Here is a 144,179-nt window from a genome sequence, read left to right as displayed (position 1 = left end):
CAGCACAGCTTAAACCATGATAATTATAATAATAATAAAAAAATATTAGCAATTGGCTACAAAACACTTCTGAAAGTATTTTACAATGTTAGACTGAACAGAAGTTTTGCATTTTCTCCTCATACTAAACTAAGCATCTCAAACTAAAGCTCAGCCAGGAAGAAATTTAAGGGTCAGAAAGCTACAAACAGGGAAGATTTTACCCAGCTACCCCTGTAGCTGGGCTGGAAACTTTTATTTTGAGTCATTTCAGAGAGAGACATACAGTTTAGCCATGAATTGTTAAGGCAAAAGGACACACATCACATCTCTCAGTGAGCTGTTTCAACAGCTAATTCTCTCATTGTTAAAATTTGCCCTTTGTTTCGTATCCTTCAGCTTTCAGCCTTCAAATCTCATTGCACCCTTGTGGGCTCAGCTGAAGAGCACTTTAGCTAAAGAAAACATGGCTACACTGTCTTTGATCAAATCACTTTTCAGTTTGCTCTTTGTCAAGCTGAACAGGCAGAGCTTCTGGGCAGCTCCCACATCTTTCATTTGGAAAATGCGAGACATTATTCCAAGAGCAGCTTCACAGGGCTCAGTATAAACCTTATCCTCTTGCCCCTACCTCTTTGAAAAGACCATCATATTTACACAGTGCTATCTTTTCAGGACAAATAGTTCCACTAAAAGCAAGAAATTAGATGTTCCCCCAGATTGGCACAAGATGCCATCTATTCTCTAGCTATGCATCTTGCATCCTGCAAATTCAAACACACAAGAATAACTCCACTCACTTTAAAGCACTGTTTCATTAATGACTGCTGGCTTTTTTCCCTTAATCTTAACCTACTAAGTCAGTATTTTGCTTCAACTATAACTGAAGTGTTCCCTCCTGGCTGTGGGTATGAAGGGAGGCACAGACAGGAACTGTTTGATGTCCATTTAACTGCAATAAGCGAGCAAAAATGCAGACAAAAGTAAATGATGCCTAATTATTGTCACCACTAACACCACCTGTCATCACCCATGTCTGATGGTGGTTATATTATTTATCATTTGTAATATATATATATGTATAGATACACATATAGACAAACCTGGATATAACCACCCACAGAAAACAGATTCTTCAGGACAGAGCATCTCTGTTCTGCAAACTGCAGCACCACCGTCCCAACCCAATAGGAGCTGATTGCTGCTCTTGTAATGTACCTGTACCCACCAGCACTCAGGGGAGACAACAGATACAAAGCAACCTGCAGCTCCCAGACCTTCTGGTCATCTAGGGGGGCAGAAGGACTCTATAAAATGACATCAGGCCCAGAGGCTTCTCTTTATAGAATCATAGAATCGTTAGGGTTGGAAAGGACCTTAAGATCATCTAGTTCCAACCTCCCTGCCATGGGCAGGGACACCTTACACTAAATCATATCACCCAAGGCCTCGTCCAACCTGGTCTTGAACACTGCCAGGGATGGAGTATTCACAACCTCCCTGGGCAACCCATTCCAATGCCTCACCACCCTAACAGGAAAGAATTTCCTTCTTATATCCAACCTAAACTTCCCCTGTTTAAGTTTTAACCCGTTACCCCTTGTCCTATCACTACAGTCCCTAGTGAAGAGTCCCTCCCCAGCATCCCTATAGGCCCCTTTCAGATACTGGAAGGCTGCTATGAGGTCTCCACGCAGCCTTCTCTTCTCCAGGCTGAACAGCCCCAAGGGCATGAGTAATGGTTTATACATATGATATCCAACTCCTCCAGGGAAAGGCCTCCTGTTTTATTTTACTCCCACAATGTCCCACAGCTGTGCCTTTGAACTAGACCTTTTTTCCATTGTTAAAGAGTTGTGCCATTTTCTTTATTTAGCACTTGAGGTTTTGTTTAAAAATACAAACCACCAAACTGTAAATCTTAAGCAGGAACAAGAATCATCTGTACATGCTTATAAAGTAGTCTGGCTGGAGATACGTTGATGATGGAATATGGCACAAATGCAAATTCCTGCTTAGGATATTTTTTTTTAATACTTTTTTTTTCTACAGAGGAGGCAAATGATTAATTTCTTCTGTTGTTTAGGTGGTTCAAGTGGAAAACAGGCACTTCTGCTGTTCCGCCTCCATTCCTAGGTGTAAGCCCACACATGTGCAATAAAGAGAAAGCAAACCACAAACAGTCAAGACCTTGGCACAAAATGCCTCCCTGCTCCTTTGCCCCCAGGCTAGATAATGTCTGGACTAATTGCTGCCTGCACGTGTATGTCAAACTGTCCCAGATGTTTTATGATTTACTGTTGTAAAATGAAAATCAATTTAAAAGCATGAGAATGAATCCAAGGTTAATCACACTTCTGCTACTGACTCCAACTTCCACACCACACACCTTCAAAAACAGGGGTTCTTCCCATGTTTTAACCTCATTCAAAACCAAACTTAGCTGGCTAAAGAGTTACCTAGTTGGAATTTAAGCCACCAAAGTCTAACCAGGATACCAAAAAAAAAAACCATCATGCAGCTGTTTCCTACACATAGTTCACCAAAATTCACCAGGCACCATGATAGATTGCCAGAAAGTTTCCAGGTTCTCCAGTCCTGCTCTGCATGCTGGAAAAATGTAGGCCAAGCCACTGGGTTTCTGGTCACATGCAATCCTAATAACAACCCCAAAACAAGGGGTGCCTCATCCATTTACCTTGGGCTTGTTTGGAGGCTCTCCTTCTGAGATTTCACACCAAACACAGTGGGAACTGTTGCTCAGAGGGCGAGATGTGGTTATAGTCCTTGTCCTGCTGCAGTGGATCTGGACTCCTTCACTGTGGGATTCCAAGCCAGGGAAGAGCGTTGCTGACCCTCCTTCCAAACAATATAACTGTGCTGGAAGAAATTACTTTGGCCAGGTAAGGTAACCGGAAAGATCTTGTGTTGCTCCTTCTATTCCATAAATAAGCATATGCATTGCAATATAATGCATGGTTGGACTGACCCTTTCCAGCTCACTGACTGCAGAGAAGTATTTTGAAAATTACTCTAATGCATATTTACCCAATGGACCAGAATAATTCACTTTGACACATGAATATGCCTTATTAAAAGCTGCTTACACACAGGTTACTCAACCCAATCCTCGTTTTCATCTGTCTGAGGCATGTATGAAATACTGTGTTTATTACATGTAAGTCAGGGGGACCTAGTTTATTTCTCCTATCTCCTGCTAGAGAAAAGAGGGTGCCTTAAAAGGAGTACAATAAAAATGGTTACAATTAGTGTTTCAGGTGCTATAAACTGGGTGAAAGAAGTCTGTCTGTAACTGAAGCCAAGGGAGGAGTCAGCCTGGCATCACAAGCCTTTAGTAGAGCCTGTTGCGATAGGACAAGGGTTAATAGCTTTAAACTAAAAAGGGGAGACTGAGACTAGATAGAAGGAAGAAATTTTTTACAATGAGGGTGATACAGCACTGGCACAGGCTGCCCAGAGTGGTGGTAGATGCACCATCCCTGGAAACATTCAAGGTCAGGCTGTACAGAGCTCTGGGCAACCTGGTCGAGTTGATGTTCCTGCTTATTGCAGGCAGGGTGGACCAAGTGATCTTTAAAGGTCCCTTCCAACCCAAACCATGCTATGATTTTATGAATCTTCACACCCTCTGTATAATGCTTCCCACAGAAGGTGCAGCCAGAGACCCTTTTGCAACATGTTCTGAAAAGGCTGTTTTTTTAGTGAGATAAGAAATCCTTTCCATTACCCTCATCCTCTGTGACAGATCAGCCCACTCGCTACATGAGCCTGCTTTGCTTTATGTACTGGGGCCAAGTAGCACCCGAGCAGCCCTGGGGAAAAGTGCCTTAATTGCCAGTAATACAATAGCTCCACTTAGCACCCGCAAAGCAATTCAAAAATGGAATCAAACATTTTCTGGCTACACATTTAGGGAGCAGCCGGGTGTGTTGGCATGTTACTCCATTACTTAACCACTGGGTCATATATCTGTGACTACAGATGGCTTTTACATCCGCACCTCTTAAGCAGCATCTGATACCATCACCAAACCCTGGCCCAAGGGAAGTGATGCATCCGTTCTGACCAGAAAAACTGTTCCCTTTAAATTAAACACCAGCTCAGCAAAGGTTTTTCTGTGGCCCCATGGAAACAGCCTTTCTCATCTTCAGCATGAGAAGGACTACTTGGCTACAATTCAGCTGCAGCTCTGCCTTGCAAAACACAAGAAGTGGCAAAGAAAATGCCTTTTCCCTGTTGATCTCTCACCCACACTGCTTCCCAAAACTTCTAGCCATGTTTTTTTAACAACACTTTTTCTCCAACTCTGCTTCATCTGGGTCTTTTCTTCCAGGCATCTTCAAGGTATCCTCAACCTCCAGGGATGGCTGCAAAAATATAACCGTGCAAGTATTTGCACTGTAAATCTGCTGGGCTTAACGCTAATATGGATATAAAAGCTTAGCTGGTGGCTGCATAGGGAAGGTAGTGCAGAAGATCAGCAAAAAGTGCTTTGGGCTGCCTGAGCCAATATACCAGCAATGTCATGGATAGTTCAAACTATAAAAGCAGAATGGTCTTACAATCAGATCCACAGGGCATCAGCTTATCAAGTATCAATATGAAAGTATTCCCACTGTGGATCCTGCTGTAGGCCAGGTACTGTGTGGCAAAGAAGAACTGGTACAGACCACAAACTCATGCACCTTGGCCTACTGTACTTAAGTAGGCTTTGCCAAAAGCTTCAGTGGATACTTGTGGTCTCTCATCCCTATCCTCAACCAGAGGCTAAACATTCAAATGTCTCATCTTTTCTTAAATATTCTGATGTCTATGGTTATATAGTGAAAGATTGTTTTGCTCAAGGAAAACAATGAAGGAAAATCATATAAAGCTCCTCAGGACATATTTCCTTATTTGATGCTTCCATTCAAGGCAAACCACTTCTGACCGCAAACCACGGTACTATTGCTTGCTGAGATTTTGCAAAAATATTGATGTGACATAGTGTCCCAAACCTGGAAAAGAATACCAGTGTAGAGAAATCTCCAGAGTCAGCTCTAGTTTGGGATATTTCACAGGTTCACAGAATGGTTGAGGTTGGAAGGGACCACCAAAAGTCATTCAGTCCATCCTCCATGTTCAAGCAGAGTCACCTGGAGCACAATGCTCAGGATTGAATATCTCCAGGGAAGGAGACTCCACAACCTCTCTGGACAACCTATTCCAATGCTCAGTCCCCCTCACAGTAAAAAACTTCTTCTTCATGTTCAGGTGGAACTTCCTGTGGTTTAGTTTATACCCGCTGCCTCTAATCCTGTCACTTGTCACCGCCTCAGCCTTTCTTCATATGAGAGATACTCCAGACCCTTAATCATTCTAAAAGCCCTTTACTGGACTTGCTTCAGGAGCTCCATGTCTCTGTGGAGCCAGAAATGGATACATACTGGACATATTTGTACCAAAAGAAGCTATTTTGGCTCAGCACTGCATGATCATCCTTCCCCATGATCAGTTACAGCGACAACACGCCAGTTGAAGATGGTCATAGGTGATGTGCTTTCAGAGTGAATTCAGGGGCTCAGAGGGGCACAATTGGATGGACATAGCTCCAGACTGCTGCTGTAAACAGGAATTCACTTCTCAATGCATCTACTTTAATCCTTGAGCAGGCCTTACTTGGAAAACACTGGTGTTTTGATCCAAAGCATCAACTTTTTCAACTCACAACCTTGTAGCTCTTAAGCGTAGCACTTGGTGTGTTTCTTTGGTTCTTAAATGTAGCAAAGTTCATCATAATCTGCAAGAATCGTAGAGAAAAGTTAGGGAACCACTGAGGAGTATGGTTGAGATTCTTTGGCTCAAAATAACACATCTCTCAGCACATGCTGTGTGTGGGTAGTAAGAGCTAAAAAAAAAAAAACAAAAAAAAAAAAACAGCTAAAAAAACAAAATCTAAAAGAAAATCCTTATGTGATAAGATTAAAAATTAGGTAAGAAAGCAATGTACTGGGGACTACCTTACAGGCTTTGGAAGGAGGGCTCAATCTTAGGTGATACATGCGGCCCTGCCTGAAGAGATGGTGCTGGAGGACTTATCTGAGGCTCATACAAAAGCCCTCTGTCACCAGTATCCTCAGTGCCAGAAAGCGAGGGTTGGAGCCATGCTTTAATCAAGAGCTTAGATAAAGAGCATGTTTCTCCACTGGGGAATCTGGGTGGTATAAATCTGTACTCTTAACAGGTTTGAGTCTTGGGGGCAGGCATGCTCCAGTTGTGAGCGCTTTTCCTAAGGGTAGATAAAAGGCTCACATAAATAAAGCTTTGAAATCTTCCAGGAGAGGTTAGCAATACAAATATGGGCACATGAAGCTCTGCGTAAGCAATAATTCCACAGATTTTTATTAGAAAGCAGATATATGGGAGCAGCAATGCATGATAAATCAACTTATCTGCCTCCTTACTGGCTTTTATGATAGGCATTAGCAGTAGCGACTGTCACAGAGATCATAACTGCTTTATTTCAACTGTCTCTGTAAGGCATATTCAAATGCAAGCAGTTGTTATTCTTTTTTAAGTATAAACTCTTTTTCCCCTCATTGAATTGATGACAAAAGCATTCCTGGTAAACATCAAATTTGGGGGAAGAAGAAAGGAAGGAAACGGTGCTCTCATTTGTTTGTTTTGGTAAGGTTCTCTTGGAGCCTTGGAGTCAGCTGACATCCATTGCTCTGGACATGGCTAAAGCAGTGTCTATGTGCTGACAGGGTGGCTTGGGGCTGCTGGGGGGAGCCCAAGGACCCACTGACTTCTCCTTCAGGGCTCTGGAGTGAGTTTTACTCTTGCAAAACTGATGCCAGCAGCAAAACACAGATTTTAATCTTAGCTGTCTCCTTGAATAAATCAGGTTATATGTAATCTGATTATGCATATAATATAGATGTATAAATTAAGTAGATAATTAGTAAACAATGGCCTTGCCAACAAAAATATTTTAATACAGGGTTAGAGAGGCTGTTCTGTCTTCAGTTATGTTTCTCTCTTTCTAGGGCAGTATTTCAAAGACAATTAACAAAGTTTTGCACCTAAATCTAGACACGTAAAGATTCATAACTTCTATTGACTTAAATACATGTGGGAAACCAGGCACTCTGCTCTGACTGGGAAATTGCTGGAGCTTAGCTTTGGGAAGAGGAGGCTGTTATGTTGGTATCAAAGTAATGTGTCCTTTCACCTTTCTCAACTGCTCACTCAACACATACCATGCAGCACACAACTTGGTGAGCTAAATCATAGAATCAGAGAACAGTTTGGGTTGGAAGGGACCTTAAAGATCACCTAGTTCCAACCCCCCTGACATGGGCAGGGACACCTTCCACCAAACCAGGTTCAACTGCTCAGCCTGGCTTTGAACACTGCCAGGGATGGGGCAGCCAAAATTTCTCAGGAGCAACCTGTTCCAGTGTATCACCAGTGTACCACAGAAATCATAACTGCACAAAGTAAAGAATTTGTTCCTAGTGTCTAATCTAAACCTAACCTCTATCAGCTTAAAGCCATTCCCCCTTATCCTGTCACTACATGTCCTTACAAAAAGTCCCTCTCCAGATTTTCTGTAGTGTCCTCTTAGGTCCTGGAAGGCTGCTATAAGGTTTTCTAGGAGCCTTCTCTTCTCCAGGCTGAACAAGTCCAACTCTCTCAGTCTGTTTTCATAGGAGAGGTGCTCCAGGCCTCTGATCACCTTTATGGCCTCCTCTGGACTTGCTCCAACAGGTCTGCATCCCTCTGAACACAATACTGAAGGTGGGGTGTCACAAGTGCAGACTAGAGGGGCAGGATCACCTCCCTCATCCTGGTGTTCGTGCTCCTTTTGATGCAGCCCAGGATATGGTTGGCTTTCTGGGCTACAAACACACGCTGCCAGCTTATGTTGAGCTTCTCATCATCCAACACTCCCATGTCCTTCTCCTCAGGGCTGCTCTCAATACAGTTTCTGCCCAGCCTACTTGATATTTTACTTGGAACTGCCTTTTTTCGATTCACTTTGTAGGCAAGACTGGATGCAGTGTCACATAAGATGGTATCAGTACAGAAGATGAAAGGTAGTTTTATCCACTGTTTCATCTTCTGCTGATTATCCTCCTCTTGCCACATCTGTGGCAATTCCACCCCTTTCAGTATCTCCTGCCTTCCATTATACAACCCTGGAGAATAATCAGACATATAAATGCAATTTTCTTCCTCTGTGGTTAGTCCTGAAAAATATTGCTTGGTCCATATGTTGCTGCTGACACTATAGAAATGATGCTATGGATTAATTACAGCTGGGGACACTAGGAGGAGGGAGCTTTGTGCGTATTGCTCTCCCATGAGGTGCACAGTTGCGAAGCAACCTGACACATCTGCCAGGGCTGTCTAAGAAACTATTAGCCAGTTGCTACCTCCTGTGCTCGAGAGCTGCAGGCAATTTCACAGTAATAGTTTCTCAGTTTCTTTCACGCAGGCAACCATGGTGCTGAGATACTGACTTAAATATGTATCACGGAATGGCATCCTTAATAGAGGTTTTACAGGAACAAAATGTATATGGGTAATCCACAAAGGCTGGTTTCCACTGACAGCTTCATTATTGCTCTGAAGATGCATGGCAGGCACCACAGGCTGGGAGCAGCCACAGGAATGGACAGCTTTGATTCAGGCCATGAGAAAGATTCCCCAGCCCACCTGCATCGGCTCAGGGATAAAATCAGAAGCAATAGCACAGGGAGTCCCAAAAAGTACAATCTTATTGCATGTATTGCATTTGCATAGCAAGGCTTTGGTATTAGGGGAGCAACAGGGGTGGCTTCTGTGAGAAGTGCTGGAAGCTTCCCTTGTGTTTGATAGAGCCAATGTCAGCTGGCTCCAAGATGGACTCACCACTGTCCCAGGCAAAGCCCATCAGTGATGGTGTTGGTGCCTCTGGGATAACATAGTTAAGAAGGGGGGAAAAGCCGTGCACAGCTGCAGCCAGAGAGAGGAGTGAGAACATGTGGGAGAAGCAGCTCTGCAGACACCAAGATCAGTGAGGAAGGAGGGCAGGAGGTGATCAAGGCACCGGAGCAGAGATTCCTCTGCAGCCCATGGTGCAGCCCATGGTGATGCACTGTCCCCCTGCAGCACATGGAGGTCCATGGTAGAGCAGGTACCCACCTGCAGCCCGTGGAAGATCCCACACAGGAGCAGGGGGATGCTCAAAGGAGGCTGTGACCCTGTGGGAAGGCCCTGGTGGAGCAGGCTCCTGGCAGGACCTGTGGCCCTGTGGAGAGAGGAGCCCATGCTGGGACAGGGGAAGAGTCTGAGGAGTCCTCCCCTGAGGAGGAGGAAGTGGCAGAGACAACATGTGATGGAGTGACCATCAACCTCCATTCTCCATCCCCCTGTGCCACTGCAGGGAAAGGAGGTAGAGAATGGGGGAATAAAGTTAAGCCTAGGAAGAAGGGAGGGGCTGGGGGAAAGGAGTTTTAAGATGTGGGCTTTTCTCTCATTATTCTACTCTGGTTTGATTGGTAATAAATTAAATTAATTTCCCCAAGTCCAGTCTGTTTTGCCCATGACAGTAATTGTTGAGTGATCTCCCTCTGTCCTTACCTTGGCCCACAAGCCTTTTGTTGTATTTTCTCACCCCTGTCCAGTTGAGGAAGAGAGTGACAGAGCAGCTTTGGTGGGTCCTGGCATCCAGCTATAGAGAAGCAGAGGTGAGTTACTGGGAGGCTGGAGCACTCTGGCTTGCAGAAAGGACCACAGACTGGTTTCCTCTGTAAACACAAAAAGAAAGAAGACTTCTTTGCAGCAAAGCTGGGCCAAGTATGGAAGTTGCCTGATGTGGTCTAGCATCAGAATGAATTTACCTTTTTGTTTTTTTTAGTAAGAGGGAAGCTGAACTTGAAAGCAAAGGCAGTTTGAGTATGTACATTTGCAGAAGTAAGTTTAAGGCTCATTGCAGGCCAATGAGGTAGGAGATCATCTTGGAGACTTGATTTAAAGCATCTGGAAGTCTAAATGACTTTTAGTGCCTTCAAAAAACTACCTGAATCCCCAGAGCAAGGGCAAGCTCTAAATTTTGACAGCACTGTCAAGATGTGTACCCAGTGCCCGGGGTACACATCTCCTGCTGCTGCACCTCTTGCCCTTAGCAGTTCCCTGCCCAAATGGAGAGATGGGAAAAAAATTCCACTAAAGGACCTGGCCCTGGAGGGATGCATTAGCTGGCATTATTTTCTCAGTTGTCAAGTTCCAGTGATTCAGAACAAGCAGGGATGCCTCTGTATGGCTATAATGACGTTCGCTGTCAGATACATGAGCCATAGGAAAGGACAGGGCTGTAACTTTATTTTAAGCTGGATAGGCTGTAGCTAAATCTCCTGAATCCCCTTCAGCTTCGGAAATAGCTTTCCCCTATCTCTGTTTTCTACCTGGCATCTTCACATTGTTTGTGCTAAAAAGAGGAATGATACTTTTAATCTTGAAAATGCCTTTAGAGCTTTGGAGTGGATCATTTTAAAGTCAACAGTGTTTAAAGCACATTAATGTGGGTATTCACCATAAAACACTTTTATTTCTGTGCGTAACTGATAAACGTGTGAAAAAACATAAGGGGAAAGAGGTGGGAAAACAGTCTTGCTTGAAAAAGCAAACTGTGGATCCACAGTGAAAGGAGCATCATACAGCACTGATGGCAGTTGTGAATTTTCCAGTGAAACACCTTTTCCTATTTTATATTTTTTTTCCCTTGGGAGAATTCTCATTTGTCCCAACCAGAAAAAAATATCCTCAGAGGTTTTAATGGCATTTTGCTGGGAAACAGGCAAGCTTTTTGCCAGAGCACCCACCTGTACCATGAGCAATCCTCCAGGGCTGAGGGCTGGATGGCAGCACCGTCCTCTCCCTGGGGTGCTGGCTGCCCCCATTTCTTTGCTATCCCCAGTTTCCCATTTCTAGGCAGTGCCAGATGAGGAGATGAACAGAGAGAAGTTTGTAATAAAAAGGGACTAGGTGGTTTTTTCTAAGCATACTTAAACAAATTTAATTAAATGGGAAAACCAAATATTTCTCTGAAGTTTTATGGTGACAATTTTGTGGTATATGGTTTTTTTACAACTGTATTTTCCTGCCTAACAATTCTGGGTGTCAGTTCATGGCCCAACACTTTTCCTAGCATTTGGAAAATGATGATTAGTCAGACTACACTGGGAGAATAGCTTATTGGATAAGCTATTTAAATCTTTTATTATTTTTATTATAATCTTTTAAAACAAAGACGGTAGCTGATGCTTATTATCCTGGCATTATTCCTGTGCAGACACAGGGTAATAGAAAATGGGGAAGGGCAGAAGCAAACAGTACTGTGCTATTCTAGCAGGAAAGAAAAATAGAGAGAAAAACCCAATTTGAAGTAATTTAAAAATTAAGAAAGAACCAGGTCATGTGGATTCTCAGGCATCGTGCCCTTTTGCATTGACATTTGCCTCTATCAGCGTAGAAGACCTGAAAGCCCAAATGTAAATTGCATATCTGTTAATGGCAATAAATAAGTGCTATCACTGTTTGCTAAAATGAACTGGAGGGGGGTGGGGAATGAGGCCAATCATTTAAAACAGGCACTTGTACAGCTCTTAAAGATGTGCAATATGATTATAAAACAAATCAATAAGCTTTCAGACTTTCTGAATGTCATCGGAAATGATTAGGTTACGTGGATGGGTCTGAGCTCACCCCTCTCTGGCTCCAGGGAAATCCAAAGTGCCATATTTGAACCAAAAGGGGTGCACTTGGCTCAGAAATGTGAATTTTTGTCATTTCTGTCCCCCAAAGGATGCTTATTAAGAGAAAAAGTGGCTGGAGCTGTAGCACAGTATGCTACTATTGCGATACTCTTCTTTCAACATGGGTAGAAATCTGCTTCTAAGAGCCCATAGGACACACGTGAAAATGCATCAGCTCTAGTGGATATTCCTGTGAATTTGGGTCTTATGTAGATGACATAACAATAACAAGAGCACCATAAAAGGGAGCCATGCTCACCCTTGAAGCTGACATTTTGGACGTGCCTGTCGTCCTTACATAGCTACTTAAGCCTTAAAGCTGGTGTAGAGAAACTCATCATGAGCAGCAGAAACTGATGAAAGTTGATGTCTTCTTGCAGATCCGGCCTTATTCATCTGAGTCTTCACCACCTCTATCCCTCGTAGCTATTCAGGCCTCTGTAAAGCCAAACTGGAGAGGCTTTAGGGAGCAGAAATCCCACTCCCCTCTGTCATGGTAGCTGCTTCACTGCCAAGAAGCAGAGATCACTCTTAGTTGGGGATGAAGCACAACTCTGACCAAAAAGTAATTTGCATTGACTAATTAATCAGACAACCTGCATGTGTGGATTTTCTAAACCACAGGCAAGGAGAACTCTCAGGAAAGTAAAGTGCAGTATGCACATATTGCTTCCCAAAGCGGGAAAGACACTGAGGCAGCCCATTTCAGTCTGACTTAGGATAGTATCAGTGTTGTAAACAACCTCCCTATAGGAGTTTCCTGAATTATATAGGGAAAATCAGTCCCACTTAAAGAGAAAGCAACAGAAATATTTGCATGTGCTCAGAATCAGGGCCAGAAAACTATTATTTCTTGCATCTTCCACTTATTCCTTCATGAAAAATGTTCCCAGTAAATGTTCCCAGTAAACTTTCCTACATTACATTTTTCTCTGAAATCACACAAACACAATATTGGACTATAGAGGACTTAAGGCTTCAAAAATTTATTTTGGCCCTTTTCTCTGTCAGCAATAACAAGGGCCATGGGAAGTGACCAACGGATCTCACTACGGATCTTCACGGCTCTTCGGCCCAGCATAATGTTTTGATGAGAAAGCACAAAGCGGTGAACTGGGTGAAGATGCCCGTTTTGGCTCTTCATACGGAAAAGACAGAACTTACAATCAATCACACACAAAAAAAAAAATGTACACCAAATAAACCTTGAGGGTATCAGCGATGAGATGTACTTACTCGGTAACCCCATTAACTTGATGTCCTGGCTTCACTGAACTCAACTCAACTTTTGCTATTTTCAGTGAGATCCTGAGCTTTCTCATTATCATTTTAACCACACTTTGCTGGGGCTGGGTTTGAAGAATCACTAAAAGATTACACTTAGGTGAAGAGTGAATTCTCATCTGTCTCCCCTGCAAATAAATAAATAAATAAATAAATAAGGAAAGGTGTTTAAAAAAGAACTATTCCACTTCAGCTCTCCAAACCAAAATGAAAAGCAGTTTAAATTCAGGAGGTTTTGTGTATTTGCCAAAAAACACTTTATATGGGGAAAACAGAACAAACAAAACCCACAAACAGAAAGAATCACCAGCAGTTTCTCCCAGACAAATTTTCATTTTGACTAAATCTATTTCTGATGTGCCCGAGGATGAAGCATATCAATCCAGGAAATAAGTGCGTGAGCAACTTCCAAGAATAATCAGGATTTACAATGACCTTTTATTCTAGGCAAGCAAAGGCAAGCAGTATGATGAATACAGGAAATAATTACTGAGAAACAAGGAAATTTGCATCCAGCACCAACAGCAGTGAAAGGGGCACTGAAATGTGCTCACTTTACACAGAGGGTTACAGTGCCATGTTATTGCAGACAAATGAAGGGCTTGTATTAAAAATGCATAATTTAATCAAGGGAAAAACTACTAAGCAGATTGAAATATGCAGACATGATATTGGTTTTTTAATATTAGTGTTATTAAATTCTTACAGAATCACCCCAAAGTAAATTAATACAAGGAGAAACAGTTAACAAAATTACAGGACCAGATCAAACATTCCTGCTTGTTCACAAGCGTCCCGCTGACTTGCGATATTAGGGATGGCATGAAAGGCTTAGTATAAAATACTTCATGTGCTGATCTAATAGTATTTTTCCCCATCAGAGCAGCTTGAAATGAGCCCCGATGCGTTGACGGCACTAGGCAATCAGGAGCCAAGGATTAGTATCAGTGTCTCTGCCTTGACCCAAAACAAAGCTGCCACCTCCTTGTGCCATAACCTGAGCATGGCCAGAGGGCTGCCAGCTCCACCCGAAATCGGCCCGTGCTACAAAGACCAGGAACTTATTCCCTGGACATAATCAGCCTCCAGAATTAATATGTGTCCTGAGAAAACATTTATCTAATTTAACATATTAAAAAACATTAAAAACATCCTCCATTTGTGCATGCACAAGTGATGCACTGCCTCTGCTCAGCATCTCTTGGGCTTGAAGCGCCTGCCTCTACTCAGTGCTCTTTCACTGATGGTGCTAAAGTGCAGGCTTCCAACTTGCCCATTTTACATGAAGGCAAAACAGCTGGGCAGAAAGGGACTGTCAACTGCCAAGTGAAATAGCAACTTGGGGTTAAAGCTAGCAAAAGACCCCAAGTCCCTTTTCTCATTTGAGCATTTCTTATGTGCCAGCCCTCAGCAGAGAGAGATGTCCTTGCCTTGAAACTCCATCAAGGAACTTGGGGCTCACACTTGAGACTATGTGCCTGTTTTGCTCTGAGTTACAGCAAGAAAGTCGCTCCGTAACACTATTCTCTCAGAAAATGAGGAATTATTAATGTTGAATTTGTTTACAAGAGTGCCTAGAGGCTCCAGCCCCACTGCTTCAAGCAGCATAGATACACCAGAAAAATTACACTTTTTCTGCCCTTGTCAATTAGAACATAAACACTGTAGAGCAGAGATTCTTTTTCTTCATTTGCACAGCACCTTGAACCGCTAAAGTCCTGATCTTTCAGGCATATCTGAATGCACACAAAGTGGCTCACCAAGTTACTTTCAATCATTTATCAGCAAGTCATGGCTAACCAGAGGTCCCAGTTGACTGGAAGTTAGCAAATGTGACACCCATCTACAAGAAGGGCCAGAGTGAGGAGCTACAGGCTCTTCAGCCTGACCTTGGTGGATGAGAGAACGGCTGTAGATGTTGTCTACCTAGACTTTAGTAAAGTCTTTGATACTGTTTCCCACAGCATTCTCCTGGAGGAAGTGCCTGCCCATGGCTTGAATGGGTGTACTCTGCTGAGTAAAAATCTGGCTGGATGGTTGGGCCCAGAAAGTGGTGGTGAACAGAATTAAATCTAGTTGGCAGCTGGTCACAGGTGGTGCTCTCCAGAGCTCAGTAAAATGGGGCCAGTTCTGTTTAATCTCTTTATCAATGATCTGGACAAGGGTGAGTGCACCCCCAGTAAGGTTGCAGATGACACCAAGTGGGACAGTTGGAGTGCTGATCTCCTTGAGAGTAGAAAGGTTGTCCAGAGGAATCTGGGCAGGCTGGATTGATGTGTCAAGGCTTACAGGAGGCTGAAGGGAGACCTTATCACTCTCTACAACTAACTGAAAGGAGGTTGTAGTAAGGTGGGGTTGGTCTCTTCTTCCAAGTAACAAGTGATAGGACAAGAGGAAACAGCTTTAAGCTGTGCTGGGGGAGGTTTAGACTGGATATTAGGAAAAATATCTTCACCAAAAGGGTTGTCAAGCATTGGAATGGGCTGTCCAGGGAAGTGGTGGAATCACTGTTTATGGAGCTATTTAAAAGGCATGTATATGTGGCACTTAGGGACATGGTTTAGTGGTGGACTTGGCAGTCCTGAGTTAGCAGTCAGACTAGATGATCTTAAAGGTCTTTTCCAGCCTAAATGATTTTATAATCCTATTCTAAAACAGGTACCAATCATTGAATGTTAATACTGATTTTCACCCACACTGTATCTCTACACATGAGAAAAAGAAAAGATGCACAGCACAAAAGCAAGGGAAAGTAAATAGCAGGTGTGGCCAGAAACACACAGAATTGCTCTTTTTGCAAAAATAGCTGTAGACTCTTTTAGACCAGAAGCTGATGTATCAGTGTCACTTCCTACTTCTTTTTCATTATCTACCATGTGAGCGTTTGTGACACTATGTGCAGCAGGGGATGAAGCTAAGCCAGATTCCCTCTGCTTCCTTTCTCCCTGATTTTACCACCTGCCCTCATCGTAGGTCCTGCATGAGCACAGCACCATAGCACTGCACACACACGGCCACCAGCAGCAATACATAATGGCCAGGAAGCTGCTGCTGCTGCTCTCGATTCCCTGCTATGTTACACCAGTGTTAATGAGGAGTAAATAATAGTAACGAATAAGCTTTCTTCCGCTGACAGTAAGGTGTTCAATATTCCTGAAGCCACTGGCAACTCAGGGCCAGTTTCCAGAAGCTTCTGCCTAGCAAATATCGCAATACTGCAAACACCATAAATTCTGGAAGAGCAACTCTATGGTATAAACTTCAGCACTTCCCATCCTGCCAGGAGAGGAAATCCTTTGCAGATGCATGAAGTTGGAGGGGACACTCACCCTTGTGGGTTACAGCCTGCCTTGTGCAGCATGTGGCTCTGGCAACCCTCTGAGCTGCAATCCCACCTCTGTTTTGCTTCATACCATAGCAGCATATCCTCCAAAAAGAGAAGCCCAGCTCCCACTAAAGTCAAGTTCCCCACAGGAATCTCACAGATTTAGAAGCAGCAGACAAAACAGTGCTATAACCAGGCCCAGCAGCACGGCAACAGGATGAGCTTACACATGGGCTGCTCACAAGACCCCTACTAGGCAGTTACAAAGTCCAAAGCACCCTTCCAAGCTAATGCACCAAGCAGCACTTTCTTCTTGCTGTAAACATTTCTGGCTTTAAACAAAGTGCTAGGCAGAGTTAGTCCTCTCTGATTTGTGTTATGGGATAATTCCCAGGCCAACAATTGTTGTCCCAGTTGGCTTCACCTGTCTGTGACACAGAGCTGGCACCACCATCCTTATATCTGTGGACTTTTGATGTTCCCAGAACTGAGATATGACCTGAGGATCCAGAAGGCAGTGGCACTTGGGCAGACAGATGACAGAACATGGACACGACCCTGCCCCTCAGCTGGAATTGGATGTCATTGGCTTGATCACTGGTAAGCACAAAATTTAGGAAGATCCCCAGTAAAATGTAATAGCTACAGGCATACCATTTCCTGAAACTCTTAAGACCAAAGCACTGGTATTACCCACTCTTTTTCTGTCACCTTTTTGAGGTCTCCTTTATTCCGTGAAGGCTGATACAGAGTCAACAGCTAAGAATTGAAAACGTGGAAGGAATATGTATAAGGAAATCAAGTGGGCAATCCTTTAACTTCTTGAAGGTTTCAGGAACAAAACACTGGAAGAAAAACCTAGCAATTGAGTTCCACTTCATTAGAGAGGGATCCATCTCCAAAAGAAGAAATAATCATCAGATGGAAATACAACAGTTAAGCAACAGGTCTGGAAGGGAAAAAAAGATGGGTCTGCTGAAAGCCTTACAGCTGCCTTGTCCTACACTTTATTGGCCTCTAGTGGAAAACAGAAGCTATGTCTTGCAATCACAAAACTACAGTTACAGAGCACAGGGGAAAATATACTACTCCCCATACAGAGTTTGAATACTACCTGACAAAGGAATGCAAGGCATGTGACTAAAAAGGAGGACTATTCTGCATTAGCTACATACACAGTCTTGGTCCTGCTACCATTCAACGAAGACATTGAGTTAAATACTTGTTCTTTTCTACACACATTCCCATTCAGGTGCATTTCTTAACTGTCTGCCATAAGAGAAATAAAATTTCACCTGCAGAGGCACTAATTTTGTTGACATTTGGACTAGCAGTTCTAAACCGTTGTATGCACTCTGCTGAATGCTAACCCTTGTAGCGCTCAGATTGCATTGGTTTGGCTGTAAAGTAGGCTGAAATAAGGATTTCAGTTGCTGTATTCTGTAAACACAGGCTCTCAAAATTAAAACAAGCTTGTAGGGAGCAGACAGCGATTGTGGTAGCAGTTCTGCCTAGGTATATATTCAGTGATTCAAAACCCAGGGCTCCAGTTTCCATCGATATAAACAAGACAGCTCTCCTCAATAAATTAAAAATAGAAACCATAATCAAAAAAAAACACTAAGTAAGATTCACAGGAACAAACCTCTGGAAAGGTAAGTCAATGGAGGGCAGTAGGCTCAATGTAGAGAGATTGGGTAACATAAAAGACCAAGTCAGTCACTGGATGGAGCAGACCTCTCAGAACCAGAACCAGCTAAAAAGCAAACCCAGGCCTCAGTGGAACTGTGCACACCAACAAATAACAGCTACCTCCTAAGCAGAGGAGGAATAGCAATTGCTGGCCAATGCTGGTCTCCTTCAGCTGAATATAAATCTGTGTATCCCTCCAACAGCTCTGGCAGATTGGCTTGGTTTCCTCCCTCCTCCACTGCCTGCCTTCTGGAGCTCAGGGTGGCACAGTAGGGTTTGCTCCTGGGAAACCCTAGGGAGCCTGGAGATAGTGGAAGGCAGATGGCAGCATCACAGTCGGCACCCCATGGGCAGCGTGGTTGGTGTTCAGCAGAGGCACGTCCCTGCATCCAGCTCCAAGGATGTACCTTGAATCCTCTGCAGAGGCTGGGCACTCGGGAACCTCAGCACACAGGAAAAGAGCACAGGCACTCTCAAACCTAGGATAAAACTGATTCAGAGCAGGTTTTCAGCATATTTTGACTGGGTTTTGTGCCCATTTGCTCCTGCATTCATTTTACCAGCCTCTATGCTAGCCTAGGGTACAGGGGCATGCCATTAGAAGCTCTTTGGAGGCTGAACTGCCAAAAATAGTGCAAACAAACAATCAAATTAAAAAAAAAACATGGCAAAACATAACAGCATGCATGCATTCATTCATTCATTCAGAGCTGATGCAAAAGCTACTTAGCAAATCTCGGAAAAAAAACATTTTTGAAAGCCAAGTGCAGTCTCCTGACTTGCTTGTTCTGGCCAAATTGCTTGCATTCCCTGTTTATCTCTGAGCAGAGAAGGGAAAAGACACCAACAGCAAAGCCACCATGTTCAGCTTTTTTGACAATTCAGAAGTGTTCACACCACCCACACTGTGTGTGTGTGAGTGTAAGAGAGCAATGTAAACAGCAACAGGGAAACTGCAAGCAGTAAACACCAAGTTACCTCTTGCTCGAGTCCCCTTGGCTCAGTGCTGACCCAAGTGCCTTTTTTTCTGCAACACTTAGCAGAATAACCTAAAGCAGCCTGATTCTTATGCCACAAATGTAAAAATAATGAAGCACAGGACTTCAAGTTCAAAGAAGCGATAAATGCTCCATCCCTGGCAGTGTTCAAGGTCAGGTTGAACAGAGCCTTGGGTGACATGGTCGAGTGTGAGGTGTCCCTGCTTATGGCAGGGGTTTGGAACTAGATGATCTTAAGGTCCTTTCCAACCATAAATATTCTGTGATGCTGTGATTCCATAAATGCTCAGGGCTGGCTGAACTCCCACCTGTAAATGCTACAGATTAGTTATATTTATTTCCTTCATGAGGAAAGAAAAAAAAAATTAAATACAATCCATCTGAGCTGGAAATAGGCTTCCGTTCACCTCTTGTACAGGCTGGGATCTTGGAAAGAGCAGCTGAAAGTAGATACAGCATGTACGGTAGAGCTGCACCAGGCTGGGGCAGCACCAGAAGCAAAGCAAGGTTATTGTGGCACAGGAAAGCCTTCTCCAGTGTCAAGAGAGGCAGCCAGGAAAGCTTCCCAAACCTCATCCACTTTACAGTCTTAATTCCTTAGGCTGCAAAACGTTTGGTGCTGGTTTGATATATATTCTTTCAGTTCAACATGTGTACGGATAATGTGCAATTCAAAACAGAAAAGGGAAAAACAAAAATCACATGATCCTTAATAGACAAATTAAACCTGCATATCTGCAGACGACTGAGAGTCTTATTTTAGTAACAGCTGAATCACATAAGAAAACAGTCACAGTTATGCACCGGCAGACCACATACCTAGTTGCTTCCCAGAAGCAAGGAGGATCCTTTTAACTCGAAATACTGAGAATACGCAAGAGACTCACATGGTAAAACCTAAACCTGAGCTGCTAAAGATGTGCAATAAATGTGACTTTTCATGATCTCTTCTACCACCAGTGGACAACCTGGGGCTTCTGAGGCTGTTCTCAAGTCCCAGGCACAAGAATCTGCCTTTACGCCCACCACATTTCAAGGCTCAGAACTGGCTTGGTAATCCCCAGGCAGCGACTCCATGGCTCTCAGCACACATGGAGCAAGTAACTCATAACACTGATTGGGATAACTTTTAAGTCTGGTACTTTTTACCTATGACAATAAAGAAAATTAAGTTGAATTATTTTACAGAAAATATAAATTCAGCCTCAGCTTCTGCTGTGCCCCTTACGAATTGCATGCCTTACCTGTGTGTTCATCACTTCTTACAGCTCCTGAAACTTTTTAGACCGTCCAGTGACATGACAAACTTGAAAAAGTACATCTGTTATTGCTGGAGGAACTGAACAAACACCATCACACCACCCCACCCCCCTCAATAAAAGAGCCAATACAAAGATACGAGACAAAGAAGCTCCTTGCTTCCTAAAAGTGAATACTGGGTCACTGTACAGGTTTTACTGAAACTGCCCTCCTTCTGTGAAGTTATGTCTGAGTCCAATTAGCACAGGAAGGGCACATGTTCTGAGTCTTCCAGGTTAAGGCAGGTAAAAGAGAAAGTCACATTAACAATCTTCCTGATCATCAGAACACAGTACCTGGTATACGCGGTTATCGCTCTGTTTCTGTCCAATGCATTGATTTGATCCAATTAACAAGAAACTGCTATGGACTGTTCCGGATAAAAGCACTGCCAAAACACTCAGTGAAAAGCTGTAATGATTCCTCACGTCAGACAGCAAGCACGAGAGCATAACCCTGTCTGAACAGTCTGGAAGAGCAAAGAGAGCCCCCAGATCCATGTCCTGCCTGAGGGATCCTGCACAGCAACCTACACAGCAGCTCACCAGACCAGAGCAGAGCTCAAGTCAAGTCAGTGCTGGGTCCTCTGCAAGCAGGCCTAACCATTGTATGATTCTATGACCTGCCCCTTCCCATTTCCCACAGCCCAGGGACACAAGCATTGCACACACTTGCCCACATAGCAGACAGCAGAGCAGCAGAGACACATTCTCTGTGGCTCTAGTTAATGGTGAATACTTACTGGAATTGAGAACTGCTGGTCAAAAGCCTGCACTTTAGCCAGGCTCTTACCAGCAAAACAATGACGCGCTGCTTGGGAAAGGTTGATGAGAGTGGATGTTGTAAATGAAGCTTACAGAAAAAGAGTAGAAAACTCCTCTTGCTCCCTTCTCTGCAACATTTTAAGTTCGCACATTGTCATTCGTAACACATTACACTCTTGTTCAGAAGATTTTTTTTTCCTTACCCTTTCACCTCCAAAAATTGTTTTGGTTCCAGAACTGTTTTAATATTGACCCAGACTCCAGTGCTTAAATGCTGGACAACTCCACAACACTTTGCTTGCAATCAAAACAGTGGGTTCAGATGAGGCAAAGAGACTTTAAACCAAACAAAACCAACCGTCCACCACTATGCAGCATGATGTGTAGTATGCTTGTAGTCCAGTTAGGATTTTAAATCATTCCTAGGGAGACCTATTTTTACTACCCCAGTACAGGTTTTGAGCAAATGAGCTTGTTGCTGTGGAATTAATAGACTTATGCAGACTGATATTCCCAGGAGACAAAGTAAAAGGGAAAAATATTAAAACTGATGCTCCTGGCAAATGAAAAACTAATGGAGCATATTTTCCCGAAGGGATGGGAGGTGCTTTCATTTTATTTCATTCTGATGACTATGCAAGACCTGCCGTAATAGGTAACTCTCAGGGAGTACCATCTCCAGCTAAATGGAAACACCTTGAAAATTTCACAGAGAACACAGAGGACAGCATAAGTCACCACAAACCGAATCTGAAGAGCACTGGATGATCGCAACACTGCATCAGAATGTAGCTCTGTCTACAATTAACCTAAAAACCAAGTAAGTCTGCAACATTTCAACCCAGAGTTTCTCTATAGCTATGGCAGGAGCAGCAACGATTTGAACTGGTATCAAAGCAACTGTCAACGAGGGACACAAGGTTTTTAAAGCTAATATATATAACAACATGGCTCAGTGCAAGGTCCGCACTTGGGTCACAACAGCCCCAGGCAATGCTACAGGCTTGGGGAAGGATGGCTGGAAAGCTGCTATTTGGAAAAGGACCTGGGGGTGCCAACTGACAGAGCTGAACATGGGCCAGCTTGTGCTCAGGCACACAAGACCAACAGCATCCTGGCCTGTATGACCAATAGTGTGGCCAGCAGGGCCAGGGCAGTGATCATTCCCCTTTACTTGACAGGGGTGAGGCCACACCTGGAACACTGGGTTCAGTTCTGGGCCCCTCATTACAAGAGAAACACTGAGGTGCTGGAGCGGGTCCAGAAAAGGGCACAAAGCTGGTGAAGGGTCTGGAGTACAAGAGTGATGAGGAATGGCTGAGGGACCTAGGATTGTTTAGTCTGGAGAAGAGAAGGCTCAGGAGGACCGTATTGCTCTCTACAACTACCTGAAAGGAGGTAGTAGTGAGGTAGCGGTTGGTCTCTTCTCCCAAGTAACAAATGAAAAGAGGAAATGGTCTCAAGCTGCACCAGGGGAGGTTCAGACTGGGTTTTAGAAAATAATTCTTCACTGAAAGAGTTGTCAAGGACTGGAATAGGCTGCCTAGGGAAGTGGGTGAGTCACCGCCCCTGGAGGTATTGAAAACACGTGGCATTTGGTGTAGATGTGGCACTTCGTGACAGATGTGGTAGTGCCAGGTTAATGGCTGGATTCTATGATTTTAAATGTCTTTTCCAACCTAAACAATTCTACAGTTCCATTCTATGAAAAATATTTTACTGTCAAATTCACTCTAAGAGTTTCCATGAACTCCAGTGGAGCACATGAAAGATTTCACTGTTGGTGACATCCTTGAAGCCACTCAAGGTAACTCACATTATTTATAAATATTTACAAGTCAAACTCCTGCAGTTACCTGCATTTTTAAAACCACACAAGCTACTAGAAAATTAATTCCTAAATGATTTAAAAATCAAATAAATCAAAACTGATTTGCATTATTTAATATTTATTGATACAAAATTAAAAACAATTTGTAACAAATCACATATTTATAATTTACACTGGAGAAATACCTTCTAAGATCAATGAAACAACGTGCCCCTTAAAGCTGGGGTGTATTGCCAGTCGGATGGTAGTTACAATGTTCCTCAGAACTCATTTGCAGCAGCTGATCTTCAGTCTGCAGGCAGAGCTATGTCTCCAACATGCTGTGTGGATTTGGCCTAAATTATAAAAAGAATAGAAATTAGTTCAAATTAACACAGTTTAAAAAAGCCTATCTGACTGTGCCATGACATTAGCAGGGCTACTAGACAGTAAAGTGGAACCACTACAAATTGTACTCACAGCAGCAAGGACATTAGAGCATTCACCTACTCCAGTGGCAAATCAATAAAAATATCAGTACCATTTCAATTACACTCAAAAAAGCACATTAGTCTAATTTAATTTAAGCAACAGTGGTCTCTAACAAACACATTCCTCTGTGCAAAGGTGCTATGACTTCCCATATATGATGGATAATGGCTTGGCAGCTTCACACGCCGCTTATTCCCAGCGTGCTATATGACACAGAAAAGGACCTCCACTTGAGGCGTACAGCGTGTGGGTCCTCCCAAGACAAGCATGAACTAAACTTACAGAAGAGCAGCTTCCATAGCATGGGAATCTTCAATTTCTCAGAGTGGCTGAGGCTGGAAAGGACCTCTGGAAGTCACCTGGTCCAACACCCCCTGCACAAAGCAGGCCCACCATGAACCAGTTGCCCTGGATTCAGATAAGCTCTTTTCCCCCATATGTGAGTTTTTGCCTGATCTCTTCTGTACCTCTTCACCCATCCGCAGCAACCACGGTGGCAAGAGTGAGGATGCCAAGTGTACTTGGGAAATACACGTTCCCATCTGCAGGCAGCAAGTAGGAAGAGAGATAACAGGTTCTGAGCTCTGGGGACAGAGCTGTTCCACATAGAAGGATGTGCCCAATAAGCCTAACGAGGTCTTAGCTCTGTCTCTAGGAGAAATACATGAAGGCAATCCTGAAGAGCCACCAAGCTCTTCCAGCTTATTTAGTCCAGGTTCCTCCTTAGAAACCACAGAAACTTCAAAACCCAAGAAGATTCTCTTGGCATTTACCAGAACAGTCAGACAGCAATGGGGTGTGAGGGGGCACACATGTCCACATCCATATCTGCAGCAATGGGCACACACCACCACGCTAGACCTATGTTCCAAAACCAGCTGGTGTCAAATGGCATTCCCACTGGGCAAGAGGAATGAAGATGTACGAGCAGGTGAATGCTGGGACCAGACTGCCAATGCAAAATTGGCACATGGCATGACACCCAAATGATGGCACAGCCACAGCAAGATTGTGCCAAAGCAAAGCAAGCCACCAGCACGCTGAATTACTGCTACAAGAGGAGCTAAAAGCACAACACTACAATGCTCTGGGGTAAGTCTGGCCAGGGCAAAAGGTGCTGGGATGGATCCTTTCAGCACTGTGGAGCCAACCTCAACAGATGGACCAGACTCAAGGGCAATCATGCAGGACTGAAGCAGCCTCAGTTCTGCTTCTGCAAGCAGCAGATGACAACAGTAACAAACACCTTTCCAGTGACATCCCGAGCTGACCTTCATGGGAATAAAACTGCACAAAAGTCTTTCAAACAATGGAGGCCAAAGGAAGTTTTGCATCACTTCTCTGAATGAGAAACTGGGAGCTTTGCCAGGCCCTGTACAAAGCCTGAAGGAGAAGTAGCAAAGGAACCCTCAGGCACAAGAACACCTCCAAAATAATTCAAATACCTGGAACTGAGTTAGAAAAATGATGAAATCATTGCGACACAAAGACAAAAAAATTTATCTTCAGTAAGGGAAATGCATCCAAAGAAGGTAAAGAGATTAGTTTAGGCAGCAAGACAGAAAAGAAGGAGCAGATTGAAACTGGATACAGCACCTGAGCTGTAACAGCGGCAGGTGAATCTCATCTCGCAGCTTGCTCCAAGAGGAAGGAAGAAAAGCAAACCAAAAGGAGACAAAGTGCAACTTTGACAGATACTTCAAGACAACTGCCAACCTGCCTAGCAGGACACAGCATGCGCACATGGAATTAATTTCATGGAGGAAATTACTACCAGCACTTGTTCAAATACCTGAGGAAACCCATTCTTTGTAATTTCCAAAATAATTCTGGTTCCAGATAAGTGCGCAGCAAAAACAACCCAAAGGTGGACATTTAAGCAAATTCTTAGCTTATGCAGGCATCCAGTTAAGTAAGACACAGGTTTCGTACTTAACCAGCATCACCATTGCATGGAAATGAGCAAGGAGGGGCATGCACCTCATTTGCAACCCTCAGCATCTCACCAGAGATGACCTTTGTAAGCTGAGAAAGTCCTTCAGAAGAGAAGCTAAATTATTTTCAGTAAAAGCAGTATTACTATTATGGTTTCCCCCTTTTCCTTTTTTTCCACACAGAAATACTCCACGCAGCATGGCTGCAGGATGTAAGCAACAGAAGCCCTTTCATGACAAGGTAATAATTTCTGTGAACTTGAGTTAGCAACTGAACAAAATGAAGCTATTCTAAATTTTGTTAATTCACAGGAAACTGCCTTAAGCTGCACCAGGGGAGGTTTAGAATGGATATTAGGAAAAATGCCTTCCCCAAAATGGTAGTCAGGCATTGGAACAGACTGCCTAGTGAAGTGGCGGAATCACTGTCCCTGGAAGTGTTCAAAAACCATGCAGACTAGGCCCTCAGTGACATGGTTTAGTGGTGAACTTGGCAGTCCTGGGGTAACAGTTGGACTTGATGATCTTAAAGGTCTTTTCCAACCTGCTGGATTTTGTGAATTCACTCAATGTAGTTTGTTTGAAAGGTTAAGCAGGATGCTAAGATGGACTCTGTACCCCACAAAGTGAAGAGGCAAATAATGCAGACATTTAGAGTCGCTTTGTCTTTAAAACACAGTGGCGCTTTTTCACTAGCTAAAATACTGTTCAAGTCTGGCAGCTGTGTTCTAATACGTTGCTGCAGCGACCTCTGTGCTTTACCTATGAATTGCCATCAAAGCACAGAGTAAAGCTAAGTTGCTCACCAGGCAAATGTCTGCTTCTGCTAATATGAAGAAAATCAGCCTTAATAGGAGTCTGAGAGCATTTGCTGGATGCAAAAAAACCTCTGCAATTATCACTTAATTGTCCTTCACGGACCAATACTGAGAGTCTCATACTTTCCCGTTAAGGTTGCTCCCTCCTTCAGCACTTTTTCTTAACTGGCTACTTAATTAGTCTTCCTTCCTGGGCTTAATTGTAAATTTGTTTTGATTAATTAGCCTCAGAGCTGACTTGACACTAAGTCTAATATAGGAGAAGTGCTCAGCTTCTCCAGCATGCATGTAGGCTACTGCATCCTAGGGGAGCCCCCCCTTTGTCAGCAATAAAATTTCAAGTTCAGATTGTGTTTGAAAAAAACCCATCATCATTAACTTTCATTTCTTGTAATTGCCCCTTCTGTGCTACAACACAAAAGTGATATTAACATAAAGAAAGGATAAAACCCAGGAAGTTCAGGACTCTTGTTCAGTTGATTATACATCATGTTCATTAGCTGAATCCTGCAGTTCTAGATAAGATGACATAATGCTCCTAAACACAAGTGATCATAGCACAACTAGAATCCCCAATCACAAGTGCAGCACAGACAGCCGTATTCTCATGGTATCAACATCAGAGGGGTTTCCCTTACTGATTGGAGAAGTCTATGTTCTGCTTTTCCAAGTTACTGAATTCTATTGAAAATCCTTTCCAGAACCTAGACAAGCCAGTCTGCAGCACCCTTAGACACTACTATTGCCCTTCATTATGTTTACACCTGCCATCTCAGTCCTTTCCTCACCATCTTTCCTTTCATCTCCATCTTTACAGTACCTTGATTCCAGAAGACGCCTGCACACAGCACTGCCATGCAGCTGCCATCTTGATCAATTCTAATTTCAGCCACTGTTGCCTTTTCCTGTGTTTTCAGTAACTTCAAACACCATGACCATGAAAAATAGTAAACTAAACAGAATAATGTGAGTTAAGATCCACTGCACCCATTCAATAAACTTCCTAAATAATCATCAACAGCACTGCAATCCTTCAATTTTCAAATTTAAAAGTCCTTCCCTATCAAGCTGGAAAGAGAAATTAAAAACCTTACCCTGGACATTAATATGCTTTTCTGTAAACACTTTAAGATTTGCATCTCAACTGAACAGTCAGACTGAGAAAGTAAATATTTTGTTTCTTTCAGCTTCTTGTTTCAATTATTGCCCCTCTGGTACTCCAATCATGAAAAAAACTGCAAAGAAGTGCAAAGTAAAGGTGGTTTTACTATCTTTTGCGTGCGCCTTTACTTTGGCACAGGAGTTTAAATTAAGCACATCAAACCAGGAGCTTTGTGGATGAGCTGAAGAATGCAGAGCAGTTCTGCATGCATGCTTTTTAGTGTATTCATTCCTTAATAATCTTGCAGCCAACTGGTTTGACTGATGATCAACTACTGTTTTCATCTTAACACTGGACCATAGGAATCACTTTGGTTGGCAAATCCTAAATGAAGCTTTTCCATGCAACCTGAGAAAGGTTTGGCTTCAAAATCTCTTCTGAAGAGGAAACGTACCAGCTTGGAAAGACTAAGATACCCAGTTACAACAGCTGTCAATATCCTTAAGGAGGCATGTTCCATACTCTTCAGTTAGATGTATTATCTGCAATCAATCACCAATTCAAGTAAATCCTGTATTACAAAAGACATTATGCAGAGTCTATACATCAGTAGAAGTGCAAGAAATATTCCTTCATGCTGAAATGTCTTTTCAGCTGTTGTGAAATGAGGAAATAGCCCTTTAAGTTTACTGCATTCACCAAATGTTAATTTAAAAATCTCTGCGGATAAGCAATTCAGTACTTGAAACCAGAAGAAATTGTATATGTGCTTCAGTTTGCTTTATTGGTGATATTTTTCTGTAATTATTCAGCTCATATTCTCCTATTTTATGTTTACAAAGTTGTATAAGTACATATGGGCACAGGTATCTGACAGTTTTGCAACCACTCTTCTGCTGCTTTAAACTGCAAAACAACTTTGTGTAGTAAAACAGGAACAGCTTTCTAAGCAAATGAAACTACAAAAAGGTTTTCAAAAGAACCTACTAACCAGTATATTTTGGGGGTTTTTTGTTTTGTTTTTTGCTTAGCTTTTTTTTTTTCCAAAGGGAGCCAAAACCTTCAAAAATATGACTTTTATTCTGGTGGGACATTTTCAATTGTCCTCCCTAAAATAAGCCTCTAGTTGTTACCATAATACCTACCATAGAAGACCTAGGCCTACTAACATGAAGTTGATGAAACATATTTTTGTTTCCAGCTCTCTCAATTACTGCTGACAGAAACCAGTGATCCCCTTGAGGAGCAGCATGAGTACCACACAGCAACAGGAAAGGCCAACCAGTCTATTTCTCAACAACGATCGCAGCTTCACTCCACAGCAGGTAATGCTGGCTAACCATCTTTGGCCTAGTTTAACACAAACCTGGCTCAGATTTCTACTACTTTTAGAGGTGATGTTCTGTACTCTGATGCTAAGTAAAAAGTTGTGCTGTCTGAGCTGAATATGCAAACCATTTTAGTCTATGAAGTAATTTAAAAACTGTTTCAAAAGTTACAACAGGCAAATAACATTACAGAAACCCTAAGAATATATATTTAAGCTCCAGGCCACAACATGCTCTGTATGAGCTATTAATTTAGCATTTTACCAATTCTAACAAATTTTGACACATAACTATTTGAAACCATCACAGCAATAGTCAGTGGGAGTTAGGTTACTCAACAGAATAAAAAATTTACTGATAAAACGAATCATACATATACATAAGGCTTCAGAGGAGGCTTTTTTTCTTTCTTTGCAATATCCTATAAAAATTAAACTATCAAAGGTTACCCACAACTACTAGTAGCAATAGCGTAGAAAGCAGGAGACAAAGCAAGTCCAGGTAGAGGTGAAACATCAACAGTTTCTTCTAACAACTGGTTCTTGCTTGCCACACGACACAACTCAGCACCCGTGTCCTGGAACTCAGAATATTCTTCTGCACCTCTTCACACTATATTCAGACTAATGACCAGGAACAAGGTTTTTTACAAGTGTCAAGTTTAAGAAAAAAACTAAAATGCAATCCAGACAAATGGCGAGCAACCTAGCTCAACTCAACTCCCACTGTATATAGTGATGGTTTAGAAGACAACTTTGAGCAAGTGGCTCCTAGTAGAACATACATGCTAACAGAACAAATTTAACAAGGTTTAGTGCCAGGTCCTAATGTTAATGGAGTATGATTTATGCCTTCTTGCAACAGAACTGAATTGAATTTATCTCCACCTGTAACACATTCCTTCCTCTTCTCTTTCAAAAACCAAACCCAACTTAACAGCCATGCCCGCCAAACGGCTGAGCTTGAAGCTCCATCTAGTGACAAATCGTGGAATTGGTGCTAAACTAAAGCAACATCCTACATACATCACCACACCTGGCACAACTGATTTTGATGCATTTAAAAAAAAAAAAAAAAAAGAAAAAACAAACACTTTGTTTGTTCCGACTACAAAATATTCTCTGCAAACTATATAGGGCATTTCTCTCAAGAAACCAATGAGCCAGGAAGTAACAAAACCATCTGGCATAAAAAGTTACGAGCTTTACCAAAACTGCCTTATTCTGTTGACACTCCCAGCCATAACATTAGGAAAACACAGAGAAGCATTCATGGCATGCTGACCTCAAACCTGCTCTTGAACATCTGCCACTTCCAGCCTGTATCAGGAAAAGGTCTGCACACATGTTACTTCTACTTAAGAAAATACCCTGAAAGACATAGTTCTCATCATTTACTCAAGACCCAAAAGAAAACCCACTCAAAACCTTCCTGCCAAATTGCAGTATAGTGCAGTGGAGGAAGAGACATCAGTGCCCTATAAAACGAGTGTGTATCACCTCTCATCTGAGCCAACTGAACTAGAACACATTGCTAGAGCAGCAAATTGCCTTAAGCTCCACCACAACATACATACGCACTTTCTTCTAGAGCCATGAGCTCCATACATAGTCCATACATGTTCACTGACCCCTTAAGCACATATCCCTCTGCTATCTAGTATGTAGACAGGTAATGCAGAAGAAAATTTGCAGGGTAACTCCCCGGCCTTTAACACAACTGAAAAGTAGTCTTGTTCTGACCTTCATGTGGAATCAATGAGATGCTGGGCTCAAAGACCACCACATCCATGCCCTGAAAGGTGGAAGACAGGCTTGGGTGAAGAGCAGAGGATCTTTGGTCTAATGTACTGTTTTCCAAGTGGCAAATTTCCAGACCTCTGAAGGCCTGAGGAGCTGAAAGACTTAAACTAAAATGTTTTAGTGGTTAGGATCCCCTCAAGCGGTGGAAACAGCTTGTGTGCCCATCTGGTAGCTGGTATGGCTCCAATACAGAAGGGACAGTATTTGAAGCTTGCTGACCTTGAAAAGAGCAACCCAAGCCCAAAATTTAGAAAACCTGCAAACATCAAATTATCAGCGGTAACTTAATGTCTTTTTTTAATTATAATTTCAACTTTTAAACTGTTTATGAAAGTTGAGGCTGGGAAAAAAAAGAAGAAAGATCCTTTTGTGCAGTCTGAACTTTGGAAGCAAAGAGTTCATATCAAGACAGAGGAAGAAGTAAATGGCAATAGGCATGTTCCTCTTTCACCTTCTCGGAGTTTAGCCATGGATGCAAATGCCACATAACTTCTACTAAGTATTTCCACTGTCGGCCTATATACACACTACTCATAGGAGCATACTGCTTGAAAGAGTATGATAAAAAAAATGAAAAACACCACCTCAAGCTCCCCAGTCTAAAAGGGAGCTTGGATGTATCATAATCTTGGTGTCCGAGCCCTTTCACAGACACACGAAGTTAGCTGGCAGCTGAAAGCTTAAGGGAAGCAAAAAAGCCATATTTTCTACTTTAATGTATACTTAAGATATAGCATAAAGATCATGGCCAAGGCTGCTTGCACTCAATCCTGAAGTCCTTAAAGTTTACAATTCCTTTTCAATTTTCCTTATCTCATTCTCTTCTAGAATACCAGTGACCACTGAGAGAAAGTATCCTACCAAAATAGCTGCAGTTTATCCTTATCTTCAGCCAGAAGGAACCTGAAAGAGCTTGGGAGACAAACGCTGCGTATACCATCTGCTGTCTAGACTTGGCTTCTGGAGTATACAGTATAATTACAGTTTTCCCAAAGGTCCTCATTATTATCCAGGAACACAGCAAGCAAAACAAAAGGAGATACTAAAGTAATACATTTGGCAATGACTTGTCCCTGCTACACAAAATAAAGCTATCCACAGTGTTCAGAGCTAATCAAGCCATAGTTTCCATGCGAAATATACAACTCATAAGCTCCTACTTATGAGCTCCCATTTCACAGTTTGAGGCACTAACCACACATCTGCTAAACAAGGAAGAAACACATGTCATTAACATAGTAGAAGGTGGCTGTACCCCAACACCCAAGATTCCAGCAACCCATCTCCTAGACAAGAACGTGAACAGCATGGTCCTACATTTAAACAGAGATCATTCTAAACAGTTTGTACCAAGCAGACATTAAGACTACCAAAAGTTAGCTGAAGATGTCAGAATTTTTTCTAGTGCTGAGCATCTTTAGGGGACATGAGGCATACAATCTGGATCACCAACGTGCTTTACACACATATTTTACATGTACATCTTTCTGTCTTTGGATAACACAAGAACAGTAACTGATGCAGAGTGAAGCCCCTCAGTGTGTCACTCCTGTTCATTCGCCAACTACTGAGGTTCTTTTGGTTTTGCTCTTAACTCTTCCATTAATTTCAGCTGCTTTGCATCAATTTGAAATGTTAAGCTGGGTGCACTCAATCACTTTTTGTACGTAAAAGGAACTTGGAAACATACAAAAACTTTACAAGTGTTTCAAATTTTTCTGCAGTAAGTTCTTCACCTGTCTTTTTTGAGTTGTGTGAAGAGAAGAACACTTTCTTTATTCAGAAGATTACGTATGTTATATCCATTTCCTACAAATAAAAACAGAGAAAGTTTTCTTTAGAAGCCAGTAGTAATTTCTGAGTCCTCTCTTAAGACAAATGTATTTCTATTTCACATATTTTAACAGAAGGAATATAAGCCCCTACTGTAGAAGGGGCTCTTACAGGCATGTCATTGCATTTCAAAGAGATAAAAAGCAGTATAGCTAGTTTCATTTATTCTAACCTGTGCTAAGAATAAAGCCGCTGAGAAGATTTTTACTGAAAAGTATGTAACAGGCTTGAGCTCTCACCTCTTGAAGCCCACAAGAAAATTTTCAGGTGACTGAATTAACTTTCATTTATTCCTACAGAAAATCTCCGTAAAACCCACACAAGGACTGAAGATCTTCACTCATAGATTTGCATACTAACACAACCACAAATATGGAAACATCTAAAAGGCATTGAATGTCAGGACTAATCGACATCCTAACATTTGTCTACAGCCACACTTGATGAAATTACAAAGAGATCACCCTCCACAACCAATGCATCGCCTATTCAGCGATATGAGAGAGGCCATCAAGAAGCAGGTAAGAATGGAAATGAAGTATAGATTCTTGTGGCCCCACAGAACTTTCAGCAGTTTTTATAATCTGCTTTTGCAAAGAGCAAACCACAAAATTGTCTCTGGAGACCCCTGTACTTTTAAAACTAAAACAAAGAGAAAACAGCTTCAAAGCATCAATCATTATTTGGACAATGTTCAATCAGGATGTTCTGGTGGAAAAGTTAATGGAAAAACAAGTGGTACCTTGTCATTTTCTAACATAGCCTCTTCACAAGAAAGCTGTACAAAAGTTTTCTACAGCTCCATGAATTGCCTGCTTTACAACTACTACAGACTCTCCTTACTTGCATCTTACCCACTGAAGAACAATCTCCCATATAGAGGAATTCATTCTACTTTTATCTCAGAAGGGCAAAATCACTAAATTCTCAACAACCCATATGGAGTTACAACCAGTTCAACTAGACATTCTGCATCTTTTACGTATCAAGCATAAAGTGCAAAAGGTGATGAACTGGTCCAAACGGATTTTCACAATTATATGTAGAAAAAAACAGCCAACACATAGCAACCAAAACAATTACATTAGCGACCGCTATATATTAAGCTGTCTTTAAAGTTTCCCCAACACTATAGTTTAGGGACAGCACCAGAATACCAAGAGAAATTCACTCTTAGAACTCGGTAGTATCATAAATAACTTTGAGGCCAACTCACATAAACGTGAGTGTTTGTACCACTGCATTCATATCCAGTCTTGGGTCACATTCCTGTCTTCACAACCCTATGTTTTTCCACTCTCTACTCAAAGATATCTTTTCTCATAATTCAGCTCTATTTTGCTTAGCAGCTTGCTAACCAAGTCTCATCTATGTCCAATAGACTGGTTTTAAACACATGTACATACCTGCTGGAACATAGAAAAAGTCCCCTGTAGTCAGATAATATGATGTCTTATGTAAGGTAACAAGAACTTTGCCACAGATAATATGGAAAGCCTTAATGAAAGCCAAACAGTTTTAAAGTTAGCAATGTTTCTTCTGCAAACATTTAAGGAAGTTATCCAAGAAAATATACTCTTTGTTTTGCATACATGCTGTAACAAAATCAGAAACCAGATAAGCTAGATACTTCTATCTTGCCTGCAAGATCCAGAAGAAAGTATTCATTGACATACAGATTTAATGTGAAGCAAAGCAGGGCAACATGCATGCAGAGTGCCTATAACAAGTTCCTTTCATTATAACTGATTTCACAACTGAAATGATTCATTTATGTTCTCTGTATTAATTTGCATTATAGTGGGAGAAAACCCTGAAAAACATACCAATGTTCCATGCACTTCTAACCAAAGATTTTATGTTTACATAGTCCATTTTATAAAAATCAGAAAAAATCATACTTACTATTGTATCCATGTGGACAAACTGATGTCCCTTTTCTTTAAATGGTTTCAAAATCAATTTACCAGTGGCAAAAGCAGATGTATTCAAATTTTTATATATTTCTACCGATTCGTCTTTGAAGAAGCATGCGTTACTGCTTTCAGTGTTAACACATTCTATAAGAAGGTCCAGGAGATCAACATTAATATTAACGCATAATTAGTCTTGTTATTAGCTCAGTAACCACTTATTAAATCCTACGCATTACATATTGTTTCAGTGCAACACCCCCCAAAAGGTAGACTCAGTATTTAGATGAAAAATCAGGATGCTTTTTTGTCTCTCCGCCAGAATTTTCTCCAGAAGAGCGATGAGTATTTCAACAGCTCACCCTTTTATGCCCCATGTGGCATGAACACTTCTTATCGGTCTAAATACTTACTACAGAATTCAGATAGGCTCTTGGTCACACACCCTCAACTCACCTAGAAGTACTTCCTCATTTGTTACCGGGTCCACTACAACAGTTGGCTTAGAAGTATCAGCTAGGCTGTGATCCAGATTTGGAGGTATCTCACTTCCTGAGAAAAAACAAAAACCCACCATAACAAAAAACACAAAAATAATCACTCTACATTTTAAAAACTTGATTATTTAACAACTTTTCTACAACTTTAGATTTCACACATAAGTACTTAAATTTGGTTTAAGCGACTAAATAGACTGAATACACTTTCTTGAAATAAAGAGAAACTTTCCTTAACAATTCTCCAAAAATGTAGTTTTCATTGGAATTATTTTTGTGTGTAATAGATAAAGGGTCTCTAAAATCCTAAAGAATTTTCCAGGGGAATGCCAACTATATATCCTATGCTACTGATAACAGTATTTATTTTAAAGGATCTGTGTTTTAAGAGAAGTGCGTTTCTAGCAACAGATGCTGAGAGGATATAAAATACATGATGTATGAAGAGCAAGTTTTTTCCTTTTACCTACTGCTGATGGGCATCAGGAGACTTAAGACATAAAGCGTTCAAAAGAATAAGCACGTGTTCAATTTTCCTTTTCTCAAGAAATGCCATTAAAGGAATCTCACTTGAAGCTGTAAATCAGAGAACTATTTCTATAATAAAAAGGATTTTTCTAGAGAAGGAAACAGCCTAAGAGTTGATGACAACCTTACACTTTTCAAATAGAAAAGAGACGCTGGAGAATGTTCATGACAGCATAAATATCCCAAAGCTCTCTTGCAGAGCTCTCTTAAGCAGACAATTTAAACTCCGTAGTGCACAGGAAATGTCCTTAAATGCAGTCAGAACATGGATGTTAAAAAGCAGGCTTTAGCATTTTGTGACTGATATAGCACTCATGGCTTAAGCAAGTACTCTTATGCCACAACAGTCAGGGTAGGAGAAACTTGTTTGAAATAGCTTTGTTTCAACATAACCATCTCTCTCTCAGAAGCAGCAACAGCTGCAACTCTCTATATAGCTATAAACACAATATTTTTATCATATCAATAAAATTTAGGAATATGTCCTAGAAATACTACTCAGCTGATGGTCATTATATGCATCACTTAAAATTCAAGGATGCAAGCAAAAGATTACCTGTAAGGGTGAAAGTCTGTTAAAGAGGAAATCTACCACTTCTGGAAGACAGTTCAAATGCACCTAAAGCACCTTGTAAAATACAGCATGAACAGTCACTACCAGCTCAGGTTTACATGGGCTGCAAATGATTTGTATTAAAACATAGACTCTACTTAGAGCAAAGGCTGATCTAGACCAGGATCCTGTCTCCCATCAATGGCCAAAAGTATACCTCTTCCTTCGTAATGCTGAAATGTTAAAGTTTCCATGAGATTATACAGCATTGCTATAAATACAATAAGAACAGTTTTTCCATATCATCACATTAATATATTTATTACCCAGAGAGATTCTTTTTTTTTTACAGCAGGGAAATCTTACAGAAATGGGAGTATTTTCTTTTTTCTTTTTTAAGTATCAAAAGAAAAAAGTCTGTATTCATATTTGTTTCCGTACTTGTTTCATCCTTTCTCTGCTTGTGACCATCCTTCCTCAGTTTAATCTTCCTGTGAGGTTCTGGTTCTGGACACACTATTCCACTAATCACAAGCCCTCCTGAAACAAAAAAAAGCTCATTAACTCACAATAATTTTTCAAGAATGCAGACTTGCACAACCAACATGCATTTCAGTTGAGAATATATTTCCTTGATGTTGAAATTTTCAGATCGCTGTAGAAAGCCAGAACAAGAAAGCTTTTCAACTTCAAGTATTTTGGAGTGTAATGCATCTTGAGACTTTTTTTTTCAAAAGAATTTGATCATATTTCAGTCAAAGAACATTTCAGAAATCCATGACATGAAAGTAATTTTTAAGACAAAACATCAATTTTAGGGACATAAAAAAATTTGATTTTCAAGCAGACTGGTTGATTAGGAAAGGACTAAAATAGGCTGAACTGTCAGAAAAAAAATAAAATCCTTGAGAACATCAGATCTATTCAGATCAGATCCCGAAGATCTATTCTAACACTTTGAGGAATTTAACACTGAGACTAGATAAAATACTGTAATATCTACTGTGGAGAACAATCCCCACACAAAGGGAAATGATCCAATGAATGATCCAGTAGACTCCCTCTTCTTCCGGTGACACACAGAATCTTTGACGTAATAAACCTACTAGCAGAAAGAAACGTTTTGTTCTTCTCTAAACAGTTAAGGCAAGGCTGATACTATTTCTAGCTGACACAGGAATATCAGGAGAGAAGAAGGACTACACAGAAAGCTGACTAAATAGCTGTGGATCATAAATGATCCACTTTCTAAACCAAATTACCAAATGTTAAGAACCTCAAAGCTTTCACAGCACAAGATCAATCCACAGATTTTTCTTTACTGCTTCACCAGGAGAAAGCAAATAGGTATTTTGGAAGTAGTACCTGAAGGCCTCATCGTATAGTTCACACGCTCGCCTCGCCAATATTCCAGAGGTCTCAGCCGTAACCTTTTTGTCCGACGAACATTAGGTGTGTTGGAAGGCATTACTAATTTAAAGGATGAAATCATTTACATTAAATATGAAAGGAAAATTGGGAAATGGAAAACATTACATATCCTTTCCTGTTGTTCCATATCAGGGGGGTCAGCACTTCCCAGCTGATAATTATATCAAACTGCTATCATGACAGGAAAAGGGAATCAGCATTGCCAAAAGCATTCTTTTGCATACATCAATATTTATTCTCCTTTTTCTTAAAGTCACCATGCTGCCTTCATATTAGATTTCATTCTATATACATTAGTAAATCTGAGATACGAACATTAGAGACTCAAGCACAAGTAGCAGCAAACATGGAATCATAGAATAGTTAGGGTTGGAAAGGACCTTAAGATCATCAAGTTCCAATCCCCCTGCTATGGGCAGGGACACCTCACACTAACCCATGTCACCAAGGCTCTGTCCAACCTGGCCTTGAACACTGCCAGGGATGGAGCATTTACATCTTCCCTGGGCAGCCCATTCCAGGTCACAACACCAATCCCTGAGGGACACCACTCGTTACTGGTCTCCAGCTGGACATTGAGCCATTGACCACAACTCTTTGCGCGCGACCATCCAGTCAGTTCTTTATCCATCAAGTGGTGCATCTATCAAATTGATGTCTCTTCAACTTAGAGACAAGGATGTCATGTGGGACAGTGTTGAACACTTTGCACAACTGTGCAGACACCAACTCTAAACAAAGACTAAGAACCCTGCCTAAATGTGAAGGATTTCATTAGCAACAGTGAAAAGGCACTGCCTTGGTAGTGCAAGAGGACAGTAACAAAGAATACACAAGCAGCCTCTTGGTTTCGAGATTCTTAAGTCCAATCTCCAAGTTCCAGGAGAACAGCACTTTTGCCAACAGAAACCCCCCACATTTCCAAGACTTCTCAGGTATTTATCTTACTTATTACTAAGTCTCAACTTTCAATTTGTCTAAGCTGCTATATACGAATACGGTAACATTCAATATTCTAGTGTTTGTAAGAAAGAATAAAAGCCCCCCGAGAATTGACAGCAAATTAGTCAAGAATATTTAAAGACTAAAAATAAAAATGGTAAATAACTTGCAATAGTTTTTGAAGGTAGACACAACTATAGTGTTGCTCATAATATACTAATGAAGTGACTAAAACCCAATAAAACATTCTAGTATGGGACTACAATTGATTGCTTGCCCATTGCTCCATCCTATTTAGACTCAGACCACCACAGAAGGCAGGTTATTGGCACTCTCAGCTATACTGTGTAAAACCAAACTCTTATTGTTCTCATTGAACTGTGAGCAGTGTCTTGACTTAATATTACATGAAAAACAAAAATGTGACAGTTAAAAAGATAACTGTTGAATACAGTAATAAAAATGAAATACTAGAAGTTTTAAAAGTAATCTAAAAATTAGAGCAGAGTTAATGTACACTGATGAACTACCAAGCCTTATCTGTAAATACTAACATATGAACTCATTTCTAGGTGCCTTCCTGTGTCTCCCTCGGCAAAGTTTACATCGAAGTTTACATATAAATGCATTTGTATTTATGCACTTACACTAAGATACTTTAAAATAATCTTACCTATTTTATGTCTTGCTAATTCGTCTGACAATAGATGATGTATTTTACTGTCCAACCCTTCAGAATTATCTGAAAACACATTCAAAACCCACAATTATAAGAATATACTATTCCTGACTTTTATTCACTCTACCCACTAGAAGCAACCAAAGGCAATACAAGCAGAAGTCCTTTTTCCTTTAACCATACATGAAACCCAGTGTAGATAAACAGTATGTGCAATTAGCTTTTAAGCAGTGTAAGCTTGAAAATTACATGAAAACTATACATTCAAGTAAATATTTCCCAGGCCTTTTCCTTTGATAAAACAAACATTGGCAAATTATAATTACACATACCATTTTATTGCTCATAGTTTAAGGTCACTCAGCTTTATACCACTCAAGTCTGACTTTAGAACAACCTTCTTATCAGAACACATACAAAACTAGGTCTTTGAAGAAAACACTGCATGAATGAGTAACATTCACAACTGGCTCTAAAACACTAACAAAAAGATCTCCTGTCCCTAGGGTTCATATTCATTATGACAACATGTGGTTCATATTCATTATGACAACATGTGCAACTTATGTAGGGGAACTTAAAAGGAAAAAAAGCAAAGGATTTTTAGGCAAACCAGCCATGATTCAATAAAGATGTACAATCTGGCCTGAAGTGATCAAGTAACATCACATGGCAACACACCAAACTGGTACAAACCAAGCCTAAAAATTGTATTCAAAGTATTCTGGAAGGGTAACTTCATCCTGGCAGGCCTAATTACAAACCACATAGTACTTGTCCCTCCAAAGCTAACACATGGTAAAGCCTGAATACTGTATCATAGCTTTTGGCAGAGGTGACCAGAGCCATTACAATATGCATTTCTTATCCTGGACAAGCAGAGTACAACATTAAGAAATTACTAAACCATGAAATACTACTTATAAGAAGCTTATACATAAAATGAAAGAAAATAACTTTAAACATTACCTGAAGATGTATCATCCTGTTCAGAAGACTGACTGCTGGAAGCAAATTTATCACAATGTTCTAGAACAGGCCTGCTTCAAAGGTAAAAAAAATACACTGCTTGAATATGTTAAATGGCAAAGCAACATTACAGCACTACCAAAAATCGCAAATTTAAGGGATTTCTTTTCAAATCACGTGAGATGTTTTTTTTTTTTTCCTTCTAAACTTGTCTGCACTGATTAGACACTGAAGCAAATGACCGCTAGTTAGGAGTCACAGGACTGAAATTCATCAATTCCTTCTCTACTTGGTCATTAGGCAGACAAACTAGTGTTCACACCTTCCCTCTAAACAGGTTTCTTAAAAACCTTTTATCAATTTCTTCTTTTATCTCCCTTTGAGAAGAAACAGAACTTCTCCTCTCCTCTGTAGCACTACCCTCCAAACTATTTCCACAGAACATGATTACGGAATTGCTTTAAAGAATAATTTGCATACTGTAAAGAAAGGACAATAAAACAGTTTGCAATTGTAATTTGTAGTATGCATTCTGACATAAAATTTTCCACGTAAAATGACAATAATTAACATATATGTAACTCCACCAAAGATTCTCTAGCAATCAAATAATTTCTAACAGGACCTCTATTAGGACCTTAGCACTAGTATCCCTAACTTTTCCACCTTCCCCTATCTGTGGCTGTGCTTCACTGCTTTTACCATGCCAATGAAGTTCAGGGGTGATTCTCCAAAAGGTGCATTTCAATGCTAGATTTGAAAAGCTGCACTATAAATATGTCCAAGTCAGGAACAGGTTCACTAAATTAAAATTTTCAGTAGAATTAAAACATAAGAATTTAATATATTCACAGATGACCACTCCTGTTTGCTTTGTTATTAAGTTCCCACCCCACAAAGGAGAAGATACATGCATAGCCACATGCACAAACAAAAGTCTGGATTGTATACATATAAGCAGGATATAGATACAGTTCTATACTCTGCTTAACAGCAACTTTATTAGTACAGTAGTTATTTCTAGGAGCACTAGTATTTCTGTTCAAAAATGATGTACTAATGTGGAAGCAAGCCTCAAAGGAAAAAAAAATCCTCAAAGGCAAGTAACTTACTATGACTCCTTATTTATTAATTAACTGTATTAGCATGGTATTTAAACACCTAGCGCATGAATCACAATTCCTTTCTACTAGGTTCTTCAGTAACAGAACACAAAACGCAGTAGTAGTACCAAGCAGCTATTCTGTCTCAGTGGGGCAGAACTAAGATTAAATGCTAGTTTTACAAACAGCTCAGGAAATCACCTTTCGTGACATGTAGGCTTCTGAGCTGCAATGGAATCTCTAGAAGAGAAAAATGTACTATTATTAGGTTTACTGTTAAGTCAATTTTGCTTACTAAAAGAAACCTGTACGTCAATAATATTATGTACTGAACAGATTCATTAAAAAAAAATTAAAAAGCACTGCAAAGAGCAGCGAATAAAATCTCAATTAGACTGGTTAAACAGACTTAGTCTTTTAATTACCAATCAGTAGTAAAGTTAATTCTTCAGAAATAAATATAGTTGAAGAGTTAAAACACTATTTTTTCTGTTTATAAACAAAGAAACAAACCTGACAGTGAGATCATTCTACAGGTGGTGGGCTTGTGTGCATGTTGGGGGGCTTTTTACTTTATTTGGTTTTGAACTGTATCTGCTACTTAAGTCTCAAAGGAACACACTAAAAAATCCAGCACAAATTTCCTTATGTACAAGCAGACACTAGATTCGGCACCCACCTTTGTGACTAGGATGTTGATTATACCATTTGATTTCCCTATTAGCTATTCAGTTTGGCGATTACTGCTTAGAAGTTAACAAGATGCATTTAATTATCTACCAAGTTATACTGCACTTGTAAGGAATTACATAAATAAACATACTTTAGTCCGTGCTGTGCGTAGCGTTTTCTTTTGTTTCTTTTTATTTTCACATCTGATAACTTGCGGTTTTCCCTTGTACTTTCCTGTACAGAAGAGCTGTCAGAATCCATTTGAGACTCATCGTCCTCAGGGCCTGAGCAAACACCTTCACTGCTTCTGCAGTGACTCCTTTCGGGTATCTTCCCTGAAGACTTAGCTGACAGCAGTTTCTTTTCAGAATTCTTCACGCTGCCTATGACATGCTGTAGTGCTTTTACAGGAGTTTTGTAATTTGCACCACCAATGGACTCCAATGTCTGCAATACATTTTTAGGCTTTTCAGACTTAGCCAAGTTCTGAATCACAGAAGTCTCTAATTCCTGATACAGGACTGAGGCAAACACCTCATCCAATTTTGCAGGCTCGCTTTCAAGCTCTTCTTCACTGGGTACACTGTGAGAAATCTCCTTTCTTTGTAACTGAGGTTTTTTATCACTACTTTTCTTGCCATTTTTTTTGAGCTTCTTCCTTGGACTTCCTGCCAGTCTCTTAGCTACTGTACCCCCTGGATGTTTCTGCTTAACAGATTGTTTCTTGTGAACTAAATGCTGAGAAGCTTTTGAAGCAGACCGTGGATTCCTGGAAGACTTGAGATTCTCTTTTGGAGACGGAGACTGCTCTTGCTGATGCCCAGCTGAGGACATAAGTGAATCCTCACTTGGCATCACCATTGTTTTACACTGTTCTGCATCACATGCTTTTGTTTCCAGACCAGACTGTGACAACATAATTTTTTTGGCTTCTGGTTTCCAGGGTGTGTCCTTTTCCTTGTTTGGAGAGCTTTGCTTAAGTGCATCCTTTTTAGTCTTTCCTATCAATACACAAAACAGTTGGACATTAGTATCTTTTCTCATTAAACCTAAAGATATATGATTTAATAACTGAAGAGAAAAATAAACCAAAGAATAATAATAATTTTTTTAGAGTATCACAAAAGCAGTTGTTTAAAAAAAGCAGATGTTTAAAAGAAGGCTTTCTCTGAACTACAGTATATAAAAAAATTAAAACCAGAATTTTCAGTGTACTTCCCAGCAGACAAAAAACAGCAGAAATGTTACATTCAATCTGCTTTCCAGTTTTCAGTATTTTCTGCTACAAACCCCTTCACAAATAATTCTTAAAAACTGATCTCCACCAGTTCACCACTGATCTTCACCAGCTTCCTTTCTACACAGAGAGGAGCAAAAGCTTTTGGGTAGCTACTTTCTTTGCTCATTAAGATAAGACAACACTGCTAACTTATTTTTTAATGTCTTAACAGAAAGAGCTGAATAGGCGGTGGGGTGCGAAGACACTCTGTCTCACCACCTTCTATACACCCACACCTGACTGCAACTGAAACATCAATTAGGAATCCATTAATGTCTCTCATCGACTTCACCCTTATTTCCAAATAAACCACCACAAAAAAATCCAGCCATACAACCAGAAAGAAGTCTAAAGACCTGTTTAAATAACTTACCCATATGAGTAATGTTTTGCCTTTGAGATTTAAGAACCCTTCCTTCACTGTCAGAGATGGAATCTGATTCTGATGTTCCTTCTAATTCATGCATTCTGACATCCAAATCATCCATTTTCTGTTTAGTACGTGCTTGAACCTGTACTTTCCTCTTCTTGCCCTTCTTACCCTCTGCCTTCTCCTTTTCCATATGAGTAATGTTTTGCCTTTGAGATTTAAGAACCTTGCCTTCACTGTCAGAGAGGGAATTTGATTCTGATGTTCCTTTTAGTTCACGCATTCTAACGTCCAAAACATCCATTTTCTGTTTAGTAAGTGCTTCAACCTGCACTTTTCTCTTCTTGCCTTTCTTACCCTCTGTCTTCTCCTTTTCCATACGAGTAATGTTTTGCCTTTGAGATTTAAGAACCTTTCCTTCACTGTCAGAGATGGAATCTGATTCTGATGTTCTTTTCAACTGATGCATTCTGACATTCAAATCATCCATTGTCTGTTTAGTAAGTGCTTCAACTTGTGCTTTTCTGTTCTTGCTTTTCTTACTCTCTGTCATCTTTTCAGAGGGCTGAAACTTAGAAACAGGAGTTGCAGAGCTAGCTTTTCTTGATTTTTTGTTCGTACGGGGCATTGAAATGAAAGAATTACAAGATACATCATATGATTCATCAACGAAAAAATCACATTCATTTTCTATATCTTGATCTTTGACAGGAGGAGGTGATGGAGGTGATATTGAGGCTGAATGCCTAAAGAGAGGAGGGACAAAGTATTCACATCATGCGGGGAGAAAAAATCAAAATCTCACAAATCTAGTGATCATTCTAGAACACCAAAACATGCTACAAGGCATTCCTCAGAAGGATTACTATAAAGTTCATCATTCACTGCCCTTTAGCTTCCAAAGAGAACAAGGCCTCCTTCTCCCTGATTTGTGCTCATATGCACACTTCATTATTTCTCAGATGCTGGATAGTCAGCTTCCTATCTAACTGGTCAGATCCATATTAGCTTTGAAAAAGTCTGAATAAGTGCTGACTTCAGAATCACGTAAGGTTTTCCTGAATCCTCCAACCTACCTATCAAAACATCTCAGGCTCAATCTGAAACACTATTTAATAGCTACACACTAGTTTACTGGCAGACAAAAGCAACAGCACTGTTAAATCCTAACAGCACAGAACTCTGAAACAATTACTCAAACCCTTTCTCAAGAGGCATTTTTCAGTGTGCTTTGGGATAGACCAATGTTTCTCCCAGACCATGTTTCCAGGTAAAAGGATGTTGCACCAGTACTCAGGACTGAGTTATTTTACTAGCAAATTACATTCCCTATTATGCCTCAAAACAAACCTTTTTCCAAGTGTTTCTGTTGCTACAGCTGCTAAGACAACTGAAGAGAAAGACTTCCTTTTCTGTACAGAAGACGTAGCAATACATTCTGTTCCATTCATGAGAACCTGCTCATCTCTTCCAGTCTGAAGTCCTCCCAGATTTTCAACTTCCATGTGGCTCTTCACTGCAGCAGGAGCATTTTGGCCATGAAAGTGTAATCTATGTATGAGAAACAGCATTCAAATATGCTATAAATTCTGACTGCACATTAAGCCTCATATGGATGGACAGATGCCCTCATTTTCTCCTGCGGACAGTGTCTCACGTCTCATGAGTGAGCTTCCATTTGGTAATTTGCTGGAACACAGGTTAGCTGTACTACTTTTCAGCATAGTAACAAGTATCTTAATCAATGAGGCAACATAGGGTCAGCCTGTGATTTGATCAAAGTGAGGGCTGCACAGCAAGAACAGTTCCTAATTTTAGGAGAATGTGATTCAGAAACTGTCAGGTTTCCTAGACTCCAGGTGCACTCTCTTCCAAATCTCACTCCATCAATGGGAGTCAATAGGATCTACTGGGATCAGTGTCAGTCTCCCTTTATGATCTAGCCTGGAGAGTCAGACCTCTGAGAAAAGCAGAACTGTGGCTGGGACCACTGGCCACTCTCGCAGCTGGACTTCAGATTTTCCAGAGAGGAGGTAGTGATCAAATTGAAGCTGTTCTACTTTGCTTAAAGCATCAGTATATTCAGAGTGAGAGGAACAATGACTGCTCATCTCTGCTTTAACAGATTTTTAACTGTCATAGGACTCACTGAAAAAGTCTCGACTACTTGAGAAGTTGACAATTTGGGGCACTTTCTGTGAAAAAGGAGTCCAAATCTGTTCTGACATGCTTCCTGTACTTGGGTCCTGCACTTCTGGGAATTAACCCTTATCACCAGAATATTTAATAAAAAAAAATTCTGTTCTTTCTAAACCCAAATATGAAAATTTTCTCAAAAGCTTGGAATTATTATTACCTCAAAATCCAAACTCATAAATAATTGAAACCACCATGTCAATTTACCCTGAGGGGGAAAACACATGATACCACCACCACATTCAGATCTACTTACGTATGTACAGGAGGACCTTTTGCTTCCTCCAGAAGAAGCAATCTAATTGGCCCATGACCATCCTCAGGGTCCAAAGACATGTCAGGACTTTTGTGTAGTGCTTCAACATCTTTTAATGTGTCGTCTGTTTTTTCTTTAGACACTGGAGACTCTGGGGTTTTAGAATCAGCTACACAATCACATATTACAGGCTTCAGAGGTGATTCATGTGAACATCCTGCTGTATAAATAAAATAGGTTTAATTCTTCTACAAAAAACCTTAAAAAAAAAACCATGAAAGTTACCCAAAATAAAAAACTTAATTCAATAATAGTGCTACCAACCTCTGTTGTTGACTGGTTTTAGTGGTGATGCAGGTAAGGACATTGCAGAATTAAAGGCTTTTTCCACGGAGTTAGTTAAGTCTCCTGTTGACTGCATAGTTGATAATAAATAATGAGACAAAGTAAAATATTTGATATAGCAACAGTGTTTTGACAGGTATATAAATTTCTGCAGAACACAATATAATTTCCTTCTCTTAATTCTTACTCATTTGAAGCACATTTCTATTCTAACACTTCCATTTCCTATCACTTAACACTTTCTAAAACTAACTGTAAATTTCAAACAGGTAAAACAGTGGGCAAGGTAACAATTGATTTGCAGCTTTGAACAACCTGCTAGCCCACAGGCAACCTATTTACTCTTTTCACTAGAGTGAATTAATCTAAACAATTTAATTCATCTTCATTAAGTCAGGCTGAGGTTTTGAAAAAATCAGTTTGAGATTATGCAGGATTCTAACATCAGACTGAAGTAAACAAACACCATTACAAAGGATGCCTGTTCTCAACACTGCTATTAATAGAATATCCTATTTTTATAAAACACTACTAGAATCAAAACATTAAAACTGAATATACAAACTAGATTATTGGCATAACTGTCAGACAGTATATGAACAAGACCTTTGGCTTGTCTCCTCCCTTCAACAAAGTTACAGGTATACGAAGTCGTTGTATGGGTAACTTTATCAGGAGTCCACAAGCTACAAGAACCATCTTTCAATTTTACTATTTAATGGATACCTAAGAACTGTGTCCATATATCTGGCAAAGTGTCTGAAACCAACCCCAAAGGAGTCCAAAACAGCCTTACCCACCACCAGTTAAAAGGCAGATGCTTCAACCTAAGACCATGAGAGATTTTAGTACTCTAGCAAAAAGCTGAAAAAGCTTTTATTAGCAAAAAAAACCAAGAAAATAAGCTATTAAATAAATCTAGTTATAGGTTTTTACTATTATAGCACAACAAACTGAGAAAAAAGCATTACCAACAACTATTACAGAAGGTTAAATTATAGCCTGTATACTAATTCAAGTGACACACAGAGCTTAGTCATACAACACTCATACAGAACTAAACTTGTACTCAAGTAAAACTGTACCCAATGATAGGTTGTGAACCTGCTTTAACTAACTTACCCCTGTAGCCATGTTGTCATTTCTGATGACAGGAGTTGAGCAATGCGCTGGACTTGAAGAGGTAATTGTAAGATCATTGCCACAACCTACAATAAAAAACTATAAATAAGGGATTCTTGGAGTTGTCAAGGTTTTACTTATTTCAACAAGTTCTTAAGGCTTGTTAAGGTCACATAAAAGCAAACAAGAAAGAAACCAGCTACTCAGGAAAACGATTACCTTTATAAGACAGCTAAGACACAGTTTTAAGTGGCTGAGAAATGCTTTTTAAAGACTGCGAGAAAGACTTAATTTTTACTCATTTTATCTCTATTTTTATTACTGTTGTTTACTGACCATTAAATATAATACAAGGAAAATTATTTTTTTTTTAACCAGCAAATTAAACAAAACACCAAATCAAAGCTTACCTTCAAAACCGTCCTGTATGAGTTTCAGTATGTTTTGACCTGGTTCTACAGCAATCTTATTTCTAGAAAGAAGAGGAAAAAAAACTCCAAACATTTTCAATTAGAAATACTAAATGTTCCTATCCCAGCAATAAAAAACTTGTAAAGTTCTTACTGCTTAATATTTTAGATTATTATTTCTACTAGTCCCAAATTTAACATATTTTACCTATCATTTCCATGCACAGACATCTGCAAAGAAACTTGTCTAAATGAGGATTCCAGGAGAAAAAGACCCACTGACACAGAATATAATGAAGAAATCTCTCTACATAAAACACATAAGTACTGCAACAGTTCTGAGGCAGAAAAGTTTTGTGCTGGAGAGGGACTCTTCATTAGGGACTGTAGCAACAGGACAAAGGGTAATGGGTTCAGACTTCAATAGGAGAAGCTCAGGCTGGGTATAAGGAAGAAGTTCTTTACCGTGAGGGTGGTGAGGCACTGGAATGGGTTGCCCAAAGAAGTGGTGAATGCTCCATCCCTGGCAGTGCTCAAGGCCAGGTTAGACAGAGCCTTGGGAGACATGGTCTAGGGTGAAGCATCCCTGCTCATGGCAGGGGGGTTGGAACTAGATGATCATAAGGTCCTTTCCAATTCTAACTATTCTATGATTCTGTGAATGCAGATTCTCTCTTGAAATCATCTTTTGAAAAATCAGTCAAGTCATGTTGCTTGCAGTTGTTATCAATATTCTAGCCAATTTTGGTTTAAAGTATAGATTTTATTAAACTGAGTAAGCGATAGCAGATAAAACAGCGCTGGGTGCGCCGGGGAGCCCTCCGCTCCGCCCAAGACGCTCACACGCGGTCCCTGGGAGGCGGTCCTTTATCTTCTCCGGTTCAAGGCCCCGGCCAATCCTGTCGCCCCTCCTCACTCGGATGTTGACATGGCTCTTCCCCATTGGTTCCCTTTGTTGCAGGGGTCTCATTACTGAGAAGTTTCGGGAAGTTTCGGGAAGCTGCCAGAGGCTTCGAGAAGCGTCCACTGCCAGCCTCCTCACCGTCGCAGCCCCCTCCCCTCAAGCGTTGCAACAAGACACCACTTCGAGCCACCCAGCCCCCTTTTCTCTCTCACAATCCCGCGCAACAATACAACTGACCTCCCCCCATTACCTACAGAGTACAACAGTTACAGAGTCAAAAGGAGTATTGTTTCACATAACGACAGCCACAGAGAGCCTCCCTTCCCCCAAACTTCTTGATGAACAAACCCCACACATTACACAGTGACCAACCCTCAGCAGACCCAGAAATTAAATGCAGAGGCATCCATCCCTTCATACAAGGAGTCACCTCTGCTTCTTTGTTCTGTGCTTCTACAAAAGTTTCAGCAGCAAGGACTGGCTTGCGGTATCAAATCCGTAAGCAAGCAAACAACTCAGCTGCTTGGATTGCTATTTCAAACCTCCCCAGGACAAACAAAAATGGCAAAAGAGATGAACTAGCCAGAAAATGTTGATCAAAACAAAATTAACAACAGCAAAGCCATGGAGTATATCTCGATGATTATTATATGTCTTTAAAAACAGATAATTTGGTACATTTGGTAAGATCATGAAATGCATGTCTAAAAATGGATTCCAGTAACAAAAAGCTCACAGACTTATGACTTTAGAGAAAGCTACAGCACTGCAAATACTCATGCTTAACATTTATCAGCAAGGACCGAATAAGCTAGAACTCTGTGTGCTTCATCTCTCTACCACCTAAAAGGCAAAATGTTTGCACAGACTACTGTTTCTGTGCTCAGGCATCCTAGATGGGCTAGCTTAGGCATAGCTACACCACAGTTTCCTTCTTCAGCAAAGAAATACAAAGGAAACCCTTGATACTTCATCCCCTCCCTGTACAATTTGCTCCTCTCACCATTAGAAAAATACAAGTTTAGGAAACATGTGATCAGCTTACTAACATACACTCAATAGTTTCAATATTAAGCTTGTGAAGAAAAATATCAGCATAATTTTTCCAAACAACTGTATTTAAGAATAAAGTGTTAAATGCAAATTACCCTCTTCCACGGCAGAATCTTGCTCTGTACTCTCTTTTATAACAATTCTGTGAAGAAAAAAGAATCAATTTTTACTAAGCATGGTGACCACTGACAGAGAAACAAACAAATGACCACCTTCCTGTTTCTCATGTAAGCCAGTCTCAGGAATTCTTGATCCATCTGAATCTAGTCGGAGTTACTGCAGCCCTCTTTTTTTCTAGAACACCACAGCAGCCAAAACCCCTGTAACAACTTCCAGAAATTCAACTTTTCTCAAGAACCACGAAGCATGTATTGCATTTAAAGTCAGATACACTTACAGGAGATTTACACAACAGAAATCACAAACTAATGGTTAACATTTCTGCAACAACTACAGAAATAATCTTTTAAGTAAGGAAAAGGAATGAACTACCACAAAACAAGCTAGGACATAACTTTACAACACATCTGTTGCTCTGTGAGAACTGCTTACATGGAGATTCTTGCCCTGTGTTTACCACCAGCATGACCAGGCTGACAGACAATGACAGCATGTCAGCTGTTCCACGGGAAAACTAAAGTCTGAATTAACTACTCCCAGCGCTTCTTTATGTACTTAAACCCCACGTATCATTCAAATAGCAGACATGACTTCAGTCATCTATTACCATAACTAGAGTAGTAACAATCCACTATGTTATCGGTATTACTTTCCATGCCAACGAATTTAATTAAACCTACTTTGTCCCGGAAGAGGCAAAGACTGTAGAAGATAAAAACAGGAAGGGAGGGCAAAACAAGAAAAATTAAAGTAAGCAGTTTCTCAGCAATATGACAAGAAAACAGTGCAAAAGTTTTTAATTTTATCCGAAAAAAGAAACATGACTTCTTGTTTCTGTAAATTAGAACAGAGTGTATATGCAGTGTGGAGACTACCTAGTCCTAACACAATAGAATTTAGCATATTTTTCTAAGTTAGCCATATTGGCATTACTCTAGGTCACACAGGAAAACGACTGATCAAAAGTCATCACTTCAGAAACACTCCAGACCCATATTCCACAGCAAAGCAGTCACTCAGGCTTAAACGTCTTTCTCTTGCAGCTGAGCACGGTACTACGAACACGCAAGCAACCTTTCACGTAAGAAAATGAAAAATCCTATAACAGATCTAAAAGAGCTTTTAGCAGTTTATTTATCATTATACTATACTACATACAGAGCTTTTAAAACCGAAGCTCCATCTCTGACAGATAACTACAGGAGGAAGACGAGTACCTCTACAGCACGTCTGGACAAGAGTCACTGCTTCTTTAACACGCTAACCCATGAAAGGAAGATCTCCAAGACAGGCGCAGCTGCAGGCAGCCCAAGGGAAACGGGGTCCCAATAGGCAAGCCCTCAGAGCAGAAGTGCTTATGCCAGCAAACGGGACCAAGAGGGAGAGCAGAACACTCACCCTCACTTCCCTCTGGAGAACCCTGACCGCGCCTTGAGAGGCTGAAGGACGGCCCCGCCCGCCCCTCAGCAGCGCAGTGAGAGGGCCGCGCCCCTACTTTGACGGAAGGGAACTGCCTCTGTCCCCGACACTCCCCTCTCCCCTTCCCGCCGCTGCCCCCCGCACACTCTCACCCAGGCATTCGCCGTCCGAGGCTGCCGAGACGGCGACGGCGACGACGACGAAGACATCTGAGCCGCCGGGCCTGGCGGCGCGTCCCCACACTACCGCCTCCCTCACACATACACGCCCACACTCCCGCAGCCACCGCTTTCAAACCTCGGCAGCTTCGCGCCGAGCGCGAGCAGCGGCCACGCCCCCTCTTTCCCCTACCCCATTGGTCGGCGGCCGCTGAGAGCCAATGAGGGCGGTTGTTTTTTTGCGCACGCGCGCACCAGCACCACAACCGCCATGTTCATGGACCGTTGTCTTGCCCTGAGGGGAGGCCCCGGGAGCGGCCCTCATGGAAGCGGCAGCTACGGGGCACCTACAGTCCCCGCAGGGTGATGTACGTTTTCCTTTAAAGCATAAGTGAAAAACTCAACGAAAAGCAAAAACCGCTTGGGAACGTAACGCTGTAATACCCCAATATCTTACGGTATCTGCAAAAGACGTCCCCAAAATGTAATCGTAAACTGATGCTTATCCATACACGCTGGCAAGCAGTGGACTAAGTGCTGGCTTGTCATCGCGAACCTCGCCAAGCAAATGTACGGGTACCAATGTTCATTAACGCTCATCAGCAGTCTAAGTCTGCCATTTAAACAGAGCCAGTAAAGAACACATACAAAAACCTGCACTTTAGCCAAAATTGCGATCATGTAGCTGAGGGAAACTGCACAGCCGCTCCCCCAGAGAATCTTCGAGGAGAAGCAGATCACTGACTTGCCTTGTACTTAAGGTCACCTGTCTGTCCAGCACTCAAGATGTCAGGTAAGGCACGCAGTCCCAGGAAGTGGATGTGCTGAAGCATTTCTTTAAAAATGTATTGCTACAGGTGTGTGGGAGAAAATGTTTCTCAGCACTGGCTGACACAAATGGTTACGCTGAAATAACACCTAGTTATTTCTGTTCATATTACGGGGGGGGGAGAGGGGGAAAGGAAGGAGGGGAAGAGGATGATAAAATAAATTATATAAAGTAGCCATCAATATCTCCAGGATCCCATTGCAATTTACTATTAGCTACTTAAATGCAGATTGAGTTTGGCTGATTTCATAGCTACCACCACGGTGAACAGGCAATGAAGCTATCACAATATTTTTTATACCAAGAGCAAAGTTTGACATGGTTATATTGCTCTGACTTATTCTCTGTTTACTGGAGAACAATATCCATGCCGAACTCTTCAGTGACACACCACCTGAAGTATATGTGAGATTCTTAAATCTTTGCTTTTTCTTGTTAGTAGGACTGATGATTTAACTTAGTGTGGACTAACTGGGAAAATAAGAATGGGCTTTTTTACCCAAGATACCTATTTAAGACAAATTTGTAAACACCTACAAGCTTGTGTATGTTACAATAGCATGTATGTTCACAGCATGTCCCTAATCAAGCTTATTGCCCTTTTTCAGCGATTGATGACAAGCCCGGTATTTAGGGTTGCAAAGTCAGTTTTACCATACCTGCACTCACATCTCTGTAGATACAGAAGCACACAGTAGAAAAAAAAGAAGAAAGGACAAGAATGGCAAAGAGAGGACACACTGTGCCTGCAAAATGTGATGGAAAAATACTGTATTGAAATTAGACTGTATTCATGGACTCAATTCTGTTGCTGCCTCAGAGTGCAATAAACTTTGTGTTAAAAAAAAACATTTCTTGTCTACTCACCTGTAACAGCAGGTATCCCAAAGAGACAGCATGGATGCCTCACCTCTGCTGGGGCTTTGAGCACTGTCAGAGAAGTTCAACACAGACCAAAACCCAGAAAATACAAGTCTGGGAAACTGAAACTGGGGGTCCCTGTTTCTCTGAAAGGCCGGCAACCCTTAAAATACCTGGAACATGCCAAATAAGGCAGCTGGGGCATTTTCCGCATTCTGCAACTGAGCGAGGGCATAAATTCAAGCAAATTGAGACACCTTCTGCCCAGCTGAACATTCCCACCCCTCCTACATGCCAGCAGGGCCGTTCATCCGACCCTGACATGAGCTGCTTCAGGAAACTAACCAAAAGTAAGTTGGCATCCCTGTTAGTTACGCTCTCCAAACTACCTTCTTCAGGGACTGAGACGAGCCCCAGTGAGTGCAGGACAAGACTGCACAACTGATAATGAGGGAAGGCAGCAGAGCATGAGAGACCTGCTGGTCATACCTAGCTGCTGTGTTAGGCACAACATCTGTCTTCTTGGAAACCAGGATCAGCCTTCAAAACATGCAACTTAAGTGATAAGCAGTAAGATCCAAATTTAGTATTTTTAGCCTCCCAAGTTCTGTCCTGAGTGAAGTTCTTACAAAATGGGTACCCCCTGCGGAACTATACTCCTTCACAGTTAGTGGAGATGACTACCTCCGGGGACTAGAGCTTTGTTTTTCTTTAAAAAAAGTTTTTCTTAAAAAAAAACAAAACAAAACACACATCTCTGGCAGTGGTGGGGAGCATTCATGCAGCTCAGCTGAAGGCACCTGTAATGTAGGTACAGAAGCAGGCAGCACCTTCACCACACACACAGGGTGTGCTCTAGGTAGAGTTAGTCTTATTTCCAGACCAAGGCTGATTGTCAGGTTTCTTTGATACCAGTTGAGAATCACGAATTATTATATGTGGCAGGCAGTCAAGGCTTGGGAAGGTTATTTTAAAAGAACGCTCATGTGTTTCTGACTAGTATATTACTGTGACCATACAGGCACACCCACTGTATTTTAGAAGTACAACATGAGATATTAGCACTTCCTTTTCATGAAAATACTGAAGCTTATTTTGTGAAGATGGTGCTGCTCAGTATGCATCAGGTTAGAGCTGCAGGTCTTCCTCAGTATGAAAATGAAACTTGTGTGTTGCTGTGAGAAATGGGAACTTAATGCTTCTTCACCACATCTCACTTTTGACATGCAAAATGATGGACTTATTAGCAAGACACTTCTGCTGCTGTATCCGTGCTGTACCTCCTGACACCTTTCAGCTCGAGCTTCAGTAAGCTTTCTGCAGCATGAATAAATACACTAGCTACTTCACTGACCACAGAAAAGATATGAAAATACATGTTTACTAAAATAAATTCTGAAAAGCTATCTGGTCAAAACTTATCAACCTTTGGACAAAGGTTTAGATTGCTGCACTATGCTGCAGCAGAGCGTGCTTTCAGTAACTGCAAAACAGTTAATGGGGATTGATGAACCTTTTAAGCTAGTAAATCACTTGCATTTAACTGAAATTTGGTTCCTTTCTTCACATAACTGGCCTACAGCTACATTGTTTCAAACATATGGAAAAAAGAACATGAACTTACCTAAAGCCTTTACTTATTCTATACAAGTCAGACATATACAAACACCCTGCCTAGTTCAAACCCACATTATTTCAGGATGTGAGATGCGATGATGAGGTGACAGGGTTTCTGTGTTCAGAGGCCCAGCTGGTGCCAGAGTTGTTCTACGTAGTCATTATTCTTGGATAGCTGCTAAAGCACAAGAAGTTTCACCTCAACATGAGGACAAACTTCTTTTACACTGAGGGTGGTAGAGCACTGGAACAGGCTGCTCAGGGATGTCATGGAGTCTCCCTCTCTGGAATCATTCAAAACCCAGCTGGACATGTTCCTGTTTAACCTGCTCAGGGGTTGGAGCAGATGATCCCCAGAAGTCCCTTCCAACCCTAATGATTATATGATTCTGTAAAAATATGAGCAAACTCTGTAAGAAAGCATTTGACTAAGAAAAAGCTTTAATACTGGTAATAAAACTTCATCTCTGCAAGTCAGCTGCTCTTTCAACTAATAACATTTTGAAGGAAAGCTATTCAAAGTGTTCTAGTGGAATGGCTTCACTGCTGCAGGGAGATGGCTAGCTCTAGCTGGAACAGAGCATCAAACAGTCCTAGACACACAGATGCTTTCACTCCAAGGGGAAAATTTAAAAAAAAAAAAAAAAAAAAAAAAAAAAGAGAAAAAGAGAAAAAGTAGCTCCCAGACTCCAGGTAGTGCTACAAGCCTCTGCACCACCAGCATTGATAATGACAACACTGGAGATCTGAAGACCACCATGCTGAAATTCAGTTGCCCAGTTCAACTGAGCCCTTTTAGTGTGATCATGCTGAGCAACTGCTGAGACTTTTGGTAAAAAGCAGCAGCAGATTGAGAAATGGGCTCTATCAAACCCAAATTCACCCTGAATTGACCCACTCTAGTGTACATCCACTTTCTCAATATACATCTTGCATTCTCTATGCATATCAGCAATTAAGAAAGTTTTAAAACATGAAAAACAACTTTAATGGGCCACTTGACATGCACAGTTCTTCCATGTGAAGTCCTCTTTGGTTATTACTTGTAAGATTTTACCTGGGTTAACTTACAGCCAGAAACTTTTAAAGGTCTGCTAATAAATACCTAGAGCAATTGTGCATGTTCAGTTTTTCCATCAGCAACTGTTTAACTTAGCAGAACCCATTCATAGAACAGACATCCATCCAACAGAGACACACAGTAAGAGCAGCACAGAGATACAGCTATGCCTGTAAATTCTGTCTGTGATCCCTTCCAGCCTCGACCTGGACTATTTGGCAAGGGTCTCACATTATTGTCATTAATAAAAGCCATTAATTATATCTGAAAATTTACTTTAAACCCTGAGGACTATCAAATGGCATTCTAACAAAGCACTGAGACTTTATTATTCTTATATGCTACTTACTTCAAAAGCATAAGCATGATGTTAACACCACACTAAAGTGTACTTAAGGTTTCATTTGTTTCCCAGTCTCCAGCTGTGAGAGCTGACAGTGCTTTTGACTTGACTTAAACCTTTAAGTGATTCTTAGCACTAATTAGTCATTTCAGTTGAGTCCAGATTCTTATACTGCCACAGTGAAATACATTTTAGTTATTTAGAAGTAGAAACATGCTGTCTGCTTCTGCCTCCTCTGCACTCTAAAATGTAGTAGCCTTTTCTCCTGTTTCAAAAAGTTTCTCTGAACAAAGCTCTTGGAAAAAAAAAATCATTTAGGTATCTCAAAAAGCACTATTATTATTCTAAAAAATTGTATCTATAAACTTAGACTGACTGTAAAACTATATACACCTTCCAGAAGGTATTCTGCATGTAAGACTAAATCCCAAATATTGGAATAATTGTGTTGACTCTATCCAGTTCATATGTCTTGATGTTCAAGTTCTTAGCCTAACAGCTGTTATTCCTGACTACAACTGAGAAGGAAAAAAAGGAGAGGTAAAATTCCTAACCAGTAATGTTCACTAATCTTAATGTGAAGATATTCCTAAAGCTTAATAACTTATGATCAAGAATAAATAGCTAAGTAGTCAATAGCTTTTGCAACAGCTGCTGGAGATAATGCACAATCACAATCTCAAAAGCTTAAACACATTAAAAGATTTTCCATTCATAGTTTTATTCTAACCTCACTCTATTATCACTGGAAAAAAAAGAAAAAAAACACACAAAAAAAAAAATACCAAAAACCAGAACTACCAGTTCAACTATCCAGTGTTCAAATGGTAGAGAATATAAGATGGTGTCACAGGTGCCTCTCCAAAGCACCTCTGCCTCACCACAGCAGCAAAGCTCATGCTTAATTATTTCTGATTTAGCAGTTTCTTTATACTTGGATATCCTAGTAACTGACTGATAAAAGCCTCAGTATTCAGTGCAACTCAGATGTGTGCTGTGAACAGGTGTACAGCACAATCATGTGCTAGCAGGGAGTGGTACCAAAAGAAGCAGCTAAGGAAACAGTGTTTGCTATGGCAAACATCCAGAGCCCTTTGCCTTTTCTTCCTTTCAAACTTAATTTGCTAGAGAGTTTTTAATTTGGTGAGGCCAGAAAGGCTCAACCACATCCTTCTGGGTTCAGCTCATTACACTCATCAACTGTCTTCTCTTTCTGAAAACAAAGTTTTAATGTTGAAAGTGTTAACTCAGCTCTCCAATACATTTCCACCTTCCCCATATTGCAGTATTCTGCAAAAAACAGTCAGTGCAGGTAACAACAGTTCCAGCTCTCCTGAGCAGGTGTAAATGGACACATCTCTCATGAAGTCACTATGTGCTTCCCTACGCTTCCATGTTGAGACTGACATAAGGTAGCTGCTCTGACAGCATCGCTAACTGTTCAAAATAGAGCACCAACAGCACAATAAAACCAGCTCATCTGCTTTTAAGTGGGAGTTCAAACCTTTTGGATAGATTAAATCTCACATGTAGATGGCAAGAACGACATTTTTGTTTGAGAATTAAATAACATGAGATGGATTTGAGATGCTCTTAGAACATCAGAAGCATCATAAAATGGCAGTCTCCCCATTTTCTGCACTCTTCTCTAAACAGCACCTAATTTGCACATGGAAACCATTTGTTAGGTTGACCATTCTTCTTGCTTTCTTCAGCTCCCCACAAATCAATACAAATCTTGTCTTTAAGGTAAGGACTGTACTGGACATTCCATCTCATGGAGTGACCAATCCTCCTTTGAGCAAACAGGTTTGAAGAAAACAGGAGCAGATGAAACATAAATCCACAGTTTGTCTTCAGTGCAAAGCCACTGATTTTCACCATTTGTTTTAATTAAGGCTTCACGAAAAAGAAATATATAGTACCATCTTTAATAGCTGAAAATTAGCACACTCCTTTCAGAACAAATGGTCCAGGAGTGACTTTTGTCTCTACCATCAATTGTCTTCCTGAACAAAGTAGTATCTCACTGGTGGCCCTGGCAAGTCTTCCTCTCCATCGGTCTCTGGAGCAAATGACACTGTCAAATCTACATACTTCTTGTCAGCTGATGGTTTCACAAGCTTTTGCATCCTAAAAGGAAATGAAGGACAGTTTGTTAATATACCAGAAGGAGGACTGGTAGAGGGAATTCAGGGCCAGGCTAGGATGAATTTCACTGCCAGCAATGAAGCCCAACATTCTAGAAATCGGATTAAAATGGAGTATAAGCTGCCTTTTAATTTTGATACAAAAGCTGGTCCTCCACCTGAGGTACAGCAAATGGTATTCCACTTTCATGACAGACATAGCCTGTTAGTAAGCTATTACATTGTTCATTAACAAGTGCTCAGTACAACAAAGAAGAGAAGATGGCCAGTTTTGGTTGGGATTCTTCACCAACAGAATTGCTCTTTGGCATCCTACTGAAGCACAAAGCAGATCTAGCTTTCTGTCCAGGATTCTGGTCAATAAGGAGGAGTACAAGTTCTCAGTCTACCAATAATGGCTGTTCTTACTATGTTATTAAGGAGAACCACTCCAGTGCAGACACTTGATAGTCAACCAACCTCACTTTCATTACGTATCTTTGGATGTCTCAAAGTTATTTTCTTGACAACTTGGAGCACTAGTTCATGAGCTCGAATGCTAAGAGGCTGGGGGAATACAGTCCCTCATTTCTATTCCTCACAGGTCACTTACAGAAGGATTTCACTTCTGGCTATGCTTTAGCACGCAGGTCAAAAAGCTGCTTCCCCCAAAATACTCGTTCCCTTGCAAGAACACAAAGCATTATCCTTTTCTTAGCAGAGATACTGAGATCTTTCCCATTCGCATGAGGAAGTTCCAAGGTACAGAGGAAGGCAGATAACTATGTCTCTAAAATTTACTTTTAGGGAGTATGCTACCAGTCGATGCTGTGATTGTGAAATTAAGACAAGAGTCTTGCACTGCTTGTCATATTACAGTGAGAGAAAGATTTAAAAACACACAAGCAAGACCAAAGTTTGCTGTACAAATACCTTATAAAGCTTTTGGGACTGTTTGTAACAGAACACCAAGCTGCTGTAACTACATGGAAAGCTTGAACAGGGTCTCAAGAGTTATAAATCCTGACATTTGTAAGAAGCCAGCTTCACACCTTGTTTTTGACTTCATTACACACACCACTCAAAATGATTTCTACAGCTGTAGGAGAAGGAATATAAACAACTTACCTTGAGATAGGGTATAAATTCACATTTATGTGAATTATTATTAGAATGTGCCAGGCATTCTAAAGGCAGGACCATCCTAGAGGATCTTCTCTCCCTGGAAGTTGGAAGTAGCTTTTCCATAGCATATACTACTTTGCCTGGCACTACCTCCTGGCAGGCAGACCTTCAGAATGGTACTGATGTACTTGCTCTAGCAAAGCCTGTGAACACTTTCCTGCATACAGTTCACAGCTGGTGTGAGGAACAAATTTTGACCTAAAACAGTTCAATCAACATATAAAGCAGAACCAAACCTAGGTGAGATCTGGCTGTTACTTTGCAAAGGCTTATCAATCAAAACTAATGCTCTGTTCTCACACCTTCACAAACTTCCAGTCTTTAGACTCCAATTTCCTGTCAGTAAGTGGCACTGTAAAGCCTTGTGTAAAGCCTTCATTTTTAAAAGGGCTAAAGTGAGCTAGAATCTCAAGGAATTACTATGAGCTGAACAGAATTCCAGAAACTCAGTCTGCAACCAATACATTAACTCCTTCCTAAGTAAGTGTTCCCATTCTTTGAGGTGAGTTACTAATTATCGCTATTAGTTTTTAAGCCAGTTTAAAAGGTTTCCTTAGTCTTGTTCGTCTTGAATCAAGGTACTTTCTTCACTGTCCACCCCTCAAAATACCCAACTTACTGTCAGACTTCTTTGGGTTTCTCATTCTAGCATTCGTCAGTTACAGCAGCATTTTGCAAGTCTCCTGTCCTCGCTACAGAAGTTAATTCACTTTCTCTTTTGTCTTTCCCCCCCCCCCCAAAAAAAAAGAAGAAATTACCTCTTTTCTTTCCCGAATATTAATGACTAGCAACCACTTTGAGAGAAAGCACTACTGTCAGGCACAAGTCTTTATGATACAACCAGTGAACATAATTTGTACATGCAATTGCATCCCTCAATCCATTTTCCAGTTATACTTACGTCAGCTTTAATCTTTTAATATGACCTGGCATCACAGGAACATACAGCATTTTGACTCCCTGTACAACCATAGTTGGTTCAATTCCATATTTCTCCTGGAATTCACAAATTAAACTTATTAGAGGACTAGGACAGCTGCACAATCCAGCAGATACTACTACTGCCAATAGTACAACTAAGTATTCAAGGCCATAAAATCACAACCAGAAAGCTTGCTAATGCATACATATTGACAGAAGTTTTATTAAGATACATTTGAGCCAGTCAAATTAAAAAATCTTAAAACAGGTTTGGACATGTTTACTTAAAGACATTCCCATTGACATAAGTACTTTCTAGAATTACTATGACTCTTGGTAAAACTAAAAAATAAAAGAAAAAGAAAAAACCCAAACCACAACCTAAAACCCCAAACCAACAACCCAGACCAAGAAAATCCTGTCCTCTCACCTTGTATTAAACCATTACAGTGGATAACTTACTCTGACAGCATTTATGAAGTCCAACAGAGTAAAATCCTCTTTCCCATAAACTGTCCACCTGTCCCAGATTGTAAATGACAACCCGTTTCTGTTTTAAAAGAGTAAGGTTTTTGTTACTTTGGAATGCAAACTCAGGCACTTCTTTTAAACGCATATTGAAAAACTGCTTTGTATTCTAGCAACTTGCTCTTTTATCTTTAGCAAAATTCTCTTCCCTCTCTGCTGCCATTTCTCCAGCCCTTTGACCTGACTAAGCACAAGGCACACTAAGAACTCTGAGTAAACACAGTATCTGACAAAGACCTTTGAGTTTTCGGACCTACTGAAAATTATCTCCTGTACTGATTAAGATGAAGAAGTGTGCCTAGTCTAGATGAACATCCTAGACTAGGATTAATAATTCATTCATAACCACACCACACGTCTAACACCTGGATTTTTATAGCCTCACAAACAACAGCTTCCACAGGAAAGAAAACTAAGCCCTTAAAACCACTACTTTTTAAAACAGGACACAAGACGTGCTGCATTTTGAAGACACCAAGTTCTTGAGCAATGCATTATTGGACACCCTTGGCAGTACTTATGTCTTTAGAAATACATAGTAAATGTATAGTAAAGTTTGATTGCAACCACTAAGTGATTCATGATCTTCCAAGTTTAAAGAACAACAACAGCAATGAAGAAACAAAAACAACAACAAAACAAAACAGAAAAATCCCACCAAGAAACAAAACTGGAATATCTATAATGTCTAATTGGGAGTATGACTATGAACTGTGGTTGCATCATAGTTCTGATATGCAAGCACATAAGGCCTTAATCTGGTTATCTGGATTTAATAACTGTACAAACATCACACTTGTAATGGCTCACCAAGTTCTAAGCATTCATTTCCAGGTTTTCAAATACCACACTTCTGCCATTGCCCTTCCTACCTGATTTCTGTTCTTCTTACTTCAGCAGTTTCTGTAAAAACCATTATGGGAATGGCTAAATTCAGAAAACAGTTCTTGTATGCATCAGCTGGGTAGCCACCAACAACTTTGATGAGTTCCAGTGCAACCTACAGTAAATAAGAAGCCCATACTTCCATGAGAGCAAACACAGGTTTCAGGTACTGTATTATCACCTAGTTTAGTCAAGAGACCAGCAACTACAGAGTAAGCTGTTAAAAAGATCAGCCTTTCTGAAATCAGCAGAGTAAATCACATCTGGAAATGCAACCCAATATGTCACAGAAATAGAATCCGTTGCTGCTAGTGGAAATGTTTCAGAAGGAAACATTGCAGAAAAACAAGCCAAAATGCTGATCTTCAACTCCTCTTTCTGGTCTGCAAATCAAAAATAAAACCATCAAGGACTTACCAGATCTAGAACCAAGAGCAATCTTTTCTCTTGGTACAGGAGAAAAAGAAATTGCTGACTTTGAAATAAACCCTTTTCTTTAACGAGGCTGTCAGGGTAGTGTTAATCAATATCCAAACAACAGTGGTTTTAGGCAAGGAACAGTAAGAAAGAAATGTGTATTTTAAGCATTTTACAAAGCATACTGACCAGCCCTGACACTGCAGCAGTAGCTGTTGCAATCGCAGGAATAATCTTTCCAGCAATGCGTTTTGTTTTGAACCGATCTGCTGGTTCAATGTTGTACATCTTGGCTCGCAAGTTTGATGCTGCTGTTATGAAATCCATATGCCCATTACTATCATCATCTTTTTCAAAGGAAATGGGCTTCATTTGCAAATCATCTGTTCATATAAAAAAAAAAACAAACCACAAAACGGAGCAAAAATTATTATTAGAAAACTGAACATGTCCTAAACTTAAGTTATAGGGAACTAGAACCTTAACAAATCTAAAATTTCACATTCTGGATCTTGGTGCCTCACATACAACTTGCTTTCCCCATAGTAGAAGTAGAAATACCCCTATCAATTGTTAAAAGTGAGTTATCAAAGACTTACCAACAGAGCTCCATAATTTTATTTTCCTTGCAACACCAGGAATAGGTTTTGGACAGTCCTAAGGATGTTTCTTATTCAGCTCCATCCTGTGAGAATTCCCTCTGTAAGCTTTGTTTATCTACAACCATTTCACTAGGGACTCAGCATGGGAGACAGAGATCAGGGTTGACACTCCATGGGAAAGTCAGAGCTAAACTAATCTAATCTTTCTCCTCTGTGTTCACAAGCTAAACATGCATGCATGTAGCTGTTGTCTGAAGAAATCTGCATGTGTCCAGGCACAAAAATGGATTCAAGCATCCTCATTTTAACATATCTAGAGGATGCTGAAGAAGATGCTAACAGCCTTCATGATTTGAGATTAATTTCAGATTGATTCCTTTAAATAGTAACTCTCGGCCTTCTCATATCAGAGTCACTTTCAGACATCTGGGATCTAGCCAGCACCCCTTCCCTCCTTAAAAGTTCAGTTCATTGCTGCCTGCTTGCTGTCATCAGGGTTGTGTTTACATGCAAGTATAACACCCTACACTTTCAGGAATCTCAGCAATATAGAAGCACAGGGTAATGTCAAGCACTAAGGACACTTACTTGCATGGCACCTCAGAAAGCTTTCAGAATTACAATTCTTGCAGAATACAAACTACTTTATCCAAAGACCTGAATGTCATCTACTGGCAGTGCAATAGCAAGATGTTACTAAGCTATGAAGCTAGTTTGCACTACTCACTTTCCAGAGCTTCATTGGATAGTATAGACTTCTCCAGCTGGAAAATAGCATTTCTTTCATCCTCACTGCTGACTGGAATATGATCTGGTTTTCTTGCAGTTTCATCAGTCTGTACAACCTGCAAGTGTGTGCAGTGCTTGAGTAAGAAAATACACAAACTTTGTACAACACAAGTGTGAAGTCTACTAGATTTCCTGTCTTCCCCACAGTTATTTCCTCCCCAGTTCAAGGACATAGACTTACAGAAGAAATTCCAGCCAAAGGCCACAAAGATCATTAAGGGACTGGAGCATCTCTCATACAAGGAGAAGCTGAGAGCTGGGTCAGTTCAGCCTGGAAAAGTCTCAGTGGGATCTTATCAATGAATATAAACATCTGATGGAGGGGAAAGTACAGGAGGCAGAGCCAGACTCTTTTCACTGGTGCCCAGTGACAGGACAAGTGGGTATGAGCTTTGTGCATGTTTAAAGTGCATAAAATTCTGTAACAAATATACAAAAATTCTTTAAACAAAAAAAGAACCCAACCAAAACTCTGAGGATGGTTGAACACTGGCAGAGGTAACAGAGAGAACCTCTGAAGTCTCCATCCTCAAAAGTATTCAAAACCCAGTGGGACACAGTCCTTGATTACCTGCTCTAGCTGCCCCTGCGTAAGAAAGGGGACTGGACTAGGTGGTCTCCAGAGGTCCCTTCTAACCTCAACCGGTCTGTGATTCTGAGTCAAAATATCACTTTTCTCACAGTGCAAGCATTCACGAAACAAGTGTTAACACTGGGCAAGAAAATATGAGAACACCCTAGAACATATTCTAATTTTAAATGATGACAAATGCTAGCCACTGCACAGTAGCACTTCAGCTGTTTTAAAGTTAACACTTCAAAAATAAACATAAAAGTAATGACACATCCTTTACAGTACCTAGAAAGAAGTAACAAATAGACACTATCTTTGGATTGCTTTAAAGTTGCTGGGTAAAATGTTACTTCTTTTATTAATATAGCATAAATACAGATAAACTTAAAAAAAGCTTGCAGACTTACAATCACACTCATCCATGGAAAACAATGCTATAACAAATCATTTGCAAAAAGCAACATCCTGCATTTAGCATCTGGTATATAGGCACTTTATCTATATCCAGTTAAAGCAGACCCATATGCCACACTCTTGTTTCCCCAAAACACATTTTAATTTGTGTTTATTTCTCATCAGCATCAATGCAAGACATAGTTGGGAGATGTGGGATATTGCTTGTGGATTTATCTTTTTTCTTTAAACTAAATATCACACTTACTTTGTTTGAAGGTCTGAACTCTGGTACCTTCATAGCTGAAATAATCTTCAAGATAGTTTCCTCTGATAAATCCTGTTATGGTTTAAAAAAAAAAAATACCACAAAAACCAAACAACAAAACAATTTAAATTCACATTAACACAAAAAGGCCCTCACAAGAAGACTTTATATCCAGTAGCATTTCAAAGAATACCAAACCTAAAATATCCCACAAATATTCAACAATGAAACATCATCACTGAAACACCAAGTGACATTCCAGTTGCCACAGTGAACCAGAGTGGTGTGAAGTGCCTAGCACTTGAAAACTGAACAAGCATAAACATGACTTACAGGAAAATCCGATTAGTAAATAAAAGAGGTAACAAGAAACAAGGGATAAGCAACAAACAGGGGCTGTGAATAGTAAGAATAAAGCTCCCAGACCATAGCTAAGACAATTTAAAAATGCCTTTCAGTTATTTTAGTTCATTTACTATATTGCACAGGAAATAGGTCCATCAAAATAAGAATTCCTGAGTTCCCGAGTTCAGTGCTTACTGAAAATACCCAATATATTACCCATTTCTTCTCCAGGTTAACGATTTAAACAAAGACAACTAAATGTAAGCAGCTACTGAACAGCCAGTGCTGAAGGAGAGATTACTTCAAGAATCACTTTAATCAGTTCTTGGAAAGAATTGGCAACTGGACAGTGGGCCAAAACTGAATACATACATCTGAGTTATGTGATAGGAACGCTGTTACAGTACAGATTACCTTTTCTGTAAAAGGAACACAGTACACTGTTGCAAAGAGTTTTGCTGCACTCACAATGAAACCATAGTGCCTAAAGAAAAGAGGAAGATAATTATTTTTGTTGATTTTTTACTTCAGTTGCTCAAAGGTTTGCAATCATATTCAAAGAGGTCTTAAAAACACACACAAAGAAACAGAATTTCCACCCTTCAGCCTTCACAGTACAAAACAGATGACAGGTTTTGAGGGACTTGGAAGTCATCCTCAAAACAAAGCAAATTTTTATGAGTGAAGAGTTATTTAAAGAAAACCATATTTCCTTAACCTCTGCAGTCAAGAAAACAAACATTCACATGACACCAATATGATAATATAAAGTTTCACCTTAGCAATACTAATTAGAAATAAAAATTTGATATTTGCCATGATCTCAGTTTTCACTCAAACTAAAAATGGTGATATGGTTTCTCAAAGCAGGTGTAGACATTCAGCAGAAAAAGGTTTTTCAGTCCTTCAATTGCATAATTTATTTTAAATTATCTGTAATACCCAAGCCATCTAGATCAGACCCAAATTATGAAGAAGAAAAGGGGTCCCTCCACTAGGTCTTTTGAGGCAGTCAATTTAATTTGGCACATCTTCCATTTCATGAGGCAGGCTGATGGGGGCAGGGGCATATGACAGCAACAACTCAGTAATTTTGTAGTTACACAATAAATGAAATGGGTTGTTCTAAGCCATTAAATGGCTTAGAACTTGTCAGAACTTCCCACAGCACATTCCAATCCCATGTCAGTGAAAGTTAAATTACCTGCAGTGAAAGCATGAGGCAGCTCACCAAATCTGCCACAGTGTTAAGACTACACACTAGTACCTATCAAGTAGCAGTCTAGCTTCTAGTGCTATAAAGCCACTGCCTTGGACTTTCTGCTGTAGGGCGAGTTTTATAGGATGATATAGAACACATCAGTGGTAGTACCATACTTACAAAGGATCATTAAATTCAAACTTCACTGGGAAAGGTGGCCTCTTTGGTGACTGCCAAAATAAACCTAATAGGAAGACAGACTAAGATGAAATCCTAAGGGTAATCAGACACAGCAACACACGACGTATGTGAATTCATAACAGGCACAAAGGGGCATATGTACTTACTTCCATCTTTTAATCGTGTATCAAGGGGAAATGAATGAAGGAGCTGAAGAGCCTAGAGGAAAAGACAGAGTACATTTAGTAATTTGTCATACACAGTTTGAAATTACCATGCTGTAGGACACCTGTATCAAGATGGAGAGCTTAAACACACAATTACTGCTAGACAGAGTGATTTGCCTATTCATTCACAGGCCAAAGATGATAGTGTGACCACATCCATCCAAAGACCAAGCAAAACACTTACTCCAATGAGCAAAGCATTCCCCCCACTCTGTGGTCACTTTAGGATTCTTGCATATGATTCACAATTGGGAATGCAATGTTTTCTCAATGTGACAACTACCAGCAGGGCGATATATGCACAGATTTGTATGTTCATTAACACAAAGCATCATGATCACATCATTCCTACAAAATTATACACACATACACTTCAAGCAACATTGTGGACCAGATTCTCAGAATGACTGACTCTTATTTCAGCCAACCTTCCTGTGACATCGACAAGTTTTCCAAGATCCCCATCAGTCTAGTGCCACCTCACTTCCAGGTCTTACCTACCTTATGGCTAAAATACTTCTCAAACTTTACTCTTGCTAGTTCTACACATTGAGTCCAACTTCGGGGTCTTCTACTGAGTGTTTTAATAACATGAAAACAGCCTTCTAAGCTCTCCCCTGATTTTATTCTCTAAAGAAGGAAATACAAAAATGTTAAAACACACAAGATTCCTCCCAGTCCAGTCAAACAGTAAATATGTTTTTAGGAATTTACAGCAAAAGGAAAGAGACGTTACTTTGTGAAATACTACCCTTTATGTGATCTCTCCACTGGGTTTTTCCTTAGGTACTGTGGTCTACTTATTTCTACCCAGCCCTACAGACAGTAGGCCATTAGAGACTCACAAAAGATAGATATTAAACAATTCAGTCTAATTTATTACATATTTGAATTCAGTGGAAACTAAGTGTTCCCTTCATTTTTCCCAGCTGGTTCCACATCAGTGTGACATCTACTATACACTCACCAGAAGTACCTCAGTATTTCTGGTATTTCTATATTGTATAGAGAGCACACATGAGCTAGGGAAGGAGCCCATGCACGAGAGACTTTGGCTCTTAATTATGAGACATGCCAGAAATACTGTTCAACTAATGACTTGGCCAAAGAAGGCTTCAGGTTCTTTTTAATAAAATCAGAAAATAATTCTAATCTCACTGAACTTAAATAGAATCAAAATCCATACAGCTTCAGTTTAAACCCTGTATTTTAGCCTGGCAATGTTCCCCTACCTGTAAAACTTCTTCTGCAGATGCATAGGTTTGCCAGAATTTGTTAAACAATGAAGGCTTGTGAGAAAATGAACTTTCAAACTAGAAAATAAAAAGAACAAATACGGCATTTTTGAAGAAGTGTAACATATCCCCCATGCTTCCAAATACACAGTAAGTTATGCTCAATGCCAGTAAGATTATTCCCTTACCTTATCTCTTGCCCACTGTATCGTATGCTCAATGGCAGCTGGGAAAGACTTCAAGGTGCAAAAAGGTATTTCCTCTTCCGGTGGATCCCGCTGTAATTAAGTAAAGTTGTGTGTAAATACAGATTTATTCAAGTTTACTGCTAATAATAGCACCAAGAATTTTTAGACTACTTAAAACTCAAACTGTTATAAAATACAAGGTGGCATATTTATGCTTAGAACAAAATTTGTTTATGAACACTAACATCATTTCTTATTTATGAAGAACAGTTTAACTCAACACTGGAAAGCAAAATTGAACCCTGAAACACAAACAACAGAAGAAGTCAGCAGCCAGCATTTCCAGGATGTGCAGTCAGCATTCACACAGGCTCTCACTCTTTCACTCAAGGCCAGAAAGACTTCTTTTGTTGTGAACCCTATCAGGACCATTAGGACACTCGAAATCCTGTCTCTGTGTCCAAGTACACCATTTTGTGGTGTCCTCAACCAGTGAATTACTACCTTATAAAAGCAGTTTCGTAAGAACTTACACAGGATACTGCAAGAGTTTGAAGGTTCATTATTGGCCTACGTGTAATCATCAGCTAGGTAGCAAACACTGCTCAAATTTTATTTCCTCTGAGCTTTTCTTCAGAAACCAAGGAAGTAATTATTTCCTAATAGTACTGCTCTTCAGCAGCTCACATAGGCCACTTATTTTAGAAACATACATGAATGATTAAAGAATCAGAGGGCATTATCAGACTAGCTACAGAAGAGAAGTAATGATCTTAAAACACTTACATGACTATTATAGGACTCTGTCAGATGTGGCACAATAACTTCTGTGTGTCCTTTCGTTCCCATAGTTCCAGAGTCTATAAGAGGACGCAGGTTTGCTACACAACGACTGACATGGAAAGACAGAAGAGAGTGTAATCACTACATTGCTGCCTTGCAGACATTACCAGAGTGTAATCACAGAATTGACTTTAGACACTTTCAGAAAAGTGAAAAGCTTATACCAAACTCAGGATAAGAGATTAAATGTTTATAAATAAAGAAAAATAAGGTATTAACTAAGAAGAGCTATTTCAAGTTAGATCAAGATACTGTAAACCTGAGCCTACCTGGATTAGGAGCATTAGTAATTCTTTCTAAATGTAAACACCCCTACTTATAAATTTAAATACACATTCTTACACAAAAAATAATTCAACCTTAAGACTGCCACAGTATTCTCCCCTCCCTCATCAGACCTTGACAGTTATTCATGTCCAAGAACTCACTCCGAAACTCTGCCGTGTGAACCATATGAGCCACACAACAGCAGAGCTGGTTTCCACCACAAGTATAAATCCCATCCTCCCCCCAGCCAGCATCCCTATAAAGGAGCAAGATAAATCTGAGCAATTCAGATCTTATAAACAATAGCAATCAAGAATATTAATGGAAAAGAAGAGTTCCCGTAAGAACGTGAAAAGCAGTCCTCGCTTCCTTTCCACAACCTACCTATCAATGTATCTCCTTGCCTCAATGTTATCCAAAGCAGTCACAATCACATCTTGTTTGGTATAGAATTCATCACTGTATGTGCTCTCAGTGGCTGGACAAACTTTATTAATATATGAGTCAATCTTTAAGTAAGGATTGATGTTCAGAGTTGCTTCTGCTGCAGTATAGCTTTTAGGTTTCTGAAAGTATAAATACATATATCCATCAATGATATTCAGATAAGAAATATCTGGGACAGAATTATCAATTTCATTTGCTGATCAGAAAACAATTCACTGACAGAAATGCTAGTATGCAAAACATACAATGAAGGAAATTCTTTAATCATGTACCTCCCTCACTAATAAATATCGTATTCATCTAGTTTTATTTTAGTTTTATTTGAAGTAGTGCAGCAGAAATGTATTGAGTAACTGAAACTGATGCCACGTGCTGCCTCTCATGCTCCCAAAATGCCATAAGATAGGACCAGCTCATGGTTGTCAAGAGGATAAGCCCATTAGTTATTATATTAGTTATTAGTTATTATTAGTTAATGTGGAATGCAAAGCATTCCACACAAAGCCAATTTCAGAAGCTAAACTGAAATAGAGTTCTTAACCTACTTGACATTTCTAGCCATACTACCTTCAATTATCTAGGGATCAGCACTTAGAACAGCAGAACTCAAGACTGTGGCTTCTGAAAGCTTGAAGAGTTCACCTTCCATTTATCTACTCATTCAAAATGTAATCCATTCCCAGATTTGCTAGACATAAACAGGAGGTGGAAAATTCAGCTCCTGGATTTTGGGCAGCAGAGTTCCTTTTCCCCACTGCTCTCAGGATCTAAGACACCTGTTTTATTTTGTGTTGTGTTTGTAAGTACATGGATATTTTCTCTCTGCTTCTACAGAATTAACAGTTTCTGAATCACACATTTACTGAATGTATGTTTTTTTTTCCAAGTTATTTGCCAGTTTAATGAAGACTGAAGTCAGAAAATAGCAACTTCAGTCAAGTTCCATTAACAGTAGCCCTGCTATTAAGAACACTTCTGCCAGTGCTGTCTACTGTTTGCTGTTCTATTCTCCCCCAGTTTCAGTGGTATAGAGTAAAGCGTTTTTGGCATATTAACCCATAGCAGCATCTTACGCAACACAGTATTCTTTATCCAGTTCTCAAGTTTCAGAGATTTCATTAGTCAAAAGTATGAGTACAAATTAAGATCCGATCAGCCAATTTTACTCAATGGATACTAGTGATAAGTGGGATGCCAACGTAGTTCTAGGCATTGTTTTAAAATATACTGGATTTCATTACAGTTTTTATCTCTTTCCTGGACAAAGGTACATACACTCACAAGTTCAGCTCTCTGTCAGGACACAGGATGGGGAAACAGAACAACAGTCCAGGAAGTTTACTGAACAAGAAAGCCTACCTGTATGTGATGAGGTCGAAAAAGAAACTGCCTGTTCAGGTTGGATTTCTCTATCAAGTCTGGATCTGTAATTGTAACCTAAGTCAGAAGGGGTAAAAGCAACAACTGAAGTTACAATTAAAACATAGCACTGAGCAATAATCCTGATGAAAGCTCTGCAGAAACCTGTCAAAGCAAAGCAATACTGTTGGCATCCACTATGGCTAACAGCTTTGCCTATACTGATGGATTAAATTTCATTTTAATATCAAAATACAGCAAGACTGCGCAAAGTGTGTTCTGCTTCTAATTAACTGCACACTACTTCCACTCCATGCTGAGGCCATTTTAGTCTCTGCCTAGATATTAGCCTGAAGTAAAACTGAGATTTTCAGCATTTTTGAGTAGTCTAATTATTTAACTATTCCTTGTCATGTTACTTTTTAATAAGCAAAGTGAGGTTGCAGGTGACTTACCAATCCTTTGTCTTGCCCAGTACCAACACCAAGGAGTGCAAAGTTTTTTAGCATTTCACAGCCTATTGCTCCACAGCCAACCTAAGGAAAACATTTAGAGTCAGAAACATAAGTGAACACCATGAAGACAAGTATAATAGACAAGTCACATTATAATTTTGTAGCATTTATTCTGCAGCAGCACACATCATGAGGGCTGCTTTCATTATTTGGAAGACAGTGGACATTAGCTGTATCAACAAAGCATTTGAAAAGTCTAAGTGTCAGTCATACTCACCAAGAAAATATTCAAATCATGCAGCTTCTGGCACAGAGAGTCTCCAATACAAGCTCTCAAGGCATCATACCTATCTCCCCTATGCAGGTATAGGAGACATAAATAGAAAACTACTAAGTTGCCATTTATCACCATTTATCATCATTGATGCCAGACTGCAGTTTGACATGAACTAAGAAAATCAGAGTGAGTCCCCTATATTTCCTACTCCTCCCATACTCAAACAGGACACACATTCTGAACCCCAAACCTGTCCCTCCAGCAAACAGTACTGAACTAAGACCTCTTCTATGCCTGCTTGAGACTCAGATCTGAACAGTACATAAAACAGCAGACTGTAGGTATATTTACCGTGGGAGAAATTCTTCAGATCCCATCTTTTCTAGAGGTGCTACTATGTCTAACATATCTATATACAGCTGTAAAACATAAAAGAAAATGACTCAGTAAAAACCTGTGAAAGTCATTCATGGTATTTTCATTTGAAAACCAAAGTAAGTATTTTCAATGTACAACAGAGTCTAGAAATTTAGAAGCATTAAGTTTTTACTGTTAGTGGAAGACTAGACAGCATTCAGTTCCTAATTTACAATTTTAGTGGACAGGAAAAAGCACCTGGTCAGAGAGGGGAAAAAAGCTCACTGAATCGTAAGCCGCAAGCTTTTGACTTCCGACAGGCATGTCACACCTCCAAATTAGACTAAGAAGCTTTTTAATCTAACTTTATTCTGACACTTATTCTGAGAGTCTGAAAGCACTGCTCATATGTACAGTAGCTTAAGCTGGCATCTGGACTACCTCACACCTTTACAGTCACGCACTGGTAGGCCCGTGCTTTCCTTGCTTGTGAGGGAAAAAAAGAATGTGATGTCTGAATCCCAAATACAAAAACTTAAGCAAAACTGGCTGCACATTTATTGTAGACACAACAGCATTATATTTTTTCCTAAATTCAGTCTCAAGTCTCTCCTCTCCACCCCCCTACCCCATTATTGAAGTTGTTCAGGCTACTCTGATCATACAGCATATATGTGTATGATCAACCATACATTTATAACAACACTGTCAAAAGAAAGATCCAAAACCAAAGACAGCCTTACCCACTGCTGCAATGGAGAAAATTTTCCTGTTACTGCTTTCAAGACTTCCTGGCTTGCAACACCACCTACTGCTGCAGCCAGAGGAGCTAGAAATCCCTGAGCAGTCCTAGACAGCCATTTCACTACATCTCCATTCACCTGAGGCTGAAAAGTAAGACATAGCAACAACAGATTTATCCCCTCAATTGAGCAAGTCAGTGCTTGACAGCTTCATAGATTATTCTGTTCTCCAGTATAAGACAGATAAATTCTTTCACTAGCAAAAATGTTTCCAGCCAAGACAGATCCACTGTATACCATGTACTTCCAATATGCATTTATCTAAACACTGGCTTCACATAGCCACAGGATTCACCCTTCATGTCAGCTGAACATTTATCTGAATCCATGTTGAAACATGGATTCTGTATCCACACTTGGCCTTCAGAAAGCCAGCTGATCCATCTAAAGATGGATACAAAGTTCAGAACAATAACCAACAAATAAAGCATGGCCTTAGGCAAGTAAACAAGTGCATCAAAAACTAGTCATAATGACTACAGTTCCTTACTTACTTTGTTTTCCAGTGTTTCACTTATAGACATGGCTATTTTCAGCATTTCCTCAGCATCTTGGAGGCATCTGGACACAAGGGTAGAAACAATAATGACCATTTAACCATTCCAGAGTCCTTCTAGAAACACAATGGCAAAAAAAGGCACTGGATACAGTAGGAAGAGTTTGGAAATTTATATTGGCTTTAACAGTGAGCATTAAATATGCACTTCTGAAGGTTACAGTTAGCTCAAGAACAGGAGTCTCAATGGAGAAGCCCATGTGCAAGTCCAGTCTTAAGATTTATACTTTTTAAGTAATTTTGTCTCGCTGAACTCAATTATGTGCATTAAGAAATACATCTGAAAAAAACATACTGAAAATAAAAAATACTTCACACCTTCTGGAGTATTTTTTAAATCCGTAAGATACAGAATAAGTCACGAAACATTGAAACAACTTTGCCATATTAACCCCTCAATGTGAAAAAGCTGAAACAGAGCAGGACTTCCTCCGAAAGCATTTTCTGTCTATTTAGACCCAGAAAGTGCCACTGCTATATTGGGAAAGTCCTGTTACAAACCAGACATGCATTAGGTAACATTTTTCATCTAGATTTCAACTTTTCACTTCTATGCCTTTGATTAAGTACCAGACAGACAAGGTACCCTGCTGCACTAAAGGTACCCATAACTACACTAAATGGAGAGATCTCCCTGATTCAAGCCTTAGCAGAGACAAGATTGCTGCATTACCCAATATTTGGTCCACGACCAAAGCTCTCCTGAAAGTGGTTCAAGGCAAGCATGGCAACATGGATCTGCAAAGGTGCCTGTTAAGACAACAACAGCTGCAAAAACTGAAGGAAACAAAAGCAACTATTTGAACTCTTCTGTTACCATTTCATTTCCTTATCTCTTAACCATACCACTCAAAAACCAAAAATTAAATAACATTAAATATTTATTTTGAAACACCTTTCACTCATGATTTTACAAACTGAGATTATGAATTATTACTGAGTCATAATGCAATGCACTTCATACACATTCAGCACTCAAACTAAATCCATCTAAAGAGTTCCCAAAAGAATTTAGTGCTGCAATTGAAAAATGCAGTAATCTTCTTCTAACTAGACCCCAATATGCATTGCATTTTGCCAAACATCAGTATCAAAACCCACCATCAAGAGTCAAAAAGTAGAAAATCTGAAAAGGCAAGTGAGACCTTACATTACCCCCAAAAAAAGCCTCCAAAATATTATTAGATCAACATTTTTTTAGTTTAAGATTTTAATGAGCCCAAGACCTTGCATGTCCCTAACACTTAACTAAAACGGTGCTAGAGGTAAATACTGCTAGATTCCAATCAGATTTTAAATATAACTCTGAATCATTTTTTCAAAGGTAAAAGAAAATATTCTTACGCTTTAAACTGCAGTTTCTAACCAACCTATGACCATCTTTTTATGATTATCACAGCTTTGATGCCAGTGTGATTTTTATCAACCAAACAACATTGTGTCACTTGCAAAATTTACACTCCCTTGAATGAGAGACTTATCAAAAACGGAGATTTTAAACAGCAGAGGTGGCTGAGCCATGCATTTCAATATGTTGGTGCAAATCATGGATAACAAACCTCTACATTGATCTAAACTATAATGTATATTCTGTGTGACTACACAAACTGATATCTCACTCATATTTAACTACTACAGAACAGAGCTAGGAAATAATATTGTTCTATACATAAAGCTGCATATTACATTCCATGTAGTTTTAACAATAAAGCACTTACACCCAAATCCCCACATGCTAATTACCTCAGGCTTGCTAAAATCTGCAACAAGGCATAATGGATTTGTTATCTGCTTCTCCAACCGTTCCTGGAAAAACAGAATTCATGATAACAAACCCACTTAAGGATACAACAGTCAGTGCTACCTGACAAATCAATACTCCTCCTGGAAAGACTACAGACCAAATATCCTTTCTTACTAGCATTGCTCTTACTCTCTCCATTATTAATGTCACCAAAGCTGCATAAAATAAACACCTACTGCAAGTTTTGCAAAACAAAAATTGTTAAAGAGATGTTTCACATCCTAGTGGCAAGACCCATTTCAAACTGCTCTGAAGTCAACTACCAGAGATTTTTTAGGCAATAAAAACGTGGATGTGTGCTTGCAGAACTTCCCCACTCAGGAAGAACAAGAAGCAGCAGCTACTGCTCCACAGAGACAAGATACTGAGCTATGCATTCTCAGATCAGAAGCAGCTGGTCCTCACTCCCAGCTTTTTAGAAGCATGTTTGAGGGCTGCCAGGATCTACTTTCTGCAGGCCCAAGAAGGCACACAGCACCATGTAGCTTGCAACCCATCTTATACAAACTCATCTGTCTCTTCTTCTCAGAACGCCACCAAGAAATCCCATATTTGGAGTCCCCAGAAGTACAACAATAGGCTGTCCATGACTTTCTTTTCCCTCTCTACACTGGCAGATAATTGAAGTATTTCCTGTTCTCTAGGGTTTAGTAAAACAGTACCACTATTCTTATCCAGTAAGATTAATGTAAACCCAAATCAGGGTAACTAAATCATGTATCTGCTGAGCTCTGCTTCCAGTACTCATACCAGTAACACTCAAGATCCTGGTTATCTCAAGCACACACTTACAAAGTAAAACATCTTGGGTGTCTTCACTTGGACAGCTATGCCTCCGTGTAAGTAAGGCTCCATATCTGACGTATCACCAATGCTGAAGGAATAAGGTGACACCACTGAAAAGAGAATAAAATAAACAGTGACTGACAATTAGAAGTGTCATTGGATGCTACAATTCTGTATACAATAAATTGTGTTTTTTCCAGTGCTTTTTTTGCTGTAATTTTGTAGTGTGCAACCCTGCTTTGAAAGCATAAACACAGCTGATCCTCCTAACAGGATTGTCTCTCCTTGCCAGCTTCTGGACTAAAGTATTAGTCTCACATGATCCGTTATGAAATAAGCTTTTTGAAGTGGCAGCAGATACAACGAGAATTCTGATGACCACAGCTCTGTAACAAAAATTAAATCACTCTTAGTTTTGTTTAGACTGTGCACAGCAGAGTCCACTACACTGCTCAGACTAGGACTGCAACCCCGTGACTGAAACAACAGGCAAACAAGAAGGGCAGCTGAAGCATTTAAGTCAAAACCCTTCTCTTATACCATCTGGAGCATCATTCAGATCAAGCAAGAAGACACAAAAATTGTTAACACATGGAAAACTGAAACCAAAAGCAGAGCTGTGTTTAGAGGAAAAGAGGAAGAACTGAACACAGCATCAGCAATAGCAAAACAAAAGAGTCTGGAGAAAACAGACTCAACCATGTTCAAGGGTACTGTTTTTGTCTCAGACCACAAAATAACCCCCACCCACCTGCTCTCTCTTCTGCTTGAGACAAACAGGCATTCAGATCTGGGAACTGAGCAATTACCCAGCATCCACAAGGAAGCAAGTACTATGCCTTGAGACATGCATAATGCAGACCAAAGCAGGGTAAATACAAATCATAAGAATCACTTCAAAAGCATGCTTAGAAACAGATGTCAGGGCATCCCTGAATGCTTACATTGTCACCCAAAAAACAAGGCAAACTGTGACACACAAAGCGGTGTTAATTTAGGCCAAAACCATGATAAAAGTACAGGCATTATGGGACCCTCCAAAAAACAAAAGAGTTTCATGAGCAAACTAATGACAGTAGCTTCAGAGACTGCCAACCAGTTTTCACTAGCTGAGAGTTTCCACTGCCACTTAAGCAGCAAGATGACTTTGAAAGACTTTAATAAATGGAAATGGAGTCAAGACAACACTAGGAAGACCTCTGCACCAAAAAGCAGATTTTTCTGTGCAAGCTCACTGGAGGTCTGCACTCCTCTGGCTACAGTAACTTATATTACAGCAAGCTAAAACAGACCAAAAAATAAATACCTTGCAAAGGAGTCAGCAACATTTTACCTGTTATTTGGTGTGTGGATCCATTTAAGCATGACATTCCATTTACTTCCCGAAAGGTTAAGAACTGCCCTGTTTCAAGCATGTGTGGATGATTTTCAAGGCAAGTGACAATACCAGGATTTGACTAAAAGTGAAAATGGCAAAGTTAGCAATGAGGAAAGTGTCTTGTGTAAAGAAGTCATGCTTTATTGTAGACACATAGCTTTTCACCTATTGAAACTGCAGCCTCTAATACTTTTAGCACATTAGTTCTGTCATAACAAAGGAGTTACCTATGATAACTTTTTCAGTCCTTTTGGTCACAGAGCCAATAACAAGTCATTATAAAGAAAAAAAATAAAGCAGCACAGTGACTTCTACCCCTTACTTGCGTTATATTTGAAATGAAGATCTCCTTTGGCTCCTCTCCCGTTGTGTCCAGCACTTCAAATTCATCACCGAAGTCACAAAACAAACGTGAACACACTCCATATACATCTGCACTGATGAACTACAAGAGAAAGTAAAACCCATGAGTATCCCTAAAGCAGCACAAGCCAAAAGACCGACCTCTCTCATTCAACCTTGTCCAAGGCTAGCAGTTTACCTTCTATCATGCAAACCTGTCAGGTGCACCCAGGCCACTGACTACATGGCACAGCTTTCATGACAGACTTTGAACCTGCATGAGCATTTCTGAACCCCTACACAAAACCCAAGAATCGTACAGTGAAATACTGCCATTTCTACCACTGTTACATTTGGTCTTAGCATGTTCTTTCAGAATTATTATAAGTAAACAGTGAAAACTATTTCTTCATAGAAATTTTCTGTTGTTGTTAAGAACCAAACTATGGTTACCCAGGCTGGTACCCAGATAATACCAGATATATGTACAAAGTATGAGTATTGTACTCCCACAACTCATACTGCTTGATCAACATGCTATCTGCATAGAACTATACACCTCATAACCAGCTTTCCCCATTTCTGGATAGAACATGCTGGAGACTCAGAATGCTCACTGTACAGATTATTCATGTTTTTACTTCTATTACCTTAATAGGTGGCTGTTGAGCATGACAGAAGTCATTAATCTTTTTCTGCAGCAGCAGGCTTACTTCAGTCAATATGACACACTGCGAAGAAGAACAGAAATATATCTAAGACACCAAAAGAAATCAACATCTTCAGGCTATGAAAAAAAGCAGTACTAACAGTAAATTGGTCAGGTGTTCTGATTCCTTTCCCACACACATAACAGAGAAAGCAGTCTTGAGTCAGTTTTCTCATTACACATTAAAATAGATGGTTACTGCTCCACAAGTTCTGGAAACCAGATAAGCAAGAGCAAGAACAGCAAATTCTCACTTTCTTTCTACTGCAGCTATGAAACTCAAAACCTGATTAGAACAGTCATGAGAACAGTTACAGGTAATCTCAGGGAGAATGCAGATCTTGAATTTTAAGACTAAACTTAGCAAAACAAACACAAATAATACTCATCAGTGCACACCGAGAAGTCTGAACAAGCTTCACATACTGATGCTCATCAAACTGCAGACATACAATTTCTGCAAGCATTCTTTTAAAGTTTAGGATAGTATTGGGTTACAAAGCATGTGCACTGCATCCCACTCAGTTATACATGGCTTATTAAAGCTGGGACATTCAGAAACTTGGTGAGCTTGGGTATAACCAAAAGCCACACAGTAAAAGCTTCCAGCTCAGACTGAGCCATGCACACCAGCATGAGACAGCTGACTGAACAATTGAAAACACCATCATTCCAGCACAGAGGAGCTCACATTTCATAGATACATGCATGCATAAATATCTTTCTAATTATATAGCCTGAGTTTCTACCACCTGGAATACAGCACACAACATATATGCAGAATATCTGTACTCTGTAGCTGCAAAAAAAGTCACAATTTCACTTTCTAACAACAACAAAAATTGTATGGCAGTATCTATTAGCTATTTACTGTCATAATAAATTCCACAGTAAGTAGCATAAGAAAGTGCTAGGAACACAAACACACTGTTTCAGCCTTGAAGAAACAAGCATGGCAATTTCCTTAGTCCAAATATGAGATCTGCTTCTTTCTTTACATCATTTTAAAATATACTTTGGTTAATTTTCATTTTATTATATTAAAAAAAATAAATCTAAGCTGTTTGCTGTGAGAAAAATACCACATACAACAGCCTTAAGAGCGACATACCTGGTACTGCTTTAGAAAAGACAGATCTGTGGTTTCATCTAGTGGCACAACTGATGCTGCTACATGGACATACGGATTGAGTTCTGCAATGCGATGAAGTGTAGCCTCAGCCCTGAAAGAACAGCAACTTTCAAGATTTTTCATGCATCTACAAAATTGTATTTTCAATACAGAATTTCATACCAGACATGCCCTAGGAGAGCCCCTCAGGAGGTCTCCTAGCAACAATCACTGACTCATTTATTCATACTTCAGTTCCTAGAAGGTTTGAGGAAAAAAACTCTGTCCAATGTATCACAGGTCTCATGATCACGTGGTATCATGACTGTTTTCTAGTCTCACCCAGATGGCTGAGGAAGCCTGAAGAAGAAATCCACCCTGGCCCCTACTATTAAAGTTACATTACAAATTCCAAACTTCAAGAAGTGAGATATTTGACTAAGAACTCCAGTCCTAAATTAGACTTCCCCTAATACCCACCCGGGCACTGTAGTCAAAGCCAGTAACTCCAGAGAAAGGATGTAAGAAGTATTTGTATATGTATCAGCAGTATATGTATCAGCAGCTCCTAGACAATGAACTGTTATTTTTGTGGCCGATTAAACTGTTACTCCTAGTCAAGTTCAGTCTTCCCTCACTCCAAAGACTTTACCAACCTGCTCCTTTGACTGCTAATATCATCTTCATGGATGAAGAAGTTGATCCCCAAATCCCATTTTGTGCACTGCTTGGTGTCATGAACTGTAAGAGCCTATGAAAGTTTAGCAAAAAGCATTTACTGGAAGAAGTGTACATGGTCATAGCACCCAAAAGGATGGATTAAGCCCCACATAAAATGCTGGAGGACTAGCACCACAGAAGATTTAGTTGTTCCATGTATACAAGCTCCTCCAACCTCTTTTCCAAGAAAGCTTACTGTTTGAGAGAAACACACTGCAACACGCATTTCACTAAGCATTCTCCTCCCAGCCAGCAGTGATGACAACATTTAAATAATAAGGATGATTTCTGCCACACTGTGATTAAAGGGCGATCTGTAAATTAATGGATTCCCAAAATTATAAACAAGATTTCTTTTTCTTCTCAATTGGAAGAGTTTTAAAATGCTTTTCTCTAATAAAATTAATACCAGCAGCACAAAAGCAATTGTTGGATTAAAACGTCCAACCATTCTAATGTCTACACAAAAGGATTCTGGTGGATGACAAAATAGGATAACATTTTGAATAGTTTGGCTTTCGAGTTTAAAGCAATCCATTTAGGAGAGGCCATTTTATACAAAAGGATTCAACGTCTGATCAGCAGCTGACTAAAATATTACATGAGGCATTTCAGAGTGCAGTGGACATCACTGTGAGAGTCTGACTGTACCACCTGAGCATCCAGATTATTTAAAATTTTCACTCCCAGGTCCTCAAATGCTTTGCAATCCCTCTACTGAAAGTCAGTTTCAGAAATTTAAGATTAGCTGCATAGTAGTGTTGTCCCTTTTTCTCCTGCTCACCCAAGAATACCCAATGACAGAACTGTTTTACATACCTTTACTCCAGCCAGAATTATATTTTTGGCTGAAAAAAACAAAACAAAACAGAGAGATGGACTGTTGCAGACATCTTGCATATCTCTAATTGAACAGTTACGTGGGTAGACAATAACAGTATGCCGTTGCTAAGAACTTCACATCTTAAAGGTTTTTTCTCTTTTACATTCAGCTTACGCATTCTACAGCACCATTGAAAGCAGAATAGCACAACCAATGTTAAAATGTCTCTCTACATTTGTCATTTGTCAGCTGCTCATCCCACAGGCATGATTACAGAGACACCAATGGCAATAAACTGGAAAATTCCGTGACTCTCCTCTGGCATCTGGTGCAGAGTACCATTAAAACCAACTGAAGTGTAATAAGCCATGTAAGAACCAGCCAAGACAAGTCTTGCTCACAAAAAGTAACGGAAATTGTTAAGTAGTCTCTTGCACTGGGGCAGTTATGTATTTTTCACCAAACTGCATCTGTTGTCCTACCTTCCACCCCACAGTTCCCATCTGGAATATTGTGTCCAGTTCTGGGCCCCTCAGTTCAAAAACAGTGCTGGAGAGAGGAAATGATTAAGGGAGTTCTCCCTTATGAGGAAAGACTGAGGGAGCTGGGTCTTTATAGTCTCTTAAATATATAAAGCACTGGGGCAGTTATAGGACAAGGGGTATTTTTCCACTCTTGACCAAACTGCATCTGTTGTCCTACCTTCCACCCCACAGTTCCTACATTCGGTTATAGCTGCTTTTGTGTTACAGTCACTGATGCTGATGTCAAAAGGAATAAGTTGGATTATCCGCCCTCAACCCTCACTCAATAAACACAATTTTGTGTAAAGCAATCTGGCCCTTTGAAGCACATTTTAAAGTAAAAAGTGAAATTATATTCTAGTAAAAAGTTTCCTAGAGAAAACACATATAAATTCACTCAGATACTTCAGACATGCTTATTAAATCTATAATAAGCTTTATAAGTATTTTGGGACAGTATGTTTACATATACATGTGAATGCTTAAATAAATGTTACCTAACTTACCAATCTCCACACCAAGGCCACCTATACCGCTCAGGAATACATGGGACTGAGCCATCTTCTGCATTGCCGTGTCTCCAAGAACATACCTCTGGCGACTATAGCAAAGATGAATTCAGATCAAAGCAAGATACAAATAAGTCAAGAGCACATGAAAGCAAGTCAAGAATCCCCAGTCATTTCCAAAAAACGTTCAAGTATTTTCAGTTATTCTATCATCCCAGTTAGTTTCTAATCCACCACACCAATTTCTGCAGATGTGTGTCACTAGTGACATGTGCACGGTTCTATTTACCAGTCCTCTGTTCAACAAGCCACTGAGGAGGTAACTTTTTGTGTATTTGAACTGTGTAGTGCTTTAGGAAATAAATGCATATCAATTGTAATATTTGCATGCACAATTCAAATAGTGAAATGCATGTAGCACAGACCTTTTCAGTGTGAGGTGTTAAGAGAAATTCTTTTAAATCCATGTAAAGACTTTTTCAGGATAGTAGGTTTTTGGAATTAACTACTGAAGACATAAGCAAGCCAAAGAACTTCTTTATCAGAAATTTTCAAACCAGAGAGTGCAGCAGCTTTTTGAGTCAGAACCTGAGCTCTGGAACCTATACACTCACCCATACAATCAAACTTAAACCATTCTAAATACTGCCTTTCTCACCAAGGAATAGCATGACTTTCATAAGACAAATGCCAAAATGTAAAATGACACATATAACACATTAAGCTTAATTAAAAACAAGCCTCGTTTGTTCAGCATGTAAGTATTTGGTTTTTAAATTTATGTGTGTGTATATATATATATATATATTTTAATAATAAAGTAAAAGCTTTTCATCCACAACGTTATCCTAGGGATACCATTTGTTCCAATACAGGGTCTCTGAACTATTGCCATGCCAAATGATTTCAAGCCACTCCCAGCTAACAAATTAAAACAACAGTAATAATAAGAAAATAAATAGAAAATAAATGTGGGGTTTTTTTCAAATCTACCAAAAAAACCCAAACCAAACAAACACCAAACCAACACCAAAAAACCCAGTAGGTTGAAGTTTGGAGGATAAGAGAGATACTGATGACATTTCATGAGGACAGAGAAGTATGTTAAAGACTGAGGAATAAATGAAATTACGAAGGAGCTAAATTACATAACGTACAAAAAGAAGGCAGCAAAAGACAAGGAACAAGAGAGGAATATCTACCTTGTCAAAGGGGAAACAAGCTGAATACATAAAGAAAATCCCTATTACAAACAGGAGAAGTATTATTCCTGTTTTCCAAAAAGCACACATTATTGATAGCATTGGAACTTTGAACAACTACATAGTATTTACCTATGCTTTTTACTGTTCTAATACTAATAATGGCCATAACACACCCGCTACGAGACCAATAAAGAAACAGTTACAGTTTTACAGAATGAGGAAATGTATCAATTCAGTCAGTTCTCACCACTAACTTTGCAAAGAAGTGGGTTCTATTTCATTTGCTGAACACTTTGGGGGTTTTGCCTTATAAGAAGATGAACACAGCAGCACAAGTGCACACACTTTTACCTCCTCAGCAGCAGACAGCATTTTCAAGCCTTGTCTTTCACATTACCGCATGCAAACATGTTGTAAGTCAAGAGCAACGGTTAAAAATCTGATATTCTTACCTATACAAAGCATCATCAATTTCCATAGAGTCTGCTGCCATGATTGATATGATTTGTTTACACTAGAAGGGTTACAAAAAGAAATAATCTAGTTACATTGGATGCAATGTCACGGTTGGCCCCCTCTCTCTGCTCCACTCAGTTCTTCAACACAAGGAATGAAAAACACAAAAACTGATATTACACAGGAATCACTTTGAACAGAGAAGCCTATAGAACACCACAACATCTAGGTAATTAAAATGCACAGGAGCCAGAAGACAAGAATCCTCAAACCTTCCATAAGTGATTTCAAAATACATATTTAATTTCCCCACTAAAGAGATGCAAGACTTAGTTCTTGTATTTGCCACAGTCATATTTACTAAAAGTACAATTTCATTTTATATTAACAGCTCCAAGCTGTTTAACTTCCATCTACCTGACTGGTGCTTTGTTTTGAAGAGAAGACAGGAGATCCCTGAATGACTACGAATAGCTTTTTATGCTGCATTATTTCTATGTTTGCTGAAAATTCTTAAGAAACAAGTTACTGTTTAAGCTAACTGAAGAACTCAATACCCAAAGATCTGAATGAATGCAACATTTAACTAAGATTTCAAGTTAAACAGTTCCCTAGGATTTTAAGAAAAAAAAAATCTGCTATTAAGGCCTTCAGTCATTACCAAAGACCTTCCTATTGTTAAGTGACCCTTGTTATAACTAAGCACTAAGACTAGGTTAACTGCCCAAAGATTAACTCAAATTTATTGTTCATCTGGTTTTGGCAAACATTTTAAGGTTTCTGAAGTGTGGCACCTGCAGCCTACCACAACTCACAGACTATAACATTCTAACCTGAAATCTGTCCTTTTGATTTTTTAGGCTTAACTAGAAAGCACACAAGTACCACAGCAAGGGACAGAGTCACACTGAAAGCAGGCCACAAATAGCACCAGTTAATCTCTTTTACAGTGTGGATACTAACTCCTACACATAAGCTAGCATACAAGACAGTCAAATTGAGGCACCTCCATCACAATCTACACCACCTTCAGTGCAGTCCCCGTGCCCTTACACAACAGGGGCTGAAGACAAACAATGGCAATGTTACCAGATCATCTGAGGACCCAAACCTTAAGACAGAGAGCAATACATCTCATCTGAGAGTCATGGGCTTCTGGCCCTGCTTAGGTAAAAGCCTTCATTTCAGCCACAGACTGGGATACAAGACTTTTAAGTTCCCCTCAAATCAAGCCAACACCATCTCCTAACACCCAAGAGCAACCATGTCCATACTGCTCTGCTCCATAATCTTCCTCCACAAACAGCAGAGGCACTCTGGGCCTGCCCAACATAAACAGATTGTGGTACTAAGGTGAGGAAGGTGATCCACCTGGATAAAAACACCCAGCCTGCTCTGCTGTGGCTACTGACAGCCATCTCAATCGGTGTGCGTCCCAAACAACCTTCTGTAACCAACAGGATGTCCAGTCAACCCACAAGAGAACCTTCTTCACCTGTATCACACAGACCTGTGTGACAGTGGTTCTTCCAATATATTTATCAATTCTCAGTTGTCATCCTGTATGCTCTGTTACAGCACTGAGCTGCTGCAGGTATACCCATCAGCTATGGCAAAACGTATCCTTCCAAAAGAGGACTTAGTGGTATTATTATCAAGTAGTTCTAAGACAAAGTTTTGTTACTATATTCCTACATCAAATTTTATTTCTCATTTTAGTTTAACCTACCGAGTCTGTCTCACAGGCAGGTAATATGGGGAGAGAAGGAGAGGAAAGTGATTATGTCTTAGTTCTAATCAGGTAGTTGACATTTACGCATTTGCCTGTTTCCTTTCTAAAAGCCAACGCTATCAGTTTTACTGCCAGGCTCCTATTTAACTGCGTAAGTAATGCCCTTCATTTTTTAAGCCTCAGCTGCCTGTGGGACACAGCCCAGGGACAAACTGCGAGGCTGCATGTTACCAAAAGGACTGAGATGCTCTGAAGAGCAGCAAAGGCACAGGAGCTATAGTGGTGGGCTGGTTTCAATGTTTCTTACCTCCAAGTCAGCGCAGGCTGAAGCAGTATTAATTAGTCGCTGTTCAGCAGGCTGGGATAGCAGGGAGGCCTGGATTCATCCCACCTATCCAGCGTTTCCAGAGGCGGATCCCAGCCGATGCAGTTCCCTGTTCAGTCGGCGGAGAGAGAGATGACGCTCAGACTCAGTGTTATCTGCCCAGCTGGGCTAATGGGCGAAAAGCACCTCGGATCTACAGCGGAAACCGAGACGGAGCCGCCCGGCCCCCAAACGAACCCGACCCGGGTGCCAGCATTGCCCGACCGGCAGCAGCCCCCAACCCCGGCGCCCTCGGGTCGTCCCCGAGGCGCTGCGCACCGACACCCGGCAGGCTGCAGGCCCCCCTGCTCCGGCTCCGCCGCCGCCCGCCCTCACCACCCTGGCGTTGCGATCGAGGCCTGAGCGCGGCCGGCACCACGGGGGAAGAGGCAGGAAGGGGGTAGGAAGCGGCAGCGCCGGTGCCGCGGCGCTTCCCCGCCTGCGCCGACATGAGGGGCCGGGCTAGGGCCGGCCGGCGCGGCCCGCCTCCTCCTGCTTGACGGCGGCGGCCCGAGCTTGGCTTGAGATGGCGGCGGGTAGCGTGTGTTGCTGTGGTACCCGGGGGGAGGCGCGTAAGTCATTAGACTAAAAATATTTTCTGCCCAAGAAGTAACACAGCCCGTTGTTTAAAGCAAACAAACAAGCCCCCGTTAGGTTGAAGCGTTACCATTTCAGACGATCGGGAGCACTGCTGAGCCCTGCTCCTTAGGTCTCTGCATCTTGCAGGCCAGTGCCAGCAACTTAGTGCCTACCTCAAAAACAGGCAAAATGTCATTAAAAAGGTCTAGGGAGCGAAGTTATGAAATGCTGCAGAGTATCCAAGGCTGTAGAGGAGCAGAGATCTGGGGAATAGGTGTCAAAACCAATGTGTGGCCCTTGCCAGCATGGTATATGTTGTGGAAGCATTTTCCCTTTATTTATGGTGTCCTTTAACCAGGAGGAAGCAAGCTGCAGCAACCACCACTCTGCCTCACCACCAGCTCAACATCACCTCCTATAAATAGTTTCCCGTTCCCCAGGCTCTCATCAAGATCCCAGCACTGCCCACCTTACCCCATCAAGCAGTTCAGTCTCCCTTTCCTCAACTTTAACCCTGCTTTCCCTTTCACCATTCCTAGTCGTTAGGGTAGGTGAGAACCTGTCTTGATACCGTTAGCCCCTCTTATAGCTAGAATGGGAGGGGTTCATACTGCTGCACAAGCAACGACTGAAAAATGTCAGTGCACGCAGTTGTATACGTAACAGTCACATTATATTTGAAAACATTTGTAACTTAAACAACTACCTGCATCCTACAGTACATGGGAGAGGGGGGAAAAAAAAAGGAAAGCCTTTTCTGTCTTGCTTGGGGTTTGGGAAACTTGTAGAGGCAAGAGAGCACATGTTTTATGCTCTTTCTGAGAATGCAATGCATTATTTTAGCACGCATTTCTAACAAACCAGTCTTAGCAACTCTCCACATCTTCCTCAAGGCTTACACCTCGGTCCAAGAACACACGAAACTCTTGTGCTGAAATAGTAAAAAACTACTTAAGAGCAGACGGACAACACTGTGCTCTTTCAAACGTGGGCTTTGCTTTGGCAGGATTAGGGTGAAAGAGCTTGACTTTTACCCGGCTTTTTTTGTGTCACACAGGAGTAACAAGAGAAGATGTGGGCAAATTTCAAAGAACCACTAGAGGCCAGTAAAGTCTGAAATACTGGATTGAAAGAGAGGATAAACAGAGAAAGCGGTTCGGCTCTTCAGGATGGCAAACGCAGCCCTAACCAGTAAAGGAATATTTAAGGCTGGTATTTGCTCTGTAACTTTCTCACATAATCAATAAAATTACTTCCATTATTTCAACAAAGTAATTTCAAAAAGCAATGCGTGTACCCAAGGAACAAAATTAACAAGAGTCTCAGCTGTAAAGGATGGGGGGAAGTGAAATAGTTTGTCAGCTTCATTTTGCTACTTTGCTAATTAAGTTCTATCAGCTATTTTTACATTTAATTTTGTGGTATCTTGCCTTAAAAATGAACCTCTTTTTATTATTTTTCAGGTTAAACTAACAGTTCTTAAGAGCTTCTCAATCAAATATGTTGTGAAAATAAAAAAAAAAAAAGTCTGCTACCTACCATCTCTCTGTCCTGATCATTGCATTTTTTAAGATACCATTCACTTTGATATGCAGTCATCTCACATGAAGCAGGTTTTGCATAGTAATAATGAATGCTGACAAGCCTTCTGCCTACATGGAGAAACAACAACATCTAGTTAATTCTCACCTAACAGTTCAGTGGTAATTAAGCAAAGACCATCAATGAAACTGTGAACATGGGCATTTTAAGATAAATTGCCAAATAAAAATGAACAGATTCTCTTTACCCCAGAAGCCAAAGCAAGTGGTTCCCAAATACACCAATTAGCAGGTGTACTCAGGAGCCCTCTAGATCGATGGCACCAAACCAAAAATATACAGGTTTTTCTCTTATTTTGCAAGACTGCAAAATCTGAAATAGTAAAGCCATTTAACTTTTCTCTTCCCCTTAGCCTTCTCTTTGAAAAATACATATAACTGTAAAATCTTAGCAAATTTGGTTAAATAAATAAATTTTAAGGGAAATCTCAAATCCATATTTGTACCTCATTAGATTGGCAAAACGTATGGAGCAGTGCTTCAAAGTCAGTTTATTGGCTTCCTGAAGCAATGAGCGGTACCTGGCTATGGTCAGAACACCACTACCTCTGGACTCAAGCCTATTTGTGCCCAAAATCTCAGTATCTTCAGTTTATGTGCACTGCTGTAGATTTCTTCCGCGTACAGGTATTACAGACATCTTTAGGTCCAGTATTTCCAATGTATATTTTGGTATATATGATATATATACCAAAATAAATATATATGTATATACATACATATATATATGATATATATATGATGCTGATATAGCGGTAAATCTCATTTCCATCTGAAGGGGAAAATCCCAGCCACTTGCAATTCGTTTGTTTGGTTGTTGGTTTTTGTTAAAGTAAGTCTTTTAATTTCCTGATTTCCAGACATAATTTCACATTCTTAATGGGGACGTCAAAGTGGAGATCTGGGGGGCGTCTGCGTCCATGATCCATTTGGTTAATAAGTAAATTAGCAGACAAAAATGTCTGTCATTTTCTCCCTAAAAATGTGTTATTTGGAAGTACTAAGGCAAACACAATTCCGTTTAGCACACAGGCCAGTGCAGAGTTGACCATAAATCCACATCAGTATCATTCAGTGGGTTTCCCAACATCTTGCCATAGGCTGTGGTTTGCCATCAGCTCTCAGAGGATTGAAGGTCTGACTTTGTTACCTTCTTTTTTACCTCTTTTTGGCACAACATTGTGTAGGAGTGCTTTGCTGTCATGTCTAAAAGGACTCCAGCTTCCCAATGGGGTGGGCCAAAGGATCTTGTCACTTAAGGCTGCTCTAGCAAGTGACACCTTCCTAGAAACCATGTTAACAATGTTGCTAAAATCCTGATCCAGATGAACAAGGGCACCAATTACCTAAGCTGATTCTGTGCTGACATGTGCGTGAATGAATTTCCAAAAGCAAGAGCAAGCTTTTCCATGTGTGTGCACCTGTAATGCAGGCTGCTACGTGCTAGATAAATATTCATTGCTTTTGGCAATTGGTTGTAAGAGCTTGTGGCTCTTAGCACTTCTAATTTGTTAACAAGAACAGCAGATATGGGATTGGAGTTTCCACAAGCTTTACTTACATAAGGAATCCTGGTGACGGATTGATGCCACTCAACCAGACCTCCTCACAATTAGTCTCTTATTTCTTTCCTACTTGTGCTCCAGGCTGAAAATTAGCATGGGTAGTCTTCAAACAACCAATTTGAATAACCAGAAATTTGGAATACATTTCTTGATGCTTTAAATCTGCTTGGGAAATCTCAGGAGAATTGGTATATCGGCTGCATAGACCTCCCTACAGCCAATTTCCAGGAATGCCTCTTTACAAGGATAAATTTTTCAAGGCTAGAAGTAAGGTGGTGGGTTCTTGAATGAAGCTTCAGATCCATTCTCAAATTTGGATAGCACTAGCTTAACTGAAGTTAAATTTTACAAGAGCACAAGTACCACCTTTTCTTTGCTGAAACATCTGTAAAGCTCCAACCACTGTTAAAGACAAACAGTTCCTAGGATGGGGAATGAACAGAGAGAGCTGCAGATTTAGAATAGTCTTATATCAAAATAAGGAAGATTAGTCCATTTTGCATCATATACAACTTTTAGCTCCATTATTATTAAGCAAAAAAAGGACAAAAAAGGAGGAATTGTTTTTAAATACATTTAATGCTATGAAACATAATAACCTTTAATCATTTAAATCCTTGCTAAATCTTAACATCAATGATAATAAAATGTTTTTATAAATGTTTTCTTTAACCACACAATATTCTGTTTGTTTTATTCTAGGGCAGAAAACAGAGTCTTCATAAATAAAACACTGACATGGAGTGTAAGACAAACCCAGGCCAGACAGTGTGCTAAAAAATCTGTGAAAAGTGCATCTGGCTGGCTCAGGACTCCCTGAGTAAGGTAGACATTCTCCTAAGCACCTCTTGGCTGTTTGGCCTCTCATGAAAAAACATGAAATAAAGGCTGCCTTTCTCATTTTAAAGGTATTCTATATACACATTTCACTTGCAGTGTGAGGTAGGAACCAGTTTATAGGGGTTGTATCTAATCTGGGCCTCACATCCTTGCTGTTGCCCCTCCATTCGCTAGGCAAAAAGATAGATTTAAGTGCAAAACAAAGCCTTAGCTGTCTATGAAAGTGAAACTTTAGATTGCAATTCATCAGCTGATTGTAAGGAAGGACAGTTGTCATGATTTTCACCTTCAAAGCAATAAGAGGCACAAAAAAACTAGACGTACTTTTTTTCTCCAAAGGATGCTTTCGTAAAAAAGAGGACCTAGGCACTAGAAGAAAAGTGTTTCCAAGTGACCTAATCCAAAACCCTGTGAGGTTTCTATTTTTAACTGAACCTGGCCCAGAGTAAATTCTTAATTGAAAAATAGCAGCAACTCAAAAGTGCATAAATTACAAACTTCATTAATAAATTAAGGAAACAGATTTGCTGCATGTAACTATCCTCCTGACTGTCCCAAGATCCTTTTAATTTTGCAATGGACACTGAAAATGAGAATAAAGATACTACTATTTCAAAATCAAAACCTTCAATTTTTTTTTTTTCTGAGATAAGGCATCTTGTCTTTTACAGAAATTCAAAAGGTACGTAGACAGGAAGGAGCCTAATAACAAGACAGCCCCCTCCTCCACCACCAAGGTTTAATCAATGTCTTTTCCATCCATACATAGACTTGTAATTCAGAAGAAATGCTGAGCATCTCATTCCCAGGGGTGCTGATCGTTGGAGAACTTGCACAGTAGGAAGGCTGAGGACAGACCCAGTCCTGAGTAGAAGGGGAGGCAGGATGCTTCAGAGCAATTTTCAACTGTAGCAGGTTCAGCTGTGGGGCTTGCAGCTTTTTTCATGTCTACTACAGACTCTTGTGAGTCCTGCGTTCACAGCCTAAACATTCTGATTGGCATTCAAAGACTGCAGGAGATAGTACTGGAGTGACATTTTGGATCCTCATATTGAAAGCCTGGGCTTTAGGGGACAATAATAGTCATGCCACTGGAACCCCCTCCACCAGCAATCCATGTCATGAACAGAGGTAGGAAAAGTGCTTAATTGGTATATAAGGATCACGTTTACTCTGAAGTTCTTATTGGGACTGTTATTTAATATAAAATTACTCTTCAGCCTCATAAGACACAATCATATTAATTCATGAAGAAATGAATCCATCAGTGAAGCACGACAGTGTCACTAACTGCTTTCGTTGCAGTGAGATGGTTTCCGCTGGCTGGCATGCCGTGAAAAAGCACGCTATTTCTTGAATGAAAAAAGTTGTTTCCACTTCACTGGTGGTAAATACTTATTTTTCCTTTAGCACAAATTTAAATGCTGGGTTTTCTTCCAGGGAGGTTGTTCATGAGGACACACTCGTTACAAAGAAATCTGGGTGGAGCTTGTCTTTCTGTATCTTAAGCATACTGTGAGTTGAACAGAGTAGATCTATAAGCCATCTGGTATAGAGGTAGCAGTACAGCATTGTGATAAAGCACTTCCACAACAGCACTTTCAAGTACTTTGAACCTCACAGAATCCAGAAAAAAATTCCCATTAAAAGTGTGCTTCAAAAGAAGAACACCAAGCTTTACTCTTATCACTTCCAACTTACTGCAGGCACAGAAATCCTCCTTTTCCTTAGCTAGGACCTACCCTCGATCCTGACTGATCCACCATTAGTGATCAAGAACATCGAGCAGGGTGAACATGCAGGGTCTTGGCTGCAGTCTGTGCAGATGATAATCTCTAACAATATTAATAATCAGGGATTCACTTTTTCTAGAAACACAGCTGTGCCAGAATCTGCTTCACTGGAGGAAGAAGGTTGAGCTTCAGACCTTGGCCATGGCTGGATTAAAAATTCTCTTTTTTTTTCCTGGAAAATGCTTGTATTTATAACACAGGTAAAACTAGTAGCTTTTAAATGTTATTTTAATGACATCAGGTTGTAATTTCTGATAGGTGAGAATATTTTAAGGCTCAAAGATGAGGCATGCTATCTGATATGTTCAGTATAAATTCACAAGGGGTTAGGATCTCTGACAGCAAAGATAGTGCTTGCTGTGAGTGAAGTTTGCTTTAACCAAAACTACATAGGAATATATATACCGAAAAAATAACCTTTTAGAATTACAGACAAATATGAGTTACATGTAGTCCATGTAGTTAAATCCATTTTTGATTTTGGAATTAGATGCCAGTTTTCAAGGTAATCCACTCACGGAAATAAGTCACTCGTGTGTAAACTCCAGGTTTATTTGGTTTGGCACATTCGTCTCCCCAGCTCACTATTCCCACGAGGTACCACATCAGCCTAGAGTCTGGAGTAACCAGTGGTCCCCCAGAGTCACCCTAAAGAAAGAGGAGGGGAGAAAAGATATATAATTGATCAGAAGGAAAAATACAATTCCCTCCATGCACGGGAGGGTGTGCCCAAGAAGAGAAGAAAGCAAGAAAACAAGCAGTATTTCAAGAGCTGCCATTCCTGCAGAATGCAGGTTGTTCTTGAAACTTGAGTCAGAAGTCAGTGGTTTTTTCCTGTTTGCCATGGAACCTCCTGACTTGCCTCCATAGTTTTACAGTAAAAAGGAAAAAAGCTTCTCTTCTGTTTTGTGAAACACCGCTTCCCACCTGCCTTGACTTCCTCCTCAGACAAAGGAGGGAAGCACAAATATGCACAACAATCTAAGTAAAGAGGAACTTCCCCCCCCCAATAACCACTATTCTTACAACAAATAGTCACTTGCAATAATAACATTTCAAAACAGATTTCATCAAGAACTTGGTCTTCTAATTAGACAATATCTCCTGAAGATAATAGCTACTTTCAAAGGGTCAATTCAGATACTGTTAATAGCATGACATGGTAATAATATTTAAACTGGAAACCTTACAAACTGAAAGGCAATCCTCACCCAACAGACCAAATTCCCCATCTTCCAGCAAAATGCACCCTTCTGTGCAGGTCTCCTAAATGCTGCGCCAGCCAGGAGCAGGAGAACTGAGCCTCCTGGACTTATTCTTCAAGGGGTTTTACTTTGGACACAAATCTGTAGGACTGTGATTCTGGAAAGAGTCTGTTTTGAACCAGCACTTGGCAGTACATTCTTTGTAAATAACATAAATAGAAATCATGGTTTTTAAAAGTTTCCATTATGAAAATACTTTTGTTCAAACAAACATTTACTTGCAGCATTTGTAGACCTGCACCACACATGTATCTCTACCATTCTATTTACACGTAGCTTCCTTACAGTTATCTTTGTTTCAGACAGTTTTCCTTCCTCTGATCCAAGTCTGTTACCAAAGACCATATAACACATCTGCATCGGGATGATCCAGTCCAGAATTTAATTTCAACGAGCGATAGTGCATTCTTGCTGGCTACTTAACTGCTACATTCTTAAGCTTCTTCCTTCCTAACTGCATAGGTGTTTGTCTTAATTACTTGAGACATTTAATTTTTAGCTTATATTTACTATTTCAGCATTTAGCATCTCTGTCAATTTCTTGCCATATCCCTTTGCAACCGTATTGTTTGTTTTCACACACAAGAAATCAGGAGAAGCAAATGGGCTGGTAGCAGCTTTTTTGAGTTACAGAATAAGATTTAATTTCATGCTATGAAAGGTTTAAATGGTGAATATTATCATAATTTAGCTCTCTTTGTATAGGTTTTATGTGCTAAATCATGTGCAATAAATGCTATTTCATTTTACAACTTAATTCCTGTTTGAATGGAGCTTACATAAAGGACTAATTCATTGTCAGTTAAGATTTGGTCAACCAGATACCAAAATTAGTATTAAAATAGTTTTCCTTTCTAATTTTCAGCTACAGTTACCTGACAAGCATCTACCCCTCCTTCCAAGTATCCAGCACACAGCATCCTAGGTGTTATGTCCCCATCGTACACTTCTTTTCTGTTGCAAGTCTTTGGGTCAATAAGTTTCACTGTTGCTTCCTGAAGAGCATTTGGAGCTGGACCTAAGGAATAATACAGTTTGGATATTTGTTAACAGAATTATCTTGCAGTAGTTGAGATAGATACAGGAAGAGCATTTAATGTTCTCTTATGGATGATCAGCTTGACTTGGTATGATGTAGAGGTTTTGCTTGTTGATCTGTCTAGGTTAGGCCCTTAAGGAAAATGTACATACTCATAGTCTTAAAAACTGTACCATTAAGACAGAAGTAACAATTGCATGGCACATAGTGCCTTATTCCATATAATACTATGGAACACAAATTACCTAGCAATTTGAGCAGATGATACAAAATGAAGATATCTTTGGTTCCATTGCTAAATCTTAGCATGGCCTGGTAAGTGTCTGAGCTTGCGTCAGTCACTGCAGCTCACTCTGCTGATTTACCTGAAAGCTCAGAGTTATCTGTAGCTTCTGGCTAGGGCTGGGAGAATATTTTTTTTTAGGTGCTATATAAACACATGCATTGCTAGATTACATGTCTTAAGAATTTACAATGTGAAATGGAAAGGCTGGAAAAAGAGAGTTTTCTGCTTGAGTGGACAGTAGCTCTTTGTCCAGTGTAATTTTATAACAAGAATCTGCTGCTTACAACTAAACAAGCCTATTGCTTAAAGCATTAGGCTTATTGCCATACAACATATACCTGCAGAAGAGGTATCAATTCAGTAGCACAACAGAGCTACTGTTTATGCAACATACAGGTTGCCTGGCAGACTCACCGTCATTGGTAAGTGCTCCCCAGCCTGTGATGACAGCGTAAGTATTGTACAGAAAAGTCTGAGATGGCTCAGGTAGACAGACACGGTGTACGCTACTTGTAAACTCAACTCGTTTCGAGAGCTGCACAAGTGCAATGTCATAATCATGTTCTGGGTACTGGTACATTTCATGAATTATAATAGTCTTGATTGAGCGTTTCATGCTTGGTGGCTTCAAAAGAGCTCCAAAAGTAGCAGTCCACTCTTGAGGGTGACCCATGCTGAAAAAGGTAAGAGTGTTGTTATTTAGCTGTAAATAAAGTTGTCCAGGACTTTAAACTTAACACCTTTACTGTAAAGTTCCTTTAAGCCTTGTCCCTAGTAGATTCTTAAGGCTTTCATCACTTTACATCAGTGTCTCACATGATGTTGTGCTGCTGCTAGAAGAGGGCAATCTGCATTCCCTCCTCAGCCATGGTCTCATACTCCTCCCTTGCTCCTTGTCCCTGATCCAGCCATTGTGTGGCTGCAGAGTGTAATCAAATCAAAAAGCTCTTCTGCCAGAAAACTCTTCATCTCCATTGCATCTTTTGAATGTTAATAATCCGTTCCATGTTACATGCCCTGCAGCTTCACAACTGCCATGCTTGAAACAAAAAGGAGTTGGGAGTGCATGGCTGAATAGAGGGGTAGGAATGTGAGATTATAACTTGTAGTAGCAGCCTGCAGTGGCAGCCACCTAACTTCAACATGAAGGAGTGCCACATTCAGTGCAACAGGAAATAAATACTCTGCCATTTCAGTCACATTACTGTCTCTGCACTTTTTTGCTCAATATGCCAAATGACTACTGATTTCCACTCACAATTGTGAGTTCTGCCTAGTCTTTAATTTCTCATTGAAATAGTCAAGTGATGTGTCTGCTTAACCCTGACTTTTCTCCTCTAAGGCAAAAAATTATTTCCCTGGAAAAGAGTTAGGGAAGTAGTGCAAATCTGGAAAGCCACATAACTTGATAGGCATAGAATGGGGCGCATTCTGCTGCAGATTCTCTCTAAGATGGGAACTTACTCTCTGAAGCAGTGAGCTGCAGATACAAGCCAGGTATTGCTGATGAGTGTTGCACCACAGCGATGGATATTATTGTACTGCAAGCTAGCTTGCCACGGCCAGTCCCCAGTCTCTGCAGAAGACAGTCCACCGACTATTCGCAGTGATGATGATTTTGCCATTGACTTGACTGACCTATTCTGTCGTAACCCGCAGACTGTCAAAAGGAGAAAGAGTGTATCAGCTATTCTTCTGTTGAGTAATATGCCTGCCAACGGCTGTGAAAAAAAAGGTAGAGTAACACATCACTTCGGTTCTCTAACACTATTAACATCAACAAGAAAACATACCTTTCACCAGTCCCCCAAATCAGAGATCCTCATGCACAACCCATTCTGTTAGAAGCCTGAATGAACATCTGACTTGTAGAGAGCCATGATGGTCAAGCATTCAGGCTTAACTACATAAGCAGCCCAAATCAGAAATCAAAACCATCACCACACACCCAGGACAATTCCCAAACACAGGGGATTTGTCATTAATGTCCCAGGTAATTTGTCATTAATGTCCCAGGTAATTTGTCATTAGGATAAAACATGAACAGGGCAAAATCTAAGACAGGAATGATCCAAGCCATGGGTTTTTGCCACACATGCATGCAGATTACGTCAGCAAGATGTCACCTGGAAACAAGCAACTGTGCATTGCACAAATGGCAGTCTGCAAGCAGACCTGGAAAGGCACTTCAGGCAAAGAGCATGACATTAATCCAAGCCAGAGAAGACAAAGGCATGGATACTTCCAGCACAGTGTGCATCCATGTCAAAAAGCATTATCCTCCAAACCCAGACAGAAATTAAAATATGCATGGTTTCAGCCGCTAAACTCAGGATATTCAGAAGCAGCTGAAGCTCCCCCATAGCTTTGAGAAAATTCCTCAATGGATAGAGCTCCTTCAGCTGTCTTCTCCCATCAAAACAGCATCAAATCCCTCTTACCTGGACCAAGACCCACTAGTTTTCATCCAGGCCCCAATTTCAGCTAGACATTAACAAAGTTGACAGAGAGGACCAATTCATTAAAAAAGAGACAGGGCTAAGAATTATTTGCATAGTGACAACACAATCCAAACCATTGCACTGCCTGTTTCCTGCAGACAGTGACCCAGAGTGGGACAAAGCAGAAATCAGTAGTACACCTCTGAAGAGCTGTCAGCCCCAGGGCCCTTAAACTCCTCAGAAGTGAAACACTGGAGCCACACACAGCCCCTTCCTGCTAGGATCTGCGCAAGGTTATGTTAACAGTACCTCATAGTCAAATGAAGCAGCAATAACACAGCAGATTGAAAACTGTTCATAGATTTTGGAGAAAAAAAAAAAAAGTCATGTAACATGGAGAAGTTCATGTGCTCAGTGTAGAGTCTGCCCTGTTCTGAGACATAAAACCACAGTGAAGGAAATCGGTGAAATTTGTATCTACTTGTGCAAAACTTACATGTGAAAGGAAAACTGAAGAATATATCATAACTCGCAAGACTGTCTTAACTAGCATGTTTCCCTGCAGAAAGCTATTTTTAATCCTCAATCACTGGTCCTAAAACTGCATAATCCTGATAACCATCTGAACAGTCAATGTTCAAAACACGGGGAAAAACTCACAGTTTCACCAGTATCCCAGAACACCAGCACGTAAAACCAGCACCAAGTGATGTTATTTAATCTTCCATTACTTGACAGCCTGCTGCCAAGGAAATAATCAAACCTCTCAGAGTCAAAAGAAACCCAATTTGTAAACAAAGATGGCTTTTTATAACAACTGTATCTTCAAACAAGCGAACTTCCTTCTCTGAAAGCCTGAAAATATCTCTAAACCAAACTACCTCAATCTAACCGCTACAGCATTACCTTGAGACCAGTCATATTGCCTTTTATGTCTGTATGGAACAATTTTGTGCTACTAGCCATTTCAAAATCCAAAACATTTTCATTATAATCACTTTCTAATGTAACTTCTTTACATTTCCTTAAGTAAATGACATATTCCCAATTTCTGAGAGCTCAGAGAAGGACATTACTCAAAAATCTCCTGCCTGAGCCCAATCTTACCACTTTTGGGGCACTTCTCACTTGCAGGCTGCATTAGAGGTCTGCTGCTATCCTTAAAGTATCAATTGAACAACATGCTGGTGCATGTGCAGGTGTAAATCTCATCACTTAATTTATGTATAGGAAAATAACAGGTAGTAAGGCGGACACAAATGGTTATGCTACAGTATCCAAGACAAGCGTATATGAAATAGATTCTTCAGTCTCTGCTCCAAGATGCAGTTCTAATATTTTACGTAAGGGAGACAGAAGACAAGCCTGTGTAGGCAGGATTAGACTTGATGAAGTGTTCTATTTAAGCACATGCTTTAATCAGCTTATAATAGAGATTGCTTCTCACTGCAATCTGCTCAAATATAAAATGCACTCAAATCTGTGATAAGGACTCTCCTGCCTTTAGCGCATTATAGTACACCCTTTAGCTATCTGTTGTGCATGACATTAAGCAGTCATCTAGCCCAAGCAATTAAATTCCTTTATTTGTTGCAAGTTCTCCTTGCTTACTCAGTTTTATTACATATACCTAGGAGTCATCTGCAGTGCCTTAGCTTTCATGCAGAAACATGGCTTTGTATTCATGTCCAAATACACAGTTAATCAGACACAGCGTAAAAGCTTTCACTGGTTCCAACAGCAACAGGATCAGGCTAGTAAATAAACAAATGTCCTGAACATTACAGTGCTCAGCCCTCACTGGCTAAGTTAGTTCTTTCCTAGATGACTGGGTTTACATTTAAGATGCGCCCTCCGCCTAACATACCAGCACTGCTGGAGACAGAAGCGTGCCATAGTCACCAGCAGGACCCGCATGCCTCCTCTCTGCCCAACACTGGGGATTTCTATAGAGCCCTCAGCACTTGCTCTTTTCTCACAGAATTGCTGATATTTTTAGCAGAAGGAACATCTCACTACCAAAAGAATGACCAGGGAACTGAGCAGTGGGTGAAGACTTTTTACCCCATCACCAGTTTTCAAGCCAGTCATCCTAGGCATCCCAGAAAACACTAAAAGAAAAAGGCCTCCTCGTGACTGAGCAGTATTCCTAAACACATGGCTTATCCGTGTGAAGTACAAGGTCGCATTCCTTAGACAGAAGGATAAGAAAAGGCTTTTCAGGGCCATGAAAAGTGCTCAGAAACTATTAATGCTAATTAAAACAATCAGAGATTTCCCAGGCTTAAAAAGCCCTCACTTACTGTCATTGAAGAGGGCTTCTGCTCTTTTTGTCTCCATATCTGAAACAAACAAACAATCAGGGTAAGGCCAGGACAGCACAGACAAGGTTTCCCATCTGCATGGTCATCCCCCCAACAGCTAGCTATGTGAGTGCAGGGCAACACAGGGTGTGCAGCTGAGGGAGACTGCTAGAGAAACCAGTGTAGCTCTCAAGTGGTCACATTCTTGCACTGGCTGTTGCACTCCTCTCTGCAGTGCTGTTTGCTGTTCTCCAGCCAGCCAACATCCTCTGAGGAACAGGCACAGGGTCTCCCCCCGTCCTGCTCGGCCCTGATGTTCCTGGAGGGTAGTACAGACAAAACAAGTCCTGTTTTACTCAAGATCTACAATTTTGCTGGGGGGAAGTTTTTACAGTGGAAAGTTTTGAAGTTCCTCTTTTGTAGAAAATCAGTTGGCCATATGTCATATCAGAGTGAGGGCAGAAGGAATCAGGTACTCACTTTGTGCCCTCTTCCAGATCAGAAAGCACTGATTTTACTGTGGCAATGCCAGTTTACAATAGCTCACTCTCCTTTCTCCTAGCTTATTGAGCAGCAGCGTGTCTGGTGCACTGTTAATACTAAAATAAATAGTTAATAGCATAGCACAGCAGCTTGTAGCAATATATTCCCTCTTTTAATATGCATGTTGTATGTTTATGGACCACACAGTATGATCATGCTGACAGTAACAAGTATTGGCTCAAATGTCCCCTTCTTCCAGAATACTCTTTTACTATAGCTACCATTTTAGTTGCCAGCAGTCAAAACAAGTAAAAAATAAAACCACAGTTTTAAATTACACAGTGATTCTTGAACAGCATTCACATCGTCACATTTTGCAGCTGGATAACCTTTCTTGGCAGATTCCTGTCCTTATCCACTCACTTCATTTCCCTGTTCTCTTTGCAGCTACACAGAATAATATTCTGGTTTTGATCCAAAACCACACCAAGCCAGGAGGAGTCTCTTTTGAATGCAAAGGGCTCTGGCTCATACTTGTCGCCTGTTGTGCTCATAACACTTGTGTTTTTCTTGTGGGCTTGACGCTCTTCCTGGTATGCAGGGTGAACTGCATGTTTGCAGTCCACCATTACTAGAGGTGTACTCATTCATTCCTTAATGTGACATTAAGCAGATTAGGATAGAAGAAGGAAACAAACAGAACTCAGGTGCATGTACAGCTTGACTGCAGGGAATGTTACAGAGCAAAGGCAGGGCCAGGAATGCCATACATGCATGCATCTGCTGCTTTATTTTGTAAGAATAGGAGATGAGTTATAATTGGACATTTATATAGCAAGTCTTATTCACTATAAACAGGAACTTTTCACATACATAACAAAGATAAGTAAGTTTTTCTGGTGGGCAGGCAAGAACTTGCAAGGTCCCCTTTCCAGTAAAAATGCTCACTTTACTTCCTCAATTCCTATAAAAGAAGGAAAACCTTCAAGTACCGATGCTTTTGCATTTCAGGAATGTCGTTTGTATGCTGGAATTTCCATGGATAATATGGTTGGTTGTTGCCAAGTTCCCTTACCTCAAAATGACCTAATACAAGATGGTAAAAGCTAGGCCAGCAGAGGGATTCGGCGGTGGCGTAAATATTACTGTTTAGTAAGTTACATAGTGAGCGGAAAAAAATGAGTGCTGAGCTGTGCTAAGGATTTGTCCTCTTCACCTGTATGTTTATAATGGCAAGAAGTGCTGTGAAAAAACTGGCCCTGCTTATTTCTGGTGATGAGCATCCAGTGTTTTCCTAGAAATTCATACGACCTTCAGAACTAGCTCCTAATTTGAGTCACTCTAGTATTTTATAGCTGGGAACTGGTAAGAAACCAACAATGAAAGAGCACCTTTTGCCTTCAAGTGCAATATCGATAATAATGGTTTTTAGCTCCTCTCTGGGTGGAGAGTCATTTACCTCATAATGCCTAATTATAAAGCCTGCAGTCAATTATTAGCACTTACATTATGTTGCAAAGCTCATCGAGAAGACAAAAGGAGCAACCAGCTTGTTCAAGTGCAGTGCCGGAAGCAATTCAGTTGGCATGCTCTCACTGCACTGAGTTTGCTGTGAGTCACGCAGCTGGTCGGCAAGGCACCTGTCTGTATCTCTATTTGCCTTTTTATGAGGCACCTAGGAAGAAGTACAAACCTCACGTAGGCAATATTTTACCCATTGCTTCCAGCTGCACTGACTTAGAATTGGAGAAACAAGTCTTACACACACATACTGCAAGTTTTACATAGCATGCCTGCAGGGCTTTGGATTTTTAGCATATTTTATGATATATCATAACTATGCAGCCAATGTACTCTCCCACCTACCTACTGCTGAAGGAAAAAGGGCAGTGACACCTGTCAATAAATTCAATGCTGTATTCATCATAGTAGGGGCACCACTTTATTTTAAAGACCTGCCCTGACCATGTATCCCACACCGGGAGCTGGAACACAAGTAGCAAAGACAACACCACAGCAATGTAGAGAACCACAAAGTAAAGGGAGTTGTTAAGAAGTGAAAGCAGGCCTGTTTGGTAACAGGCCCAGAAACCCACCATGCAGATCAGGACAAGTGAAATTATGGGCATAATACCCAGGACTCAAAACCAAGATCCCAAACCCAGAGCACACGTATGTGTTTGGAAACATGAACTAACTGACACTATTTTGGGTGAGCAGAGCCCACAGTACATCCCATAGAATCATAGAATCAGCTACGTTGGAAAAGACCTTTAAGGTCATCAAGTCCCGCCGTTACCCCAGGACTGCCAAGACCACCACTGAACAATGTCACTGAGGGCTTCATCTACGCGGTTTTTGAACACCTCCAGTGGTGACTGCACCACTTCCCTGGGCAGCCAATACCTGACCACCCTTTTGGTAAAGAAATTGTTCCTAATATCCAGTCTAAACCTGTCTTGGCACATCTTGAGGCTGTTTCCTCTTGTCCTGTCACTTGTTACTTGGAAAACAGACCTCTACCTCACTACAACCTCCTTTCAGGTAGTTGTAGGGAGCGATATGACCCCCCCTGAGCCTTCTCCAGACCGAACACCCCCAGTTTCCTCAGCCATTCCTCATCACACTTGTGCTTCAGAGCCTTCAGCAGCTCCACTGCCCTTCTCTGGACCCGCTCCAGCACCTCAATGTCTCTCTTGTAGTGAGGGGCCCAGAACTGAACACAGGATTCAAGTAATGAACAATGAGTATTCCCTCATCAACCAAGCCTATCACTTTGTCACAGAAGGAGATCCCATGAAAAGCAGGAGTCCTTTGGGTTATACAATACTGCTGAAGATCAGGTTGCTCACTGGCTTGCCTTCGTTTGTTACTAGCTTGACATTTTGGCCTGGTCAACAGCATAGCTGCTAACAGAAATGCCAGCCAACATGTTGCAAGCCCTGCCTTGAAGCAATCACTTGTAAGGCACGAGAGACAATTTCGCTGCCCTGCTCATCTAGTAGTTGCCCTAGTTGTACGCACTACCAAGAAAAAGCATCAATTATTAACAATTAAAGTGTCATATCTTGTCCCAGCCACATACAACTGCAAATACAGTTGTGCTGCATTTAGGAAAACAGTGTTCAAGCTTCCACTGTAAACAAGAACAAGTTCAACTTGAACATGCACTGCCTATCTGTAGAATGGAACTTGCTATTAAATTGAAGCTTGCCTAACTTAAAAGAGAAAACTAATGTTTAAATTAAAATCACAGCAATCTACTGAAATGTGACTTAGGGATTTCATCTTTCGGAAGAGGGCTCTCTTCTCCAACTGGACAATTCTGTTAATACAGTTATTTTTCATATTTAGTAAACAGAATAGCCTTAAAACCACTTAAATTATTGGGCTTAGTTTCCAACTAATGAGAATAGTGACTTGCAGTTCCTATTTAAGATTAATAACATGTCAGTAAATAACTTTTATTTTACTCTTCAACGTATGTGTTTTAGCAAAGAGAAAGAAAAGGGGAGTAAGCAAGAGCAAGAAAGCATCTTTATTTTGGGAACTGTTTGTATGCAGTAGCAAGTTAAGGTCAGGATTTTAAGGGAGTTAAGTGCCCAAAGCCCATTAATCTATTTGCTGACCATCTAAATATTTGCATTTCCCAGTTAACTGCAGCGTGACCACTTCTTTCGGAGGGATTCAGAGATTCCTACAGAAAAACACTTTGCTCACTTTGCCACATCTGTAGTATCAATGTCACTGTATCAGAAGGATTAATCTTGTGTCCACTGCCTCATTTCATTTTACTCACAGAGACCAGTGTTTATATTAAAAGGAAAATAACAGGCAGAACTCAGTGGCATAAATGGACCAGACATTATACCGATGTAGTTCTAGCAAGGCAAGAAAATGCATTATTAGGGGATAGTATGCATTTTCAGTGTGGAAAGGTCTAGAGATGGCTCCAAAATGAAAGATGAGAAATCAGTTTTAAAAACCTGATACAGCTTTACCCAATTACATAATTTTCACACAGATGCTGATTCCCACAAGAAACTTGATTTTCTTTAAAGGTTTCCAGCTGTGATTTTCTATGTGTCATATTATAACTGCTAGCTTCAAAGGCAAACTGCATGTTCTATCTCTATTATCAAGTTCCCACATTTTGCATGTGTAAGTTGTTTTTTTGCACAGAGAAGGCAAGGTAGAGATTATCTAAAATGGGGTATGAAGGGAGAAAAGGGTTGTAAAGAAAAAAAGTAAGAAAAAGTGCGTGCTTCAGTACTAACACCACATTTTTGTACATGCATTATTTAAAGCACAGCATTATGAAATGCACCAGGGAGCAGAGGAAGCATTTTCCCCACTGTTCTTTGTCACATTTTAGTAACAACTTCCTTGATAAGAGAGAGAATTACAAAGATCTCAGCTGCATCAGAAACAGGGGGCTCACCTGGTTGACTGTTAGCTAGGCCAACAACAGTGCATGCAGGTAAAAAAAGGATCGCTGGTAAGTTTCAGTAGGTCCCCAACTGAGACAACTGAGAGGAATGTCACAGAGTGCATCTGTCCTGCAGTGCAGGCAGAGGTGGGGATAATAGCTCTAGTCTAATACATTTAAATTATATTAAAGACCATGAAGGCCCAAGGTTTGGGGATAAATAGGGAATAAGAGCAGTGACCAGCAGATTCAGTCATGTTCCAAAAATTGTACCCAAAAGGAAATGCAGGAGTTTTTTGAAAGATGGGAAAACATGAGCTCTGGGCTCAGCAGGAAAGTCACGCTTTTGTGTGGTTACATAGTGCATGTGACTGTCACATAGTTTAACCCCAGCAGGTAACTGAGTACCACGCAGCCACTTGCTCACCCTCTTCCACCCCTGGTGGGATGGGGAGAACTGGAGAAAAGGAAGTAAAATCTATGGGTTGAGGCAGTGTTTGATATTTGAAATAAAATATAATAATAATAGTAATTAAAAGAGAGACAACAAAAAGAGAGAGGGAAATAACCCCCAAGAAACATAAGTGTACATGATACAATTGTTCACCACCCACTTACCAATGCCCATCCCATCCCTGAGCACCAATCAGTGGCTCCTGTCAAGCCCTCCTCCCCGAGCTTATGCAGTGAGCATGGTATGGAATATCTCTTCGGCTTGTTCAGGGCAGGTGTCCTGGCTTCTTGTGCACCTGCTTACTGGCAGGTCATGGGAAGCTGGAAAGTCCTTGACTTTACGCACTACTCAGCACCAACTAAAAATCCGTGTGTTATCAACATTGTTCTCAAACTACAGCCAAAATATAGCACTGCACTACTAGGAAGATTTAGTCTACCCCAGCCAAAACCAGGACTACAGCCTAAAATGTCTCTCCACTAACCTTCCAATACTCTTGCCACTCTCTCAACAGGAATTGCCTTCCTAGAGTTATGCACCCTTGTAGAAGTAGCAAAACATGGCTTAGATACAGGTGATGCAATTCTCATTCCTCCAACAACAGAGTAACGTGGTAGAGACAAGACAAAGACCTTGTACCTCTAATTGTCCCTGTCACCCAGTCCTTCCCTCCCTACTTATGTCCACTGCTGGACTTGTCCTTGCATCCACAACTCCCTCTGCCGTCAACTACATCTTATTGCTGTCCATGAGGACAGAGGTCCACACCTAACAGCATACTTACAACTCCTCCCCCTGGGCATCCTGCAGCCCAAGGAGGGATCTTTATGACCCTGAACCAGGTCTGTAGCGTGTATCCAAGCTAATACAGTTTTTAGCATTATCTTTCTTCGTGACCTACACCCATGCCCCAGCTCTAATCAAAGGTCTCACTACAGTAGGGGCAGCCTAAATCACTTGCAAGCTCTGCAGGCAAGGCAGAGGAAGGGAAAATCAAGAATTGATTAATGGAGGAAATCAATTAAATCAACATATCTGGGTCATATTAGTCAGACCAGGATGATTTCCTGCTTAATTCCTTCATCAGAAGCATGTGCTTGAAAAATATTAATTTAAAAATACATTTCAATCAGCCTCTCTAGACTGTTGCAAACATAAAAAGTACCACCTTGTGCAAAACTAATGGCATTGAAGTGGAGAAATGTCAGATCTCCACTGTATTTCCCAATGCACAGGTGCATGTCCTGCTTCATTCCACCAAGCTGTTGTTGTGGCTGGTAAAGTACAAAAAACCAGACTGCTACATACATTGTTTGAAATGAAACATTCCTCAGTCATCCAGGACAGACACTCATTGGCATGTTTCCCACAGAATACTCAATAAAGAAGAATCTGTCTCCTAGGTTCTGTACTTTGCAAGAAGCTTTAGCAAGCCCCAGATTACAGATAAATAGAAATAGTAGCAGTTGACTTGTTGATCAAAACCAATTCATGACTCATTGTTTATAGTCAAAAGCCTCAGCTGTGCAACAGGTGGGAATACATCCCGCTTGCTTTGAACAGTGCCAGTGATCTCGGAAGCAGTCTCTTTCTGATATCAGAAGTACATTCCCAATAACATCTGGGGAGACTTCCAACCTAGCTGGCAAAAGGAAATAGTCTGGCAAGCCGCTCTAGGCTTTGCATAATAGGGATCCAGGCTGTGAGGTGACTCTCCTCCTAACCAGGAAACCCCTGGGTAAAAAAGAAATCAGCCTTGTGGGAGGTCTCTTTGGTGCCAGAGCTATGCAGAGGACAAACTGCAAGACCTTCTTTCAGTGCCAGTGGAAGAGCAAGTCCCAACGTGGGTGTTTCTAAGTGACTCGTGTTTGATAACCTCATTTTGCTGGCCCTTGCACTGCTGTTCAGAAAAGATAGCACTTGGTTTGCTTGATTCTGCACTGAAAATATTTGGGCTTCCAATGGGGTTTATACACAAGTGCAGAGATCACCTCCTATTTTCTATCAAAGCTATAGTGGAGGCCTGGAGATCCCACTGTCCTTGACCAGGGAACTATGAAGTCTACCTACAGAAAACAGGGACTTCAGTAATAACACATCTGAACACACACCAATACAAATATATTTTTGCAGCCCTATATAAAGAACATCTACTTTTTTTGTGACAATACAAATCAGAGACTATTATTCTGGTTTAATTCTGCACACTTACTATTTTTTCACTTCACATCTATACGACCAAGCTTTTCTCTCTTTTTGAAAAGACAAATCAAAACAACTAATAAAATGTTGTCAGTCTAGATTTTATCCCCTCTTTATTCCCAATCCTCAGGAATGAAGCGGCAAAGCAAGTTGTACCCCTGATCTGGCAGACTACCTGGTTTTGTACTACTGCCCTGAACTGCAGCTGAAGATCCCCAGTGTTACACCCAATTTGCAGGAGTTTGTTGGAGCTGATTGTCAAAGCAAACACTTTTGACTGAAGTGCAAGTTGAGACACAGTGTTGAGCAACAAGGTGATTAGATCCAGGAGGAAGACTTAGGGAGCTTCTCCTTATCAGACCCTCCTAATAAATGTAAATAAGTTCCTGACCTGGATTTGTTCAACTAGTTAGCTATGTTTAGCTAAACTAAGCTGTATCATGGCCCCTAAATTAGAACTTTTTGATAAGGTGGTTACAATGAAAATGTTAATTATTTTTTACAGGCCATTATGGAAATATTCTGAGATTACCTCAAGATAAATAAGGATTCCAGTTGAAAGAACTATCAAAACCACAATGAAACAAGATGTAGAAACCTGTTGCAGAGCATGGAAAAATCTAGGCCTTCTTAGCTTTCCTTGGTTTAAATACTAATGTTGGACAGGACATTTCAGAAGGGGAGAGAGAAGTGGGAAATGCAAAACCTAAATCCTTACCTGAACTTTCAGGATCTGTTGAAAATTGTCACTTCTCCCAGGTGTGAGGAAGAAGATGAGCTTTATGAATTGAGACCTGCATCTCTTCTAAAAGCACTGGAGTGCTCTCTTCCATGCCCTTCACTTGAGTCAACCTGGTTTTCTAAAACAGCAGCGCCAACAGGAGCTTACCTAAGCCTCATAGCACTGCTGAAATCCCATTAGCAAAGAAATATTCAAAAGGAATCTTTTGTTGTTGTCTCCTAGAAATGTCAAGGTATTGTTTATGTTCCTTCTTGTCACGTGTATCCATTGCACAATGCTAGCCCTGTAGTGAGTAGTAGACCTGTGTAGTCAGTGTTTTATGGTTAGGCTGGGAGAGCCAAGAAAAGCAACACCAAGTTTATCAGACAAGTTTATCAAAGTAAGACAGAGATGCCATCTTCTACTGAGACCAAATATTTAATGAAAACATTGTGATTCAATTATGTCAGCTAATTTTTCTAACTAGCAACTAGTGCATTACTGCAACAGCCCTGGTGCAGTTCAAGGTCAACTAAAACAGAGTTTTGAGTCACTTCCCACTCAAATAAGAGCAGCTAAGCAGGCAGCTCAATGAGAAGATCACAGTCCTTTTCTAACAAGAGTTTTTTTTACTCCTTCCAATTTTATCCTTTCTGAAGCATCAACATTTACTAAATCATGACCGGACTGCCTTTAAAACAAACAAACAAACAAACAAAAACCCCAAACAAATAAAAATCCCTCAAAAAAAAAAACCCAAACCTGTTTGTTTGAACTGGAACTACTGACATAAAACAACACTGCAAAGAAATGGTGATTCTTTGCCCAAAGGGATATCACCGATCATCCTGAGGCATTCCAATGGGGAAGACTGGTTGACCCATCAGGAAACAACGGGTGTGTGACAGCTTATATCTGAGTTCCACTGCATTACTGCAATGCCATGTGCCCAGTTCAAGCACTAACAGAGAGAACAAGTGGTTGCTCCTGATCATCTCTGAGTGAGAGGAAACCTGCATCCATCCAGCACGGAACCTGGCCCAGGCTTCTTGTTCTTTCACACAGCCCTCTGGCTTCTATAAGATCTCTGCTTGTTTAAGTACCCACCTATGTGCTGCATTGTCACCCTTGTGCTTAGGACTAGGCATAAGGTCTGCAAAAACAAATCGAGCGAGTATCTGTTCCTTCCTTTCAACTAGTGACTCACTCTTGAAAAGTCTGACACCCAGAAAAACATATGGACTATATATAATTGAAGCCAAATCAGAGACGAGCGTTTAAGCTTGCATAAAAATTCTCTAACAAACCAGAAGTGTAGAAAAGGAGGGAAAGCGGCCTTTCAGTGCTCAGTATTTTACTAAATCAAAAAGGTAGTGCTGTTGATTTTCATAGGCTGCAGATGCAGGTCTGCTTTCCAAAGAATGGGTTATATCTCCAGCTGAGAAGTCACACAGGTAATAAGATTTTCCCTTTCATTCCCTTTCCCTGGGGAATTTACAATGATTTTGATCTTCCCACCAAATATTATTTTCTCAGTGCATTGTCTGTTTCCCCACTGGCATCCAAGCATAGTTTTTGCACTTTCAAGCTCCTCAGAGAAACAAAGACCTAGGGAGCATGTTTATGTTGCTGTGTACTGAAGCACCATGGTGAGGCTCCTACTCTTTGCCCTGATAGTAGCATCAGGTTTATATTGCAATTTGGAGGGAGGCTAAGACTGTACTGTGAGGCCACAAAGCAGCTGCTCCTGTTTATCTATATTTAAGACATAATTGAAATACTTAGGTGGGGTTTATATATTGCCACTGTCATTCAGGAAAAGATTGTCATTCAGACTCAGTAACAGCCCCCATCAGAAGGGGAAAATCGAGTCATATCGATCAGGACAGGGCAAGAACTACCTTTAAGAGAGATGCAACATACTTACTTGAGATGGTAGAAGATCTGACATTTATCCGCAGAGGACCTGTGTATTTTTTCAGACCCCTCCGTAAGATCCTCTCAACTTTTTCTCTCAGTGCTTCTCTAGAATCCGTGGATGAGAACCAGAATGTGAGCAAAGCCTCTGCCATGACACCATCAGCATCTGGGCTACAAACCAACAAAACAGTCTGGTTACCCTCAGCCCATTTCTGCATTTCTTAGTTTTTATCTTAGCTCTCCTGGGAATGGCAATGTAACATAAAGGGTTAGATACATTTTTGTACATTTTTTGGGAGAAAGAATTGACAAAAGGAATCTGAGCAAATGCTGAACGGTCAAATGTGTCTTAGGATAGAAGATGGCCAGATACCTTCTGTGGGCAAATGGACAGACCAATGTTATAATGGAGTCTAAAAAGCAGTCACCGACTATGTGCTTGGGAGAGGATGCAGGAGAGAATGAACTGATTTGATTGCAATTAAAAACTAGATAAACAGCACTTCAGAAACAACAAGTAGACGGTTAATGGTATCTATGCAGACCTTTCCAGGGCCCTGTACATACACAGGAGAAACATTCCCAATCATCACCAAAAAGGTATTTGAGCAAAAGGGGAAACACCACGCAACCCAATCCTACCACTGCAACCACTTGGGAGAATATGACTAATAACCTCACATTATACAACAATAATGAAACTCAGCAGCTCACTTGGACTGCTTATCACAGTCCAAGAGATGGATACACAGTTCCACAGTTCCCATGTAAGATCAGATGAAAGAAAAGGAAGAAAAAGAAAATCTTCTAATGGACTGCATTCACCTGGCAGTAGTATTTATTTTTCCTTAAAGCATCAGATACTGCAAGAGACTGAATGCCAGACTACAAAGGGTCTAATCTGGTGTAGTAAATCTTGCTGTGTTCTTGTAGATGGCTTATCCTTGGTCATTACAGAGGGAAGATAAGAGTGTGTACCGAGAGCCTTCTCTCCTGTGCTTTCTTCTACCTGAGCCAAGAAGCAATGACACAACAGGTGGAATCAGTTACTTTGTATAGGAGGCAAACTAAAAGCGGGTTGCTCTGTCTGAAGCATCATTCAGATAGGACAGAAAAAGGATAAGATCTTCCAGTTATACCTCACTATCTTGATAAGTTGTATATAAGGGAAACATAAGAAAATTAAAAATACAATGCAAGTAGCTTATACAGAAGTCGCACACTCAGGCCACAATCTTCAAAAGGAACATGCACAAAAATGAAAAAGACGTTCCTGATATTGCCAGTGAAGGGCAAATAAAAGGCCACGAGCACACCAACGCATGCTAAGTGTTCAGTAGCTGAGTGGGACATGTTCCTTGCCTCAAGGATCTCATAATTGAGACTGAGTAGCTCTACGTGAACTTTCCAACAGGCTGTGTTTTCCCTTTGTGCCAACTTCAGCGTGACTGCCACTCCATTTATTTTCCAGATATTATCTGATCCTACTGTGGGTGTTGCTCTCCATTTCTGAGGTGTTCCCTTGCCCCTCCCCCCCCCCCCCTTCCTGTGCTGTGCCACACTGGAATTACCATATCAACTCTTGCAAGCACACCACACCTCTTGAAACCCTCAGGTAAGTACAGCCTGCCTTGAATCACTCACTGTATAGCAAAGGTCCAGAGCCAAATGCACCTTGTCAAGATTTGTTTTATCTTTCTCAGTGGGCATTATTATTAATGCATTGCTTATACTGAGCTAAAAAATATGCACGGTACTACTTTCCATACAAACTCATAGCTGTGACCCTGCTTAAAAGAACTTGCAGTCTGAGCAAGGCATAAAGATTGCATATTAAGAAAAGCAAACAAGCTTTGGTGCATACAAGTCTTGCATCCATCACAGCAAACGTCACAGCTCAGACTGTCCTTGGGAACAAGGAGTAGTGAAAAAATACTACTTCTCCCTACAGATTTTCCTCTGAGATAATTAAATCACCTTGTATGCGCTTACAGAACTCTGGCCAGTATAAAGAAAAGTTTCCTAAAGCTACATTCAAATAATGACTTGTGTGTAACCGGCGATTAAGCTAAGGGAGAGAACAAGGCACGATGTCACAAACCACAGAAGAACAAAGAGAAATACATTCACAAGAATAAGATCTTGGTGCTGCTATTATTGGTCTTGCAGCTTTAGTGCGTGATTATTAAGACATTCAAGTTTTACTTGCAAAGCAATGGGCACTGTCACTCAGGAACAAGACCTCAGTATTACAATAGGCAGTTCTATGAAAAAGTAATTTTCTACAATCAACAGTGATCAAAAAAATCAAATCAAACATTAGGTATTATTGGCAAATGACAGAGACTAAAAGAGAGAAAAAAAAATCCCATTGCTCAATGATAATCCCAACCACAGGTCTGAAGCCTTCATCTCAGGGACAGCAGACCTGGAAGATACAGAGCGGAGTGACAAAGTGACAAGGAACAAGTTCCTGCAAAGAATGGCTGAGCAGGCAGGGACTTTCAACTGGGGGAAGATAAATAAATAAAGAGAGTAGAGCTCATGTGGCACAAGAGAGAAAAGGGATATGATGGGAGTGTCTGATACCACTAATTGCATGGAGAGGAGGGATAGAGGTAAGCTCTTCAACACCTCTTCTAGCACAAGAACGAGGGGCCACTGAATGATCCAGAGAAGGTGGCTCTTCACAAGTAATTCTTCTTAAAGGACTAACACACATGAATTGTAAGAGTCCAGGGGAGACTGAACAAATCCTTGGAAAATAACTCCAGCAGTTACCGCTAAACAAACCACAATGGCTTCAGGAACTCCCAAGTGGTAAACATCTGAAGGTAGGGAGCTTACCAAAAAGCAGTTATACATATCTTTTGTGCTGCTACTGTTCCCTAGGCACCTACTCGTGCCCTTTCTTAAAGGGGCAACAGCGACTAGTGGGATCTTCTCAACAAGCACAGCTATGCTTGGGTTTTATGTGGCAAGCCCAGCACAGCAGCAATGCTAGGAGTAAAATAACATGTGCATTATAGTGAAGGAAATAGTTTTGAAAATGCTTTTCCTTTTTAGATAGCTCAAGTTATATCTGCTTTATTAGCTATAGCTTGTTCAAGATCTGAACACAAACTTGTATATAATTTGGACTAACTGAAGTTTATCTTCTCCATCAAGATCCAAGAATAAGAATATGCTCAACTGTGGATTATGCTCTGGTCTTACATAAAATACACTTTATTGAATCAGATCAAACGGCTCTCTAGCAGGGCACATTTCATTTTAGCTCAGCTGCATGCATTTGTTATAATCTCACATACCTCACTCTGATTAAGCGTGAACGGATGTATTTTTTCCTTAAAATGGAATTGTAAAATGTCTTGTCGATCTGTTGAAAAAAGAAAAATATAAGATAACAACAAGTCTCTTCATCAGGGTCTGTAGTGATAGGACAAGAGGTAGTGGACTCAAACTAAAACAGGGGAAGTTCAGGTTAGATGTAAGGAAGAAGTTCTTTACTGTCAGGGTGGTGAGGCACTGGAATGGGTTGCCCAAGTAAGTTGTAAATGCTTCATACCTGGCAATGTTTAAGGCCAGGTTGGATGGAGTCCTGGGCAACATGGTTTAGTGGAGGGTGTCCCTACCATGGCAGGGGGTTGGAACTAGATGATCTTAAGGCTCTTTCCAACCCAAACCATTCTATGATTCTAACAAGAAAGGAGAGAAACTGACCTATTGCTGGAAGGAGCATTCAGAAAGCAGCATTTAGTTACAAACTCATGGTTTACAGAGTCAAAGTAACACAATCGAGGCCAGCCTCTAGTTACATTTGCCACAGACTTTTCCTGTTTCCCATTTGTCCCAAGGCACATCATAAAAAGTTGACTCGTTTTTCTAAATACCCTATTACTACATCAGTGTGCCAATATAGTGCAGTCCCATCCATTCCCAGACACAACAAAGGATATTTAAACATCCTTGAAACACACTGCTGCAGTCTCCCAGAGCACAGCCTCCTAGAGGTGGCCTACCGAAAGGCTGCAGCATGCTGTGCTCTGCACTGAGCCTCTCTTGTTGGGGTCCTTTCTCATATAGCACTTATCCTTAGACCTAGAGAAGTCTATAGCAAAAATACCAGTGATCTGCCCCTGTGATTTGCCACATGCTAGAGGGATTGGCAAGCAATTCTCATCAGAAATCTAGGACTCATAAGGAATCTATCCCCAAATGACATCTTTGCTGGTGCCTGATTAACCACATCCTGCTTTAGGCTGAATGTTATCTCAGCATTGCACGATCAGTCTGAGACAGCACAGTGTGATATAACATGGATGAAATTCTGCCAGGAATAGCTCAGGATCACTGAAGTATTGAGAAACAGCAAAGTCACTAGTGAGTTATGCAGTTCCTCCTATCATCAAGAGCCAGTAAATTGAATGTGTTCTGTAAACATCAAATGCATTACAGGAAAAAATAATCCCTATGATGTATAAATGCTTTACAGAATCATGCAAGTTGTCTTTTATTTGTAGTTTTTAGCCCATAAAGGCTGATTTAGCCAAGTCTCCAGATTTTCTGTCTTCCAAAGGGACGAAGAAAAAAAGCAATGGCTCTCAAACTTACATGTTGTGTGTTGAAATCTTTCAGTTACAGAAACAATCACGTAAGCATGAAATCTGGGAGTGATTCCTCCCAAAGAACACAAAGAAAGACCTGCTTTCCAGACTTGGCTGTCATAACATGAAGCCTCATGTCATTACACAGTGATACTGAAGCAGAACAATTTCAAGATAAAAGCTACACATTGTTTTAAGGTGGTTTTAAGCTTACATTCTTAAAGAAAAATAGAAAAGCTCTTAATGGTCATGCACTGAGCTGGTCTTTTGTCTTGCTCTTGCTGTTACTTATACATTTAAAACAGACAAATTTCTATGGGAAAATATATCGACTTCAACAAGCTACTATAAATAGGCAGAATGTACTTCATGCAGCCTATTCCAACACCACCCCCCTTGGTTATTGGAAGTATTTGCCCTCAGACAAAAAGTTATTTTTATGTTATTTTTAATGATAACATCTGCTTATCATTTTGTGCACAGTGTTAACTGCTTCACTGATGAGTATGTAAGCAGAAGCATGCAGTTAAGCAGCACTGCCAGCTTCACGGCATGCAGTGGCATGTGCTATCTTTGGCTGCACTGCCACTGAGACCTTCTGAGATCTCTGGGACAGGGACTTGTTTGCTGAGTGCTTTGCAGACAAAAGAACCTTGAGGTAGGCTGAGGAGACCTCAACCTTTTATATTGCTAAAAAGTAAAGCAAAAGCAGGCTGACTTTAAGGATTTCAATTGAAGAAGGCAAGAATTCACAATCCCTTGCAAAGGGAGAGTTAACCCTTTATCTCCTCCTGGCAGTTGTGTTTTCAAGATACCTGTGCTGTCTCATCTCAGAGATTGCAAGTTTTTTCACTTGAGTTTCCACTGTATTTCCGCAGCAGACACAGGGATCCTTACTTCTGCCACCCATTCCCTTGTATATCTTTGCTATAGCCTGAGCTATGTGGTTGTGTATCTTATCAAGGAAGACATGCTAGCCAAACATTTGCACCATGGCCCCTATCTCTCACCTTGCTGATGAATGTTTGACATTGACAGATATGAATCCGTCGCAAATCTCAACTTTCCTTCAATGATGATTTGGCTAACTGAATTAATAAAAGTAATCTTTATATTCATCCAGATCTTATGTGAAAGCTCTAAAAAGATGCCTTCAGATAATAACTTTAAAAGATTAATGTTCAGTCTCATGTTTTTACTGTTCATCTTCTGGTAAAGCCTTTAACACCTATATCAAACACTATACATCTCTCCAGCCTGTTTATAGCTTTCTTTTTAGCTTGAGCCACAACCCTGGAAGCAAAAGCAGCTAGAATTTTGTCCAGTAACTAGGTGGGACCTGGTCCTGCCTGGGAGAAGCATCTACACTCATTTTAAGTACTTTGCTTTGATTATAACCACTCATAAGTGACCCTGTCATGACCAGATCCCTCAAATTCACCACTGATTAATTGCATCTCACTTTTTTTCCTGGCCCTTGTCTAGCAACTGCTCAGTGGTGACAGTTCCTGCTGTAGGCAAGGTCTATAAGCATTCATAACCCAGCAGCAAGTCCAGCTCAATTGAGCAGCATTTTCCTGACAGCCTTTATTTTAGCATTTGTTCAACAAGCTTTTCTTTAAGTTAACACTTGCTGGCTAGTTTAGCTTAATGCCATCTGGTACTTCCTCAGTGTAATTTCAACCCCCCTATCATTTCAACAAAAGTTCTCTGCATGCAGTATAATTCACTAAGACAAACTGGACCTCATTCCTGAACACTGGTCCATGTGTGCCAGTGCAGGAACTAACAGTGGCTAGCACCAAAGATGCAACAAGAGGGCAAACACAACCACAAAGGAAATTCTGCCTTGTTCCTTGCAGCTGAAAGTTTCTTTACACCTTGATGAATAGGACCCATTTTGCTATTTGATCTTGAATAACTCTGGATCTCATCATTATCCTCTTTTTCTCATGTCACACCATGGCCACTCTCTGAGGCCTGCGAGCAACCTACTAAAATCCTCCCAGTTTCAGAGTCATCCAATATGCCCTGCTTCCCAGGGACCCCAAAAAAATGCAATCTCTGGAAGTAGGTCACATAGTCTGGACCTGACCCAGCAAGATTGGCTGTGTCAGCCCTTGCTCTCTCCCAGCACACACTGCTCTGCACACAGGGTAACAGGATTTATTTTTGATAAAGCTAGTAAATAAATCCAGTATAAAATTTTTTGATAAATCTCTGAAATCAGCAGAACTTTCCTCTGGAACATTTGCAGCATTTACTTGTGTGAAGCAGAATTACTTGTGTGATGTTCAAAAGTGTTCAGTAGGTTTCATACAATCACAGACTGGTTTTTATTGGAAGGGACCTTAAAGCTCATCCAGTTCCAACCCCCCTGCCATGGGCAGGGGCACTTTCCACTAGACCAGGTTGCTCAAAGCCCTGTCCAACCTGGCCTTGGACACTGCCAGGGATGTGGCAGCCACAGCTTCTCTGGGCAGCCTGTGCCAGTGTCTCACAGTAAAGAATTTCTTCCTGATGTCTAATTTGGGAGCACAAATGCTCTTTTTGCCCAATGCTATTGCCCTTTTGCCTGCTTCAAGTTAGATGTTTAATCCTTCAACAGTAATCTTCATCTTTTTCCTCCTGCTTCATTAGCTCTTTAGGATGTAAAACCTATTAATAGTGATTTGTAAAGCCTATGATTAGAGATTTTTAAAGCTTTCTGACCAAAAATACTAATTGGAACATACTACCTGCTAATTCTGTACCTAGCACCCAACTTACTGGCCATTTTGCATCCAATTTACAGCTCCACCCAGAGCTGACCATAATGCAAACCCAGTAGCAGCTCTCTTGAGAACTGGGTATATCTTCTGCCCAGGTTTCAACTGAGGGAGAGAGGGCAAGAGGAGAAAGACAGACAGGGACACCAAACCCTGAAGCTGGCACTGTCCCAGACCAGGATGTGGACATCACACTCCCCTTAGAAACCAATTCAGTTCCAGCAGTGACAGCCCTACAGCCGCAGTGCTTGCCAAAGGCAAAGAAAATAGACCTGAAGGAGAGCAAGTGTAATGGTAGCCTCCAGCTAACCAGATGAGAAACTTCCCTATCAGAAACCACCCATACACAAAGTTGTGTACGTCTAGTTGGTGACCAGTCACTAGTGGTGTCCCGCAGGGTTTGGTATTGGGGCTAGTGTTGTTTAATATCTTTATTGATGATCTGGATGAGAGGATCAAGTGCATCCTCAGTAAATTTGTAGACAACAGCAACCTGGGCAGGAGTGTAGATTTGCTGAAGGGTAGGAGGGCTCTACAGATGAATCTGGACAGGCTGGATTGATGGTCTCAGGCCAATTGTATGAGGTTCAACAAGCCAAAGTGCTGGGTCCTGCACTTGGGCCACAACAACCCCATGCAATGCTACAGGCTTGGGGAAATATGGCTGGAAAGCTGCCTGGTGGTCAAGCATTGGAACAGGCTGCCCAGGGCAGTGGTGGCATCACTGCCCCTGGAAGTGTTCATAAAAGATGTAGACAAGGTCCTCAGTGACATGATTTAGTGACAGCCTTGGCAGTCCTGGGGTAAAGGTTGGACTTGATGATCTTAAAGGTCTTTTCCAAAGTACTCAGTTCTATGATTCTGTGAAAAATAGCATGTGTCACAGCAGGCAAGAGCAGCATGATCCCATGCATCTGCAAATGGTGTTGCAAACTCTTCACAATGTTTAAAGTAGTTAGACTGCTAAAGTTGGGAGGTTACTGCCTGTGCTAAAATAAGGAGCTAGGCTGAATGGTTCTTTGAGGTGTCAGCTGCAAAAGGGAAATAACTGACCTTGTACAGTTGTTCCTAAAAAGATGGGGTTATTTTGGATAAAAGAAATTAACAGGACTAATACATGGGATAATGTCAGGATTTAAAGTACCATGCTTATGCCTAGTGGAACCAATTTCAAAGGTATGTAATGGCCTGAGAGTTTCATTATAGCCATGTAATAGTGACAGCTGGAATTAAGGTCACCTAAGTATTCCCATTCCTACTCCCTGCTTTCAATTGTCCATAATTATCTTCCTAAAACTTTCACACTGCCACTGAAATTTTGCCCACTTAGGGAGAAGATTTCCCAAGTTTGGGAGAGAAAAATCAAGGTTGAAGAGAAAATCATCTGGGCCAATATCCAGAGAAGGGCCTTTGAGTATTCCCACCCACACTCCAAATGAGTATACTTTTCCCAGGAAAATGACTCTGCACCTTCTGTTTTCTTAAGCAATACTTACAGATAAAGAGATGAAATATAGGAACGAATAGCTCTTAGAAAAATAATAGCTTTATGAAAACTAAGGAAAATCAATGGTGATGTATGCAGGTTACAAGTACCCAAAAAGCATCAACCATACAAGCTCAGTACTGAATTTGGATTCTCCCTTTTGACAACACCATGTTCTAAACAACCACTCTCTTGATCAGCCAGATTTTGATCTCAGTGACACCAGTTCACATCTTGAATCACTTCATTGATTTAATTACCCATAAACAATGCAGTAATTCTGGACTGTGGGTCTGTAATTAAGATAAGGCTCTACCCTTAATCACACACAGTATCAATAACTGCCCTTTATTTAATTTTGAATTCCTTTTCCAGCTCAGGTTCTCATCCATTTTCCTTGTGCACATTTTACAGCTTTTCTTGCCACACACTGGACCTGAATTACAGTTGTTTTGGGGATGGGGGAGGAAGGGGTGTCTGGCTTTGTACATGCTTATTAGACCTTCTGCCCTGACGAACCAGGAAAAAATTAAACATCAGCTTGTATGCCTATTGCTTGAGAAAATTACACTGTGTAAGTTGAAGAATCAATGAAATTGAAGGATCATTGAATTTAAGTTAGACAAAAAGTTGGCTATTGGGCATGTTATTGATAGCCAGTCATTTTATCCTGTAAATTCGTACTATTTAGGTAGAGCACACTGATGGTTTGAGATCTTACAGGTGAGGAAAAACACTGAGCTACAGCTTCATGCACTACACTGTATCAACTCACACTAGTATTTAGAATTACTTGGTACTTTCCTCGGTATTATTTTAGTTCCCTGTGCTACTGTGACCTATGGGAACAGGAAAAACTGGAGACAAAAGTTAAAAGCAAGAAAGCATCTCAATTTTTAAATCAATGCAGTATATATGCCTATGTCAGTGGTCTTCTTCTGATTTCAATAGTAATCTCTGAAAAAGGCATCACAAGCAAGATGTAAGAGCTTTCAGTGAGTTATTTCCACTCTCAGTGTACAGCATTTCACCTATATTCTTAAGACCACACCTGTGTATATACATATACTGGCATTTGAGTGTGCTGTCACCCTCTAATTCCAGAGCTAAATAAACAAGTTACCACACAGGCATCTTGGCCACTGTTAACATTGCCGTATGTCACTATTTGGCTGAATTACCAGGGAAAGATGCTTTCTGCTTTGTTTCTGGCCCCAGTCGCCCATAGAGGGCAACCTTATTGTACCATGCTAATCCAACGACAATGTTTCCTATTCGAGAGAGCCACTCCCTTAAAGTTTCTGATGCAGAAGTTGTCAAATGCCATAAATTTATTTTCGGTTTTGTTGTTTTGGCTTTTTTTCTTTAAAATGCTTCTTAATACCTTTTTAAAATATTTTTTGTTTTTCATTTTACAACATTATTTTGCAGAGCAAGAAACAAGGGAGAGTACTTTTAATAAAGTCCGCAAAAAACTTCATTTAAGCCTTCACTTTTCTGGCTTTGGTACCATAGATGCACTCCTAAATAAAATGGCATTAAGTGAAGAACAGTAAAAAAGGTTTATTTAAAGTTCTGTTCTTTTTAATTCAGATCAGTACTAAGCAAGTACTTGAGGGAGCACATACAGAGCCTAGGAATGCTTGGGGTTTGAAACTGGGGATTTGTATCTGAAAACAGTGCCATACAGGAAATTAAGCTACATGATACATCTAAATATGTGTACTTTCCAACTTGCTGTGAAGAGTCATGTTAGACTCCCTGGAACTTCAGCACACTCGCTCTTCTTGGGGCATGTTCAGTTGTCACCTCTAACTTAGTCCTCACAGTCTGGTCTCACAGAGCAAATAGCCTTTAGGAGTGTTTCAAAAACCTGCTGCTTTGGGGATCTGCTCCTACTGAGTCGATCTCCTGGCCCAGGGACCATAAGGCACTGACTGAGCAAGCCCCGCACTTCTGAGCTTTACCTTAACTCCCACATGGGAGATCTGACAAACACACCTCTTGTACGGTTTCAGCCAGCTTTGCTGCTAGCTCTTGGCTCTGAAGTGACTTGTCTTTCATCTCCCAAATAAACACGAGAACACTTCTGCTCCCCAGGAAGACCTGAGTCATGTCTGACCCTAAAAAGGCCAAGTGTCATAAAACAGTGGTCTCATCTACTTACTCACTGCTGCCCATCTTTTCGAGCTGGGCTTTGTTTGACTTCACCTCAAACGGAAACCTGAGCCAGTACTTCAGGCTTTGTCCATTCAGATGTTCAATAACCACAGCTCTAGGATACACAACTCTAATGATACAAGGTACTTCCTGATATCAGGAGGGCAAGCTTATCATTGGGTATAAAGCAAAGCCTTTCAGTTACAAGCTAGAAACTGAACTAGTTACAAGTTGAAGGCTAACCCATCCACCAAACAAGCTTATCAGATGTTAAATCTCTGCTTTCCATGGAAGCAAGGGTGTCTTTATGGGAATTAAAGAGAGAACACAAAGCAACTCAAACATTGTGATGAGGGTGAATAAAATCTGAATGTGCCAAAGGAACTGAGTCCCATAAGCACTTGAAAAATCTTTCCTATCTCTGAGGATCTCTTCTCAGGTGCTGAAGTTGCTTGATGGAGTTGGCCTTTCACTCTCTACAATAGTCCTTGGCATCCTTCTCTCACCTTAGCAGCACAAAGAACAGGAGGTGTGTGTGGGGCAGGAGGTCTGTGGCACCTCCCACCCCTCTGCTTTTCCCCCATTGAGAGAAATGTACTAACAACCTCTAAAATCATCATCTCCCAAGGGAGAAAACTGCCTCTTTCATTACCAGCTCCAGTACAGAGACTCATCAATGAGTCCTTAAACTGACAAGGAACAGGCACAGTCATCAGAACTATTCTGCAGGATTTTCCTGTGGTATTGCAAGCGCTTCTGCAATACTCAGTAGAGACACTGTTTCTAAATTAAACCCACACTAATTCAATTCTATCAGACAGGACAAACTTCAAGAGCTGTATTCATCAAAAATTCCTCCCTCCCAGTATCTATACTTAAGGACACAGAAGATTCTTTTATCACTTGAAGTCATGAAGCGAGATGTCTCTTTCTAAAAGAGACGTCCTGACACACAAAACTGAGTCCTGAGGCAAGAATTAATTAATGAAATTCCATAACTTCAATGAGTATACTGGGATAGGCAGTAGTTTCCCAGGGAAGGTACCCAGATATCTTCTCTATACAATTCCCAACCACTTTGCCCAAACCCAGCCAGTGTTCTGTGGCTGGTTTCAGTGTTGTTCTGTGTTGGTTTCAGATAGCAGAAGGACGGGGGAGAGCCCAGGTGGTTTGCAGGTGATGAGACAAGAAGAGAAATCCATGCCAGACCACTCAGTGGCTCAGGGCACTCATGGAGAAAAAAAGAAACACCTCACTTCTCCCACAGCCACCCAGCTAGCAAAGGAGCAAGTCACACTACATTCATGGCTACATTCATCCATCCACCCAACCCACAGCCTGCCCTACCGTCATGCAGAATCAGGAGAGAGTAATGGATAATGAACAAGCCACAGGCTCGGAATTGGCTGCAGTGTACCATCAGTACAGTGTCTAACACCAGAGTTCACAAAGACACATGGACTGGGATGGGAAGAGCAGCCCAACAGCAGGACTGGAACAGCTCTGACCTGAGAAGGAGACAGGGAGACACTAGGTATCTGGGAAAGGAGAAGGGTGGCATAGGCTGTCCTGTAAGAGGGGAAAGCCCACAACGTCTAGGAGAAAGTATTAGAAGGTTACTGTGGTAAGAAGAGCAGACTGGTACATCTGCCAGTCACTGGTGGGCAAAGTAAAGGCTGGTGTTTATTTTTATTGAGCAACCAGCCATGTATTGAAGGGACCATATGCTGTGACTGCTTGGTATTCACTGCTCTCTCATAGCTAGACACTTGCCAGCCTTCCACTGAGTCAATTCTCATTTAAGATGGGCTTGATGAGGTACTCATTTCAAGCTCTCCTGAATGCATACCTCCTTCCTTTGGGGTCAAAGATGACTTTCCACACTGGACACAAAGCCCCTCCACCCTCCTCCCTGTGCATAAGACAGTTAGTGTTGCTGTCCAGAGTAGGAAACTGGGATCATCTCAGTCACCCAGGTCAATCTATAGAGCTGCCGTCTCCACTCTCTTCACACACCAGGGTGCCAGAGGGACTGAAGAAGCAAAGCTTAAAGCAGGGCCTTAGAAATCCCCCCCAGTATGCTGTTAGTAAGAGAGTAATTAGGGATTCCCAAAGCATTCTTGGGAAATCTGAAAGAATTAATACATTTTGTGGGTAAAGAAAAAACAAATCCAAATGTGCTGCAGAAGTTGGTGACAAACAGTGGGTAGTTGTGCAGATCAGCCAGGCATTAAGTGAACCCAGTATAAAATAGAGGCTCCTTGGGGAAGGAGCCATTGAGGTTATGACTGTGTCCTTTTTATGCATTGCAAGAGAGCACAATCTGGCATGTTATAGCTTGGCAAGGGAAGTAAAATTGGTCCAGCTAAGAAACCAAGGAGGCTCTGGTGAGCTGGAACATCTCCTTCCATAGTGGCAGTTAGTCAGGTCTCCTTTTTCAAGAGAGCTCAAAGAAAAGGCTCACAGCCACTTGCAGGAAGCAAGGCAAAGACCTTTCATCATCTGTTCCTCAGTCCCCCCAGCTCCACCCCACAAGACATTTTCCAGACTTTCCAGTCAGCCCTGAGATGTTGACTGGTGCACCAGCTTCATCAGCTCTCTGGCATGACCTGGGCTGCATTCCCTCCCACCTTCAATGAGATAAGAGTCAGGAATGTTCACACAATGGGTGTTACTACTCATGTCTGAAAACCAAAGCAAACACCAGGACATTTGCTGCCAGTTCCAAAGAAAGTATGGGAAGAGTTCCCTATGGGAGTTGAAACTTCTTCCCTGATGAAACCTCAACTGTGAAAAGAGCTCCTTTCAAGGTTGTTTTGGGGACAAATGAAGGGGGCCTCATCAGGGAGGGATCAGAGAATGGAACACTTGGCAGGGAGTTGCACTAACTCAGGTAATTTGAATGCTTCTGATTATCAGAGATGATTCACTTCTGTTCACTTTGCACCAACTATTGTGAAAGACATCGCATTTATCTGCATTGACTCATTGTTTCACAAGATGAGTTTGATGTATCCTTACTACTACGACATGGGACATGGGAAGGCCTGGACATCCAAAACCCTGACACCAGTCTGGAAGAGACAAAGAATTCTGGTAAATCCAGACAAATCAGGAAATGTGATAAAACCCTCTTAACTCTCTCCTCATCTATCGAAGATATGGTGTGAAACCCCTGAGGATAAAAATGTAGATGTTCCGAGACAGCTGACTGTCAAGAAGTCAAGAGAATATTTGTGTCTTTGGGAAGATTGCGTTGATTTTTGCCACCACAAGCTGAGTTCTGCTTGGAGAAAATCAGACTTAAAAAGAACATGCCATTATTCACTAATAGTATAGTGAATAATTGTACAGAGTCATCTTAAATAAGCTTATGGGCAATTCTCAACCTCATACGTCCTTGTTAGTTGGAATGCCTGGAGCTAAAAACACAAAAAGTCAAAGTTTATGGCAGGGACCATTTATATCAGCTAACCTAAAATTACAGCAAAGAACTCATTGAATCTGAGAGGGAGGTAGAAGTTAATGGCTGAATGCAAGACAGCTCTTAAGAAAAGTCATGGGAATGAAGGAAAGGCATTGGTAGGGTGATACTTCTCAGGTACAATTAACATGCCCTGAAATAATGATTCTCACTGCTCAGCCAGCACTGATAGTTACTGTCACTACTATCAGAGGTGCTCAACACCCATAGAGGAGACAGGGTTTCTACAACATTGGCTTCCATTCAAACATCTAAATTAATAGCCATGTTTAGGGGAAATCTGACTTTATTGGACACTGTCTGAAATAACTTCTCAGTTACAATAAGTGTTTCTTTGCCAAAGGAGGTACATTTTTAAAAAATGAAGAGGGAATGGAGTGGGAGAAAGGGATGCAGCTTTACTCAGTGAAGTGTAATTCCTCAGACTTCTACCCACCCCTTGCCTTCCTCCCACCTCAGCAATACACAGTGTCTTGTTCAGGGAGAACATTCCCTCTCCAAGGTCCTATATCACAAAGTTAAAAGCCTGCGATTATCAGGTAATAGTTGTAAAGTGGTAGCAGCTAAATAAATGCAGCTTATGTAAGACTCTATACATACAGATATGCACCAGAAGCAGATCTTGGGAAACCTGGTACAGTCCCCGCTAGGCAAAGAGGGTGGAAAGGAAACAAGCACAGAAAAGAGGACAACTTGACTAAGATCTCTGAGGCTTTTAGCAGTGGAGCCAGGAAAAGATGCTAGCACTGCCAAATCCTTATGTAGTACCCTAGTTCTCCAGAACAGTGTTCACCACAGCTCACGTTTTGCTGTGGACAAGTGGCCCTGATTAAATGACAGTGGGGAGCAAAGCATTGAGCGTCCTGTTAAACTGAGTATCTACGCAAGGTTGCTAAACAGGAGGCAGGAGATACAAATTGGACTCTGATGAATGAAACACAAAAAGATACAACCACAATCACATGCTTATTGCTATAAAGAGCTGAACTCTGTAATTAGCATCTGTGGGGAAGTGTCTCAAAGAGAAAACAAGAAAGGAAATTGCAATGTGTCTATTTATTTCCATAGCTGCTGTATGACTGAGAGCCACTCAGCAGCCTCTGCTATTTGTAGGAGGGTTTCCCAACAAAACATACCAAAGGTGCAGGAAAAGGGCTTGTGCATTGTTTTCTCAACACACAGCAACAGTCTGACAGGTTCCCCACCCCATAAAGGAAAGGGTGTAAAAGCATGCTTTCCTTTGAGACGGTGGGGCATACATCACAAATCAGGGCAGGGAAAGAGAAGACGCACACAAGTGATTACTGATAAAGGAAGAAGCTGAGATTATTATCAATATCTAGTTCACCACTGCAGGGAAAAAGAGAAGTGACATGCTAGAACAAGTTGACTGGCAAGTGCCTGGTCTGTCAGGTAAGGTCATGATCCATGGTCTGCTGACCATGGGGGCTCAGGGTACACCAGACACCCATGGTCTAAGAGTGTGCTGTTCACAATAATGACTACTGCATTATCACACAGTCCTTAACAGAAAGGCACAACAGTCCAAACTTACCAGTCTCTCAACCCTCTCACTCAGGTCTCTAAACCTTCCTGAGGACTGTCTGGACAATTCATTGTTGTACCGGATGTTGGTGATTTTTATGTTGGCACTGTAATAGAACAGCTTCTGATCTGTAAGTGAAAGAAGAGGAACAGGCAATACTCAAAGAACCAAGATGCTTAAACTTCTGAGAAACACCTGGGGCTCACTGATATTCACACATCTAGGGGGTGGATGAGCCTTCACTTCTGTCCAACCCATTCAAATACAGCTCCCAAAAGGTATGAGAGCTCAGCTGAGTTATGTGATCTAAGCCAAGCAAGGACAAAAAGCCCAGTTTCCCCAACAGTTACTATCTGTGGCCAACCATCAGCACTTTGGGCTCACACAGGGGTCACACTTTAGGCTCACAAGTGGCATCTTGCTGGTCAGTTTACCTTTGTTTCTGGTTTGCATGCCCACTCAATACCAAGCCCTGGCAGGCAGCTGCTGGTGATCAGGGCAAGGGAACAGAGAAACACCACTGGTAGAAACAGGCTGAAGGCTGTTACTCACATAAAGGAGACCAGAAGACTTGTGTGTTGACCTCATCACAGAAAGAGATCATGAGAAAGAAGTGGAAGCAAGTGAAAGCCAACAGAAACCACAGCCTTAAACCACCCTGCACAGCATGAAATGTTCCCAAGACATCTGCAAAGATGCTAAATGAGGAAGGAAAGAGAGCTCTAGAGAAGCCGGTGGGTTTCCCCAAAATGGTGGGACAGGCTGATGGAAAGCAAGATCCCAGCACTGTGTCGCACAAGAAACAAGGAAATTCACCACACATAGGAATGTTATATCAAACTTACCATATGCCAAAAAATAAGCTAGAAGACCAATGGTGATAGCTGCTGCCACTGCTGCTCCAATAACAATTAGAGCAATTTTCCAGGGCTCAAAATGTCTTATTTTGATGGCTGGCTGGTGAATTCTGAGAGAAAATAAAAACAAAGGGTGAAGATTAATAAAAGATCCTTTCCTATTTAAACACCCCACGCCCCAAAATGAAGCTCCCTCAACATCAGCTGAGTCTTCCCAGCAGCATTAATTGACTTCTCACCCAACAGCCTTGAATTGAAGCCATGACTCAAGACTATTTTGAAATAGATGTTGGGATATACAAGAAGTCACAGAACAGACAGGGTTTGAGGTGTTGGGGGAGAGGGGTTGTGGGGGGTTTTGATTTAGTTTTGTGGTTTGGGTGATTTTGTTAGGTTTGTTTGTTTTATCTGTTGTTTGCTTGTGTTTTTTATTGTTAGGGCAAAACTAAATAGGAGTCCCACTGAGCACTTTCCTATGTGACCCCCGACTGGAGAGCTGCAAGAGTAAAACTTTTTTCAGTTAGGTGAACTTTCATACAGCAGTGTAGGCAGATTTCAGTTGGTTAAACAAATCAGTTATCACAGACACACTGGCACTTCTGCTCCTAAAACTGTTTTGTAGAGTAAAAAGCATCCCATGCTTTGTATAGTATAGATCTATGGAAGCTGCTCAGTCCATTTTGGCCTGCAAAGCAGGGCTGGACAAAAGAAGAGAGGTATTTAGAGGACCAGCCTGTGCTTCCTGTTTCACTCAGACTAAATCTAAAAGCAAAAGATAAGCACTGCTTTAGCTGTATTTGCTGCGGGGATGGAATGACAGGGATGGGCAAGGACACGTGAATGGACCAAAGTAGACAGGTAGGAAGCCTCACCAAATACTTCTCTTTGACATACTCTTAATTACACAGGTGTTAATCCAAATTAACACAAAGGAAGTCAATAGTCAGTAGGTCAATATTACAGTTGGACAAAAAATTGCCTGAAAAAGATCACTTACTGCAAATTCTGGCTTTGACTATAAACTCAAAGACATATGAAGATACTTAAAGCTGTACTTTCTACTAGGTTATCAGCCATTACAAAACACAGGATAGAAAGCCACAATTTCTGACAAGAGTCCTTCATTCTATGGGTCGGGTACCTCACTCACACAAACATGCACCCCTTCAGGTCAAGGTACAGCCATCCCCAGGAAAGCAGGCTGTACAGATCCTCTCCTGAGGGTATGAGGCATCCCACATTCCCAACAGAATACATACTTCTCATTTCTGAAACAGACATCTCATAAGCCATAAGTTTAAATACATTAAAATAAGCTGGAAATTGCAATAATTGCAAGTGACCACTGCAGCTGTGTGCAGGAACGAGACACCAAACACACTGTGCATAAATTCCAAAGCAGGTATTGATATTTCATTCTAATTTGAATGTAAAGCCTTACAATTAAAGCCTTATTACTTCAGCCTGGAAAACAACTGACTCACGTGAGGCTAAACATCGTGACATTTGTTTGAGTGAAAATAGGAATACTCATTTGTCACTCCTATCTGTTCAGACTTGTCCTGGATCTCTCGTATCAGTGCAAGAGCAGTTTCAGGCTAGAAGTAATATGGCCAGGACACAGTTAAATATCGAGTACTAGGTAGTTTGGAACCTTTTCAGTGTTCTTTTGTACACGGTGTAACACTTTCTGTAACTCTCGTTCTTCCCTTTCAAGTGCCATGGTATCATTCAGCAAACAGAAAGCCCAGCCTGCAACTGCTACTCACACATGTAATTTCAACTCACACACATGACTTTCACTTCATTCATGGAACCTGTTTGAGAGCATCATGTCAGAGAGGTGCAGAGGGGACTCAGCATCAGCTTCTAAACTGAATTTCCTCAGACAAGAACCTGTTTTGACAAATACATCTTAGATAGTCACATAATAGAGGGGAGGGCTGATTTGGGACTTGAGATGTCGATTTTTTCCTTCCTTTTTTTCCTGAATAAACTTTCCCAAATATTTTTAAACAAAAATGTTTAAAATGTTGTTGAACAACAATATGAAACAACTGTTAAGGTTTACTCTTCACTCCTAATTTGTTTTAAAAAACAAAAATTGGTTTTAAAAACAAAAGATATTTTTGATAAAATGTTCTTGGTTAGGCTCTACCATCTTGATACTTCACCGTTTGAATAAAGGATTTGAAGGAGGATTTGAAATCCAGGTTTTTAAAGATATCTGTGAGAGGAAAACTAAGATTTCTGTCCTGATACTTTTCTATCCCCATTAACCTTGAGCATTATTGCTGCTTTGCTCTGTCTCCTGAGGTTCATTTCTCAACAATCAATTATTTAATTTGACATGAAGTGGTAAATGCTCCATCCCTGATAGTGTTCAGGGCCAGGCTGGACAGAGCCTTGGGCGACATGGTCTAGTGGAAGGTGGCCCTGCCCATGGCAGGGGGGTTGGAACTAGATGAACTAGATTTTCCAGCCCAAACCATTCTATGATTCTATGTCCCATTGTGCAAAGTTGGACAATGTTTACAGGGATTCAAGACACACAAGAGAAGTAACTATTCCAGAACTGAAACAGCTTCCATCCACGTGATGACCCATCACAGCCTGACTACACTGCAGAGAGCTGCTAAAAGTTGAACAGTGGAAATTTGTTTTCTCAGATCAAGAGTCAAGCAGTCCCTGTTAACTCCTTGCAAACTAAGAGAACAACAGAGAGGGAACAGGGAGCATAACACAGAAAAGCACAGCAGGATTAGAAACACTTCAGCTGAGGTACTCACTGAAATCCAGTAGAGGAGAAATGGAGTTTTTAAGCCTGACCCAAATACCAGCTGAAAGCCTCCCACTGACCTCATCAGGCTTTCTGATAGGGTCCCTTCTGGCTGCAGCTTAAGTGGGGTCCTCTCTACCCCAGAGACTCCACAGAAATCTTAATTAGACCACAGTCAGGAACTGGGTTTCACCTCTCTGCAGAAGACAGAGAGAGTCCCTGATTAAGATTTGTCCAATTAGGAAAAGGAGTGAAATATTTGCTGACAAAGATAAATGACAAAAACTGTTATAAAATCATTCCTCTGCCATAACCATTTTACTTGGTTGTCCTCCCTTTGTCTCCTAATTATTCCTAACACTGTCCTGGCTTTTTCACCTGGTATCCAGCTGGCATTTTCCTAGAAATACCCACTGAGATATGTCCTGTGGTGGTAGGTGACTTGGAGCCCTGCGTTCTGCATTTGAAGTCCCCCCCACACTCCTAGAACACAAAGAAGCCCCGGAGAAACCCTGTCCTCAGCAAGGAGCTCACACCAACAAACACAGAGCCTGAATGATCCCTCTACTTATGCACTTTACAAGGCAGACATAAGAAGGACATAGTTGATTATGTCTGTTGACTTTCAGTAATAGGGGAGTATGGGGGGGGGGGGGGGGGGGTCAGTCTCAAAGGAAGACTAAAACTCTTACATAATATCCTAACTTGTTTCATTTTAAAGGGTGCCATTTATCGTAAACACCACACTGAAATATGCATGCACTTGCCTCACTGCAGCCTGAAACCGTTGCTTTACGAAAGAAATGAGGGGCTTTTCCCTACTGGAATTTAAATAGCATAATTGAAACTGCCTGTTCCAGAGGAAAAGCCTCAGAGGTCTTCCTCACCAGGGCAGAAAACACACTCTGACACCTACGGGAACCCCTCCAGTGAGCTTCGAATCAGAGACAGTGTCTAGCTAAGTCAGCATGCACCATATCTGCTTTGGCATGCGTGCACTGACAGTGTCTGCTCAGGAAAGGTGCTGACAGGACAGCCTAACAGCCAAACCCAAAACAGTCACCTAAAGATGATCTCTTGTGGGCTATTAAATGTCCTTTGGGCTTAGTCCTATAAGACAGGCATGCCTAGACAAATTTTCTACCACATGTGGTACTTCTCTCTTATTAAGGTGTTTCAAGAAAAATGAACGATAAAACCCCACCATCAGCTTTATTGATAATCATAGAATAGTTAGGGTTGGAAAGGACCTTAAGATCATCAAGTTCCAACCCTCCTGCCATGGGCAGGGACACCTCACACTAAACCATGTCACAATATATAAACAAGAACGTAGCAGGGCAGTGATGGTGCTTTCACCTCTTTAACAAAATAAGCCTCTTTACTGGTACGTGCAATAACACTGTGAAACAACTATACATACATCCGTCCTGAGGAGTTCTGCAAATCTGATACAACAGACCAGCCCTTCTGCCTGAGTGATACTTTGTGTGCATCTATGACAGCTTATATCCACTGAGAATCCCATTTTTCTGTGGCCTGGGAGCTTATGTTTCTGGCTGAATAATAAGTTTTTCCATATTTTGTACTTCATCTATAATAAACAATTCCTAGGCTGGGTAAATAAGCAGTGAGATACAGTAATCTAGCAATGTATTTTCAGTGAACAGAGATGGACCCATTTCTTCACGGGGGAAACGCTGCTGAAATTAGAGGAAGCTCTTTAAACAAGAGGTTCAGCTGGGACTCTGAAATCCCAGGTTGTTCTCCATTGGCAGAGAAACTGGACAATTCCCCTGTTCCATCCTGTATGAAATCTGTCCCCCTGTTATTACCAAAATCTACCCACAGACCACATGAGGTATTCAGATTGTCTTGTATCTTTCACATGAAAATGTCAAATTAAGCCATACCAGGCTTTATGTTAGCTTGACTTGATTCAGAACGGAGATCGCTGTGTAACCAGAAATACAGATATCCAACAAGTATGTGATGGAAGAAGAATGAGTTGACGTTAGAAGCTTATGCTGACTCAAAATGCCCAATCCTAAAACTGTGAAAAACATAAGTAAGGTACTTCTGCAACACACTCTAACAGGAACAGCAGAGGCCAAAGGAGCTGTGGGATTTATACTGGAGCTGGCTCAGTTGATGACAACAACTAGATTTTAAGACTCAGAAGGAGGTCCTTTCTCATTCTGTTTTTCCAGTTTAAAATGGTCAGAAACTGAGTGAACATGGCAAGGAAACACAAACTGTACCAACTCCATAAGAGTTAACCCAGGTGTGGTGTGTACCAGAATCAGATGTATTTCACTAGGCTTTACCAGAATCAGGATCTACTCTGGGGCAAACTGCATAGAATAGGTTTCTGTTTGGTACCATGCAGGAACTGTACCTGCCTCTTGCAATGATCAAGGTTAACTCCCAGTAATGATGATGGGACATGAGTTTCCCTGCACCAGGGCTGGTATCCATTTCCTGCTACACTTCAGCAGTCTGTAACTTACACCCACTTTGCCCACACTCATTTTGCCCACCAATTTGCATGACAAATTGGTGCAGGTGCCATTGCATTTCAACCTACACATTCACTTTTAGGTTACCATATACAGCACCAGCCACTCTGTAGCTCTCCCTGCCAGCGGCGCAAGATCATCACAAGGAAGTTATGGCATGACACTGCATTTGCTTCCCAGACTGCAGGACACAGCACAACAGAAGAGGGACAAGACCAGCAAGCCTGTTTGCTCCACCCAGCTCTCCTTAGCAGCTTTGCTTCCTGAAGGATTTTATGGACCACTCATTCCACCATCTTGAAATGTTGTTAAGAGGCATAACTGAAGCACTGCTGTTATAAGAGACTAAGGCACAGCATGTGATGAGCTCCAAGCTCTGATCTACATTCCTGCCCAAAGAACTCTGGACATTGAACAGGCTACACAGGGTCTTTGATTAAGGCAGGGCAGTCTTCATCCCTTCCCAAACATGTAAATATTTAATTATCCAGCACAGATTTCCCCAACATACTTTAGATTATTTTACAATATCTATTTATTTTGTTTAGATTATTTTATAATAATCTAAACAACTATTTAAACAACGAAATCCTTTCCTAATTAGGAGGAGGCCAAACTGGACTCAGGTGTTGTTTCACTACCTTCTAGCACACTTATTAAAATCACTTACAACACTGTTGATATCAATAAGACACAGCATCTAGATTTATATCTAACTAGAAAAAGAAATGGCTTTTCAATTCTGCAAGGTAGAGAACTCTCACTCAGTTTTGCCTTTTTATGTAACATGCACAAACTGGTATCCACAACTGATGGTGATTTCTTTCTCACCTAACTTAGCAGAATAACTTTTGAGGTATGGATATTATACATAGCAGAAGGTGTTGAGCAGGGTACCACAAAAGAGTACAGAACCAAAAGCTGAACTCAGTCTTCTTCTGACAAAGCCAATACTATTGACTAAAATAACACTGTCCTCACAAAATGAGAAAAACACTTAGTGGGCATGAAGTAGAAGTTTTGTGAATCCAGACACAATGTTTGCATTTCAGCATGTCCACAAATTATTAAAACAAATGAGTAAATAAAACCCAAACCACAACATTTTTAAAAATACCGAGGACAGATTAAAAAACAAGCGCTATCTTGCAAGCATCCACAGCCGTTTGCCCAAAGCAATGCCAGAGACAAGACTGGTGTTGAAGTCTTCAGCCATCACAGAGAACCTCAGCCATGCAGCCAAATCATTAGAGTGTTAATCAAATTCTTTTGTATTTTTGTTTCTGAGGTCATACTTTCAAGCTTCATCAATCCCTGAGGCAACAATGAAAAACAAGCTCAAGGAGATTGAGCATCTCCTGTTGCCACTTGAATCCAGAAGCCAGAGCATTTATACAGAAATAGCAAATTCCAGGAGGCTTGCTATGCATTTATGACCAGATCCCTGCTCTGCCCCAGTAGAGCACAGAACAGCATCACAGCCAGGAGACTTACCTTTGTAAAAACACTCTGAACTTTCCAGCACTGTCTGAAATATTGTTACAGTAAAACAGAACTAAAGATGTCCAACACCTCTGACTGCACAACATCAGTGAGACAATACACCTCGTCATTACACCCTAGAATCACAGGTTTTTCCTTAAAAGTAACAGGTTTAAAAATGGAATGGTGAATAATTGTAGTGCTCTCCTTATGCAGTTGTGCTGCTGTCACTGACTTAACTGGGACTTTTTGCAGGGTTTGGGGGAAATAATATTACAACTAGACCTGGCCAAAAGCCATGGTTTCCAAAAATCATGTTACTAACATTTCATTTTGACACAAAAGAGCCTCCTGGATTCTGCACTGCTGCAATAAAAGCCTGCTGGGGGCAGGATAAGACAAACACAGGGAGGAAAAATAAGTGTCAACCTGAGCCATCACATTGTCTTTCTAAACAGAAAGCAAATCTTTGTGCTTCTGGCCATGCTAGGGAAGGATTTCTCACTCCAGCCATGTCATTTTCTTCATCCAGACCATTACCTGCAAAGCCTCCCTTTCAACCTATAACTTGCAGCTTAGATTTCCCTCTATCACCCCTTTTCAGGCTGCGTATTTCAGACATACCCATGATGTACCCTAAATCTAAAAGGATGAAAAGGGGCAGAAATAGAGCAGTGAGGTCCAAGATCAGGCAAGAGAACAAACAGATCTCTCTTCTGGATTTACGTATGTGTTCTTGAAGTCCTAAAGCTGCCCTATAGTCAGCATCCTTTATCACCATTATACCTCCCAACCAGACTTGTGAAGTTAAAAACACACCACCTACTTTTGAAGATCCCATGGTAGGTCCCGGTAGGTCTGGTAGCCTTTCTGACCGCCAACCAAGGCTTGACTAAAGTCTGGACTGCGTAGTGAATGCTGCTGGAAGACGCAGGAGTCGCACTGACTGGTGTGATGGGAAGGGAAAGGTGTTGAATGAAGATCCTTCATTGAGGCACGGCTGAGCAACACCCAGCACCCTGTGGGTTATTGCAAAATGAGGGAGCGAACTTCAGAATAAAAACAAACAGAGGCAAGCATGGAGTTGATAAGGACACTCAGATCAGCTCCGCATCAAAGAGTTCCTCAGGCAGAGATGGACAGAGCAGATAAACCAGCCCAGGCAAGATGACTTGTTCTTCACCACAGCAGAACAGGAAGTGCGTGAGATTTCCCTTTTCCAGCACTCCCTTTCTGTCCAGCTTGTATCTCTACAGCAGGCCTTCTCCTGAGCAGCACCTTCTACCATACGCTCACTGCAGAACCCACACGGGAGACACACCACACTGTCCGCAGTCACTTGCCGCTTGAGACAGCCAACACAAAGGCTGAACACAACAGACACAAATGGCTTGGTCAGCCAAGCCTCATCTCCCTTGGTGCTCACTCCTCCACAGCTGTCCTGGACTCCCTTGGCATCAGGGACATGACAACTATAAGTATCCAGCCTCCTAATTACATGTTAGTCATTTAATGGTTGGCATAACCCCGCCTGTGGAAAATGCTTACTCTGTGAAAAAGGCCACCAATCTCCTTGGAATTCCCTTCTCCCAGCACAAACATGATTCTTCAGAGGTAGCTGGAAAGGGTTAATATGAATATTCCCTTCTCCCGGCTCAAACATGATTCTTCAGAGCCAGCTGGAAAAGGGAAAAGTGGATATTCTCTAGCAAGAAATTCTACACTTGCAGAATTTATTCCAAAACAAAGAGGAAAATTACCAGAAACGAGACTTCTGGTTTCTCATCTTCTACATGCTTAGATTTGTGCTAAAATGTTTGAAACATTTGGCTTTCCAATAAAGTCTCAAGATTTCACAGTAATTTTTATGGGAGCATTTACTACCTTCCAACTCCCCAAGAAAAAAACAGCAAGAGGAAGATTTCACCTAATCATAACAAGTTCTTTTCCAGCTTACCCAAAGATGCCCATTCACAAGCATTTCAATGAAGTTATGGAAGCACATCTCTGGACGGTTCATTTTAGGACTGCAGGAAAAGCTGAGAACTGCTGCATAGTATCTCCTGTTTCACTAATACGATCAATCAAATCAATTGTGTTTTTTTTGGCTTCTCCCAGCTCTCTGTAGAAAGGGCATCATTGCAGTTACCTACCTTATGTGGGGCCTTACTGACTGAACACACAGTTACCTGCCAAGTACTAGCATCCTCCCTGAGTATTCCCTTCCCACTCTCCAGCCCTGTTATTTTCTTTCTCAAGATTAGCAAAACTCAGAAAAGTTTGTGCACGAAAGAAATCCCTGCTCCACCCAGAAACACCACCCACCTATAGCAACTCTAGCACTCAGCGGGGTGCTGAAGATGATTACAAACCAGTTCCGTCCAGAAGTCGAGAAAATACCTTAGAATTCCTTGGTTCGTTGTTAGTTTTGTTTGTTTTTTTTTTTAATGCTGTGATCAGAAACCCTGTCATCCTTACAAAACACAGTCCGAGAATACAGACAAAAGCTTAATTAAGTTTGGGAGGTAAGACAAGAAAGCACATAGCGATTCCTGCACAGAATGGTCAGGCTGAGGCTGTTCATAGCGGTCTGCTCTGCACTGTTACTGGTTTAATTAGTATTTAGAGACTACTAATCAGGTGCCCTGAGTACCCCGGCCAGGCACACTGGGAAAAGATGGTTTTTGAAGAGTTTACCCTGCAGGGTGCACAGAGTTTTCCCTGATGTGCCCAGAAGCTGAGAGACCAGCTCTACCCATTGGGTCAGGTAAAAAATATAATCCAGCAGAAGCAGGTTTTAGCAAACAGCTAGAGTCTTAGACAGAAGTTACTTGAGATCTTGAGCTCTGCAACAAGATTTTGTCGAGATAAAGTGCATTCATTAGAAGAATATCGGGTTGCAAAGACTCTCAGGAGGTAGTAGAGGAAGGGTCTTAGACAACAGATGCAAGAACTTCTGGTAACTTTCAGAGCAGACTAGGATAGACTTTTCTGCTGTTACTCCAGAGTATGAATAATAGAGATATTCCAAAGACATGATTTTGGTCATGGTACAGGTTTCCTTACAATCGAGAATTTTTTGCTATCTGCCTAATAGAAATTCAAGTAGGTTGCTTTTGTTTTCAAATTAATTAACCATGAAAATGAACTGCCCTGGAAAACAGTGGAAAATCAGGAAATAACTTGCCTTTGCAGGATTATGCAAAATCAATTTACACATGTCCGCCAGCAACAATGGTACAGATAGGCCAAGAAGAGACAATCATTAAGGAACAATTTTCCTCACAGTAAATTAGCAAGTTGCAAAGTGCTGGGTATTACAGGGTTATTCAGTAAGCTAAAGGCAGTTACTGACCTTTTTAGTTAATACTAGAGAAGCAGTGCAGAAACTAGCAATCAGAGTGTGGGGTGGAAATGTGGAGAATGTGGGTATGCAGGACTTCGTGAATGAAAGTGTAAAAAGATGTAATGACCATTCTCTCCATTTAACCCTGCAAAGTCAGCCCAGCCAGTCAGACAGACTGCTTGCCTAAGAATACTAATAACAGACTACCTTGGTTTATGTTTGCATACTTATATAGGCTCCCTGGCTGCAGATACAAAGAATGCCTTGAGAGAAGACCATTGGCAAGCCCCATAGCAATAACATCTTTGGAATTTTGAAGCAAAGATGTTTAACATAATTGTCTACCAGTTACTCAATCCAGGCCATGAATTTTACACCAAAACCAGCTGTCAGTCATTACCTTTGAACTGAGAAGTGAATGTTCTTGCTGATAATACTTAACAGAACTGACAGAAGTACTGTTAAGTAGTATTGCCTTAAACAACCTGAACTAATTAGACCTGCTTTGAGCAGGGTGTTTGATGAGATGACCTCTGTACATCCCTCCCAATCTAAATTACTCTCTGATTCTGAGAGCATCTGATAAGACCAAACTGGTACAATGCCATGAAATCCTTTCCTAGGACAAATCCACTCATTTTGCACCACCATGTCTTGGCAGCTGAGTTATAGCTTCAGGCCTCCTCTTCCAAAAAACACAAAGGCACATTGCATTTGGCTTTCAAAATTCAGAGGAAGCTCTAAATGAGCTGCATTTCTTTATACTTTTTAACTTTAGCTGTAGACGCGCTGCACAAGTTTTCTGTTTTGACAAAAAACAGATCACAAGTTTATTATACCATGCTTGCCTTTGCCACATGAAATTCCCAGCCATAGATTCATAGAATAGTTAGGGTTGGAAAGGACCTCAAGACCATCTAGCTCCAATCCCGCACCATGGGTCAAGACACCTCACATTAAACCATGTTCCATGGCTTTCCATAACTGACAAATAGAAAACAAAACCAGAAAATCCACTAAAATGACAGAATGATTCTCTAGAGCCAACATCAGGCTGGGAGAGAAGCCAGGTGCTTTATCTTGAGCCTTGAAAAGTCACTCGGGGCCAGATCTTATTACATGCATATGCAGCTTTGAGATACTGAACGTGTGGAGGCTTTCAGATGCTACAGCAATGGCCTCAAGCTTCGAAGTATGCTAGATCCTGCCCTGGTTGGTTTTAAATAGTCCCTCTTTCCAGGCCCTTATAACAGAAACTGCTACACCCGTCTGAGCTGCAGCCAAATGGGCCTGCCCAGAATACTGACAACGCCCTTTGACAACAGAAGTCCCCTACTGCCAGAGGCATTAACAAAGAATTCATATCGCATCGCACTATTTGAGGCAAAAAGGTAGCGCACAGGTACCTGTCCAGCCCACATTTTCTTACCCATGTTGCCTAGCAATCTGGCTAACAAGCTGCGCTACATCCCCTGCACAGATCCTCTGGTCCCAGTCAAGATACACAGCATCTCCAAAGAGACAGGAGACCTTTATACGAATTAGACTAGGTCTACAAAGAAACATGGCACATTAAGATATAAATAAATCCCTTACAGGCACAGCTCAAATTAAACAAAAGAACATCAGCATTGTTTCACACATCGGAAGTGCTAGAGAGACCTACTGGGAGCACTAACACAGAAATCTGTGGAAGCCATCACACTCTAAGCAAGACTTTTCCTACATCTCTTTATCCCCAGAAAAGGCTTAGCTTGGATTTTATTTCATGTTATCTGTTAGCAGCTAACTTGCCTGGTAGAAGCCAGAATCTGTCTCTTTGAGATGCTTTCTGCCACAGCTTTCCAGCAGCATGCATGATCCTAAATGTGATTCTTGTGAGCAATCGCCTGATTTATCATACACTGTGTCAGCCTTTGAGACTTCATAGGCTAAATTAGACATAATGATAATCAAGCCCAAGCCCTCCATCCTGCAGCCATTTCAACTCCGGCTGTCTTTTCAACTACAGTTCAGGAACTGAGTCACTCTGACAGAAAAATGCAGCATGCATCACGCAGCATGCTCAGTACGGATTAAGGGTCCTACTTGCTTTGCTGCCTCCCTGCAAGACCTTCTAGCTGAGCTTCCTCTTGGGTAACTTGCTTTCTACCTACATGACACAGAATGGATTGTTCTCTCCTGTGCCCTGCTATTTTCATTGATTACTCAATCAATAGTAACAGTGCCAGACACATTGGGCACAACAGTGCCAAGTACTGCATCTAAGGGTCAAGCATGAAGACAGCCTGGTGTCTGGCTTTGGGCTGTCTACCACAGCATTCATCTGTCACAGAATCAGCTGAGAGACACTCAGCTCATCTGAGATAGCACCCACCACTTAGCTACAGCTATGTGCCATTCACTGAAGCTGCTAGACACTTTGGAGAGCAGAATCACAGAGTAGCTGACATGGAAAGGGGACTCTGGGGACAGCATGGCCCAAAATCCCTGTCCAAAATAAGGGTAGCTTGACCACAAGATCATGTCCAGTTGCTTTTTGTGTATCTCCAAGAATGGAGACTCCATAACCTCTCCTGAGAACCTGTTTCAATGTTCAAACACTCTTAGAGTAAAAAGATTTTTCTTATGTTCTCACCACTCTCTAGCATAGGAGACATTATTTCCTAGTATAGTCCCCCCATCCAGTCTGTCCACTGGGGAAAGAATGATCCCAGTTACAGCTCCCCTCAGTATGCAGGTCATCTCAGCTGGCCTGGAGAGCAGTGCCAGACTGTCTGAGTCACAACTCCAAAGGCTGCAGGTGATCCCAAGAGTGTGTGGAATGTCAGAGCTGCAGCACTACTGCTGGCAGATTACTGTATTGATTTACAAAGAACAATCTGTGGTTAAAACAGGCTCTGGATGCTAGACTGATGGTAAGTGCTTCATCAAGGAAGGGACTGCCCAGTGGCACAACTGGAAGATAGGAAGTGCAGAAGCTAAGAGGACAGACAGCACACAGCAAGCACAACCTTCCAGATTTACTGGAGGGAGGAAGGAATTCAGTATCTAATCAAGTGAATCAGAGACATGCTGTGTATTTCTTGGACCTAATCAAGCTTACATTAAACAAAACAATTGCATATTTGGGTAACAATTTCCCTTTATTGCACTTGACCCAGTAAAATGTGATGAAAGGGCTACTGTTCTTCCAATCTTACATCTTCCCATCCATGGGCAACCTTGCATTTCCTGTAATACTTCAGTAAAGCAGGTGCACTCCTTTTTACCCTGTTAGATAATCCCAAGTGCCGTGACAATCCCTTTGGCTGTTGGGTATTACAGACCAGAATCAATGAACTCCAGCATGTTTCACTCATTAAAAATTTGCTCTTCTAGCTCAGAATATGGTGCAACTTGTACCACGTTTTCCATCCTGATGGGAAAGGGATATGAAGAAATGTGGTAAGTGCCTTTTGATCTACAAGAATCTTCAGGAGTTGTCAAAATGGGAGGTTAAAGCAAACAGCAGCTGTATGCTGCTGCAAACCTCCCATCTATCAAATTCTCAAAGTTACTGCTGCTCTTTGCTATGCTGATGAGCTCAAAAACCAGACCCATGATGCCAACGTCTGGCAACCTGCCTTTCCAGCCTACCTTCCCACAAGACAAGGGCTTGTCTATAGTGTGGCAGAGAATCAGGCAAAACCTTCTCAGCCCCTTGCTCACACCCATAGCACACTGCACCTAACGTACATAAAGGGGAGCTTTTGATGCCAACTTTCTCATGGAGGAAAACACCAAAACTCCCTCACTGCTGCAGAGGCCTATGCTAAAAGTTGTACGGCTGTAGCCCCTTCAAGCTTTTCAAGACAATTGTGTAGCATCTCTCCATCCTCAAGGCAACACGGGCATGGTGCCTTGCCTTCATTTGTCTACAGAGCTGGAGCAGAGCACCACCAGCAGACTGAAGCACAAGGTTCTTACACAATACGATTCACCCTCTAGTGGTTGACACAAGACCTATTTACCTGCACACAAATTTGGGTAACCTCTGGCCAGGCGGGTAAATTCTGTCCAAGTCTGGATGGTGTTCTGCTCTTCTAACAGTTCTCCTCTTCTTCCAGTATGCTCTTCTAACGAGTCAATAAAACCAGATGGTTAAGACTACATAAAAGCCAGTACATAAATACACTGTGGAGGATCAGTGCAACATGTTCTAAAATGGAGGAGCCCCCATCTTACAGATATTTACCATGATGCAGGAAATTAACAAGTACATGAAACAGAAAGCAAATTTAACAAGTTTTATTAAAATTACATATAAATTACATTCCTATGTGTCATGCATGATTGTAGTTAGATACACCCCATTCTGCACTGAGTGAAAATGTTAATTCCTCTGAAAATGTGGCTGAGAGAAGATGAAGCTTGTGGCTTCATAAATAGGTGAGACTGCATCTTAAAAGAAACACAAATCTAATAGGCCACATAAAACAAATAAAATGGTTTGACCACCTGCATTGCTTCAGGCTTCCATAATGTCCCCACAGAAAAAGCCAGACAGTGCTGCCATCAGTGTAGTTTTGCCACAAATAAGGGACTTGGACCCATCATATCCCCAGCACTCCCAGTGTGCTTCTTGACAGTCCCTACTTACACTGCTTTGCATCACCAATAGGCTTCACAGCATGTAAACTACATTGCTTCCAGGAGAATCCAGATCAGAATATTTGTTCCAGTTGCTATCAGGAAAACTTCACAAGGCAGTACAAAGTAGAGGCTCCCAAAACAGACATGATGTAGACACGAGATCCTCTTCAGCCCCATCCTCCTGGCTGCACTGTGCTGGCATTCAGTGATTAAGGTGGATCAGGTACTATATCTGAGTAGATGCTTAAGGAACTAGCAGTTCTGAGTGACAAGTTCATTGCTCCTGCCTTGTGTGCACCACTTTGGAGGATGTATTTGCTGCAGCCCTTGATACAGAGCAACATGCTTAACACTTTCTGATTTTGTACCCAAGTAAGTGCAACAGGAATGTCCACAGATGCAAAATAATTTCTTTGGACATCTACTTACCTATTTTGGGGAAACAGTGAGGTAGCTGGGATTTGCAAGACTAAAACTGTTAAGTTTCCAAGTTATAATTAAATCCCTGGCATGGGGAAACCATTATGCCCTTTGAAAACCCAAGCCTAAAGTGCTTTGAGAACTGGAAATCCGTGGCATCCTGTAATGATGCTTTTCTTCATGAAGACCAAATTTTATTCTGTGCTGGTAAGAAAATTTGTTACCAGCAAGAGAAAACATAATTATATGTACTTGTCATACACCACTTTTAAGCTTCCTTTACAATAGACTTCAAAGCCACGTTCTGCTTAAGGGACTAAGATGAGATGTGCTGGGCCCAGACCTACAGAACTAGTCTGCCGTTTTTTACTCCTTATGTAGAAATTAAGCCACTAAAGTTTTGTTTCTGAAGCTTACAACATTCCACAAGAAAAGCTCCCTGAGAAAAAAGAAACAGAATTAAGTGCGAGATTCCCCGACACACACAAGTATAGAACACACAACAGCTGCGTACCCTCATCTTTCACACAGACCTTCTCTGGGCATCCAAATATTCCAGTACCTCCAGTGAGGCTCTACAAAAATTTGGTTCTCTGTACTGGCAAGCAACAAGATCACATAATGTGTAATCAAAATATTCCTGTTAACTCAATGGATTGCTGCTCCGTTAGGCAGCATAGACCAGAGGGGTCCCCTGAACTGCCACTGACTATGTCAACTGACTTGTACTCAATTTGGACAGCACTTTGATCCCAACACTGTAATCACTGAGGGCCTATTCCCCTGATTTTATACCTATAACCTTGCTGGAAGCCTGCTGTTTGCCTTATGCCTGGCATAAGATTCTTCCTTGCTTGTCATGCTGCATGAGCTCTGAGACTTGGCAGTGTGGTTGGTATCTCTTTTGCCAAGTTCTTTCTCTTCTGACCATAGAGGAAAAAGGGATCAATCTGAGTAGCTCGTTATCTAGCAACTAAGACCACAGCATTTGCTGTTGTCAGGATAAGCATCCTTATGAAGTGCTGGAAAGAGTCTGCAGACATACCAAGGAAAGCATCCTCACTAGCAACAGGCATGTTCTGCTGCCAAAGTGTGGAAGGTGTTTGAGATCTACCTTGCAGATGGAAACATGAGCTCCTGAGAACAAAGTCAGAGAGAATATGAAGTTTGTGTGGTCAAGATTAAATGAGTTACCTATACTATGGCAATGAGACACAGACAACTCTTAGTTCCGGACAGAAGAGCAGGATCTTCACATAAGATGACTGGGTCAGTCAGAAGTTCTGCCCTGCTCTGTAGGAGATAGGTATTTCCACCATAACACAAAACCTAAGCTTTTTTTAGGATGCAGCTGAAGATGCACACATTAAATTATGAAGACTTGAGAACAGCATTCACAAGAATAAGCAGTCTAAAAGGTTGCGGTTTTTTGGCAATGGTTGTACTGAGATCATTACAATCCTTCATCCTGCATAAAATGTCATGGAATTTTATTCAGAAAAATACAGTCTGTAAAGTTAAAAACAGAAATTAACCCAAATACTCTAATATGACAACAGACTGATATGAAGGCAAAGTGGGTTTTGGTCTTAAATTCAGTAATCACTCTCCCAGAAAACGCTGTAGTAGGGGTTGTTCATATGAAGCAATGCATGGGTGTGCATATACTTGTTCAAAAGAAGGTGGACAAAAGTTAGTGTTTTCCACTGATTCACTATTCAGGGCAACACAGCAAGATAAAATTCTCTGTTCACCTAAGTAACAGTCTGATGTGATATTAGGAACCAGGACTCTTTTAAGCCATCTTCCATTCTTCACTAGAATATGCTCCCTGGAATGATGCAGGAAAACCCTCAAGAAGAATTTGGGAGTGCAGTAGCTCTGGAGTCAGGGGCTGGACTGTAGCTGGTGTACAGACAGATGGGGCCTTGGGAGCACAGAGAAAATGAGTGGGCCACGTTTTAGTTACAACTTCTCTTGGATGCTGGGAAATGATTGTTTGGTCTCAAGTGCTTTGCCTGTGTATAAAAGTTGGGGGTAAGGCATTTGGCCACAGAGAAAAAGGGTCAGTATATTGCATATGGGTATGAAGGCAGTTGTCCCTTTGATAGATTACTTCCTGAACAACAGCTGTCACATGTACAAAGTCTGTTCCTGTTTGGCTATAGACCAAACCAATTTCAAGTCCTAGACTGCTCCGAGCTTGCTGGCACTTGTCACATGACCACAAGCTAAGCCAGCAGCTGTTTATAGGATAACCACAGAGCAGAATGTGTCAAAGGAATAGCTGCACGTAGCCCACAAAACTTAATCCACTGCAGGTTTCAGATGCCTGTTTTTGAGTTGATCCAGTTTCGATAATAAGTCACTCTTGTGTAGACT

At 40.9% G+C, this 144,179-nt stretch overlaps 4 protein-coding genes and 2 long non-coding RNA genes across 6 annotated transcripts in view; 2 read left to right on the top strand and 4 right to left on the bottom strand.

Annotated features, from left to right (window-relative positions):
• Positions 1–23,074: 23,074 nt before the first annotated feature.
• CENPC (centromere protein C) lies at positions 23,075–51,234 on the bottom strand. The gene is made up of 19 exons (XM_062620656.1): positions 51,178–51,234; positions 49,582–49,628; positions 47,530–47,591; positions 47,120–47,205; positions 45,977–46,067; positions 45,653–45,872; positions 44,551–44,751; positions 43,204–43,946; positions 41,703–42,552; positions 41,081–41,119; positions 39,777–39,850; positions 38,802–38,870; positions 37,121–37,225; positions 36,197–36,295; positions 34,634–34,729; positions 34,170–34,324; positions 33,671–33,761; positions 32,168–32,240; positions 23,075–23,311 (listed from the first exon to the last, which is right to left on the bottom strand). The coding sequence occupies exons 1-19, from the start codon at positions 51,232–51,234 to the stop codon at positions 23,281–23,283; spliced, it is 3,189 nt and encodes a 1,062-aa protein (XP_062476640.1). The 3' UTR covers positions 23,075–23,280.
• A 6,505-nt stretch (positions 51,235–57,739) lies between these two features.
• On the bottom strand, positions 57,740–85,929 carry UBA6 (ubiquitin like modifier activating enzyme 6). The gene is made up of 33 exons (XM_062620645.1): positions 85,731–85,929; positions 83,688–83,749; positions 82,028–82,122; positions 80,994–81,022; positions 80,111–80,205; positions 79,455–79,566; positions 78,285–78,365; positions 77,615–77,737; positions 77,248–77,371; positions 75,921–76,024; positions 75,068–75,130; positions 73,998–74,074; positions 73,263–73,329; positions 72,709–72,852; positions 71,960–72,027; positions 71,609–71,687; positions 71,332–71,412; positions 70,877–70,954; positions 69,455–69,636; positions 68,747–68,852; positions 67,961–68,050; positions 67,770–67,850; positions 67,039–67,167; positions 66,478–66,529; positions 66,311–66,374; positions 65,344–65,413; positions 64,585–64,656; positions 63,288–63,405; positions 62,148–62,341; positions 61,529–61,656; positions 60,591–60,678; positions 60,109–60,203; positions 57,740–58,026 (listed from the first exon to the last, which is right to left on the bottom strand). Exons 2-33 carry the CDS (start codon positions 83,726–83,728, stop codon positions 57,891–57,893), a joined length of 3,066 nt encoding a protein of 1,021 aa, XP_062476629.1. The 5' UTR covers positions 83,729–83,749; positions 85,731–85,929; the 3' UTR covers positions 57,740–57,890.
• LOC134164644 (uncharacterized) lies at positions 71,507–73,513 on the top strand. The gene is made up of 3 exons (XR_009965198.1): positions 71,507–71,593; positions 71,702–71,794; positions 73,275–73,513. It is a non-coding gene; the product is annotated as an uncharacterized LOC134164644 (long non-coding RNA).
• Positions 85,930–87,520: 1,591 nt separating the features above from the next.
• LOC134164642 (uncharacterized) lies at positions 87,521–95,129 on the top strand. Its single transcript, XR_009965197.1, has 3 exons — positions 87,521–87,578; positions 90,235–90,440; positions 94,296–95,129. It is a non-coding gene; the product is annotated as an uncharacterized LOC134164642 (long non-coding RNA).
• On the bottom strand, positions 92,584–134,488 carry LOC134164641 (transmembrane protease serine 11E-like). The gene is made up of 10 exons (XM_062620643.1): positions 134,223–134,488; positions 126,605–126,726; positions 125,769–125,887; positions 113,020–113,087; positions 109,716–109,879; positions 99,500–99,538; positions 96,220–96,415; positions 95,170–95,429; positions 94,306–94,448; positions 92,584–92,813 (listed from the first exon to the last, which is right to left on the bottom strand). Exons 1-10 carry the CDS (start codon positions 134,384–134,386, stop codon positions 92,652–92,654), a joined length of 1,437 nt encoding a protein of 478 aa, XP_062476627.1. The 5' UTR covers positions 134,387–134,488; the 3' UTR covers positions 92,584–92,651.
• Positions 134,489–141,362: 6,874 nt separating this feature from the next.
• The window catches only part of TMPRSS11E (transmembrane serine protease 11E), a 19,512-nt gene continuing 16,695 nt past the window's right edge, over positions 141,363–144,179 (bottom strand). Inside the window, exon 11 of the mRNA XM_062620642.1 lies at positions 141,363–144,179. This exon is cut by the window's right edge and continues 104 nt beyond it. Coding sequence (XP_062476626.1) covers positions 144,122–144,179 — 58 coding nt within the window. The 3' untranslated portion in view covers positions 141,363–144,121.

The sequence above is a fragment of the Pezoporus occidentalis genome, unplaced genomic scaffold (genome assembly GCF_034315485.1).
Source record: "Pezoporus occidentalis ecotype Australia unplaced genomic scaffold, CSIRO_AGI_Poc_V1 ctg222, whole genome shotgun sequence".
Classification (NCBI taxonomy): domain Eukaryota; kingdom Metazoa; phylum Chordata; class Aves; order Psittaciformes; family Psittacidae; genus Pezoporus; species Pezoporus occidentalis.
The sequence above is the reverse complement of the archived record's forward strand: the minus strand, read 5'-3'. Positions and strand labels throughout refer to the sequence as shown.

What these genes read in the sequence shown, in the direction of transcription:
- CENPC (XM_062620656.1), bottom strand. Translation starts at nt 51,234, where the DNA reads ATGTCTTCGTCGTCGTCGCCGTCGCCGTCTCGGCAGCCTCGGACGGCG. An exon ending in ATGACAACATGGCTACAGGG is followed by an intron (nt 46,068 to 47,119) that starts GTAAGTTAGTTA and finishes TCAACTATGCAG; the next exon opens with TCAACAGGAGACTTAACTAA. An exon ending in CTTTTTCTATGTTCCAGCAG is followed by an intron (nt 32,241 to 33,670) that starts GTATGTACATGT and finishes TTTTATTTGTAG; the next exon opens with GAAATGGATATAACATACGT.
- UBA6 (XM_062620645.1), bottom strand. Translation starts at nt 83,728, where the DNA reads ATGGCAGCAGACTCTATGGAAATTGATGATGCTTTGTATAG. An exon ending in GCAAGGAGATACATTGATAG is followed by an intron (nt 68,853 to 69,454) that starts GTAGGTTGTGGA and finishes TTTCCATGTCAG; the next exon opens with TCGTTGTGTAGCAAACCTGC. An exon ending in GTGTTCCTTTTACAGAAAAG is followed by an intron (nt 64,657 to 65,343) that starts GTAATCTGTACT and finishes AAACCATAACAG; the next exon opens with GATTTATCAGAGGAAACTAT.
- LOC134164641 (XM_062620643.1), bottom strand. Translation starts at nt 134,386, where the DNA reads ATGAAGGATCTTCATTCAACACCTTTCCCTTCCCATCACACCAGTCAG. An exon ending in AGAAGCCCTCTTCAATGACA is followed by an intron (nt 96,416 to 99,499) that starts GTAAGTGAGGGC and finishes TCCTTTTGACAG; the next exon opens with TCTGCGGGTTACGACAGAAT. An exon ending in GGGAGCACTTACCAATGACG is followed by an intron (nt 94,449 to 95,169) that starts GTGAGTCTGCCA and finishes ATTATTCCTTAG; the next exon opens with GTCCAGCTCCAAATGCTCTT.